Here is a 121,626-nt window from a genome sequence, read left to right as displayed (position 1 = left end):
TTCCTCTGTTGCCAGATTTGGACATGGTGGATTGTCATAAAAGGAGTTCAGTATTGTGTAGGGAACGCTGAAGAAGGCTGTGTTAAGATTCTTTCTGAGACATTGCTTTTTTCCTTACCCTGTGACTTTACCTTGACCTAATTTGACAGCTTCAGAGTTTAAGGTGAGGAGAGGGGGAAAAGCCACAAGGGAAACGCGAGATGAGGATGGTTGACCTTTGTAAACATCTCACTTCCTAAGAATGCTGCAGATAGAAATAATCAATTTTGTTTGAGAATATTGGTGATTGTGCATCACCTAGTGGACATGATGTGAATTGCACCATTATCTACAGTACATGACCTCTCAGGAATTTGGCATCATGTTAGCAAAGTACCACCACAAGATACTGTAGTCTGAGTGGCTTTATGCATGCGTAGGAATGTAGCCTCTTAGCATTCAGGATCATGCTGTGAAAGATTGTGTGGTGTGTCCTCATGATAATAAATCAATAAAAACAAGACAATTAGTCTCTAAACCTTTTATTACAACATCTCCTAGGCGTTCTCCCCCTTCTAACCGTCGGCCATGACGAAACATGATTGACATGTAATGGACGCCTCCCTCTTGACTGAGTAGCCAATGAGAGAGCGGATCATGCGTTCTACAGGAAGGGATAAGCCACAGAACATAATTACACAAAAGAGTCAGCTATATTACAAAGACAAGTGAATCTGATTGACTTTGCTAGTTTTGACACTGTATACATAAAAGTTTGTAAACTTTCAAGTAAAGGCATGGGTTGTTGTTCTACCCAGGATGGTGTTGTCAAGCGCAGCCCCTTTAAAACAGTAGTGTGGAGGCTAGTACAAAAAAACACACCATCTCAGTGGAACTAACGCCTTTCACTGTGGTATAGTATGCGTGTCAATCTGTCCCTTTTCTCTTTGAAACATTAAACCAAAAAAGGAAACAGAGGTAAAGACATCATCACACAAATACTTTGAATAAAAAAGGGAAGGGGGTTTGGTTTGGGGGTTCTAAGTGCCAGAGTTGAGGATGATGGTTCAGGTTTCGTCTGAATGGAGTTAGCCTCATTGACATGGTCTGACCACTTCAGGGTTTTCATTGCTTGGCGTTGATGATGTCAACAAACTCTGGCTTGAGTGCAGCGCCGCCAACCAGGAAACCATCCACATCCTTCATGCCTCCCAGCTCCTTGCAGGTGCCACCTGTCACGGAACCTGAGGAGAGAGAACAGAGGGATTTGAGTGAGGAATGGAGTGATGAGAGCGGGACAGAGTAGTGGAGAGAAAAGGGAGTCCACTGTATGCTACTACCACTGCATGCCCCTGACTTGAATTCGATTAGCTATGCAACGACAAAACCCATTATTCCCCACTCTGGTGGTCCTGGCGTTAACAGCTTAAGTGTGTTTAAACGTGAAGCAGATGCGTTTGGTCTCACCTCCATAGATTATCCTGACAGAGTTGGCTACTGCCTCAGACACATTGGCCTTTACCCACTGCCTCAGTTTGTCATGAACTTCCTGGGCCTGAGAGAGAAAGATAAGAAAGAGAGAGAGAGAGAGAATTCAAATAAAACCATGAATATGGGTTCCAAAGTCCAGTAAGTTCCGACTTTAGTCTTCAATTTAGTGATGAATCTCAAATGGACAACACATTCTGCTCAAGTCTAGACTGAATAAATACAGTATAAAAGAGATTCAGGCTTTTAGTTTCATCTCCCTATCGGTCCCAGGTTCTTTCCATTGAGGTCATACAATTGTATTGGATAGAAGACCACTTACCTGGGCGGGGGATGCGGTCTTGCCGGTACCGATGGCCCACACGGGCTCGTAGGCCAGAACAACCTTGGACCAGTCCTTAATGTTGTCTGCAAACAGAATTTACATAATGAATACAGTACTGCATTCATATTAATCGAATGGAGAACTCAAAATGGACACCGTGCCATCATGGACACGCTGGTTATAACCAAGTTGTTACCGAAAAGGAAAACTATTGAATTACACTGAAAGTCCCAATCACGTCTGTGGCGGGCACACCATCCCTGTGCCAATAGGATGTATCCACGCAGCAGTAGTATTACTACATTCAACAATGTTAGAATTGCTACAATGTAATACACTAAATTACCATACAGTAATTGTGAATTCATTGTTTGCTTTCCAGATACAGAGGCCTTTGCAGTTTATACGATTGTTATATGATATTGACATGGTTCTTGACATGTTTAACTCTTCTCCGTGCATTGTAAAAATCAGGGCCCATTTTCAAAGCACATTTATGATATAAAAGGCCAAACTGATCCTATATCAGCGCTCTGAAACACTGATTACAGGCTCTGATAATATGTGTACGCCTGAGCAGAATCTGTGGTTCTGTGTAACACACTCATTATGAAGCAGTGATTTCAGTGACGGTTACAATACCTGCAAAGTGCTTGGTCTGTGCGTTGATGACCTTCTCTGTGATGCCAGCCTCCCTCTCATCCAGCTTCTCACCAATACAGGCAATGACACCCAGGCCATTCTCCAGGGCGTGGGCGCACTTCTGACCAATAAGCTGTCAGGACACACAAACAGTTATCCAATCAGATGACAGGTTGATCATTTGTTGTAATATTTTTCACATTTCCTCTACTTGATGAACACCTTGAGTGTTTATCAAATAAAATGGAGATTAAAATTATGATGCATAGATTTGTCATTGCTCCTCAAATTCTGTCATTTGTAAGGTCAATTCACTGTTGAAAGAGACATAATCCAATACTGTGTCATGGCCCTGTTCTTGTGATAGTCTGCTGCCATCTCCAAAGACTCTACCCGAGACTACACATTCATAAACACCAGCACTCGACCAAATAAGCCATTTACCTCATCAGTCTCTCCAAAGACCCATCGCCTCTCAGAGTGGCCCAGGATCACCCAGTGCACGCCAACGTCCTTGATCATCGCAGGGCTGAGAGGAGGAGAGAAAGAGAGGGGGAACGGGGCATAAAGGAAGTGAGAGAAAGTAAGCTACAGAAGGGAAAAAGAAAGAGAGAAAGAGTGAGAGAAAGAAGAGAGATTAGCACACAAAGTACAGTCGGCCTACAGTGTTTGGTTCAGTAAAGCAGTAGAGTCCTGAAGACACTAGCATGCGCAGTTACAGGGCATGTCCGTTACCTGATCTCCCCGGTGAAGGCTCCCCCCTTGACCTTGTAGCAGTTCTGAGCGGCCACTCCGATCTTAGGGTCCAGCTTGGACCTGGCGAACTCCAGGTAGATTGATGGGGCACCGCAGACCACCTCTGCAAGCACAGAGAGAGAACCAACACGGTCATGCACTGACCACTATTCTCAGGGTTTGAATAACAGACTGACTCACACTGGACCAGATATATTCTTAGAGGTGAATACTAAATTCTACGCAAGTTGAACTTTCACTTAGTCATGCATTGATGTCAATGGGTGAGTTTAAGTGAATTTCGGATTTGCCCCTTGATGTTTACATGGATGTCCATGTTACAGTAATATTTTCAGAAAAACTGAAATAGGAAGGGTAAACAGTGATTGTTGGTGACATCTAGTATCAGTGGAAAAACTCTAGACCACCTTTAGTCCACACACAGAGACACGTACAAAGCTCTCCCTCGCCCTCCATTTGGCAAATCTGACCATAGTTCTATCCTCCTGATTCCTGCTTACAAGCAAAAACTAAAGCAGGATGCACCAGTGACTCGGTCAGTAAAAAAAGTGGTCAGATGATGCAGATGCTAGCACAGACTGGAATATGTTCCTAAATTCTTCCGATGGCATTAAGCAGTACACCACATTTACATCATTTAGCAGCCTCAGCCTACAATTTGTCAGCCAGTGGGACAACCACTTTTTTTCCTTTTTTTATTTTTAATGGGGGGTGGGGGTAGAAGGATTACTTTTATACTATTCCAGGTATTCCTTAAAGAGGTAGGGTTTCAAGTGTCTCCGGAAGGTGGTCAGAGACTCCGCTGTCACATCAGTCACTGGCTTCATCAATAAGTGCATCGATGACGTCGTCCCCACAGTGACTGTACGTACATACCCACCCCAACCAGAATCCATGGATTACAGGCAACATCCGCACTGAGCTAAAGGGTAGAGCTGCCGCGTTCAAGGAGCGGGACTCTAACCCGGAAGCTTATAAGAAATCCCATTATGCCCATCAAACAGGCAAAGCATCAATACAAGACTAAGATCGAAAACGTACTACACCGGCTCCGACGCTCGTCGGATGTGGCAGGGCTTGCAAACTATTACAGACTACAAAAAGGGAAGCACAGCCGTGAGCTGCCCAGTGACACGAGCCTACCAGACGAGCTAAATTACTTCTATGCTCACGTCGAGGCAAGTAACACTGTTACAGCATCAGCTGTTCCGGATGACTGTGTGATCACGCTCTCCGTAGCCGATGTGAGTAACGCCTATAAAACAGGTCAATGTTCACAAGGCCAGACGGATTACCAGGACGTGTACTCCGAGCATGCGCTGACCAACTGGCAAGGGTCTTCACTGACATTTTCAACCTCTCCTTGTCTGAGTCTGTAATACCAACATGTTTCAAGCAGACCACCATAGTCCCTGTGCCCAAGAACACTAAGGTAACCTGCCTAAATGACTACCGACCCGTAGCACTCACGTCTGTAGCCATGAAGCGCTTTGAAAGGCTGGTCATGGCTCACATCATCATTTTCCCAGAAACCCACTCCAATTTGCATACCGCCCCAACAGATGATGCAATCTCTATTGCGCTCCACACTGCCCTTTCCCACCTGGACAAAAGGAACACCTATGTGAGAATGCTATTAATTGACTACGGCTCAGCGTTCAACACCATAGTGCCCTCAAAGCTCATCACTAAGCGAAGGACCCTGGGACTAAACACCTCCCTCTGCAACTGGATCCTGGACTTCCTGATGGGCTGCCCCCAGGTGGTAAGGGTAGGTAACAACTCATTCGTCAAGCTGATCCTCAACACGGGGGCCCCTCAGGGGTGCGTGCTCAGTCCCCTCCTGTACTCCCTGTTCACTCATGACTGCATGGCCAGGCACGACTCCAACACCATCATTAAGTTTGCCCATGACACAACAGTAGTAGGCCTGATCACCGGCAAGACAGCCTATAGGGAGGAGGTCAGAGACCTGGCCGTGTGGTGCCAGGACAACCTCTCCCTCAACGTGATCAAGACAAAAGGAGATGATTGTGGACTACAGGAAAAAGAAGAGGACCGAGCACGCCCCCATTCTCATCGACGGGGCTGTAGCGGAGCAGGTTGAGAGCTTCAAGTTCCCCAGTGATGTACTGGGCCGTACGCACTGCCCTCTGTAGTGCCTTGCGGTCGGAGGCCGAGCAGTTGCCATACAAGGCAGTGATGCAACCAGTCAGGATGCTCTCGATGGTGCAGCTGTAGAACCTTTTGAGGATCTGTGGACCCATGCCAAATCTTTTCAGTCTCCTTAGGGGGAATACATTTTGTCGTGCCCTCTTCACGACTGTCTTGGTGTGCTTGGACCATGTTAGTTTATTGGTGATGTGGACACTAAGGAACTTGAAGCTCTCAACCTGCTCCACTACAGCCCCGTCGATGAGAATGGGGGCGTGCTCGGGCCTCTTCTTTTTCCTGTAGTCCACAATCATCTCCTTTGTCTTCATCACATTGAGGGAGAGGTTGTTGTCCTAATCAAATGGCTACCCAGACTATTTGCATTATTATCTATGCATAGGCACTTTAATAACTCTACCTACATGTACATATTACCTCAATTACCTTGACTAACCAGTGCCCCCGCACATTGACTCTGTACCGGTATCCCCCTGTATATAGCCTCGCTATTGTTATTTTACTGCTGCTCTTTAACTATTGTTACTTTTATTAATTTTTTTGGTATTCTTTCTTAAAGCTGCATTGTTGGTTAAGGGCTTGTCAGTAAGCATTTTACTGTAAGGTCCACACCTGTTGTATTCGGCGCATGTGACAAATACAATTTGATTTGAAAAGGCTTTCCTTTGAGTGGTGACAACAGCTGTCTGGATAACTCCAGGTAGTGCCTCACTCTACTATCCACTTAAGTGTATCAAACAACAAGGCCTACCAATCAAAATGATTAGGCCTATTTGATCCACAGTGTTGGTTATACAGTCCAATACCAGAGTCTGCAGCATTAGTACACACTGTACAAGTGGGATATCCCCAGTGTTGTGAGGTACAGTAGGCCAGACACTGACATTAGCAATGTAACTGTACCTTGGGGTTAAGTGTGTCTATATTAAAACTTCTACAGTCACTATTCCCGCTGCAAAGGTCATTTATCCCATGCCCAGAGTCAGTCCCCGCTGCAAAAAGGTCCTAGTTCAACCTCCGAAAGGTCACTAGAACTCAGCTCACAAAGGTCGCTCACATGGTCAATTTAAAATAACCTCTCCAGGTTCATAAAACGGCCCAGGGAAGAAATGGCTGAACTTTGACTTTACATTTCTAGAAAGAGAAACATGGGAAAAGCCTACTCGAGTTTCAGCCTTCTGTTGGCACATGCAGCGTCCTGTTTCATGCGTCAGTCAGTGTGTACTGTGTAGACAAGTGAGAGGAGTTCTAAGGGGTGGCTCTTTCTGTGGGGTAAAGTCCGAGGCTGTACACTGAAAATGTAGGCTACTACACTGACAGAACGTGTCCTTATTGCGCACTCCGTGGAACAGAAAATATAACACACATGAGTGTTTGTGTATCCTACAAAAACGACAAAAAATCTGACTAAGTACCTGTAGCCTGTTCTTGAACCTGTGTGTTCAAATACAAACATGCAGTCAGGGCAGATTGCATTTACGCGACTGTGGCAGCTTGGAAATGCACAATAGAGAATGGCGGAAACACCAACATTTCCATGGCGGAGTGGAGAACAAACAGACATTTCGCCCCTCGCTTGCGCCAGACAGACCGTAGTGCCTACGTGCTGTTCGAAACGTCTGACCCACTGTCAAAGAAAATCCACTTAGCAAGTAATGTTCTTCGATCCTAGTTCAGTTTAAAATACTGGTTGAAATCCCCTGACCCACAATGGATTTATCCAGTTACAAAGGAGTATAGGGGGCTTCAGTACCAAAATAGGCATTGGCCTATGTTGATTTCTATTCCACAAATTGTCACCATCGCATCATAATTACGTCACAATTGGTGCAGTCAAGGTATCCTATAATTTAAAACCATTGTGAAAGTGCCAATGAAAAGGGACCTACCGGAGTACAGCTCCGTTTGCCACCCATTGATTCGTGCACTGATACCAGAAAAATGACCTTCCATATTCTTTGTGTCATGCTTTTTCCTTATTTTGATGGAGAGATGAAAATTACATTTCACAATGCAAGTGTGCAGTGCGATTGCATTTCAACTGGATAGGCTACAACAGGCAACCCAATGCGACAAGTTACACAATGTCAAAGATCAACTATCACTCTCAGCCTACTACACGAGTCAGACATTAAAACACAGAACCACGCACCGGTGTTGGGGTCGAGCTTGGCGGAGTTCAGGGTTTTGATGAGTTCTCCAAGGCTTGCCTTGTCGCCATTCATCTTCCAGTTGCCACCAACGAAGAATTTTCTTGACATATTTGCAGTTTGGGGTTGTTTCTCGGCCTTAAAACGGAGCTAACGCTTACTGGGAAGACCTACTTTGGGGAGAAGAGCACCAGTCATGTGCAACTCACTGTATTTATTGTCATGGGCCACGTAACCCCACCTCTCAGTTTGTTCTATTGGTTTACAGAGACACGCCCGGAAAACCGTTTCCTTATGTACAATGGGAAATGGTAGCCTTTTATTTCAGTAGAATAAAGAGTCTAGGCTACAATTTCACAAAAAGTGATGTTCTTTGTTTTTCAAGCGTGAAAATAACATTTATGTTTCAGTATATGGGGATGAAATACATTGAAAACATGTCGAACTTTTCCACATAGCACCCACTGAAAATGTCGTGTTATGTCAAATAAAATGGCTATTCCGATTAGACGGCGATCGGGGCTTGCTAAATCGAACAAACCCATTCTTCACGCAAGAAAGCTGAGAGAATTCAGCACGTTGATTGGCTAGCATTCAAGCTTGTATTTTGCATACCCAGAATGCATTTCGCGTTATATTTCACGTAAGATGTCCTTAAAATTATTTTTTTAACAACAAAACAAGCCATCTTGTGTAACATTACAACATGTTTGCCACATCATATTTTAATCATTCTGAAACATATTTTTGTACGCCTGATAGGAGCCAACTCTGACGCAAACACTGACTGTAAACCTATAAGAACGCTTGTGACCTACTGAAGGTTATGGATAACTTGCTCTTTTAGTATTTGTCAAGTAGGCATCTTCAATCGAAGAAGTCCCCCAGTACATGTTCAAAATAGATGATACATTTGACTGTTCCGTCACAGATCGAAGGAGAGTGTGGATTTACGCAATGCGGCCCGAGGGTGTGTGGTATATTGGACATACACTACAAACCCCCGATGTACCTTATTGCTATATAAAAAAAGAGCTAATAATTAAAGAGCAGCAGTAAAATAAAATAACATTGTACCACAGCTTTCAGCCAATCAGCATTCAAGGCTTCAACCACCCGGTTTATAATTGGGAATTATACATTATAAACTGGGTGGTTCGAGCCCTGAATGCTGATTGGCTGACAGCCGTGGTATATCTGACCGTATACCACATGTATGACAAAACATTTATTTTTACTGCTCTAATTACGTTGGTAACCAGTTTATAATAGCAATAAGCCACCTCTGGGGCTTGTGGTATATGTCCAATATACCACGGCTAAGGGCTGTATCCAGGCATTCAGCATTGTGTCGTGCGTAATAATAATAATAGCCCTTAACCCAACACTTTAGCTATTAGTTATGCCAAGAGATCTTAACCCCTTGATGAGGTCGCTCGGTATTTGTGCTGTTGTCTGTGCCCAATAATTGTTGTACCATGTTGTGCTGCTGCCATGTTGTGTTGCTACCATGTTGTTGTCATGTTGTGTTGCTACCATGCTATGTTGTTGTCTTAGGTCTCTCTTTATGTAGTGTTGTGGTGTCTCTCTTGTGGTGATGTGTGTTTTGTCTTATATTTTTATTTTTTATTTTAATCCCAGACCCCATCCTGGCAGGAGGCCTTTTGCCTTTTGGTAGGCCGTCATTGTAAATAAAAATAGGTTCTTCACTGACTTGCCTAGTTAAATAAAGGTTCAGTTCACCCCCTTTCTTTGGAGTGTGCATCCTTGCGCTTCACTTCAGTATATTCCTCACACAGGCACACTTCGGATGTGCTCTCGATGGCCGCAACTGGGGGCAATCCCACATCTGACACCACTGTAGCAAGATTGTAGTCCAGACCGGGGCTTGAACCAACTGTCAACCCAACATCTGACCTCTTGACGAGGTGGCTAGGTATTGGGTAAAGGTCCGTCACTGTATGATAGAAACAACAATACAATAGGCCTACTCTCATTTTGTAAATTTACTGATGCTGAGAAATTGATAGAAGTGTCGGAACAAAAACAAACATTGGCATGGAAAACTGACTTAACATGCTGCTGACTAAACCAGTAGATCATCTCTATCCTCCCTTTAATTTTTTGTACATGTGCATAAATCCCACTGTAGACAATATGCACCCCACCATGTTGCTTTCACCTGTCCTGTCATTTCAGATCATCAGTGCAGAAGATGAGAAGGGATGACAGGTAGAGCAGCCGAATCAGATTATTAAACTGTGTCACTCTGTACTTGATTGATCTCGATCAGTTTACCTTCCCCAAATTCTAGGGAACCTTGTCCTTGTGCTTCGCCATTTTTCAGGGCCCAAGCACGCCCGTCCGTGCTTTCGATGGCCCTTACAGGTCATCCCTATCCGACTTTTGACACAACTGTGGTGTTAATCTATAATTATGATACCCACTAATTCTCGAAGAATAGCACTTATAAATGCCTCAATGTACAGCTTCAAAATCAAGTTAAAAATGTCATGTTGTTGACCTCATGTCATGGACTGTCAGTACCATACATTGCTTCAACTATGAATTTAAGTGTCCAACCCCATCCCTCAGTTTAGGCCTATACAGACAACCAAGTGGCAGGAAAACGTTTAGTTGTTTTTCGAATTAAGGAGGGGAACTTTAACCATTGGGGAAAACATGTCATTCGGCAAACATGTCATTCCTCAATCATGCCACACGGGGGGGATTTTACACCACTGTTGAGCAGCACTGACAACATAATGCAATATGATATTAGGCAGTGGATGGAAGCAAAGATTTGCTACTGTATTGATGGAGGTGTGTAGATCCAACCTGATGTGTTTTTGCTCACAAAAAAAGTTAGAGGTTTTTCTTAACAATTTCAGATCAAAATGCACTATATCACAACACCAGTAGGATACATATGATTTTACTTGAATAAGAGAGGTTGCAGTAGATTGAACAGATGTTGCTAAATTTGGGGGCAAAATAGATTGAAGGTCGATGTGGTGAGAAAGGCGAAGAATGAAGATTAAATAAAGAGGAGGGGAAAGGGGTGGAGAGCGCTAAATCGACAAGGGCAGATAAAGGAGAGAGTGGCACGCTCACGAAGGTACACATCTACAGAATCACCACTAGGAGCCACTTCCGCCCACACGAAAGATGGCGGCTCCCTTGATGGTGAAATTGTCGGAATCTTTAGGTTCCCCAGAACCTGCGGTTCGACTGATTCTGTCCGTTTTAGTCGGTGAGTTCAATTTAGTCATCTCTGACCGCGTTCAGTAGACGCTCTGACATAACCATGTGTCAATGTAATATTGATTTACACCTTTAAAACAGTGTAGCTACACACTCCGCTAAGCCAGGTAACGTTAATGATGTCTCTTGCTCGGCTGCAGTGACCAGCTAGACTAACGTTAGCTAGCTAGCGTGTCGACCCGCTGGCAAGCCGAACGATAATACAGTAGCTAAATGCACTTAGCTAGCCTTGTTTTGACAAGCTGACATGACAGACGGGCTGCAAGGTTGAGCGGGCACAAGACTTCGCAGAACACATTCTTTCTTCTCTGCTCTGCTGACTGTCAGAAAAACATATTATTTCATGTTTTAGCTAACGTTAGCTAGTTAGCGATTATGGCAGACGAGGTTACTACAAGCGGTTGTAACATATAGTACGGACGGGTTTACTTTACATGGTCGGTGTATCCCAGGTAGCTGGGTGTCTTGTCATCTCTGAACTTTGCTCTGACACATGAACATTTTTTTCTTCTGAAGTCACATTCTGGGAGTGACTAACACATATTACATTATAACAGTTCAGTATATTGTCTTAAATCAATTGCTGTTGCTTTTACAGCTTCTGATACCCTGATATTGTTTATTCTTGCTGTAGCCTATACTTTTGGATCTCTTGCCTTTGGCCCATGTTGTATCACAGTAGGCCCCATGTTTACAATCTTGTAAATGTTTAGAATGTATATAAACTACAGTACTGCCATTACCAGTCATCATTGTGATTGTGACGCATTGAAGGTATCAGATTGCAAGTCCTCCCCACCTCTATACTTTATGGAAGTAAATTAAATGTGATTACCAGCTGTTCATTCTGGTGCCAATGTCTACCCTTGTGAATTACACACACCAGAAAACTGTGAGTGTGGGGGTGTGTGCACAGTGGTTATATAATGCACTAACCTAAACAATAAGCACCAAAAGCACATATGACAGCAAAACTACAGGCTCTTATTAATAAACTGCTGTCATTGGCAGCTGTTTACCCAATTTCTTCACAACCAAATAGCATGTGATTTCTGTGTAATGCTCAGATAATGACATTCCAGTGGAGTGACTTTTTCGTATTCAAACACACTGCTTTAGGCATAACAAGCTCTCACTTAATTTGTAGTGTCCAAGCAACCAAAACCATTCACAGAGAAACCTTTAACATTTTTGTAGAATGACTGTGAGAAGGTCAGTTCTGGTGACTTGTTAAAAGGACATTCTACTCCGATGTAAATGGAATAAATATAATTTGCCCCTCCAGAAATGAGGCCAAAACATATTGGTCCATATTATCATGATCTGGCTGGTGCGCTATTTAGCTAAAAGCATTAGGCTATCACCTGGCTGTAGCCCAACTGATGCAGCATGGTGGCTAGTAAATGGGCTGAAGAATGGGGTTGCCCATCTGCATTTACCCCATTGGGTTAAGAATTAGCTACATCGCAAACTCTAAACATCTTGTTGCTAGTTAGCATCATATTGATGACTTGAATGTCCCAAAAATACATTGTAATTGAACACTGTACAGTATTTTACTGTAAATTCCCCCCAAAAACTTTGGTTTAGCAGTAGTCCATTACAGTAAACTTTACAGCAATGTACTGTTAAACCAGTTTATTTCGAATTTACAGTTACATACAGGTTGCCTGTAAGTTACCGTAAAAGCAACAGGATATTTTTTAGTGTAGGCCAACCTGTTATACCTTGACCCATGTTACATTTGGCCCTTATCTCCTCAATGCCTTTATCTCCTAAGGCGCTAAACACACCTAAACCATTCTGCTCATACTCCAGTTTGAAAATGGTACAGTTCACACATTTTTAGGATTTGAGAAATAATCAATGTAGTAGTAATGGAAAGCTGGGATCCTCCTCTTTTTAACAGTGGCCATTAACCCCTTTCAAATGTATTTTGTGACTGTGCAATGGCTGGGCATATGCATACAATGCATGTTTTTCTCCCTGTGGTACACACAATTTGAAAGTGCCTCGAGAGGAATATTATTTTCTTGCATAGAATGTGACAAGCCAATTGAAAAGGTAAACTATTCTACTATGGGTTTGTCTGATTTTGGTGTTTGTTAGGCTAGTCATGTTGTTGGCTGAGGAAAAGTAAATGTGGACAACATCTTCAAAGTGCGTCTCGGCAGAAGTATTTTTCCATGTGCCAAATGTTTTGGGGTGTGTGGGCAACAATGTTATAGCAGTTGCTCAGCCTGTGCGAGCAGTCAGAAAAGTGTGTGCACAGATGTCTCGTTGACGACATGGGGCGGGAGACACGGGGTACAATACCAGTATTCCGATTTGATTTTCATTAGATCTTGTTGTAGTCAAAATTCATACAACCTAAGGTACACAACCTCAGCCCGGGCGGGCCCCAGACCAATTTAATCCGTGGGTGTGCACTGATAAACGTCTCTGTTTTATCTTGAGGTTGTATCACTGAACTGCAAGGTCATCATTTTGCTGTCAGCACCAAGGGCTCTTGTCTAGAATGATTCACTTGTGTTGATTTACATGATAACTCTCTCTCCTCCTTTCTCTCTTTCTGTCGTTCCTTCAGGGTACCCCTGTGCCCTGCTGTACCGGCGATTCTTCTTCCACCAGCCACCCACTGTCATTCACCTATACCACGCCATCTCTGGACTGTCTCTGGCGGCTTTCAACTTTGGTGAGACGCAAAGGGACAGAGGGAGGGAGGGAGGGGAGGGAGGGAGGCAAAGAGAGAAGGAGAGAGAGGCAGAGAGAAAGGAGACGGGGAAGTGGTGTGGGGGAGGGAGAGAGGAAACTACTGAATTAATGGAGGAAGTTGGTAGGTATTTCAGCTCATGCCTATACATTTGTAATAAGTTAAAAGGATTGAGAAGTTTGCCATGACCAGGAGCCTATTTTTGAGCAGTGCTACATGAAATAGCTAAATGGTGTCATCAATGGCTTATAACAATATTGGAACATCACAACTTCAGGTGAAGGAGAGGTGAGAGAGCAGGTGGGTTGTTGACCCATGTAGAAAGCAAGTGGCTGGGGAATGAGGAGTGGGGGTGTTTGGGTAAAATGGCTCATTTATGAAAACAGTGTTTGCCTCACCATCACTTTGGTGCGGTGGGAGTAGGGTGTCAAAATTCCAGAAACTTTCAATACATTTTCCAGAAATCCTGGTTGGAGGATTCCGGATTTGCTGCTTATTCCTTCCTGATTCTGGCTACTCTCCAACCAGGATTTTGGGGTAAAACCAGGGAATTTATTGAAAGTTTTGCAACCCTATGTGGGAGCATCCCTCCTCCCTAGCTCTGTTGCCCCTCTGCCCCAAATAAATGTGCCCTCTATTTGTTCCAAAGGAAATATTTGGGTGTTTGTAGCCTTGATTATTGCTTCCCATGCCGTGCGAAGATAAACTCCCTAGTGTGTAACGCTGCATGAAGGGAACAGGCCTGAAACAGTATCTTACGGGTGGGATTTGTCTAGCTCAGGGATGTCAAACTCGTTTCGACCCGCAGGCTTTATTCAGTCTTAACCAAGGTCCGGAGGGCCGCACACAAAATTGGTTACATTTCCTCACTGTCAAAATTACCAAAATACAGTCCTCTATCCATCTTTTTTGGAATTTTTGATGCTCCCTGACTTTCTAGCTTTTGTTTCACTGATTGTTAGAAAGCTGGACAAAGTGACAAGACTATAATCATAGGTCCATTATAATTTCTACACAGTTTCGATTTGGTTGAGGTTATTTCCCCCGGGAAAAAAAGAAAAGTATTTTGCTCAAAACACCGGCGAGTCGGCTGTATGTTTGACACCCCTGGACAAACTCAAGGTCTATCATTCAGTTTGTATAGCTAGCCTAACCAGTAACCACCAAGTCATGATAATTGTGAAGAAGTAAAGAGAGTTTGACAGACTGAGGGAGGGAGACTAGAGAGAGATGGGTGGAGGTTTAGGTTGAGGTTTACATAGTAGAGGATTAATAACACAACCTTTCTTTCCCCTTGTTCTCTGCTGCACTTGGATTTTACAGCAGGTCTGTTGCACGTTTCTCTGTCTTTGTGGAATCTATCATTTTTCTTCACATGATAACCTGTGCTGACATGCTCATCTTCAATTTGCCAGAATGCACTCTTTCTTCCTCCGTTTCTCTCTCTCTGTCCCTTTCCCTTCCTCCCTCTGTCCCTCTATCATTCTATCTTTCTTTCTCTTTCAGGCACCCAGCTCTATCACTCTGCATTATGTGTCCTTGTCCAGTTCCTGATGATGAGGCTTATGGGAAGGACAATAACAACCGTCCTGGCCAGCTTTATGTTTCAAATGGTGAGATTTCTCTCTCAATCTTTCTCGCCCTTTATTTTTCTCCTTTTCTCTCAATCTCTTCCTGTGTTCTGTTGGGATGCAGGGTCAGGTGATGGAGGCAGCTTCTCTCGCTCTCTCTGCTGTTCATGTTTAAGATATTCACTTCCTCTGTCCTTTTTGTCTTTCACTGGAGTACTGAAGCACCGTAGAACACTGCCACTGTATGATGTAACGCTCTCTCTCTCTCTCTCCCTCCCTCCTCCTTTTTAAGTTAGATTGTGATAATTGTTTTGTATGTTTTGTTTTGATCAAGTCTGTCTTCTTCTCTCTCTTTCTGTCTTTCTTTCTCCCCTTCTGTCTCTGTAGGTATACCTGCTGTCAGGCTACTACTACACAGCTACAGAAGAATACGATATCAAATGGACCATGCCCCAATGTGTCCTTGCACTCAAACTTATTGGTATGTTCACCTCATCACTAACACCCTCTCGCCGCTGCTCTGTACCCCCCCCCCCCCCCCCTGTTCCCCTTCCCCTATTTATTTCAACTTGTGTTGTATTAGTTGTTCATTAGCATCGGAGATAACATGGATCATATTTTTCTTAGTATTCTAAAAATCCTACTAAAATCCATCATGGTTTTACATGGGGTGCAGCTGAGGAACATCTACAGTCCAAAGTATTCATTCCAATGATCATGGCAATCCTAGGAGCTTTCATAACATAGTGACTGATGCCAATTGCATTCTCTTTGATTTCAGGTTTGTCATTTGATTACTATGACGGTGGCCAGGAACCAGTGAGTTGATTGATCTCTCTCTATTGCCATTTGATTATTGGTCAATTCTGTGTTTTTTCTTCTCTCTGTTCTATTTGTTATTTTGCTCTGTCAGTGTACTTGTCTGTTTGCGCTTCAACCTCTTCCAAGTTCTCCTCCGCGTGTGTGTGTGTGTGTGTGTGAGTGAGTGCATGCTGGAGCGAGTGAGTCAGTTTGGATGCTTGAGTGAGAGACTTTGTCCACACACCAGTCAGAGATGAGTTGAGGTTGCGTGTGGGTGTGTTTGCATTGAGGAAGTTATCCGTTTTACAAACAGGCAAATGTCTAGTGGCCATCATTCATAACAATGTTACTCTGTACAGTTGCTGCTCCCCATTTCTGATAGTTTATGTAGTGTGCCTTCTAAATTTCACAACCTTTGACCACAGCCTATAGGGAATAGGGTGTGATTTGGGACGCACCCATAGTCTGTGGTTACTGTGGTCTCTGTATCTTGTTTTGTCTATTCAAAAAGGCCCACAAAAGGTGGGCACGCTGTCCTGTTGTATGTCTGCTACGATATCATCCCCATCTGTCTCTCGTGCCACAATGTCGTTTCTGTATTTCTTTCAGTTGACCCATTCTGTCGATACCCTATCTATCTGTGTCAGAGAATACCTTGGATTGTTGTTGTTGCTGACTATTGACTGTTGTTGGACTATAGTCTTCTGTAGTATTTCGGAAACATGCCACGGGTTTGCACTTGGAAACCCAGCAGTTTTATGCCCCCTAGTTAAATGCCGGTTAAGTAGTCCTTTTTGGTTAAATTGAGTTTGCGATCAAACCGCGGGTGGCTTTCGATAAGAATCCTGGGTAACTGGATATGCAGCAAGCTTATTCCTTCTCAGACGGTGACTGTGTGCACTGTTAAAAATGCTTCTACTCTCTTTCAATTTTCCTTTCTTTCCCCTTTCTCTGTTCTCCCTTTTCTCTTTTACCCAACTTTGCCCCTTTTACCCAAAATCCTCTTCCTACCACCCTCCCATCTTACCTCCCCCTTCTTTCTCCCTCTCCCCGGCTCCAACCACTATTCTCCCCTCCACCTCACTCTCCCCCTCTCTCCCCCTCCACCCCACCAGTCCAAGTTGAATGAGGAGCAGAAGAGGTCCGCCCTGGCCAATGTTCCCTCTCTGCTGGAGGTTATCGGCTTCTCCTACTTCTACGGCGGCTTTCTGGTGGGACCTCAGTTCACACTGCGCAGCTACCAGAGGCTAGTCAAAGGGGAGCTCACCGACTGCCCCGGACAGCCACCTAACAGGTAGAGAGGGAGGGGGAGGGGGGGAGACAGGGATAGAGGCAGAGAGAGGAAGGGGATGGATACATGGGTTTACTTAACAATCTCTTTCTTTCTCTCAGTGTTATACCCGCTATGAAGCGGTTCTCCCTCGGCCTCCTCTGCCTGGTGATCTACGCAATATTCAGTCCCCACTACCCAGACAGCTATTACCTAACAGATGAGTACGACGTAAGAAAGCCCTGCTTTTGCACCAGCATTCCTGACTCTTTTAACATCACTGATTAAGCCAAAGCCACATTTCCATACGTTGTTCTGTTTGACAAATGTAACCGTCAAATGCAAACGTGTCTCTTCAGGCTCAGCCGTTCTGGTATCGCTGTGTGTTCATCCTCCTCTGGGCCAAAGTCATCCTGTATAAATACGTCAGCTGCTGGGTCATAGCGGTGAGTAGTAGCACTATGTAGCAGCGCTTGGTATGTAAAACGTCTCATTTCCAGGCTGCACCCACTTCAGAATAACAACACCTTTTACAGACACAACTGTCTCCACATGCCTGTCATTCACACACACAGATTAGTTCCACTGGGGACACACCTACGTCAGATCAGGTGAGAAGAAACTGGTCTCGGTGCCCAGTATGTCAGCGTTGGCCTATATTTAGGTTTTTTCAGGAAGAAGTTATTTAAGTGTTTGTAAAAGGAATGTCTGTGTTTTGTGACTCAGGAGGGCGTGTGTATACTCTCTGGGCTCGGCTATAATGGGCTGGGTCAGAACGGCGAGCACCAATGGGACGCCTGCGCAAATATGAAGGTGTGGACGTTTGAGACCACACCCCTTTTCACAGGCACCATCGCCTCCTTCAACATAAACACCAACGCCTGGGTGGCCAGGTTAGTGCCTGACTAAAACTCAAACTATTTATGGCCAGGTTAGTGCTTTCTGGGATCCTTGGGGCATCCCTACCTTTACCTTAACCATTTTAAAATTCCACCTTAATTTGGGTAAGGGCGTCCCAGGGATCTTGGATAGCAAAGACCTTAGCGCCTGATTTAAAACTATGCATGGCCAGGTTAGTGCCTGACTAAAATTAAACAATGTACGGCCAGGTTAGTGCCTGACGAAAACTAAAGTGCTGAAGATCTCTTGCAAAATAGATTTGATCTAAGCTGTATAAATAAAGGTTTAATTGCAAAAAATTATACTGGTATAACTAACAATATTTGGTGGTTTGTAACACTCCTCCAGACACGTGTTTAAGCGGTTGAAGTTCCTGGGCAATAAGCTCCTGTCTCAGGTGACCGCGCTTGCATTCCTGGCCATCTGGCATGGCACGCACTCTGGATACCTCCTCTGCTTCTCCATGGAGTTCATCATCGTCAATGTGGAGAGACAGGTACGAGTAAATAATAGAATTATAATAAAGCACTACTTGAATACTGAACTTTCTGCTTTTACTTCCTGCTTTACTCCTATGGGTACACTCAATATGGCTGCTTGTCCACCTATCACAGAACAGTGACTTGATTGGGGAATGGCTGTTCCGGTAATTATATTTCTATGGAAACAAGCCCCAGAGACAGAGCGAGAATCCTGAGGAGACAGCAAAATGCCTCCTCACTGATTTTGGATGCTCTCAAAGTTGTACGCGGCAATGTCTTGACCGCGGTGGGAATGTACCGTATTTATTTTTTATTTAACCTTTATTTAAGCAGGTAAGGTTAAGAAACCTCTTTTGCGAGGGTGACCTGACCCTCATTGGTCAAAACATAGTTGCGTCAATCATTGGGAGCATATAAACAGTGTGCATGGCTTTTCATCTTTCTCTTTGTGATGTTTTTCATACCCTGGACCTGTGAATTGTAAACCTACTCAAAAGGAGACAACCTCTCAGTGCTAATCTATCCTCAAGCGGGTCTACAACAAAGGGTCAAGGTCCCTATTGAAGGATTCTCAATGTCTCTGCCCTGTATGCGTTCCTGGATTACAGTGTGTCCATAACTATATCTCTATACTGTATGTGTATCCCTATTTGTCTCTCAGGCCCAAGCGCTGGTGAGGGACAGTCCCCTGCTGACCCGCCTGGCCAACAGCCCCCTCTACCCCCTTCATCTACCTGGTCCAGCAGTTCATCCACTGGCTCTTTATGGGCTATCCTTTGGTGCCCTTCTGCCTCTTCACCTATGACAAGTGGCTCAGGGTAATAAACAGCTTAGAACACATAATAAGCCTTCGGAATGTTGTCGTAAGCGTATCACAACACGTTATAAACACTCAGCCTCTTCATTTACTTTACTTGAAGTGGCGAAAGGTAGCTGGCAGTTCGTAATGCCACAAACATGTTAGAACTCAGCTCATAGATTATTGTGTGATAAGTGCAGTTGTCTGGCATATGTTTAAACTCTTGACTTGGGTTGGGGGAATGGATGTCTGGATGAGGATTTTAATTTGCTGGGTTTGTCGTCTTTCTGTTTTCCAGGTGTATTCATCCATTTATTTCTGCGGCCACATATTCTTCTTCACATTGTATCTAGGCATCCCATATCTCCGCAAGGTGCTGGTACCTAGAATAGAACGGAGCGAGAAAAAGGAGGACTAGAGCTACGTTAGGTAAATGCAAGCCTCTGTATAGTTCTCCCAGACTTTTCTGTGTTTACAGGAAGGCTGTGGCGATTATGGAATTTGGGATAATGATTAAAGAGATGGTTCACCCACATTACAAAATGACATTGGTTTCCTTACTCTGTCAGCTGTCTATGGATAAGGTATGACAGAAATCATGTTTTGGTTTTGTTTATCTGGCCGCTGTTTCAAATGCTAACGTTTTAGCATTTGTGGCACAAATTCAATGCAAGTCAACTTTATTAGCATCTTTTGCGCTTAATGTCCAAATCAACATAACGTTTTTAAAAAATAATGTAAGTTACTTATAGATTAAAAGCATTTGGAACAGTGGCCAGGTAAATAAAACCAAAGCATGGATTGCTGTCAGACCTTGTCCGTAGACTGCTTACAGGGTAAGGAAACCAATATGTCATTTTTTGTAATTTGGGTGAACTATGCCCTAAATAAATGTCATAATTGTCAGTTTTACTGAGAGAGAAAATTGAGCTTGTAATGTATCATAATGCGTCTTTGAAAATTAGTTACGACATACCTAATGTATACAACACCGCTTTGGTGACACCTACGTCTCAGAAATGTATGATTTTGACCACTTGGAACTTTAGGAAATGAAGCTTCCCCTTCCCAACAGTGCTGTACTGCCCGTAAAATGATTGCTGCCCTCGTTGAGAAATTACCAACTTTACCCTCTTCGTGTAAAAATGAAAAATGCTATTGGGTAAACTATATCTACTTGAAAATGAAGTTTAAAGACCTAAAAGAAATGTATTAAAACAATTATTATTCGTCATTGTCGATTTATACGATTATTGTCCCAGCCCTAGTTTAGACTTAAAATCCTGTAAACACATTCCCTATGTTTCAGTTATTCATTAGTCTCCATATTGGCAAATGGTAGTTTCCAGATAATTAGTTAAACTTAAAGGCATAGTTCACCCCAAAATTGACTTTTGCCTGATGTTTTCATACCTCCATAAATGGTATGAATTCAAAATATGCAGATCTCAAATGAATGGGAACGATTCCGATCCAAAACAAATGGTGCCAATTTTTCCCATTAGTTTGAGATTTAGGCTTACAAATTTCTCCTAATGCATATAGAGGGATCTTCACAACATCTTTATGGATAGACCGAAACAGAGGTAGAAATGTCGTCGTAGCTTACGTTACTTGTGGATATCTGATAATGGCATAATATTTATGATGAATTGGATTTCTATTGTGCTTTTCCACCAAACGCTCAAAGTGCTTTTTGTACTGGGGGAAGGTCACCTCAACTAATCTCTCTCGCCTCGCCTCCCTCTCCTCTCTCAGGTCTCTGGCTGAATCGCCACCCAGGATGTGACTGAAGGGAACTGTGACTTTTAACTAGGAGCAGATCAGAAAATATTTTACAGCCTTTAATATTATGTTCGTGTACACATTTTTCTTTCTATTTATTTTAATGTTTTGGACGGGACGCACGTTTTTTGGGACCAGGGAGATGAGGGTACAGGAAATAACCATTGTGCCACAATTGTGAGCCAATCTGGTGTTTTCTTGAATTTAGAAAACTTGAGAGACTGAAGTCTTTTATACACAGAATATTGCACTCGCCACTCATGGGCTCTGGGTCCGTAGGCGGCTCTGTTTTATGATCTCTCTTCCTGTTTCAACCCTCCCCTCAAGTCAAATACACTGAGTATACAAAACATCCTAATATTGAGTTGCCCCCCCCACACCTTTACCCTCAGAACAGACTCAATTTGTCGGACAATTGTGGACTCTACAAGGTGTCGAAAGCGTTCCACAGGGATGCTGGCCCATGTTGACTCCAACGCTTCCCACAGTTGTGTCAAGTTGGCTGGATGCTTGATACACACGGGAAACTGTTGAGCGTGAAAAACCCAGCAGCGTTGCAGTTCTTGACACAAACTGGTGTGTCAAGCAGTGACTACCACCATACCCCGTTCAAAGGCACTTCAATCTTTTGTCTTGCCCATTCACCCTCTGAATGGCACACATACACAATCCATGTCTCAAGGCTTAAAAATCATTCTTTATCCTGTCTCCTCCCCTTCATCTACACTGATTTGAAGTAGATTTAACAAGTGACATCAATAAGGGATCATAGCTTTCACCTGGATTCACCTGGTCAGTGTATGTCATGGAAAGTGTTCTTAATGTTTAGTATACTCAGTGTAGAAAGAACCTGCACAGACATGGCTATGGTTCAGGCACAACAGAAATGTATTTGGCACTTTCAGATTTAATGTAAACATGCATTTTGTTGAGAGAACAAAAAACCAAGGATTGCTGCTCTGACGGGAATTATATATTTAGTTTTCATTGATCCGTTGGCCAACACTCACAAGAAGCACTGTAAACACACTGCACACACTAACACGTGACTCAAAAATGGCCTTGTATTATCAACGAATGTTTTTACATTTATTCTGGTTTCAATTCAGATTTCGTTTCCGTTATTTTGTGATGAGACTGGATTTTATAGCTATTTTAGGAGGGTTTTACGGTAGACCATTTTGTAGCTTTGGATAAGATTCCATGAAGAGATTTCAATGCTCTCCTCTTCCCCATCCCTCTCTCCTCATTACCTTTTCCTCCCTCTTTGTCTGCTGTTCTCCATCCTCCTCTCACTCCATCTCCACCCCACACCCTTCCGACTGTCTCTGAACAAACTGGAAAACAAACTCGCAACTAAAACAACAGGTAACCAACACTTTTACATTGAGTGACATCACCATACCAATGTCAGCAGCATCACCAGTGGTCTCCAGAGAGATCTAGCACCTTCCTCTATCTTTCTTAGGACTTGGTAGAACTTCTCCCTAACCACTGACGCAAGGTCAGATCTAGTATGTTTGACCTGTCAGATAATCTGTTCCTAGATCTGTGTTAAGGGGCAACTTCTACCACTATCCTTTTCCAATGCAGACACACATTGGGAGAGCAGTGACTCACTGTAGCAACAACCCAGATTTTAATAATATTTATACTTGTGGTAATAATTAATTGATGTGAATTAATTGTTATTCCAGAGACTACTTTTTTTGCCTTATTGCTACCAAATGTACAAAGGAAAAGAGAAATGGAAAAAAATAATTTTAAATAAACTTTTTGTAATGTTCATTAAAATGCTGGATTTTAAAAACCAAGGAGGTTGTTTGTGTTTGTGTTTGTGTGTGTGTGTGTGTACACGCTGTCTGGTAGAAGGGGTGATATGACGTCATTTTGCAGTCAGGGCGGGGAAAGGTAGTGGCTGTTAAGAGAGCGTGCCCCCCAGCTGTCAGTCACTACATGTAGACAAAAATAGAAATTATGCTGTGCCGAAATGAGTAATATCATGCGTTGGCCCGGACATCCCTCATTGTGGATTCAATAAACAGAGAGAACAGTGCAATTTGGCAGGGAGCTAGAATTGGAGCTGAGAGAGAGCGAGGACGCAGTGTGGGCGGGTTAAGAAACACGGAGAGGGAGGGGACGAAAGCGTTATATTCCCATCGTTTTTCCCACTTCATACGACGCCTGCCGAAAACAAGGACATCGGTATTGAGATACTATCAGTTCGTATCACAGTCTTACATCAAACTGAGACGTGCACATTTGAGCATCTTCAAGAGATCTGTGTAAGAAATCCCGTTTCCTGAGCTTTTGATATTTTGCGTCGGAGGAGGATAGCGGAGCTGCAGAGGCGCGGATGCTACGAGGGTAGCGTTGGGTACCAAAACACCTCACACTCACCACGGTAATGTGAAGTCGACAGCGTCTTTCTTCTTTTTTTGGTTGTAACCAGCATCTATGTCTGCGACAATATTTTTTAAGGGTCCAAATATAGATCTGCAGGCCGTATGGTGCCAATTGATGCACCTATCCATCAATATGGGGTATAAAATCGATTAGTAATTGTCGCATTTACGCATGTCTGCATCACCTCTGTGTAGCCTTGAACAACCTGTGCTAACTATTAATTTTGAGCAGAATATATATTGTACGCCCCTCTACACAGTCTGGTTCAAGTTTTTAGTTTTGTTTTAATATAAAGGGCCTAGATAGGCATGGCATTGAATGGTAGAATATAGGTATCGTGATGCCAATAACGCCTCAATATCCCATGGAATCATTTTGAATACTATGTCAACCAACTGGCACGGACACCAAAGCCTAAACACACCCACACAGGCAATGAGTAGGTGTGTGCTTCGGCAGCATATTGGCCTGTATAGGCCATAACATCACTGTTACATTTACCATCTCAAAATGAATGCAGCATTACTAGACACTACTAGGCTACACTAATACATTCCAGCTTTTAATTATATGCATGCCAGTTTGTTTTGATTCAGTCTAATGCTCCATTCTATTCTACCATTTAATGTGCCAATCCACTTCACTCTACCACGACCAGGTGCCTGGGCCTCCATATGTAAAGCACCATAAAGGTTGCCTAATATTAGCCCAGTCACTGTCTTTTTACTGTGCTTTTGTTATTATGCATTATTTAACTGTATTCTGTATGTGAAAGTATAGCGCCGGAAGATTCCGTTGGATGTAGGCCTAATGTATTAGGATTTTTACTGATGTGTATTTGTCTGTCTGCCCTGTCCTGTCTAGTCTATGTTCTCTACACCTCAGTCTATCTTCCAGCGCTGATCGGTTTAATGCACACGCGTCAAACTCATTCTGCGGGGGCCGAGTGTCTGCAGGTTTTCACTCCTCCCTTGTACTTAATTGATGAATTAAGGTCACCGGTTAGTTAGGAACTCCCCTCACCTGGTTGTATACGTCTTAATTGGACACAAATTGAAAGGAGGAACCAAAAACCAGCATACCTGGCCCGCCGTGGAATGAGTTTGACAGCCCTGGTTTAATGCATGTACTGTATTCCTCTTCCTCTCTCTCCCTGTCCTCCCGTCCCTTCAACCTTTCCCTTCATCCCTCAGATGGACAGAATGAGTTTTCTCTCCTTCCTCCTCCTTTGCTTGACTTCGGTTGCTAATGGCAACAAAGGTCAGTTTCCTTTCCTTTTGACTGTTAATTGTGAGCGCTGCTGAAATAATGTTTTTTTCTATTGCCATGGGAGCACACATACCTGTAGTCTCGCTCATGGCCAGGGCCCTTTTGTCCCTGTCTCCTGAACTCTAGTAGAGGGAATTCAATCATATATCCACTCACTGTGCTCAAAGCCATGATATATTACATTATATATCTGTAATGTATGATTACATACACATCACCATTATAGAGTGTTGTCCTTCATTTAGCCAATATGTATGTTAATATGTATTTTGCTCAATTGTGATGATGTTGCTGTATGTGTATGTGATTCCGTGTGTAATCGATAGCATGATTTTCCAAGGAGGATCAATCTTCATCTCTTCATCTCATTTATCACCGTGGATAGCCATGACTCTTGATTTACCAACATTGTTCCAATGATTGTCATGCTGGAGACTTGAAGTGAAACTGAAATGGACAGAGTGGGGAGAGAACGTCAGAGAGGGCGAGGGAGGAGAGGAGGAAGGGAGTGACGCCGAAAGAGACAGAAGTGGAAAGGGTAGAAGGGGAGCAGCAGTGACGGGGGAGCAGAAGGAGGGAAGCGGGTCCAAGAGATACAGAGACAAAGCGTGTGTGACAGAGAAACAGACAGATAGTTGGGAAAGGTGGGGTGGGGAGAGGAAGAGGGAGAGATGGTGCGTTAAATCAAGAGACGGAGAGAAACAGAGTGAGAGCGATAAGGGCGTGTGAGAGAAGGGCAGGGAACGAGGGGATGTTGTGTGGAGAGATACAGTGACAGAGAGAGGATGAGTGCCAGAGACAGAGAGAGGGATGGAAAACGATGTCTCTCAATCTGTAATCCCGGCTGTAATCCACGGCCCTGATGTTCAGATTAATGCTATATTGCAGAGAGATGGAAAGAGGGAAGGAGGGATGGGAGGGGGGGGGACAGGCAGGGAGAGAGGGTTAGAAATGAATGACAAAAGGAGGGACAGAGCAGAAGCTTGAGGACAAGCAGTGTTCGTATCAGATTAACCATTGAGGATGGCAAATACTAGCCTGGGCATGACTCACCAGCCTGGTCACACGAACAAAGGGGTGTACTACAAAGCAAGATCAAGGAGTTAGCCAGCTAACTTGCCTGAATATTCTGAAAAAAACATTTTAGTTTTTAGAAAGCTAAGCTTGAAATGGGCATGGTCTAATTGACTCAACAACCAAACACACATCCCACTGGGTAAAAACTGGATGAATCAATGTTGTTTCCACGTCATTTCAACAAAAAAAATCAATGTGATGACGTTAAATCAATGTGGAAAACTGGTTGGATTAGGAAAAAAGTCCTAAATCCAATGACATGGTGAAATGTTTGGTTTATTACACGTTGAATTCACGTTAGTTGACAACTCAACCATATGTAAATCACAATTAGATGTTGAGCTGATGTCTGTGCCCAGTGGGATATCTACAGTTCAATCGGAAAGTATTCAGACCCCTTGACTTTTTTTTACATTTTGTTACGTTACGGCCTTATTCATTTTTTTATTATTATCCCTCATCAATCTACACACAATACCTCATAATGACAAAGCGAAAACAGGTTTTTAGACATTTTAGCAAATGTGTAAAAAATAAAAAACATATCTTATTTACATAAGTATTCAGACCCTTTGCTATGAGACTTGAAATTGAGCTCAGGTGCATCCTGTATCCATTGATCCTCCTTGAGATGTTTTTACAACTTGATTGGAGTCCACCTGTGATCAATTAAATTGATTGGACATGATTTTAAAAGGCACACCTGTCTACAGTGAGGGAAAAAAGTATTTGATCCCCTGCTGATTTTGTACGTTTGCCCACTGACAAAGAAATGATCAGTCTATAATTTTAATGGTAGGTTTATTTGAACAGTGAGAGACAGAATAACAACAAAAAAATCCAGAAAAACGCATGTCAAAAATGTTATAAAAATATTTGCATTTTAATGAGGGAAATAAGTATTTGACCCCTCTGCAAAATATGACTTTGTACTTGGTGGCAAATCCCTTGTTGGCAATCACAGAGGTCAGACGTTTCTTGTAGTTGGCCACCAGGTTTGCACACATCTCAGGAGGGATTTTGTCCCACTCCTCTTTGCAGATCTTCTCCAAGTCATTAAGGTTTCGAGGCTAACGTTTGGCAACTCGAACCTTAAGCTCCCTCCACAGATTTTCTATGGGATTAAGGTCTGGAGACTGGCTAGGCCACTCCAGGACCTTAATGTGCTTCTTCTTGAGCCACTCCTTTGTTGCCTTGGCCGTGTGTTTTGGGTCATTGTCATGCTGGAATACCCATCCACAATCCATTTCAATGCCCTGGCTGAGGGAAGGAGGTTCTCACCCAAGATTTGACGGTACATGGCCCCGTCCATCGTCCCTTTGATGCGGTGAAGTTGTCCTGTCCCTTAGCAGAAAAACACCCCCAAAGCATAATGTTTCCACCTCCATGTTTGACGGTGGGGATGGTGTTCTTGGGGTCATAGGCAGCATTCCTCCTCCACCAAACACGGCGAGTTGAGTTGATGACAAAGAGCTCAATTTTGGTCTCATCTGACCACAACACTTTCACCCAGTTCTCCTCTGAATCATTCCGATGTTCATTGGCAAACTTCAGACGGGCCTGTATATGTGCTTTCTTGAGCAGGGGGACCTTGCGGGCGCTGCAGGATTTCAGTCCTTCACGGCGTAGTGTGTTACCAACTGTTTTCTTGGTGACTATGGTCCCAGATGCCTTGAGATCATTGACAATATCCTCCTGTGTAGTTCTGGGCTGATTCCTCACCATTCTCATGATCATTGCAACTCCACAAGGTGAGATCTTGCATGGAGCCCCAGGCCGAGGGAGATTGACAGTTCTTTAGTTTTTCTTCCATTTGCGAATAATTGCACCATCTGTTGTCACCTTCTCACCAAGCTGCTTGGCGATGGTCTTGTAGCCCATTCCAGCCTTGTGTAGGTCTACAATCTTGTCCCTGACATCCTTGGAGAGCTCTTTGGTCTTGGCCATGGTGGAGAGTTTGGAATCTGATTGATTGATTGCTTCTGTGGACAGGTGTCTTTTATACAGGTAACAAGCTGAGATTAGGAGCACTCCCTTTAAGAGTGTGCTCCTAATCTCAGCTCGTTACCTGTATAAAAGACACCTGGGAGCCAGAAATCTTTCTGATTGAGAGGGGGTCAAATACTTATTTCCCTCATTAAAATGCAAATCAATTTATAACATTTTTACATACGTTTTTCTGGATTTTTGTTGTTGTTATTCTGTCTCTCACTGTTCAAATAAACCTACCATTAAAATTATAGACTGATCATTCCTTTGTCAGTGGGCAAACATACAAAATCAGCAGGGGATCAAATACTTTTTTCCCTCACTGTATATAAGGTCCCACAGTTGACAGTGCATGTCAGAGCAAAAAGCAAGCCATGAGGTCGAAGGAATTGTCCGTAGAGCTCCGAGACAGGATTGTGTCGAGGCACAGATCTGGGGAAGGGTACCAAAAAATGTCTGCAGCATTGAAGGTCCCCAAGAACACAGTGGCCTGCATCATTCTTAAATGGAAGACGTTTGGAACCACCAAGACTCTTCCTAGAGCTGGCCAAACTGAGCAATCGGGGGAGAAGGGACTTAGTCAGGAAGGTGACCAAGAACCCGATGTTCGCTCTGACAGAGCTCCAGAGTTCCTCTGTGGAGATGGGATAACCTTCCAGAAGGACAACCATCTCTGCAGCACTCCACCAATCAGGCCTTTATGGTAGAGTGGCCAGACGGAAGCAACTCCTCAGTAAAAGGCACATGACTGCCCGCTTGGAGTTTTCCAAAAGGCACCTAAAGGACTCTTAAGACCATGAGAAACAAGATTCTCTGGTCTGATGAAACCAATATTGAACTCTTTGGCCTAAATGCCAAGCGTCACATCTGGAGGAAATCTGGCACCATCCCAACGGTGAAGCATGCTGGTGGCAGCATCATGCTGTGGGGATGTTTTTCAGCGGCAGGGACTGGGAGACTAATCAGGATCAAGGGAAAGATGAACGGAGCAAAGTACAGAGAGATCAGGACCTCAGACTGGGGCGAAGGTTCACCTTCCAACAGGACAACGACCCTAAGCACACAGCCAAGACAACGCAGGAGTGGCTTCGGGACAAGTCTCTGAATGTCCTTGAGTGGCCCAGCCAGAGCCCAGACTTGAACCCGATCGAACATCTCTGAAGAGACCTGAAAATAGCTGTGCGGCGACGCTACCCATCCAACCTGACAGAGGTTGAGAGGATCTGCAGAGAAGAATGGGAGAAATGCCACAAATACAGGTGTGCCAAGCTTGTAGCGTCATACCCAAGAAGACTCAAGGCTGTAATCGCTGCCTATGGTGCTTCAACAAAGTACTGAGTAAACGGTCTGAATACATATGTAACTTATGTTTTTTCACAAAAATCTAAAAACCCGTTTTTGCTTTGTCATTATGGGGTATTGTGTGTAGGTTGATGAGGAGAAAAAATTATTTCATCCATTTTAGAATATGGCTGTAACGTAACAAAATGTGGCAAAAGTAAAGGGGTCTGAACACTTTCCAAATGCACTGTATGTTTAGCTTTCTTAACGAGCCAGAAAATCAACTGTTATTTCTGGTTGTTTATCAAAGTTAGCTGGCTAACTCATTGGTCCTGTTTTGTAGTATACCCCTCTGGGTAGGAGAACGCCACTTGTCTTTGAGATGATTAGTACTGAAGAACCATTACTTTCCACTCTGTAGTGCTCTCATCTCCCATTGATTCAGACCAGACTGGCATTTTAAATGTTATAATTTGGCATAGTGTTTTGATGTTGAAACGGCAGAGTGGTTGCTACACAACATGTCCTGTGGCTCTGTCATCACTGTCTGAGTCTAACGTCATCATCTCAGGGTCTAGTGAGGGAGACATGTCTAAAAGAAAAAAACCTCAGGCTTTTGTTTTGGTGTTTGATTGTTTGAGTGTAAAATCGTCACCGTTCCAGCTCGTTAGCTCTGCCTTTGATTGATATGGGTGAACATTCTGGAGAGAAATTAATAATGAATTTGCAATTAGAGAGTGGATTCACAGCAAACTTTCCCCGTTTAATTTGGACGAGTGAAGTGCGCCTGTGGCAGGCTGCTTGGGCTGTTCTGATTGATATGTGCAATATACCTCTCCCTGTGTGATAAGGTGAAATCGGCCTAGGTGTAATTATGTTGCCAACTGATGCAAGGTGTGGAGTGACACTTGACGTGTGTGTTAGGGGGCGGGGGTGGGGGTTGAGTGTGTTTGTGTGTGTGCGTTTCTGTGTTTCTGTGTGTGTCTTTATTCGTTTGTATGTGTATCTGCGGACACACACACACAAGTCCTCTCACATAAGGGGGTGTTACAAATAGCCATGTTTTTCCCCCTTCTAATTGCTCCATTTAACCCAAGCCTCCTTTTGTCTCCTGTGTTGCCGTTCAGCCAATAAACACAAGCCATGGATCGAGACGGAGTACCAGGGTATCGTCATGGAGAACGACAACACCGTTCTTCTCAACCCACCACTGTTCGCCCTGGATAAAGACGCTCCACTGCACTATGCAGGTACAGTACAGGCATGGTTAGAATGATGGGAGTGCAATGGGGGGCACTTGGCAGTCCTCCTATAACAAATCAGGACTCACCCATATAATAAGCATTATAAAATATTAGCATTGAAAGTATGGTAGCAATGTATTTTACGGTACTAATATTACCGGGTGTTTACTAGTTAACACAGAGTATAAACACAAAACATATTGCCATTTGGAACATTTGCTATTGATTACAATGGCCACGGTTAGTTCATTATCTTACTGGCATATTGAAAATCGAGTCCCACCCTGCCCCTACAGTGAGTAAGCATTTTGTAGAGGGGGAAATTGTTAGTAATTGAAAATGTTATGCCACCCTAAAATCAGAATGGACAGAGTAAAATAGTAATTACATATAATAACCTATGACGCACCATCATTTGTGCCTGAAAGTTCACATTGTTACCACACAATTGAGTAAATTCCAGGTAAATACCAGTGGTACAAGTACTGTAAAATAAAGCGCTACCTAAAGGATTTTGCTGGGCACTCCCAAAAGCATTACAAATATTAACATGGAAAATAATCATATCTGTCCAGTCCTCTATTTTTAGGGCAGCCCCAATAGTCAGTGTGTAATTCTATTCCTGGGTACTGCACTGGTCCTCCACAGCGAAGTGAAATTCAATTATTTGTATTCATTGGGAACATTTAGTGCCCTGTGCTCATAGAAATCATTATGGTACACATTTCCCAACTGGGACAATCAAGTGATTGATTGGATCATACAACATCACATGGGGTTCATTGAAATAGATAACTGAATTTGATTAGGTTTATTTTAGCCATTGAAGACTGTATTTGAGTAAATCCGTAAATGTAAATAATCAAAACGTAAGCCTACTGGGACCTTGAGATTCACAGAGAGCCACTAGAAGTTAAATTGGTACTAAAATGAGTTGGGCCCTCCCTTTCTTCCTCCTTCCCCTCTCTCTCTCCTCCAGGTGAGATCTGTGGCTTCCGGGTGCACAATGGGCCCTCAGGATCCAGTTCGGTCCAGTTTGAGGCGGTGGTTCTGGACCGCTCGACAGGGGAGGGCCTGATCCGTTCTAAAGAGCCCCTGGACTGTGAGAGCCAGCGGGAGCACAGCTTCACCATCCAGGCCTATGACTGTGGAGAGGGCCCCGATGGAGCCAACAGCAAGAAGTCCCACAAGTGAGATACACTACATTGCCCAGAAGGTCAAATAGGTTTAATGGATAGGGTTGTTGTCAGAGGTTATACTGGTTAGTGTAGTTTGGAAAATGATTAACCCTTGAGTATTTGTCAATGCTATGCTTGATCAATACATTACTATATTACAATGCAGTTATGTATGTATTGACCTCTCTTCCTCTTCTCTTCCATCTTTATCACGCTCTTTACTTTTCTCCTATTTCTCTCTCTCTCTATTTCTCTCTCTCTCTCTCTCTCTCTCTCTCTCTCTTTCTCTCGCTCTCTCTCTCGCTCTCTCTCTTTCTTTCTCACTCTTTCTCTCTCGCTCGCTCTCTCTCTCTCTTTCTCTCTCTCTCTCTCGCTCGCTCTCTCTCTCTCTCTCTCTCTCTCTCTCTCTCTCTCTCTCTCTCTCTCTCTTTCTCTTCTTTCTCTTTCTTTCTTTCTTTCTTTCTTTCTTTCTTTCTCTCTCTCTCTCTCTCTCTCTCTCTCTCTCTCTCTCTCTCTCTCTCTCTCTCTCTCTCTCTCTCTCTCTCTCTCTCTCTCTCTCTCTCTCTCTCTCTCTCTCAGAGCCACGGTGCATGTACGTGTGAACGACGTAAACGAGTTCTCCCCAGTGTTCGTGGAGCGTCGCTACGAGGCCTCCGTCCCAGAAGGCCGTCTGTTTGACCGCATCGTGCGCGTGGAGGCCCTCGATGCAGACTGCTCTCCGCAGTACAGCCAGATCTGCTTCTACGACATCATCACCCCCAATGTTCCCTTTGTCATCGATAACGATGGTGAGAACTACAGCTACCACAATAGAGCTGGGCTTTACAGTCGTTTTCCTCAAATAAATCTGGCTACTTTACCAGAGCCATATATTTAGAATATGTTTATCTAAATATATGGCTCTGGTCTTTACATTTTGGTTATTTGATTCATATACTATAAAAGTGAATGTAATGTGTGAGTTGACATCTTGTCACCAATGAAAACAACAGTTCGCATGGTGATGACTACCAATCTGTAAAATACTAGTTCATTTCCCTGTTCAATTTTGATTGTCTCCAGCTGGTCTTGTTGCTATGTGCGTTGCTAGAGAATGACCAGTCCCTTAAGTAGTCACTCACTCACTCACTCCTCCACCAGCCTAAGTAATTTCCAAATATCTTGCTCACCTACATTGCAGCTTTTATGCAATAGCATTCCTTTTGTACCACAATGAATAGATTTGAAGCATGTTTTGCTGTAAGAAACGCAGTTTGACTCCCGCCTTCACAGGTAGATAGTCCTAGCTTTTAGAAAACATACAGTATGTGTGTGTGGGTAGTAGTTGTGTAAGCAAAGCTACCGCATCAACATTGCTAGGGCAGGTTTCTTTGAACAGAGCCCAGAGGACAATAGGTTCAGGGGGTTAGGCCCTAGTGTAGTGTTTCTGTTGTTCTTGTAGGCACGCTTCCTCTGAGGAGAAGGCTTTGATTTCAGTTTGCAAGACTCCCATTGACGGGCTACTGGTGGGAGATCGATAGCAGGCATTTTGTAATATGACAACAGCAGAGGGAGAGGCAGATTGTCTCAGGAGTCAGGTTTTTACCATGACTTTGCACAATTGGCAGTGACTGGGGAGGAGGTTGTGGGGGATGAGAAGTTCCTTTTAATATATGGGTCAGGCTGCTGGGCCCAGATGAAGCACAGATACTTTTTGTTTCAGCCCGGGCGGTTTAAATGCCCTAGTATTGTCATTGTCTCTCTCTCGCTCTCTCTCTCTCTCTCTCTCCCACTCTACCTCTATATTTCTCTTTCATCTCTCCCTTTCGCACAGTCTTTCTTTCTCCCCTGTCTCTCATTGTCAGGGGCCTGTCGTGCAGGTTCCGTCAACCATATCTTTGTTACATTCTCTCTTTGTCTCTAGATATAAGAAGAAACCATCTTTATTCATACTTATCGTTCTCTCTTCTCTCTCCCTCCCTTGTCGTTGCCTTTTCCGTTTGAATATACTGCAGTGAACAATTTTGGAGTGTCTGCTGTGTGTGCGCGTAGGTGTGGGTGAGAGGGTGTATAAGAGCGCATACTTTTCATGCTGAGCTTATGAGTGAGTGAGTGAGTGAGTGAGTGAGTGAGTGACTGAGTTTGTATTGTACTTTACATAACTCTCTCTCCCGCTCTCCTTTCCTCTCCTCCCATCTCCTAGGTAACATTAAGAACACAGAGCCATTGGATTCGAAGCGCCAGCGCGTCCACACCTTCTGGGTGACCGCGTTCGACTGTGGCAAGAACCGCGCTCAGGCCGACGCCCAGGTCGTCGTCACGGTCAAACCGTCCTGCAAACCCGGCTGGATCAGTAATCAATCATCCTCATTATTCACGACTTCTTCATCTGTCTCCTCAGTGGTAGTGTGGAATGGACCTATTCCCTATGTAGTGTACTACTTTTGAACAGAGCCCTATGGGCCCTGGTCAAAAGTAGTGCACTACAGTTTATAGAGAATAGGGTGTAATTTGGGACACAGGCTGTATCTTTGTTGGAACTGCATTAGTGTCTGAAATGATACTGTAGCATATAGGTTGTATTTTGCAGACTTCAATTGAGAAAATGGTGATAAACAAAGATGATAATGCTACTTGATAACTTAATTGGTGGGAATGGTCAAAGAGACACAATTTACCTTTGCCTTTAGAGCATAATTATCATAACATGAATGACTCAACAACACAGAATTTTTGTACAGTGCATTCGGAAAGTATTCACACCCCTTAACTTTTTCCACATTTTGTTATGTTACACCCTTATTCTAAAATTGATTAAATGTTTTTTTCCCCTCTTCAATCTACACACAATACCCCATAATGACAAAGCAAAAACAGGTTTTTAGACATTTTTGCAAATGTATTACAAATAAAAAACGGAAATATCACATTTACATCAATATTTAGACCCTTTACTCAGTAATTGTTTAAGCACCTTTGGCAGCAATTACAGCCTTGAGTCTTCTTGGTAGTGGCGATTTTAGCATGTAAATCCTGGTGGGGCAAACTCCCCCAATTTTTTTTTTGATGCATGCCAGCAAAGCCACTACACAACACAACACTAAACAATACATTAATTGGACTATAACGGTGACAAACGGTGCCAACAAACTGTAGGGCCAACATAAAGCTGTCCCAACAGCAGAGCTTTCTTTTCAGCACCATGTAGTGAATCAACAAGGTTGAATCATGACGTCAGTGATCTTCAGGTCGGAGCTCTAGAAAGAGGCCTGAGTTCCCGACTTCGAATTCCGAGTTGGATGACCGTTCAAAACGTATTTTCCCAGTCGGAGCTAGTTTCTTTCCGAGTTCCCAGTTGCCTTGAACTCACTGAAGATTTCCCAGTTCCGAGTTTTCAGTGTTACAGGAGGGGGTCGCAGTTCCGGAGCGACCCACTAGGTGTCATCCTCCGACAACCTTAGGCACTTCCTCACTCACAGTCGGGACTAATCATCATCCTATTGGTGTCACCTGTGTATTTATGCCCTCACTTCCCTGTGTTCCCTTGCTCAGTTTTCACTGCTAGTTTCTACTAGTTTCTGTCCAGCAGTACTACTCAGTGTCTGATCGGAGACCTATGTACAGGTACTTGAGAAGTTTTCTCCCTGTTTCGTTATTTGTTTCAGTCTTAGGTAGTATTTCGTATTTTGGCTGTCAGCCGGTTTTTGGAGACTTATTTGCTCCACCTTTCTTTTATCGTGATAAGTCCGTTATTTAGTATTTTGGCTTCGGGACCACCAGTAAAGATCCTTGTTTCACCATCTTTGCCTACTGCCTACTGTATATCCTGCACCGCACCTAGGTCACACCTCACCCCAACCCTTACATTCCAGTTGTTTTGAATGTGGCATAAATCATGCTGGATTGACAGCATGGCCAATGTATTCAACCTTTTCTGGCCCATGGTGTTGCATGTGAATGTTTAACCTTTTAAGCTTGGAAAAGAGACCCTTAAACCCAGACTTGGACCACACACCCACTCCACTGAATAGCAGGCTTGTGATTGCTTTGCAACGCTTGCAGTTAGACACTGATTCCTTCCAAACCACTCATTGTTGAATTTGCGATTTCCAACTTGTTGTGTAATGTTTATATCCAATGGCCGATGAGCACCGATACGTTTTATCTATAATTTATCTTCATATGACAAGGATTGAAAAGGATTTGCCAGTAGATTGTCGACTTGATTCAGGATGATGACTGCTTGTCTAGCTTGCTAGCTAAGATTTTGAAAGGATGATGTTGACATGATCAGTCCAATCAAAGCTACGGAAGATATAACGTGATTTGACGTCATTTTATCTGTGGCCAATGACCTTGAGCCTTCTTGGATGGGCAATTATAATGTAAATCTATGGCAGCACCCAAGGGGCTTGAATTTTCGAGCTCTCCCCGTAGATTTTGCGGTGACGTAGTGTCCCCATGAATGACAGAACACTGAGCCAATCACAGCGCAACTAAAGAACATTACCAACACCTACGCTCTGTATTTTCCGCTGGCTACCCCACCACCACAGAAACCCACTCCTGCGTTGTCTTGGCTGTGTGCTTAGGGTCATTGTCCTGTTGGAAGGTGAACCTTCGCCCCAGTCTGAGGTCCTGAGCGCTCTGGAGCAGGTTTTCATCAAGGATCTCTCTGTACTTTGCTCCGTTCATCTTTCCCTCGATCCTGACTAGTCTCCCAGTCCCTGTCGCCGAAAAACATCCCCACAGCATGATGCTGCCACCACCATGCTTCATCGTAGGGATAGTGCCAGGTTTCCTCCAGACGTGACACTTGGCATTCAGGCCAAAGAGTTCAATCTTGGTTTCATCAGACCAGAGAATCTTGTTTCTCATGGTCTGAGAGTCCTTTAGGTGGCTTTTGCCAAACTCCAAGCAGCCTGTGCCTTTTACTGAGGAGTGGCTTCCGTCTGGCCACTCTACCATAAAGGCCTGATTGGTGGAGTGCTGCAGAGATGGTTGTCCTTCTGGAAGGTTCTCCCATCTCCACAGAGGAACTCTGGAGCTCTGTTAGAGTGACGATCGGGTTCTTGGTCACCTCCCTTACCAAGGCTCTTCTCCCCCGATTGCTCAGTTTAGCCGGGCGGCCAGCTCTAGGAAGAGTCTTGGTGGTTCCAAACTTCTTCCATTTAAGAATGATGGAGGCCACTGTGTTTTTGGGGACCTTCAATGCTGCAGAAATGTTTTGGTACCCTTCCCCAGATCTGTGCCTTGACACAATCCTGTCTCGGAGCTCTACGGACAATTCCTTCGACCTTATGGCTTGGTTTTTGCTCTGACATGCACTGTCAACTGTGGGACCTTATATAGACCGGTTTGTGCCTTTCCAAATCGTGTCCAATCAATTGAATTTACCACAGGTGGACTCCAATCAAGTTGTAGAAATATCTCAAGGATGATAAATGGAAACAGTATGCACCTGAGCTCAATTTCGAATCTCATAGCAAAGGGTCTGAATACTTTTATTTTTTGTTTATTTTATTTTATTATTTGCACACATTTTCTTAAACCTGTTTTTGCTTTGTCATTATGGGGTATTGTGTGTAGATTGATGAGGAACATTTGTAATTTAATTCATTTTTTAATAAGGCTGAAAATGTCAAGGGGTCTGAATACTTTCCGAATGCACTGTATTTAGATGTTTTATTTTCTCTGTTGGTTTTCAGGCTGGTCGAAGCGGGTAGAGTATACCCCCGGGTCAGGCAGCATTCCCCTGTTCCCCAGTTTGCACCTGGAGACCTGCGAAGAGACTGTGTGGAACATCCAGGCCACCGTAGAGCTGCAGACTGGCCATATTGGGAAGGGCTGTGACCGGGACAGCTACTCAGACCGATCAGTACGCAGACTCTGTGGTGAGTGCTGCTTGAGTCTGGGCTATTCATGATGGACTCAATCTTTGGGATAATGTGTGACTTAAAATCTTCACACAAATATCAATGCATTAATTATTTGAAGATTGGAATGGAGCATGCTCAAGTCACATAGGTTTTAGCCCTATTTGTCACATAAGCATAAAAAGACCTCGCATTTGTGGCATTTGTGCATAAATGTAATAAAGTAATAGTCTTGCATTTCGGGAAAGTACAGGCCCTGATATTTATTGAGCTCACAATATCAGCTTACATTTAATGAGTCCAAAGGTCATTCAATTGGGTGTTTAGAGATAGTAAGTAGAGTAATGCAGCAACTTTGGAGTGAGTCAAAAGGGGGGTTTGAACTCCCATCCTGAAACAAGCACACTAACCACAGAGATTCCCAAAAGATTCAATGCTTCTAAGGCCTTTACCAAGGCTAGGGTTGTACAGTATGTCATTCATGATTTCACTCCTGTCTCCTGTCTCACCAGGTGCTGTGAGAGGTGAAGTGGACTTACTCCCGCCCCCGTCCCCAGCAGCCAATTGGACCTCAGCCTTGCCCACCCTCCCTTCTTCTGATTCGTCCCTGGTGTTCTCCTTCAATGGCTCCACCCACATTGCCGTGGTTCCTGACTCTGTTGCCGCGGCCGTATCTGGAGACCATTTTACCCTCCAGCTGTGGATGCGAAGGGGTGGGATCAACACCCAGCCTCCGACTAATCAGGCCAGAGGAAACCGCAGGGAGGAGGAGACTATCGTCTGCAGTACTGTCAAGAATGGTCAGTCACAACTGTCAGTCAAAGTAAAACTACTTTAAAGTACTACTTAAGTCGTGTTTTGGGGTATCTGTACTTTACTTTACTATTTATATTTTTGACTACTTTTACTTCACTAAAGAAAATAATATACTTTTTACTCCATACATTTTTCCTGTCCCCCAAAAGTACTCATTACATTTTGAATGCTTAGCAGGACAGGAAAATTGTCAAATTCACGCACTTACAGTTGAAGTCGGAAGTTTACATACACCTTAGCCAAATACATTTTAACTCAGTTTTTCACAATTCCTGACATTTAATCCTAGTAAAAATTCCCTGTCTTAGGTCAGTTAGGATCACCACTTTATTTTAAGAATGTGAAATATCAAAATAATAGTAGAGAGAATGATTTATTTCAGCTTTTATTTCTTTCATCACATTCCCAGTGGGTCAGAAGTTTACATGCACTCAATTAGTATTTGGTAGCATTGCCTTTAAATTGTTTAACTTGGGTAAACGTTTCGGGTAGCCTTACACAAGCGTTCCACAATAAGTTGGGTGAATTTTGGCCCATTCCTCCTGACAGAGCTGGTGTAACTGAGTCAGGTTTGTAGGCCTCCTTGCTCGCACACGCTTTTTCAGTTCTGCCCACACATTTTCTATAGGATTCAGGTCAGGGCTTTGTGATGGCCACTCCAATACCTTGACTTTGTTATCCTTAAGCCATTTTGCCACAACTTTGGAAGTATGCTTGGGGTCATTGTCCATTTGGAAGACCCATTTGCGACCAAGCTTTAACTTTTTGACTAATGTCTTGAGATGTTGCTTCAATATATCCACATCATTTTCCTTCCTCATGATGCCATCTATTTTGTGAAGTGCACCAGTCCCACCTGCAGCAAAGCACCCCCACAGCATGATGCTGCCACCCCCGTGCTTCACGGTTGGGATGGTGTTCTCCGGCTTGCAAGCACCACCTTTTTCCTCCAAACATAACAATGGTCATTATGGCCAAACAGTTCTATTTTTGTTTCATCAGACCAGAGGACATTTCTCCAAAAAGTACGATCTTTGTCACCATGTGCAGTTGCAAACCGTAGTCTGGCTTTTTTATAGTGGTTTTGGAGCAGTGGCTTCTTCCTTGCTGAGCGGCCTTTCAGGTTATGTCGATATAGGACTTGTTTTACTGTGGATATAGATACTTTTGTACCTGTTTCCGACTTCAACTGTATCAAGAGAACATCCCTGGTCATCCCTACTGCCGCTGATCTGGCGGACTCACTAAACACAAATGCTTCGTTTTCAAATTATGTCTGAGAGTTAGAGTGTGCCCCTGGCTATCCGTAAATGAACAAAAACAAGAAAATTGTGCCGTTTGGTTAATATAATCAATTGGAAATGATTTATACTTTTACGTTTGGTACTTAAGTAAATATTTGCAATGACATTTACTTTTGATAATTAAGTATATTTGAAAGCAAGTACTTTTAGACTTTTACTCAAGTAGTATTTTACTGGGCGACTCACTTTTACTTTCTATCCGTTCACCTACTCTGCGTCTCACAAAGACACGGCGGTTGGAACCAAAAATCTCAAATTTGGACTCATCACACCAAAGGACTGATTTCCACCGGTCTAATGTCCTTTGCTCTTGTTTCTTGGCCCAAGCAAGTCTCTTCTTCTTATTGGTGTCCTTTAGTAGTGGTTTCTTTGCAGCAATTTGACCATGGGCCCATGTAGCTCAGTTGGTAAGCTCGTTGCATGCCAGGTTGTTTCGATTCCCACTAGTTAAAAAAAATAAATTATGCACCACTAACTGTAAGTCGCTCTGGATAGCTACCAAATATGAAGGCCTGATTCACGCTGTGTCCTCTGAACAGTTGATTTTGAGATGTGTCCGTTACTTGAACTCTGTGAAGCATTTATTTGGGCTGCAATTTCTGAGGCAGGTAACTCTAATGAACTTATCCTCTGCAGCAGAGGTAACTCTGGGTCTTCCTTTCCTGTGGCGGTCCTCATGCGAGCCAGTTTCATCATATTGCTTGATGGTTTTTGCGACTGCACTTGAAGAAAGCTCTTGACATTTTCCGGATTGACTAACTTTCATGTCTTAAAGTAATGGACTGTCGCTTCTCTTTGCTTATTTGAGCTGTTCTTGCCATAATATGGACTTGGTCTTTTACCAAATAGGGCTATCTTCTGTATACCACCCCTACTTTGTCACAACACAACTGATTGGCTCAAATGCATTAAGAAGGAAATAAATTCCGTAAATTAACTTTTAACAAGGCACACCTGTTAATTGAAATGCATTTCAGGTGACTACCTCATGAAGCTGGTTGAGAGAATGCCAAGAGTTTCTACAATGTAGAAAATAGTAAAAATAAAGAAAAACCCTTGAATGAGTAGGTGTTCTAAAACTTTTGACTGGTACTGTATTTTATTTTCTTCTGATTTTTCACGGCTTCCCTACTTCCCACGGCTATGTATACTGCACCTATATGGCTCTGCTTCAGTCTAATTCTATGAAGTCTATGGCAAGGACATATGAAAAGCCTTTTTGCTGTGGGATGCACTGCCTGTGTCTCATATTCCATCTGCATGTTTTGTCTCAAATGCTGTTTTGTGTCTACTGACTGCCAATCTCCTCTCTCTGTTCCTCAGATGACTCCTTCTCTCACTACTCTCTCTCCGTTCACGGCTGCCGTCTCTCTCTCTTCTACTGGCCCGACGTCTCCGCTGCGCGGCCCGTGAAATTCCTCTGGAAACTGGAGCAGGTACAATGGGAATGCTGCTGGATGAGGGTGGAACAGATTTTCTTCAATAAACAGTTGCTAGAAGGAGTGCTATAAGCCAAAGAGCCATTCAAAAAGGCCAACGCTCACTTGATGCCAGTTGCAATTGTATTGATTTATTTTTAAGACAACTGCATTAAGTAGGGTTCGAACCCAGGGCGCCTGATCCCAAGGCAGACTCGCTAGCTACAAGGGAAAGGGGATACCTAGTCAGTTGCACAACTGAATGCATTCAACCTAAATGTGTCTTCCGCATTTAAGCCCAACCCCTCTGAATCAGAGATGTGCGGGGGGCTACCTTAATCGACATCATCGGCACCCGGGGTTATTCAAACAAGCAACCTTTCGGTTACTGTCGCAATGCTCTAACCACTAGGCTAGGATATTTCCCTTGGAGGAGTTCATAACTATGGGAATGCACAAGAAGCAGGGGGATTGGGAAGAATAGGATTTGAATGAGGGACAGAGGGGATAAGGGGATGGTAGGGTTGTGCGGTTTTGGGAAGAGGTTGGAGGGGGGAACTAAGTGGTTTTGGCTGGGGTTACTGGTCGCAGACAGCTTAAACTGGGTAGGATTATATAGGGCCAGGCTGATACAGATAAGATTTGGCAAATCCCTCTGTCTCTCTTTACCTCTTTATCTGTCTCTCTTCTGCGACAATAATTGTTACAGTGCTCAGTCTGTGGTCATGGGTAGTGTTCAGTAGAAACAAAAGGGATAAAACATTTAGATATTGTATGGGATAAATTCATGTAGCATATCTAGTAGATTTATAATAATGTTTTGTGTCTGCTGTACACAACCCAAGTGTTCAGCTGTTTCTTGACCTCTGACCTATCGTGTCTCCATGTCCTTCTTTCCTCGCTAGGTGTGTGACAGCGAGTGGCATCACCTGTCCCTCAGTGTCCAGTTCCCCTCTGTGACACTGTATGTGGATGGAGTCACCTTCGACCCCGCCCTCATCCACGACAACGGAGCTATACCCAACCCTGCCCCACGACAGCGACTGGTCATTGGCGCCTGCTGGGGTAACGATTGGTTTAACCAAAGACAGTACAGTATGAAGATAGGCTAAAACTGCTTCTCCAATAGAAATCCCCGATCACACTTGTAGGCGATGTCATGGCGACGTTGGCTAGCTAAGCTCATGCGTAGAAACGCGTTATCGGGTCTAACAGTCGTCTGGCACCGAATCTGCGCGAATCAAAGGCACTCCTTCGATATAAAGTTGTTTTTCACAAAAGTTCAAACGTTTCAGTTTGTCACTTTCACGAGTTTGGAGTAAAAACATGTTCAACTACTTAAGATATTGGCTCGAATCTAGGTTGTGTCTTTAGATTTCGAGAAAATAAACAACTAAGGAAGAATGTTTCACTTCTCTCATTGACTTCTCATACCCCAAACCCCGGCCTGGTCTGTTTGGTCTGTTTCGCAAGTGTTACCGGAAGTGTTGCGATGTTGCGCCTCTGGCTTTAGAAACTGTGGTTAAACCTTACACTGCATAGAACGGTTAAACCTTACACTGCATTGAAGACCTTGTCAGCCAGTGAAGGATGCCTAAGTGGGCCACACTTTACATTACAGAGGTCCTATACTAGAGTAACTACCAGTTGGAAAACTAATAACATATTATTCTATAGACACCCTGGATTGATGCCTATGTAATGTAAAGTCTTGCTAATGAGTGGTAGTTGATGAGAACATGGCAAGGAAAAGATCACAATAATGTACCACAATAGACAATGGAATATATTGCTTTGGCAATACATTTCTTGAATAGATTACAAGATTTCAAAAGAGCAACGCCTGCCCCAAAAATACATTTTGGGGAGTTGTCCCAGTTCACGTTCTTCTGCAAATGGAAGAGTTCATAGAACCAAATGTTCCAGCACACCAATGAAAGCAACGCACAACACATACGCGCGCACACACACACACACACACACACAAACGTACAGTACCTTGCAAAAGTATTCAGACCCCTTGGATTTCTTCAAATGTTATTGTGTTACAAAGTGGGACTCAAATGTATTTAATTATGTCAACAGTCTACACAAAATATTGTAACGTTAAAGTGGAAGAAAAATTCTAAAATGTTTTAAAGATTAATAGAAATGAAATAACTAAAATATAGTCGTTGCATAAGTATTCAGCTCCCTGAGTTCCTAATGTTTGGTATACTCAGTGTATAATTCACATCATAATTATTAACTTGACCATGCTTAAAGAGATATTCAATGTCTGATTTGTTATAGTTACCCATCTACCAATCACTGCCCTTCTTTATGAGGCTTTCAAAAGCTTCCTGGTCTTTGTAGTTCAATCTGTGCTTGAAATTCAATACTTGACTGAAGGACCATACAGATGTTGTATGTATGGGAGACAGAGGAAGGGTTAGTCATTCAAAAATCATGTCAACCTCTATTATTTCACAGTCCATGTAACTTATTATGTGATTTGTTAAGCCAAATTGTACTCCTAATTAGGCCAAGGGGCTGAATACTTATGCCACGACTATATTTTAGTTATACATTTTCTATTTATAAAAATAAAAATCTTCCACTTTCACTTGAGAGTATTTTGTGTAGATTGTTGACATAAATGACAATTAAATCCATTTTAATCCCACTTTGTAGCACAATAAAATGTGAAGAAATCCAAGGGGTCTGAATACTTTTGCAAGGCACTGTACACATACACACACGCCATCTGACACAGAAAAGCATGGCATTTCCCTCATTCACCTAATTATATTTATGTGAGATGCTCTGACTGCCTCTCCATACGCTATTAATATCACTGACTTATCAATTATTTAGGCTAACAGAACAACAGGCAGGCCAGACGGTTAGCCTGCCAGTTACACCAGCGCTAATCGCTAAAATGGGACACACTGTCTGCCAATTAGCACTGGAAATACACTCACACACACATTCATGGCTACTGCCTGTGTGGTAACCAGCTGCTGGGAGATAATGAGGGTATGACACACCTTTGTCAGACTTACACGTTTATTTTCTATCTTCCTTCTTATTCTGTTCTTTTACTCCTCATCACTCCTCTCTCTCATTCTCTTTTTCCACACCTCCTCTCTTGCTTATTTTGGTGAATGTATTCATACTATTTGATCCTTCCACAAAATATAGTCCCGACACAAATCTAGGGTTGCTACCCAAGCCGAGTGGTCGTTCGTTCTATCTGTCTTTTTGTTCTGTATCTATGGACGTGACCAGTCGTTCAGTCTTTTTGTTCTGTATCTATGGACGCGACCCAGTCGTTCGGTCTTTTTGTTCTGTATCTATGGACATTCGTTCTAAATGTTCCATTGCCATTCTGGCTGGCAACGTTCTTATCCCTTGCTTGCTAGCAAGCCAACTACGGCTAACTTACATTCACGTCAAAAAGTGCAGCCAGAATAACAGCAAAGTAGCCGCATTTGCATTTGTTTAAGTTGTTTTCTAGTGACATTTATTTGGATACATTCATAGCAATGAGCTAATGAGGCACGATTTCGCCTGGCATAGAAAACGTGCTTACTCGTCAGGACACTGTTGTTCAGAGGAGCTAGCCAACAACACAGCTAACACAATCACTTCAAACTGAAGCTGGAAAGACTGCAAACTACCTGCACTTTGTTTCGTTTTCTTTTTTTCAATTGACATTTCTTTGTATATATCCATAAAAATTATGCCAGCTGATTCATGATTTCGACTGGCTGAGAAGAACTGCCTGCCTGTATGTCTCATCCCGACTCCCGACACGTTCATTACTATGGGACAGCTGGAGATCGAATTTGAATATTGAAACAATGTTGCAAATTTCGGAGGGAGGCAGCAAGGTTTATACAAATCTCCGCTGTGGAAAACTAAATGTTAGTCTAAAAGAAATGTTACATAATGTCTAGATGCTTTTTATAATGGAGATCAAGTTTATAAATTGCCTGGCTGGGCTGATGAGACAGTGGATTGCGTGCGTCAGATGGAACAGAGTAAATAGGCATTTTAACGTCATATATTTAGCCGGTGGTAATTTGTGGAATAGACACCGGCTGGAATGCGGTTTTAACCAATCAGCATTCAGGATTAGACCCACCCGTTGTATAAATAATATTTTACAACAGCTGATGAAACTAACACCGTAAACGAGTAAAAATAAATTATCAGTGTTATTTCCTGATAGTTGCTTTTTAAAAATACAATCTACACAGGACCTTTTAATCAGCAGGTTTGCATGGGCGGGAGTTTCGGCTTTCCATGGTTATATCACTATGCAGTAAATTGGTTAATAGACCAATAACAAATAGAGTTCCAAACCTCTCTGCCAACAGCTAGTTTTCAGTTTTCCCCTCCCCACTCAGACCACTCCCAGACATTTTTTTGTTGTTGCTAAAAATGATTCCCCCCCATTTTAATGGAAATATATTACAGTAAGGTACTTAATTGTTACCCAGAAATAATTTTATATAAAAACGACTGCATGGGGCCTTTAACCTTTCTTCTTTTCTCGCCACAGAGACAGAAGATAAACAGAAGGACATCCTTAACAACACCATCCCTGAGTGGAAAGACACAGGTGACTTCATTTGTTTTTACGATGTGTGTGTGTGTGTCTGTGTGTGCGTGTCCGTGCATGCGCGTATATGTCTGTGTAAGCCTGTGTGTGGGTGTTCATCTGTTTGTGTGTGTTGACTGTGTTCATTTTGTTGCTGGTTCTTAGGGAAGTACGTGGGTGGTTACCGTGGCCTGTTGTCAGGGGTGACGGTGCGTCCAGGGAGTGTGGAGCCCCACAGTGTGGTGGAGTGTCTGTACGCCTGCAGGGAGGGGCTGGACTTTGGAGACCTAGAGACCTTGGGCTCAGGCATGAAGGTAACCTCACCCTACTGTAGAGGAGTCCTATAGATCACTGTCTCCAAAATGGTGGACAGTTTCACTTGGTTAAGGCTTAAGAGTGGGCTTTGACGACCAGAATTTTTATTTTCTTCATCTAGAGGGTTTGATAGGTCATGGCACCCTAACGTTTTTTTAACCACTGCTATATGTCCTACTCAGATGATTGTTTACAAAGGGTTAGTTTCCCCCTGATGTATATGGAGTCTACTGCATAATATTTTTCTGTGCACGTTCACAAGTCAATCAAAACTGAAGTCCCAAAACGGTGGTACCGATGAAATACATAAAGAGAATACATAGCCAGAATTAACTATGTGTGTGACTATGAGGGGTGTGCGACCTCGGAGCATGAACTCTTGACCTTTGACCTTTTAGGTGCATGTGAACCCCAGTCAGTCTGTGCTGGTTCTGGAGGGTGATGACATTGAGAGCTTCAACAGGGCTGTGCAACAGGTCACCTACAGGAACTCTCTCCGCTTCGCCACCCCTGGAGTCAGGCCACTCAAACTGACCACCTCCCTCAGGTACACGCACACACACGTGCATGTACACACACACACTCACACACACAGAGGCCTAAGTGATCTCGCTCTCCGAGGCCGACGTGAGTAAGGTCTTTAATCAGGTCAACTTGTCGCAAGGCGGAGCCGGACATTTCCAGGGCGTATTCTCAGAGCATGCGCAGAACAGATGGCAGGCATATTCACGGTCATTTTCAGCCTCTCCTTGTCCCAGTCTCTAATCCCCACATGTCTTAAGCTGATCACCATCATTCCTGTTCGCAAGAACTCTAAGGCTTCATGCCACAATGTCTACCATCCTGTAGAACGCCATCATCCCAGACACCCTAGACCCACTCCAATTTGCATACTGCCCCAACAGATCCATAGATGACGCAATCTCAATTGCACTCCACACTGCCCTTACCCACTTAAGAGGAATACCTATGTGAGAATGCTGTTCATTGACTACAGCTCAGCGTTCAACACCATTGTCCCCTCCAAGCTCGAAACCAAGCTTAGGACCCTGGGACTGAACACCTCCTTCTGCAACTGGATCCTGGACTTCCTGGCTGGCTGACCCCAGGTGGTGAGGGTAGGCAACATCACCTCCGCCACACTGACCCTCAACACGGGGGCCCCTCAGGGGTGCGTGCTTAGTCCCCTCCTGTACTCCCTGTTCACCCACGATTATCCAACACCATTATCAAGTTTGCTAACAACACGGCGGTGGTAGGCCTGATCACCGGCGACGATGAGAAAGCCTACAGGGAGGAGGTCAGTGGCCTAGCAGTGTGGTGCCGGGACAACAACCTCTCCCTCAACGTCAGTAAGACCAAGGAGCTGATTGTGGACCCATCCACATCGACAGGGCTGCAGTGGAGCGGGTCGAGAGTGTCCGAATCACTAAGGACTTAAAATGGTCCACACACACGCTCACATTCGTGAAGAAGGTGCGACAGCACCTTTTCCCCCTCAGGAGGTTGAAAAGGTTTGGCATGGGCCCTCAAATCCACAAAAAGTTATATAGCTGCACCATTGAGAGCATCTTGACTGGCTGCATCACTGCTTGGTATGGCAACCCCCTCGATCGCATGGCGGTACGGAGGGTGGTGATGACAGCCCAGTACATCACTGGGGCCGAGCTCCCTGCCATCCAGGACCTCTATATCAGGCGGTGTTGTTAAATTGTTAAAGACTCCAGCCACCCAAGCCATAGACTGTTCTCTCTGCTTCCGCACGGCATCGGTACCGGTGCATCAAGTCTGACACCAACAGGCTCCTGAACAGCTTCTATCCCCAAGCCAATAGCTAACAAAATGGCTACACGGACTATCTGAGTTGAGCCTTGTATTTTTTTTAATTTTTTTGCACTGTCTCTCTGCACACTCACAAGACTCAACACACTCATGCACACTGACACTCCAACACACACACACACACACACACACACATACACTGACTTAATTTGCTCACACACATAACATGCACACACATTTATACTGACTACACGCAAACACACTCACATACAATCATCAAATACGCTGCTATCATATGTCCTGATTCCTAGTCACCTTACCCCTATACATATCTACCTCTATCACTACAGTATCCCTGCACATTGTAAATATGGTACTGGAACTGACCATGTATATAGTTTACTTTCTTGCTGTTTTTCTTATTTTTATTTCTTGTGTGTTTTTGTTCTACCTTATGTTATTTTTAGTACTACATTGATATTGATTACGGCATTGTTGGGTTTGGAGCTTGAAGGAAAGGCATTTCGCTGTACTTGTGCACGTGACATTAAAACTTGTAACTTTAGCACACACACTGACAGTGCTAGTGTACATAAACTAGAAATATGGGTTAAAAGAGGCAGCGCAGGTAAAACATAATGTCACGATGAATGCAGCAGTATTCCAGAGCTGTGGGTGCAGGTTTCCAGGACTGCTCAGTGGAAGAGAGCTATTCATTGGACATTGATCTCAATAAACATGGTCTTTGGCTAGAGTAGTTGATAAGGAATGCTATGGTATGAAAGAGCACGATGTTAAATGAATGACGTCATCCCAAACTGCCATTATAAACTGGGGGTATCTTATCTTTGACTTATGTTCTGGTCCGCAGTTACTTGTATCATATCTCTAAAGGCATTCATTCACCACAACCTATCCTCTCTGTGACAGAGTATTTCATCCATGGTGATGTAGCCTGGGTGCCAGTTTGTTTCTGCCTCGTTTTGGGTATTTTTCATTGTCTATCCATTGTTTAACAACATAAGATAATTGAAGGTCGTCAGGTACCCAGGCTAATGATGAATGAAATAATTTATTCATTCATTTATTCTAAGGTTCTTATACAACTTGGGGGAAGAACATGTAGACACCTTTTTTTATTTACCTTTAATTTCAATCTTTGCACTGTCTCTATGCACACTCGCAGGGCCCTACACACACACACACTGTCACTCCAACACACAAACACTCACTCCATAATTTTCTCACTCACACATAATATGCACAGACATTTATGCTGACTCTACACACCTGCACACCCACTCACATACAAGCTGCTTCTACTCTGTTTATCTTATATCCTGTTGCCTAGTCCCCTTACCCCTATACATATCTACCGCCATCACTCCAGTATCCCTGCACATGTAAATATGGTATTGGATCTGACTTTTTAAATATTTCCTGTATATAGTATGCTTGCTTACTTACTTACTTTATTGTGTATTTCCTATTCTTATTTCTAGTAATACATTGTTATTGATTATTGCATTGTTGGGTTTTGAGTTTGCAAGAAAGGCATTTCACTGTACTTCTGCATGTGACATTAAAACTTGAAACTTTTACTCAGCAAATGTATCAGAGCACAAGGATATACTGGTATGTTGAATGACATCATCCCTGTGCAAGGAGTGGAGCTTGATTTGCAGCTGATATTTGAGTCCCGGTCTTTTGCTCGACCAGTTAATCTAGCCTTGGGTAACAGGAAGCACGGTTGAAGCATCTAATCTTGAAACAGTTTATTTTCATGCCACAGTGTATCGCACATTGTATTCACTTCATGGATAACCAGAAAATTTTTTCTATTTTTGGGGTTAATGCACCACATAGGCCTACACGGGTCCTTTTTTATCCACTTTGTCGATTTTAAATATTTATGCACGTTGTGAAGTGCATGTAGGTCCTACCTATCTATGTTCTTTAGTATCTGTTCCATCTGATCTATCACAGGAAGTGATGCAACCACAGACAATCCTCATTATCTTACCCTGTGGAGTAGAGTTACATAAATAGCTGCGTTTAATGTTGTGTTTTTAAGATTAGTCGGATTTAAGGTACAACATTGATGTGGTGTTTTTATGCTTGTTTTGAGATCTGTTTTCGGGTCATGTGGATTTTTTTTGCTTGTGTTTTTAAGATTAGTCCGATTCCAGGTCAGGATGTTGTTTGCTTTTCTAGTGTGTTCTTCAGTATGATTCTCGGTTAGTAGTTGGAGGGGATGTTTTTTAATGGTGTTTAAAGATAAGACTGATTTGAGGTCAGCGGTTCCACCAGATGGCTGAACAGCAGGCCCTTGTGGAGAGTCAGATATAGCAGCTGCTCACTGAAACATTTACATTTTACATTTTAGTCATTTTAGCAGACGCTCTTATCCAGAGCAACTTACAGTTAGTGAGTGCATACATTTTTCATACTGGCCCCCGTGGGAAACGAACCCACAACCCTGGCGCTGCAAACGCCATGCTCTACCAACTGAGCTACAGGGGACGAGATGATAGTATTACTGCAGTTCCAACACTCACACACTAAACAACTCAAAGCACCACTTGAATCATAAATCAACTGCTGAATCGCCAAATAATAATACCATTTCAAAGTGCTTCTGAAAAGTGGCAGAATTAGTATCAGCTACTGTAGACACTGCATGCAATATAATATAGTCCAGGGTTTTATCAATCCTGGTCCTGGAAATCCCAGTGTGTGCAGGCTTTTGTCCTAGACCAACACTAACACACCTGATTTGGCTAATCATCAAGTCCTAAAACTGTTTACTTAGAGAGAATAACTGGTACCCTATTTGCACCCCCCCCCCACCATGTTCTCTCTCTCTCTCTCTCTCTCTTTCCTCTCTTCACCCTAGGTGTTTCAATGAGGAGAGTTGTCTTACCCTCAGGCAGTTGGAGGGCTACCTGGTGGTCCTTCAGCCTGACGCCCCTCAGATCTCCCTGTCTGGTGTCGGCCCCCACCTGGCCCGCCCCGCGCCTGAATTCGAGGGCCCACGTGGTGTACCCCTCTTCCCAGAGCTGAGGATCGTGTGCTCCCTGTCTCATGCTGTTAACACAGCCGCTCAGGGCATGGAGGGAGGAGGTGAGCCAGGAAAGAGCCCTTCCATGAATACTACAATGCGGGGGTAGAGACTAGTGCATTCCAATCACATCAATCTAATCGTTTTGAGAGCATTTTACCAGCATTTTATGTAGGAAGGAAACCTACTGCACACGGATTGATGCTTCTAAAAATAATTATGCGAGCACAACTGATTACATATGGACCATTGTCTGGTCTTTGCCACTTAGTGTGTTCAGTGTGTCGGAACACATTAAATCATCAATCAAACTGTGCATATTTTACTTAGATTCTACCCCAGATCTCAGCCTGTTTTCAATAGTCATACAGGGCTGAGGCATGGATCTCAAACTTACAGATCACTTGTTTTTCTTACACCTGAAACTATTTCCACTTACTAGCAGTGCTACTTAATTATATGTCTGCTGACACAGAATGTGACGTAAGATCTGTCTTTCTTCTAAATCAGATTTGAATTGGGCTACATGTTTCCTACCTCTTAGATTGGTTGTTTTGCAACATGCGCAACTATGGGGCAAAACAGACTGGGTTGGCTTAGATTGTTGACAACATGTTAACTATATTCCGTCTCCAATGTTTATTGAAAACATAAAAACATTTGCCCAATGAGCACTTGTTGTCTCTCAAATACATTGTTACAGTTGTTGGTTAGCTAGCTAGCGAATTTGAGCCATATTAGCATTGACATGAAATCAATCAAAACATCAAAAAAAAAAAGACACGGTATCAAGAAGAATAACAAGATGAACTAGCTGAAATGAGTCACTTACGATTCCCCACATGGCAGTTTTTTGTCATTGTTGGTAGCTATCTGGCCATCCAGAATCAACTCAGACTTCTGCCCTATTGAAGTGTGCACATCATCAGCTAATCCATCTATACATATATTCACCTCTGATCCAGCCCCCCTCCACCCATTAACTTCCCCCAATGTTTGTGTGCTTGAATACCAACTGAGACCACACAGACCCAGTACTATTATTAGCTTTGCCTTGTGCATCTCCAAGTGAGAACCCTATGTATGTGTGCAACGGCTGTATATTGGAGAGGAAGCACACCACATCTGTGTTTGTCACCCGTTATGTGTGTATCTGTTATGAGGATGATGATGGTTATGTAACAAGAGCCACTTCCTGCATGGGGTCTGTTCAGGTCAGGACATAGTTGATAAAGCTGTGTAGCAACAGAGAAAATAGACTCTGCCAATGCTTTATCTGTGGCTCACTACCTAATCTATTATGTACTTTATTCTGTCTCTCCATAATGGGATAGTCCCTTCTTATCCACTTAATCCCCCCCGGCCCTAACCCGTTCCCTGCGTTCCCTCGTCCTTATCTGTATTTTTATAAGATTGGGTAATCAGTCATTATAGTGCCGTTTCTTTTTTTTATTGTTCCTCCTTTTAACTGTCTTCTTTCTGTCTCTCTCTGTCTTCCTTTTTTCTCTGCTTTGCTCTCTGCCTTTCCCCTCTTTCCATCTTTTGCCCTCCCTCTCTCCTCTCTCAATTCCTCATTCTCTCCTCCGTTCTTCTCTCTCCCCCCATGACCCCCAGCTCTGATGTCAGACGCCGTGGCCCACACTCTGGACGGCTGTGAGGTCCAACCCCTGGGGGAGGAGCTAAACCCAGAGAGGGAGGAGCTCCTGATGGACATGGATGCCCTGAGAGAGAGGGGTCTGGAGATAATCAACACCACTGCTTACATCGCTATCACAGGTACCGCTCATTTCCCCTATTCTGTTTTATTTTAAAGACCCACTTCAGCTATGTTTAAACTTTTCCCATTGAAAAACGATATTCCAAGTATAAATACTTAAGGGTCAATTCAGCATGGTGTGATTAGTTGAGGTTTTGAAATTACACATAAGGCTATGTTGCGTATTGCATCGCACCTCTATCTCATGTTCACAAACTTTAGCATTTTATTTTCGTCTTACTGTTTCCTCAGTGTTGAAATGCCCCTAAACTTCCTACTCTCCACCTCTCATCATCTCTCTCTCTCTCTCTCTGTTAGGAGCTGAGTCCATCTCCGTGTATGAGGATGTCCTTCGGTCCGTCCGTTACCGGCTGGCTAAAGGCTCGGCCCGCTTTGAGAGGCGGTTCCGTCTGTCCTGCTCCGAGATGAATGGCAGATACACCAGCAACGAGCTCACACTGGAGGTAATTAATCTAACTGACCATAGAGGCCGTAATTAACCCAAAATTGGTTAGCAAATAAGCTTCAATGGGGTGTACAATACTGGGGCACTAGCTAAGTGGTTTTAACCTAGCATTTGGTGGGTAGAGAGAGAGCCCAGCATTAGTTCAGTTAGTAAGAGGTTCTGTGACAAGGCTTCTTTTCTTCTTTTTCTCTCTCTTTCACTCACACTCTCTCTGTCCATCCATATATTCATCCATCCTTGCTCTCAGGTGAACTTCCTGCACTCCCTGGACAGTCTGTACCACCCGTCTCACCTCCTGGCCTCCCAACAGCAGTTCCTTCACCCGTCTCACCACTCTGGGGAGCTGAGCGGACACACCCTGCCTAACCCCCACCACAACTCAGGTTTATACACACTTCATTTACCACAGTATTAATGTTGACCTTTTTCGCTTGATTTACCTTTTACAGGAGAACTATGCTCTATATTCCTGAGTACATCCGTTTTGCTCAATGTTCCAGAGACATACAAACAGATAGATGAAGGTGTCTCTATACCATCTCCTTTTATTTCTATTGGGAAATCCCCTATCCACTCTCAAAATAGAGATTGAAAAATACACATTTTACAATGTTCACAGGTTCATTTTCACCACAAGATGGCAGTGTCACTGACATCAATGACAGGATGGTGGCTGTAAGGTTCATATAAAACTCTTATTTTCCACTGACAGTGGTGCCAGGAGCGGCCACAGTCATCATCATGGTGTGCGTGGGCTTCCTGGTTATCATGGTGATCCTGGGAGTGTTTCGAATCCGCTCCATCCACCGCCGTGGTGAGGGCGCCAGGGGAGGGTCTAAGGAGGATAGCGGCCAATGGGATGACTCTGCCCTCACCATCATCGTCAACCCCATGGAGGTAAAGCTCTAACCGTGTTTTTGTGGAATAGAATATATTTTTATTTATTTCAGTGTGGAAGTTTTGAGTTTGGTTTAAGAGTAGAGACGATTCTAATGATTATTTTATCCCCTTCCTCTTCGTCTCGCTCACTCTCACTCTCTCTCTCAGTCCTATGAGTCTCGAATGGGCATCTCAGCCGACACCGAAGGTGAGGGGGAGGAGGACGAGGAAGTGGTAGAGTCGCCCGATGACGCCAACGACGACCAGCGAATCATCATCATCAAGAAAGAGGGCAGAGACAGCAACCCCCGTCGCTACTAAGCCAATCGCCTCGCTCTCTCTGGAAGCACCCATTACTATGGAAACCACAAAACGTCTCGCCACTCACACACTCTTCTCAACGCGTTTAAATATCGAAAACTGCTGACACCTCTAGTCTATGGAATGTAAACTCAAACGCACACTGTATTACCGCAACACCACAGCACCATTAGTGATCTATAGCCAATAACAGAGCATTGAATCTTTCACCACGTAAATGTTCTACAGCACAATATATACAGTATACTCTAATCGCCTGACCAAAACAACCAACAAAAATTGTATGTGGTGCACTAATTCCTAACTCACAGGGAATCGACATTGTCCTGGAAGTCTGAATGACACAGGCCAGACCGTGGCTACAACTTAGTTGTGAAGTTAAGATTGTATATGTTTTACTATCTCTATATCACACTTCAGACACCTTTGCCACCACACAAAATGAGTATTGAAGCAATCGATTCACACACAGCCTTGTGTAGGTCCCTCACACATAGACACAAGCCCTGATCCTGACGCTATCCCACACACCTCTAGATTTAATGTAGTCGTTTTTTTACATACTCTGTATGACGTGCTTCATATACTGTATGTGATGTGCTAAATTAGATAAAATAAATTGTTCACGCAAAAGTGTAGATTTTCAGAACTTTCCTTTTGTCAGGGTAGACTTTTAAATGTAAAATCGTATTGGTTGGTAGAACCCTTTCATTGTAAGGTTTTACAAGACAACCAAACAAGCTGCCGATAAGGGCATAGAGTAACCTTGTGATGTCACTCTGTGACCTCTGACCCTTACCACAACCCCGTGACCCCCACCACACCATTGCACTCTCACCACCCACCGCTCTCGTAACAACCTCACTACAACAACGACACACACACCACAACACCCGCTGTATCCAGAATGTCAGCTCAGCTTGGGCAGTTTTGATTGTATTAAATTTTCTGTACATACAATTATTGATATTATTGTTATTGCAGTCAACGCTTGCTCTCTGTCTGTACTCTTAAAGAGGGAGCTGCATATACATATTATTTATTACCAATTATATTGTTTTATCATTTGACCAACTATTGTATATTTCTAAGGTTACACCATCAGAATACGAGTAATAATAATAATAGTAGTGGTAATAAGGATGATGATTCCTGGCTTGATGAGTGTATTCATTTGTGTGTTGAATTGTTGTAATTAAAAATATTGTTCATATCTGAATCACAGTAAATGGAGGGCACATTGTGATAAATAGCTACTCTGTCACCTCTCTCACCTTTCTCTCTCATACCTTCCTTCTTTCACACCTCCCTAGAATATTCTCAAATCGTTCTCTTTTCCTTATCTCCTCTTTCCCTCTTGTCTTTTTCTTTTCATGCCGGTCCCCACCATCTCTTTGGTTTATTGAATGTACCACCTCCCTCCATCCCTCCTTCACCCTTCCTCCCTCTGTTTTATTGCTGTCTGTCTGTGTGTCAATGTGCAGTGATAAACCTGTCAGTAAATAAAGCCTGTTGTTTTTCAGTGTAATATTAAGAATGGAATAAAAATTACATGAATTACTTATATTATTACTATGGTTACTATTGGGACATTAACTGTAATTATTGATACAATGATAACATGGATTATGAAGATTATTGCTATTGATAACTGTCTGAAAACATTTCAAAGTTCATAATAAAACACTCTGATGACGTCTAAATGCTGCCTGTTTTTAAAGCAAATAATCAATTTGAAAAGATTTCACTATCACTACCATCTTCTGAGTACTTTTTGGATGGTCTCAGAGAATACATAAATTCCTTGGTAAAAACCTACATATTTCAGGAATAACCAGATTATATTTTCGTTCCTCTCCTGAGATAATGAGAATTAGGGTTTTTGAGTTTGAGACAGAAAATTATGTTGGCACAAAGCAGGACAAATTTGTTGGACTTTGCGTTCATTCATACCTTGCGCAATAAGATACGCAAACCTTGCTGTCCCTTTGCGTACTTCACCCACTGTCAATCAAGGTCAACGTTACGCCCCTTTCGTTACATTGTTTCACCAAATATAGCCAGAGATTGCAACTTTAATCGAACGTTATTAGAACGTTACAATATTCGTAGACATAAATGGCAACATCGATTTGCAGCCTGGACAGTCGCGTTTACACACGCACAAACTCGTTCTGCGCACATTCCGTATTGTCTGTCTTTCAACGTCTACGTCGATGCTGTTTGAGAATACGCCTTGCAGGATTAGCTGTGCATCTGTGTAGATTTTTGTGGGTCATGGGGGAAAGAGCAGGAGGTAAATAAAGAGACACGCGCTAATAAAAACGGGTAAAGATTTACTTTCAAACTCCGTAGCTTCGCTGGATTCGTAATGTGCCAGCTATTTGTTATTTTGTAAGCAGACAATTAGGAGAAGAGGAGAGTAGGAAGGTCTAGTCAGCAGTAAGTGGTGGTGAGTAGAACATTATGCTATCAATCGAATAATGGTCTGTCACATTTTTGTAGCTAACTTGCTAGCATTTGGTCATCAACATACATTGAAGCAAACAGGTAGCTAGCTAGCCACGTAGTTAGCTTTCAAGCGTTCACTTAATGTATTTTGCAAGCTCAACGCTCTCTAACTAAGCATAGCTAGCCAGTTAATTAGCTAGTTACACCCACTACACACTAGATACATTAGCTAGCTAGCATACAGTACATATATTGTGTAAAGTCCATGTTTAACGTTACAGTGCTAGCTGGGAGGACATTTATTGATGTAATGTGACCATATAAATGGAAATTGGCTAGGACATGCCTCCCCTTTGGCTTCTGTGCATGAACTATTGACATGGTGTAGTAGGATGTGTGCAGTATAGTAGCTAGTTAGTATAGTATATAGTAGCTATAGTACCTACTGCCTATCTGATGGCAATGGTTAGTTTTATGGTGCTCTTTGAATTCTCAACTGGTGGTTTTCAGGTAAAAGCATGGCAAAGCTAACCTTCAACTTGAGAAAGCATCATACCTTCATCATAACATTTTCATGCTCTCATTCTCAACTTGAGAAGCCAACCTATATTTTTCTGCAGAGCCAATATAGCTACAACATGCTGTCGTATAGTGTCAAGTATGACACATCACAAGGAATGCCTACTGATTGAATTAAACCCAGACACAGTCACTTATTTTGGGGCCGTGCATATTCATTATGACTGTCTCTTCTATCCGCAGCATTGCACATCACATGGAGTTGTGTGTGTAGACAGTGTTTAATAATATCTGTTTATAATCCTCTTACCAGAGCCCTAATCGTACAGCATCTGTTTGGGTCAGCAGAAAGAAATCCTTAAATCTAAACCCTACTGTAGCTACTGGACCACCTGTGGACAGGGTACAGTGTTGTCTCCCCTTATTTTCGGTAATATTACCTGCAGTTGTGTGTGGTGCCGTTACTTTTTGTATTGTAGTAAGACTGTGGAAATGGGCAAGGCTTAATTTTTCAGCTCCGGGGCTGACTGTGCATTATAGAAATTGTCATTATTGTATTTGTCTGAGAGGTTTAGTGAAGTTGAGTAGGCCACTATCTGTGTGCGTCTGTTGGCCTAGATAGTAGGTCAGCTATGTGAACAGCAGGTTTGTCTCTCTCTCCGACATTTCATTGCATTGACACACTGTTGTGGGGGAGAGGTCTGTGGATCAGGGAATATTACTACATCTTTGCAGTAGAGGGAGTTGCATTGTCTGCTGGTTGTCACCCTTGAATGTTTTCTTTCACTTAAAGGGCCAGGTGAGTAGTTAAAGAGTGAGTTAAAGACTGAAAAGCCAGTCGGAAGAGTGAAAGTGAAGCTCTAGGCTATTCTCAATCAGTCCTGTTGTGGAGCCATTCTTTGGCTGTTCGCTACATTGTTAGTATCCTTGGAGGGCATCAACCCTTTGGAATAGTGTGTGTGTGTGTGTTTAAAAGCCAACAGATAGATTAGGAGAGGACTATATGTCATTGGGCACCCAGGATGAGATTTCAATTTGGCCTGGCTAGCCCTCTCATCCTCAAATAGACCTCCATATCTCTCAAACAGCTCTCATGTTGCTTTGATTGATGTAAAAGGTTGAAAAGAGAGTGATGACGCACATCCAAACACAGCACAGGAGCTGGAGAAAGAGGATAGCCTAGCTGTAGTAGGAAGGTAAATGACTGCCAAACAGTGAGTGGACATCCACATTTTTTCCTTATGTTTTTCTTGATACCGGTACACCCTCTTTGTATTCAAATGGCTTATCCTGAGCTATCTTGCATGGGACCATGAATAGTGTTGGTGCCGGTCTATCTCTGCTTAATAGCTCACATGTGTTGTCTTGTTAGGCACCTCAACGAATGCAGAAAGAGTCTGGCACCCAGGCAGGACCCTGAATGTGATATTATCAAACAGAGTTAATTAGATGTGAAATGTTTGGAATGAACAAATACTTCCATCCATCATCTAATCGATAAGTCAATGTTTTTATTCACTTCTTCCTCTCTTCAGCTCTAAGGTGGTCTGATTGGATACGCCGCTGCCCGGTGTTGCCATGGCGATGCGGGAGCTGGTAGAGGGGGAGTGCGGGGGAGCCAATCCCCTCATGAAGCTGACGGGTCACATGACCCAGGAGGGAGGAGCTTGGAGGCACAGGTCAACGCCCACTGTGAGTAGTCACCTGTAGAAATTACAATAAGGAATGAATGGAATATGTACCGTAATCCATGTTCTATGTTTTGTATTTTCTTAGTTTGTTATTGACCATGTTGCATTGAGAGTTATTTTTCCTGGTCAACGGTGGTGCCCATCCAGGGCTCTAAATTGGTGCTGCCAACTTTAAAAAGTTAAGAGCACGACATGAAATTTATGAGCATCAGAACTTGTTGTGCCCTTTATAAAGTAATATGTAACACTGTAAAGACATTTGTTTATTATAAAAATTAAAACGAAATTACAAAGTAATTTGTGGACTATTAGGTTTCTTCATTGTGTAAAAGCACTATTTTCCTATTGAGATGCATTACATTGAAAATGGTACACTTTCTCTTTAAAAATGTCAGGTTTGTGATTGCTATGATCATTGATCTCCTGAAAAAGCTATGCCTTTTCCTTTCTTTCTGTGCCCCCAAATGTTTGGATATACTGGTAAAGTTACCAGGTTGTTAGCTAGCCAATGAGTTAACATGAATGAACAAAGTGTAAACAAATGGTTAACGACACGCGAGTACTTTTAGAACGGCCCACAAGATGGTACAGTGAGAGAGAAAAAGTATTTGATCCCCTGCTGATTTTGTACGTTTGCCCACTGACAAAGACATGATGAGTCTATAATTTTAATGGTAGGTTTATTTGAACAGTGAGAGACAGAATAACAACAAACAAATCCAGAAAAATGCATGTCAAAAATGTTATAAATTGATTTGCATTTTAATGAGGGAAATAAGTATTTGTCCCCTCTGCAAAACATGACTTAGTACTTGGTGGCAAAACCCTTGTTGGCAATCACAGAGGTCAGACGTTTCTTGTAGTTGGCCACCAGGTTTGCACACATCTCAGGAGGGATTTTGTCCCACTCCTCTTTGCAGATCTTCTCCAAGTCATTAAGGTTTTCGAGGCTGACGTTTGGCAACTCGAACCTTCAGCTCCCTCCACATATTTTCTATGGGATTAAGGTCTGGAGACTGGCTAGGCCACTCCAGGACCTTAATGTGCTTCTTCTTGAGCCACTCCTTTGTTGCCTTGGCCGTGTGTTTTGGGTCATTGTCATGCTGGAATACCCATCCACGACCCATTTTCTGCCCTGGCTGAGGGAAGGGTTCTCACCCAAGATTTGACGGTACATGGCCCCGTCCATCGTCCCTTTGATGCTGTGAAGTTGTCCTGTCCCCTTAGCAGAAAAACACCCCCAAAGCATAATGTTTCCACCTCCATGTTTGATGGTGTTCTTGGGGTCATAGGCAGCATTCCTCCTCCTCCAAACACGGCGAGTTGAGTTGATGCCAAAGAGCTCGATTTTGGTCTCATCTGACCACAACACTTTCACCCAGTTCTCCTCTGAATCATTCAGATGTTCATTGGCAAACTTCAGACGGCCCTGTATACGTGCTTTCTTGAGCAGGGGGACCTTGCGGGCGCTGCAGGATTTCAGTCTTTCACGGCGTAGTGTGTTACCAATTGTTTTCTTGGTGACTATGGTCCCAGCTGCCTTGAGATCATTGACAAGATCCTCCCGTGTATTCTACGAATAATCGCACCAACTGTTGTCACCTTCTCACCAAGCTGCTTGGCGATGGTCTTGTAGCCCATTCCAGCCTTGTGTAGGTCTACAATCTTGTACCTGACATCCTTGGAGAGCTCTTTTGTCTTGGCCATGGTGGAGAGTTTGGAATCTGATTGCTTCTGTGGATAGGTGTCTTTTATACAGGTAACAAGCTGAGATTAGGAGCACTCCCTTTAAGAGTGTGCTCCTAATCTCAGCTCGTTACCTGTATAAAATACACCTGGGAAAAGGGTGTCAAATACTTATTTCCCTCATTAAAATGCAAATCAATTTATAACATTTTTGACATATGTTTTTCTGGATTTTGTTGTTGTTATTCTGTCTCTCACTGTTCAAATAAACCTACCATTAAAATTATAGACTGATCATGTCTTTGTCAGTGGGCAAACGTACAAAATCAGCAGGGGATCAAATACTTTTTTCCCCCTCACTGTATATGAATGTAAAATGTGATCCGCTATAGGAAGATAAAAATGTTACACCTGTAATATGGGTCAGATGTTTTGACTTGGTTGGGCTATAAACAAGCCGTTTTAGCTGTAGTAATGGAGCAACCATGACATGATCGAATCTGCGCTCGCTTTTTTCTCAAAGGCACTCGGAAACAACAGTACAGCGAAGCCTTATTACAAGATCTATTATCTGGGAGATTTTTTTCCTAGTCGCATTGTGCTCCCAAAATAAAACTCCTGGTCGCACAGAAAAACATTGTCGCACTTTAGAGCCCTGGGCCCATCTACCCATACTTGAACAAGTTCATACATCATAGTTCGTTTGGAGCATACAACTTAGACGAGATACTACAACTTAGTTGTACTATAGCTTTCCCAAATATATCTCACAGTATCACTTTCATCCCTCTTTCTCCTAGATTCCCCCTACACCCATTGAAATAGCAACAGAAGAAGAGGTCTGTGCTCATATTACCTTCCCAGTCCTATTGATTCGAACTGTTGTGCTTTGTCTGCATATTCTAAAAAAGGAACATGAAAACACGTTTCATTCACGTGAGGTTTGTTAATCATAATTGAATAGGCTAGCGTTTGATGTCCTGTTCTGCATGTGTGTGTCCCAGTTGGTGAATGAGTTCATGCAGCAGGCGCCTCCACGGCCCCCTCACAGCTTTGACATGGGCCAGTTACTGGAGGAAATGCAGCAGATCGATCAGCAGAGCTACAGACAGGCTCCACAGAGAGGTACACACACACAGCAGTAATAGGTTACCTTATTATACTCTCCAACGCAGCAAAAGCAACACCGTTATAGATTTGCAGTGTGTCTGCCCAGCTGCATGGCAGCACTTCCATATTGTTACCCCACAGGCCTTGGAACATATGTTGACACTTCAAGACACCCTTTTATTATATTTTCCTCTATCTGCCATCCAAGTACTCGCACTGAAAAACACACTTTTTTGCCAATGTGTGAAGAAAACAACAACCTTTCCCTCCTGTCTTGTCCGTAGCTCCGGGTGTAGCTGCGTTGGCCCTGTCTGGTGATTGGACGTCTGAGTTTCTGTCGGGAGCGGATGCCGCCGCCGCCGCCTCATCAGGGCAGGCGGGACTTGGAGACCCAGCCGACGCTGATTGGACCAGAGAGTTCATCACTGATGGCACAGGTACATTTTTGGAATGTCAATGGTAGGCATAATTGCCAACCGTTTGTTTGAATGTACTTAGTGGCCACTACTTCTAACAAGTAGAGAAATAATCTGTATCTTACTCTCTTTCCCTTTCTCTTTCAGATCCCGGGCGTTGGGCAGAGGAGTATCTGGAGCAGTCAGAGGAGAAGCTATGGCTCGGAGACCTGGGAGAGAGGGAGCAAGAATGGTAATAATGGAGAGACAGAGAAAAAGAGGAGAGCAAGGGACATGTAGATAGATACAGTGAAATTCTGAGAAACCTTGAGAATGTTTACATTTACGTCATTTAGCAGACGCTCTTATCCAGAGCGACTTACAGTTAGTGCATACATTATTCTTTTTTTATTTTCATACTGGCCCCCCGTGGGAATCGAACCCACAACCCTGGCGTTGCAAACGCCATGCTCTACCTACTGAGCTACCTCCCTGCCGGCCATTCCCTCCCCTACCCTGGACGACGCTGGGCCAATTGTGCGCCGCCCCATTGGTCTCCCGGTTGCGGCCGACTACAGCAGAGCCTGGATTCGAACCAGGATCTCTAGTGGCACAGCTAGCACTGCGATGCAGTGCCTTAGACCACTGCGCCACTCGGGAGATATGTTCCAGAGAAGATGGTGCCATTGTGATGTTGAGCCGCCTTGGCCATAACATAGCTTTGTGGTAGTGAATAGAAGTCATTGCGTAACTCGAAGTCAAGAAAGAAAATGAAAGCCAGTAAATCCTGCACACAGGCTTTTAGTTTGTGTATTTAATGCGTTGACCCCATAAGTAGCAGTCATTTAATTAGGTATTCAAAAGTGCTTTTTGATTCCATCCTTAGTGGATATGTATTGTGAAAAGAGACAATACATTTCAATTACAATATATTTACAAGGACACAGTGTGATTATGTAAAAATTACATGGTCTCTTTAACCCACTTGTTCTTTAAAATGATCACTGTTTGACACTCAGTAAGCTGTCTAAATTAACCCTTTGATGTTAATGTTTGTCAATCCAATAGGACGAAAGAGTACCTACCAGGAGACGAACTGAAGCAAACAGCCAATGAGATGGTCGCAAAGGTCGATGACCCCAAGTTACAGAACACTGAGGTGTGTGTTTGTGTGTGTGTTTCCGTGTCGTGTGTGTTTCATACTTTTTTTCTACATATTTATCACCATACCCTTTCCCCATTCTTTGTCCATAGAAGTAATGTAGCTTTGTAATAACAGGATCATTGTAGCTGTAGCCGTTTCTTTTGAGTTGTGAGACTCTTCTTTGTAGTCAATTAGACATCAAAATGTTTCTTGGGAAAGCATTTTGCTGTGATGGACCGTAGTATCATGGTGACTTTAGAACTGTTTGTGTGGTATCCAATTCCTCTGTCATTATTTTGGATTTGGCTAAAGCACAAATGGATCTGATGACCAATTTAGGTCCATAAGCCATAATGGATATTGTGTCATTGTTATGTTGTTGTTGTGTTGCACTGTAGTTCCTGCGGTTCATTAGGCAGATTGGCGAGGGCAGTGTCACAGTGGAGGACAGAGCAGGCAAACAGCACACAGATAGAGCTCAGGCCAAGGAGGCTCAGAACTGGGCCTCCAACCTCAACCAGGTAGGAGCCAACTCCCAATGAGGACACAAGGGGAAGGGTGCAACTGTCAACCTACAGGGAGCCATCTTGGCTCAAGCTTCCTCATTTTGTGCCTCATGACCCCCATATCCCAGTATTCGGTGCAGACTCCTGCAACTGTTACTAACTACATAACCAAGTGATGGCCATGAACTTTTCTGTATGTGAGCCTTGCACTAGGCTGTGCAATGTATAATTTGGAAATGGTATATGTAGAAATAATTTATTGTGGAAAAGAGAGCCTTGTCCTTTCTATACATGCGATTTCTATCTGCCAACTTCTACCAATTAAAATCATCATAGCTGTTCCTGTCTTGAATCAGACTTCTAGTTCCCCTTGTCAAGTGAAGTCATGTTTTTAACAGGGTTGGGGCAAATCATTTTTCAATTCAGGTAGGGGATTGAAATATATTTTTATTTTTTTTAATTCATTATCATGAGTTGAATTCCAAGTCACTTCCTGAATTAGACCCCAGCCCTGGTGTTTACCCTTGAGTATGTAGTCATAGGAGTTCTCATGGTTGCCCTTTTAACTGTGACATCTACTTTTAAATAATAACCCCATTTTACCCTGCTGTGAACTCTTGGCTTTCCCCTCCTTTGATTAACAACCCCCATTCATTTGTACCAAATTAAAACACCTCCGTCCTCACCCCTCCCAAAACAAAAAACCCACCCCCAACGCCTCACACCTGCCACAAAACAATCCCGCCTCCCCCATTCTCTGCTCCCTGGTTGCCATAGTTCCTGGAGGAGTCTGGGGGAGGGACTCTACCCTTGACAACCCAAGAGTGGGATCAGAAGATTGCCAAAGCTAAGGCTAAACAGGCACATCAATGGGCTACTGTCGTCAGACAGGTAGGACCCCTGACGCCATGGCAACACTGCCCAGTGGCTCCGCAACCGGCTTTCTGCCAAGAAAGTTGCGTTGAGCTGATTATGTTTTTCATCAGCCTTTTTTGCAGTAGTTGGATGGCCGTTTTTAGGGGCAGCATTTTTTCTCCCCCTGTAGGTTTTCCCGTAGTTTCTTTGCACTTTGTATAAACCCAAGGAAGATACAACGCGCGTAAGCAAATAGTTTTCGCTGATTCAACTTGCATTAAGATTACAGCAATGACTTTAGAAAAGTGGTAAAGATGCCCTGCACTAGAGGTTTGTAGATTGTAGGGGAGAAAGGGAGTGGGAGAATGGGTGTGGTTCTCTGATGTGTTTTGCTTCTTCCCATTCCTTTATCTTGTCTTCCTCTCATCCCTCTTCCTCATCTTTTTCTGCTGCTCCTTTACTGTCACAACCTCAACGTCCCACTTTAAGTGTTGTTATAGAGGTACGTACAACTTGGTGTCCACGTCTGCCATTGCTACCTCTTCCTTCCTTCCTGTTCAGGTCTCAGTGGAGTCAGCGGAATCCTGGGTAGATGAGTTTGCCACAGCAGGTCCAGATTTCCAGCAAGCTAAAGCTGCTGTGGAGGTAAGCGAGAGACACCAGGGCGATACGAGTTAATACAGAACAATAAAATAGGAAAGATAACAGAATAATTATTTTTATCATCTTCCAAATTGTATCTCAAGAATAATTCCAGCCTATGCCCAAACATACTATACTGAACAAGCATATAAACGCAACATGCAACAATTCCAAAGATTTTACTGAATTACAGTTCATATAATGAAATCAGTCAATTGAAATAAATTCACTATGCCCTAATCTATGGATTTCACATCACTGGGCAAGGGCACAGCCATGGATGGGCCTTGGATGGCATAGGCCCACCCATTGTTGAGCCAGGACCACCCACTGGGGAGCCAGGCCCAGCCAATCAGGAGTTTTTCCCCACAAAAGGGCTTTCTTACAGACAGAAATACTCCTCAGCCTCCCTCAGACGATCCCGCAGGTGAAGAAGCTGGATGTAGAGGTCCTGGGCTGGCGTGGTTACACGTGGTCTGCGGTTGTGAGGCTGGTTGGATGTACTGCCAAATTGACGAAAATACGTTTGAGGCGGCTTATGGTAGAGAAATGGACATTCAATTATCTGGCAACAGCTCTGGTGGACATTCCTGCAGTCAGCAAGCCAATTGCTGTTGTATGACAAAACTGCACATTTTAGAGTGGCCTTTTATTGTCCCCAGCACAAGGTGCACCTGTGTAATGATCATGCTGTTTAATCAGCTTCTTGAAATGCCACACCTGTCAGATGGATGGCGTATCTTGGCAAAGGAGGGAGAAATGCTCACTAACATTGAAGTAAAGAAATATGTGCACAAAATTTGAGAGAAATAAGCTTTTTGTGCGTATGGAAAATTCCTGGGATCTTTTATTTCAGCTCATGAAACATGGGACCAGCACTTTACATGTTGCGTTTATATTTTTGTTCAGTATATATTAAGCTCTTTACATATACTATATTGCACTAATATGCCATTGCACATTTTCACTTCACACATCAGGTAATTACCATGTATCATTAGCTTAAAGTACACTGTATATAGAACCTTTATCCAAGTTCACATTGGCCCTTGGATGTCCCCTAAAAATAGTGGTTTGGACCAAAGTTAATGTTAAGGGGGATTCCCACAGCAACTTTATGATGGTGATGCCCTGATTTCTTAGGGCAGTTACCTGCCCAGCACCCCCATAATTTGACCCTTGACTTTGACATTGTGATTGTTCCTCTGCGTCAGAGCGACGTGGACTTCTGGGAGAAGCTGCAGCAGGAATGGGAGGAGATGGCGAAGAGAGACGCAGAGAGTCACCCCTGGCTCTCCGACTTTGACCAGATGCTCAGCAGCTCCTACGACAAGGTACCTGACCTAGCTTCCTATCCACCTGTATAAGTGGTGTTGGAGGGCCAGTAGCAGGCACTCTTTCCTCTGGTCTAAAAAAATATCCCAATGCCCCAGGGCGGTGATTGGGGACATTGCTCTGTGTAGGGTGCCGTCTTTCGGATGGGATGTTTAACGGGTGTTCTGACTCTCTGTGCTCACTTAAGGTCCCATGGCACTTATCCTAAGAGTAGGGGTGTTAACCCCGGTGTCCTGGCTAAATTCCCAATTTGGCCCTCATATCATCATGTCCACCTAATCATTCCCAGCTTCCAATTGGCTCATTAATCCCCCTTCCTCTCCCATGTAACTATTCCCCAGGTTGTTGCTGTAAATGAGAATGTGTTCTCAGTCAACTTACCTGGTAAAATAAGTTTTTATAAAAAAAGGGCCCGTATTCACAGTCTCATTAGGAGTGCTGATTAAGGATCAGTTTTGCCTTTTAGATCACAATGAATAAGATCAGCATTCCTACCTGTCCAGGCTAGAAAATCTGCCTTGTCTGCTAAGTTGCTCTTCATGATTTCTCTCTCTCTCTCTCTCTCTCTCTCTCTCTCTCTCTCTCGTCTCTCTCTCTCTCTCTCTCACCCCCCTCCCTCCAGGGGTACCAGTTTGAGGATGACAACCCGTACCTGTCCCACCAGGACCCCCTGGCTGAGGGGGTGAGGAGGATGGAGGCAGGGGACATCCCTGGGGCCGTGCGTCTGTTTGAGAGTGCCGTACAGCGAGAACCAGACAACCAACTGGTGAGACCCTCATTAATAACTGATATAATAACATCTCAAGCAGGGACGGCCTGTTCAATAGGGCGATATGGGCGACGCACTGCCAAACGGGAAAAGGAAGGGATTTTTTTTCTAATCAATTATATCACGGCAACAGTAGTTATCAGTGTTGTAATCTATACGTCTGATCTGCCACAGTGCCACACTGCCACTAAATGTCGAATCAGGCTAAAGTCGTGCTTCAAATGGCTCCACCCCCTTTTTGGGGCGATTTCAGTCAGATTGAAAATCGCCCAGAACTTCTGTCATAGACTCCCATGTAAAATCTATTTTTTTCAAATTTCAGAGCCTTCAATACAATCTCAATGGGTGTCTGTGGGCTTGCACTTACGCGCTTTCGTCACATGAACGTAACTAAGAAAAGAGAGGGTAGCAGCGTCAATCAATTCACTACTACTATCAACATGGCTAGGCTTCAGTGCAACTCGGTTGTGTCTTTCAAAGAATTTCCTTTTTGTCGGCGAACAAATGAAGATAAATTGGCAACGAAACAATTAGGACCTCCCAGACCAAATTTAATAATTCAACAGGTTTCTACTAAAGGGGGAAGTCCTACACCCGAGGATTTTCCAAAAATTGGTATGAACGAAAAACCTGGCTAGCAGGCTGCGATGTAGCTAATGCAGTTTTCTGCTACCCCTGCTTACTCATTCACCCTGAAGGCGGCACGGCAGACAGCACCGCTTGGACAGCGACTGGTGTAACCGACATGCACCATCTTTCAGAAAAGATTAAGAAACATGAGCTGTCAAAGACCCACATGGATAGCTGTTTGAGAATTTCTGCTTTGGGGAGAGTGAATATTGCCACTCAACTGGATGAGGGATACAGGCTAGCTGTCCGCCGCCACAACGATGAGGTTAGCAAGAACCGCCATATCCTCAGCCGGCTAATCCAGTGTGTGAAGTTTTGCGGCGTGTTTGAGTTAGCTTTGCGAGGCAAAGATGAAACTGAGGGCTCCACCAACCCTGGTATTTTTCTTGGACTTGTCAACTTTGTGGCACAATTAGATGAGGTGTTTGATGACCATCTTAAAAATGCTAAAGTTTTCAAGGGCACATCAAAGACCATTCAAAACGAGCTACTGGAGTGTATGCTAGCGGTCACGAGGGAACATATTGTGGAGGAGGTGAAGTCGGCGAACTTCGTAGCTATCCAAGCTGACGAGACCACGGACGTTTCTACACAGACACAGTTGGTGCTTGTGCTGAGGTACATAGATAGCAAGCACAAAGTGCAGGAGCGATTTTTTGAGTTCCTTCCCATCTCGGAATCAACCTCAGTCTCAATCGCCAGTGTACTTTTGGAGAGACTGAACGGTCTTTTGCCGATGACGAAAAGTCAAACTCATTGCGCAAGCTTACGATGGAGCCAGTGTGATGAGGGGAGAGAAGGCTGGTGTGCAGAAAAAGGTGCGTGAGCATTTCAAGAATGCCCATTACGTGCATTGCTATGCGCATCAGCTGAATTTGATCATGCAGCAAGCTACTTCTCGCATCAAAAAAGTGAACATTTTCTTTTCCGATCTGAGCGGGATTACAACTTTTTTTCCCGGTCACCCAAACGCACCAGCATTCTTGACCAGACTGTTGCACGAAGACTGCCCAGACCTTCATCCACACGGTGGAACTTCAACAGCAGAGTCGTGAACACTGTCTACGAGAATCGAGACGACCTAATAGAATGTTTTGAAGCCATCCGGACGGGTTCATTGGGTTCATTTGACCAGGGCACAGTGAGAGAGGCATCTGGCTACGTGAGGATGCTGCATGATGAAGATTTTATTTTTTTTCCTGCGGCTTTTTCACAAAATCATGCCCCACGTCGACATTCTGTACCAGAAGCTACAGAAGAAGGACATCGATGCTGTCTTTATCAAAAGTGCCCTCGACAGCTTCACAAGCAGTGTGCAGGCCATAAGGTAAGATTAAACAATATCATTCGATCTTTCTCAAAGCAGAGCTTTATTTGAAAATGTATGCATGAAAGGAGACTGCATTTGTGTTTGAAATTACATTATTCTCATTATATATGGCCAGTGGTGTAATCTATTTTATTTTATATACTATGTGTACTGTGCAGTGGTGCTCATAAGTGTATGAACACATTCTAAAGTTGACTAAAAAGAGGAATAAAAAAATAAAAAAATAATCTTTTGGAAATTTATCTTAATGACTTAATTAAAAAAAGTTGGAAAATCCAACCTTTATGGACACCAATTTTCTTTTCTTTTTTATTCCTCTTTTTAGTCAACTTTAGCATGGGATCATAAGCTTATGAGCACCACTGTATACTGTGCTGAACATCCAGGCTATGTGAGACACAAAGGCTAACTTAAACACTAAAGACTTTATGCATCCCTGCCCATTTTAAGTGGAACTGAAGTATTTGTACTATACATCATGGATACATTGCATATACCTGTGCATCACATAGACAACAATACTGTACAAAGCCAACAAACACATTGGTCTGTTTGCCTTCAGGGACTCCTCTCAACAGCAGCTGCAAGAAGCAACAGGAGCCAAAAGACCCAGAACAGCTTTGAGAGAAGAGGAGAAGCAGAGGCTGTCTGAAGAGGTCTGCAACACCATCCTGGATCACATCAAAGAAAGGTTCTCTTTCTCTGGCCACCTTGTGAGTGCTACCTTACTGCAAGCAGACATGTTTGAAAGGTACTGCCATTCATTTCCTGATGAGGCTCTGAATGCCACTGTGAATGCATACCCCATGCTGAGCAAGGCAAAGCTCAAGACAGAACTATCTCTGATCTATGAGAATCCTGAATTCAAGGGAGGCTGTGGTGCACTGGCACTGTACCAGGTTCTCATGAGCTACAACCTCCAGGAGACGTTCTCTGAGACTGTGACTCTGTTGAACATCCTCATAACTACTCCCATGACAACAGCTGAAGCTGAGAGATGTTTCTCAACTTTGACACGAGTTAAGACATTCCTGCGAAATTCAATGGGCCAGGAACGTCTGAATGCACTGGCCATGCTTTCCATGGAGAGGGAACTAGTCCTCAGCATGCCTGATTTCAATGAGAAAGTCATTGAACGCTTTGCTGTATTGAAACAGAGAAGAGAACAGTTTCAGTACAAGTAATGTAGCCTCTCTCTCTCTTTGTCCCTCCCTCCCTGTCTCTTTAACACACACACGCCCAAATCAGTTCACAGTTGATGTTGTTTAAAATAGTTATTTTTCATTTTAAAAAAAGTAAAACAAAAAAAAATATCTGTTCATGTTCATTTTTACAAATCTATACAATTGGCCAGAATATGGTTGTTCATATTTACAAATCTATACAATTGGCCAGAATATGGTTGTTCATTTTTACAAAGCCATACAGATAGCTGTGTTTACCTTTTCTAGAAATTACTTTCAAATTCTGTTTTCAAGCAAAATGTCTATCACTGTTCATTTTCACAAATCTATACAAGAGGGCAGAATATGGAAGTCTATAAAAATGTCTTATTACCAATAACTTGCATCAATGTTTTCAGTAGCCTCTATCAAAAGCTCCTGCTTGCTTGTTGTGAATTATGCTCAGGTGCACATATTTCCAATTCAACCATGAGGCAAAAAATGTGGTAAAAGCTCTTGTTGATCCTGCAATCTGAACAAATACCAAGATGCTGTATTTTCAGCTGATATTTCATTTGTTTATGGAAATGCATATTGTTTATGCAGTGTTGAGGAATGTGAAAGAACACCCTTGATTATTTTTACTGTGATAACTTATTTTGATTTTGTAAGCCAACACTTTTGAGATCAGTCAATAAATGCTTCTGGTATTGACTTATATGCTGCCCCTGTCTTCATGTTGTTGCTGGACATATCTTTTTAAAAATGTGTGTAGGTCACCTAAATCATCAGAAAAATTGCCCCCCCTGAGAATTTTTTCAGGAGCCGCCACTGATCTCAAGGTGAAATTATTTCTGGCTAACAAGTGCTGGCGACTAAGTGGGTTCTTTCCTACCCTGCTAGCATTAGGTGGGTGAAGAGATAAAGAGAACTAAGCACTCACACACTTTCTTTCCCACTTCTTTTTTTTTTTTAGGCATGGCAATATCTGGGAACCTGTCAGGCAGAGAACGAACAAGAGTTTGCAGCCATCAGTGCCCTCCGCAGGTAAAGAGATGGAATAGCAGCCTCACTGACTGGAGAGAAGTCCCTGGTTATGTCCCAAGTGGCACCCTATTCCCTATATAGGGCACCCATAGGGCTCTGGTCAAAAGTAGTGCACTATATAGAGCAGGGGTGTCAAACTCATTTTGACCCGGGGGTCACGTTCTGTCTTCAACAAGGTCCGGAGGGCCGGACTGAAAATGTGTTCTTTCCTTGCTGTCAAAAAATGGTCCTTTGTTAACCTCTACGGGATTGGTGTCCCGTATATGGGACGGTTGAGCTAATGTGCGCTAATGTGATAAGCATGACTGTTGTAAGTAACAGCAAACTTTCCAGGACATAGACATGTCCTATATGGGCAGAAAGGTTAAATTCTTGTTAATCTAACTGCACTGTCCAATTTACAGTAGCTATTACAGTGACAAATTACCATGTTATTGTTTGAGGAGAGTGCACAACAACAAAAAACTTGTCATGGCAACTGGTTTGATACATTCACCTCTGAAGGTAAATAATGTACTTACATTCAGTTATCTTGCTCTGATTTGTCATCCTAAGGGTCCCAGAGATAAAATGTAGCATAGTTTTGCTTGATTCAAATGTAGGGACTGGGTTCTACAGTTTGAACCCCTGCGGTCTCTTGCTCCACACCCACCCCGCCCGGCCATCTAGATGTGTGGAAGTTAGTGTATAAGCTAATGATCCATCAGGTATGACATTCTTGGGAGTGTGTATACTTACATTTTGTATTACCATATCACGTACTTGAAAATGTATCAATTGACGAATTCGGCACATTTGGGCAGACTTGATACAAAATAGTCCAGTATTGCAATGCTTCACTGGATCAATCTGAAACTTTGCACACACACTGGTGCAATATTATATTAAAATAAAATAATAAAAAATAATATGCCATTTAGCAGACGCTTTTATCCAAAGCGACTTACAGTCATGTGTGCATACATTTTTGTGTATGGGTGGTCCCGGGGATCGAACCCACTACCTTGGCGTTACAAGCGCCGTGCTCTACCAGCTGAGCTACAGAGGACTACAGTGAGCTACAGTGGCCTTTCTCTTGCATTTCAAAGATGATGGAGGGGGGAAAGAAAACACATGTTTTTTTGTTTGTATTATCTTTTACCAGATCTAATGTGTTATATTCTCCTACATTAATTTCACATTTCCACAAACTTCAAAGTGTTTCCTTTCAAATGGTATCAAGAATATGCATATCCTTGCTTCAGGTCCTGAGCTACAGGCAGTTAGATTTGGGTATGTAATTTTAGACAAAAATTGAAGAAAGGGTCCGATCTTTAAGAGGTTAATTGTTTTTGGAGTTTTTTATGCTCACTGATTGTCTAGCTTTTGTTTCAGTGATTGTTAGCAAGCTGGAAACTGTATAAATGTAGGTCCATTATAAACTGAACAAAAATATAAACGCAACATGCAACAATTTCAACGGTTTTACGGAGTTACAGTTCATATAAGGAAATCAGTCATTTGAAATAAATTCATTAGGCCCTAATCTATGAATTTCACATGACTGGGTAGGGGCGCAGCCATGGGTGGGCCTGCGAGGGCATATGAGCCAGAACAACCCATTGGGGAGCCAGGCCCAGCAAATCAGAATGACTTTTTCCCTACAAAAGGGCTTTATTACAGACAGGAATACTCCTCAGTTTCATCAGCTGTCTGGGTGTCTGGTCTCAGAGATCCCGCAGGTGAAGAAGCTGGATGTGGAGGTCCTGGGCTGGCGTGGTTACACGTTGTGGTATAGACGTACTGCCAAATTCTCTAAAACGACGTTATGGTATAGAAATTAACATTACATTCTCTGGCAAAAGCTCTGGTAGACATTCCTGCAGTCAGCATGCTAATTGCACACTCTCTCAAAACTTGAGACATCTGTGGTATTGTGTTGTGTGACAAAACTGCACATTTTAGAGTGGCCTTTTATTGTCCACAGCACAACATGCACCTGTGTAATGATCAGTGGTGGAAAAAGGACCCAATTGTCATACAAGTAAAGATACCTTAATAGAAAATGACTAAAGTGAAAGTTACCCAGTAAAATTATATTTGAGTAAAAGTCTAAATGTATTTGGTTTTAAATATACTTAAGGATCAAAGTAAATGTAATTGGTAAAATATACTTAAGTATCTAAAGTTAAAGTATAAATCATTTCAAATTCCTTATATTAAGCAAACCACACGGCACCATTTTCTTGTTTTTAAAATTTACGGATAGCAAGGGGCACACTCCAACACTCAGACATCATTTACAAACAAAGCAGGTGTTTAATGAGTCCACTAGATCAGAGGCAGTAGAGATGACCAGGGATGTTCTCTTGATAAGTTTGTGAATTAGACTATTTTCCTGTCCTGCTAAGCATTCAATATGTAACGAGTACTTTTGGGTGTCAGGGAAAATGTATGGAGTAAAAAGTACATAAGTTTCTTTAGGAATACAGTGAAGTAAATTTAAAAGTTGTCAGATATAAGTAGTAAAGTACAGATACCCCAAAAAACTACTTAAGTAGTACTTTCAAGTATTTTCACTTAAGTACTGTACACCACTGGTAATCATCATGCTGTTTAATCAGCTTCTTGATATGCCATACCTATCAGGTGGATGGATTATCTTGGCAAAGGAGAAATGCTCACTAACAGGAATGTAAAGATATTTGTGCACAAAATTTGAGAGAAATAAGCTTTTTGTGCATATGGAAAATATTTTATTTCAGTTCATGAAACATGGGACCAACACTTTACATGTTGCGTTTATATTTTAGTTCACCATTTCGATTTTTTGGGTCGGTCATTTTAAAGTATACAGTGGGGAGAACAAGTATTTGATACACTGCCGATTTTGCAGGTTTTCCTACTTACAAAGCATGTAGAGGTCTGTAATTTTTATCATAGGTACACTCCAACTGTGAGAGACGGAATCTAAAACAAAAATCCAGAAAATCACATTGTATGATTTTTAAGTAATTAATTTGCATTTTATTGCATGACATAAGTATTTGATACATCAGAAAAGCAGAACTTAATATTTGGTACAGAAACCTTTGTTTGCAATTACAGAGATCATACGTTTCCTGTAGGTCTTGACCAGGTTTGCACACACTGCAGCAGGGATTTTGGCCCACTCCTCCATACAGACCTTCTCCAGATCCTTCAGGTTTCGGGGCTGTCGCTGGGCAATACGGACTTTCAGCTCCCTCCAAAGATTTTCTATTGGGTTCAGGTCTGGAGACTGGCTAGGCCACTCCAGGACCTTGAGATGCTTCTTACGGAGCCACTCCTTAGTTGCCCTGGCTGTGTGTTTCGGGTCGTTGTCATGCTGGAAGACCCAGCCACGACCCATCTTCAATGCTCTTACTAAGGGAAGGAGGTTGTTGGCCAAGATCTCACAACACATGGCCCCATCCATCCTCCCCTCAATACGGTGCAGTCGTCCTGTCCCCTTTGCAGAAAAGCATCCCCAAAGAATGATGTTTCCACCTCCATGCTTAACGGTTGGGATGGTGTTCTTGGGGTTGTACTCATCCTTCTTCTTCCTCCAAACATGGCGAGTGGAGTTTAGACCAAAAAGCTATATTTTTGTCTCATCAGACCACATGACCTTCTCCCATTCCTCCTCTGGATCATCCAGATGGTCATTGGCAAACTTCAGACGGGCCTGGACATGCGCTGGCTTGAGCAGGGGGACCTTGCGTGCACTGCAGGATTTTAATCCATGACGGCGTAGTGTGTTACTAATGGTTTTCTTTGAGACTGTGGTCCCAGCTCTCTTCAGGTCATTGACCAAGTCCTGCCGTGTAGTTCTGGGCTGATCCCTCACCTTCCTCATGATCATTGATGCCCCACGAGGTGAGATATTGCATGGAGCCCCAGACCGAGGGTGATTGACCGTCATCTTGAACTTCTTCCATTTTCTAATAATTGCGCCAACAGTTGTTGCCTTCTCACCAAGCTACTTGCCTATTGTCCTGTAGCCCATCCCAGCCTTGTGCAGGTCTACAATTTTATCCCTGATGTCCTTACACAGCTCTCTGGTCTTGGCCATTGTGGAGAGGTTGGAGTCTGTTTGATTGAGTGTGTGGACAGGTGTCTTTTATACAGGTAACGAGTTCAAACAGGTGCAGTTAATACAGGTAATGAGTGGAGAACAGGAGGGCTTCTTAAAGAAAAACTAACAGGTCTGTGAGAGCCGGAATTCTTACTGGTTGGTAGGTGATTAAATACTTATGTCATGCAATAAAATGCAAATTAATTACTTAAAAATCATACAATGTGATTTTCTGGATTTTTGTTTTAGATTGCGTCTCTCACAGTTGAAGTGTACCTATGATAAAAATTACAGACCTCTACATGTTTTGTAAGTAGGAAAACCTGCAAAATCAGCAGTGTATCAAATACTTGTTCTCCCCACTGTATATTTGTTGTTTTAGTAAAACCACCCATGGGCCTCATTGAATTGGCTTGTATGTTTGACACCCCTGAAATAGAGAACAAGGGTTCCTTTTGGGACGTAGCTCCTGTGTGACATTAAGAGTATGTCATGAAGTATGTACTTATATTTTATTTATGAATACATGTTTTATGTGTGGCTTGAATAGAAAGATGCTATGATAAGCATGGGTGGGAAATGGGAAGTCCTTGAAGTTACATGATGCCTGTGACGACTTGTTGCAGTAGTGTTGGCTGACATTTTCTCGGGTTCTCTTACCTTTCTCTCTTTTTTTCTCTCTTGCTCTCTCCTCTTCTCTCGCTGTTAGATGCATAGAGTTGAAGAAGGACAACCTGACCGCTCTGATGGCACTGGCCGTCAGTTTCACCAACGAATCGCTGCACAGGCAGGCCTGTGAGACCCTTCGCGATTGGCTGAGGCACAACCCCGCGTACCGGCCAGTCTTGGAGCAGAGTGAACGGGAGCGAGAGAAGGACGGAGAGGCCAGAGAGAGGGAGAGATTTGGCTCACTGCTGCCAGAGTGAGTGGACCTTTTCATTGTGTAGAAATGTGGTGTGCATGTATATTCAGCATATACTTATAACTCTTAATCAATATAACACCAAATGAAAGGCAGAAAGATGCTAAATATGCAATACAGGAAGTTCTTCTGTATTTTCGAATGTTTTATATGTTACGAAAACATGTAATATTTTAAGCCATCTCCCTCCTTCTTTTTTCCCCATTTCTGTGCCTCCCTCCTTCCTCCCCCACTCTCAGATCTTTGTTTACAGAGGTGCAGTCCCTGTTCCTCAGTGCGGCGAACTCTGAACCCGCCCGCGTCGACCCCCAGTTACAGTGTGGCCTGGGAGTCCTCTTCAATCTGAGCGGGGAGTATGACAAGGCCGTGGACTGTTTCACCGCAGCCCTCTCTGTCACACCACAGGTACACTAGCAGGTTATCCACTTCAGAGCAGTAACTCTTGCCAATCTGTGGTTCATGTGTGTGGAGAATAAACACGCTTGATTATAATTTGCTTAACTTTATACTGTTTAAATAAAATTGATAAATTCAAACATTTTCGAATACATGCATCCTTCCTTGAAGTAATTTCTGATCTGTATGCTAATGGTCACCTGAAAGCAATTGGGGCCACGTCATTGTAAAAATAATTGTGAGCAACCTTTTATTTTGTTTTCAGAGGGGGGGTTATTGGTACAAAAACAATCAAAGAAATGCATACAAAGATAACCCCAACCCCAAACCATCTTAAAGCCAACATTTGTTTCGCAGCAGTGCTGCCTGCCAGCAGTAATCTTCTCTGATTGATTGAGATATTCAAGGGGCTATAATCGTTAAGTAACATAATAGATGCAAAGCGTATAATATTTTTATTCATGCACTTCGAAATGAATATTTTTACTTTGCCCCAGAAGCATTTAACCTCAGCGCACTCCCACATCATATGAATGTAATGTATTTTACTTATTGGTTTAGAAGTAGCTTCAGACTGAACATCTACTTACTCAGTTGCAGGTTGGGTGGTATTTTCAGGTTTCTCCGGAGCTTCTTCTGCTGATTGTTAGTTTGCTAGAAAGTTTGCTGGATAGTCCTTGGCAGGAAGTAATTTTTTCTAAAATCAAGGTTGTATGTTAGAATTTTTCAATTTGGAGTGAAGGTAATGCAGAGGGTCGTTTTCTGTATAGGTCCTTGTGGAAAAAATCAAAATGTATCCAACTCTAATTCAAATTGTTAGCAAAAAATTCAGGAGCTCATCTCTCTGTCTGTCTCCCTCTCTCTCTCAGGACTATCTGCTGTGGAATAAACTGGGCGCCACCCTGGCCAATGGAAGCCGCTCAGAGGAGGCTGTTGCCGCCTACAGGAGGGCGCTGGAACTGCAGCCAGGCTTCATCCGCAGTCGGTACAACCTGGGAATCAGCTGTGTCAACCTAGGAGCCCACAGGTGAGAGGGAGAGCCTTTTGTGGCCAGAGATGCAACATTTTGTAAGAACAAAATTCACACAACAGTTTTTTTTTTATATATATAATGTTCGATCCAAACCACTTGAAACACTGCACTTTCTTATGTACGTCAAAGGTAATTTTGACTTTACATTTACATTCTAGTCATTTTAGCAGACGCTCTTATCCAGAGTGACTTACAGTTAGTGAGTGCATACATTTTCATACTGGCCCCCCCGTGGGAAACAAACCCACAACCCTGGCGTTGCAAGTACCATGCCTACCAACTGAGCTACAGGGGACCTTTACATAATGTATTAACTTTATTCACAATATAATAATTTTTGCCTTAATACAAATCTTTTGGATGCACCACAATGACACTTGCAAGTTGACCCCTATTCTCTTCCTGGTTCACAGAGAGGCCGTGGAGCACTTCCTGGAAGCCCTGTCCCTGCAGCGCCAAGCGTCGGGGGACGGCGAGACGGTCGGTGCAAGCCGGGGCCCGGGAGGCGCCGCAGCCACCATGATGTCCGACAACATCTGGTCCACCCTGCGCATGGCCTTAAGCATGATGGGAGAGAGCTCGCTATACGCGGCGGCCGACCGGCGAGACCTCGACACGCTGCTCTCCCACTTCTGTCAGAGGGAGGGGGAAGCGGTGGGGGAATGAAGGCGCGGGAGGGCCGAGGGAGGGAGAGGGGCAGGAGGAGAGGTGATAGAGTGCGAGTGCTCACTTAGGGGAGGAAGGTGTCTGGGAGAGGTAGAGGGAGAAAAAGAGGAGAGAGAGAAGTCCCCTCCACAAACAACCCCCTAGCCCCTAACCCTATAAGCACTTCATATAGATCTGAAATGATTGGATAGGTATAAACAACACGGAAGTAGCTCCATACGTAGCATTTCTGCCATCTTGCTTATAACTATCAGGGTTGGTGTCAGTTTACTTCCTGAATTGAAATGGAACTGACTCCAACCCTGATACCTATCCAATCCTTTCAGGAAGAGAGGGAGGATGATGTATGACAAGGGGAGAGTAGTCTGAAAGGGAGGAGAGGTGAGAGAGACATTTGTTGTGACTATCAGCAACAAAGGGAAATGCGGAGTATACACCAGGTGTATTGAATACATACTATTTCCTCCCCTGATCACTCTAACATAGCCTGGTTGCCAGTTGGTTCCTTCGTTGTCATTATCACGTTTGACACAAAGCAGAAACAGACTGGCACACAGGCTAGTTCCCAAACGTCTGGTTAGTTACCCTCTGTCCTCAGCAACTGGTGCAGGGACGTTCTTGTTGTGTTCCTCATAATCAGAGGCATCATCATGCCTTTGAATCTGAGGAGGCACGTGACACCCTTAGTTTCACTCAGCCCTATGAACTAAGGATGTATACATTAAATGTATACTAGTGCAAAGTTTGTACCTTATGTTTTCCAGAGGGAATAAAACACTGACGTGGTACAGCAAAAGATCAAGTTGAGATTAATGTTACTGTAATGTATAGAAAAGATAGGACCATGTTTGTTTGGAGGATCTTTGTTTTTCCTGTTTTATTCCCCCATGAAAATAAGAAGTTCAAAGTTTGGATTAGTCGAATACTTAGCAAACCTGGCTTACTGATTACGAATCAATTGCTGAAGATGAAAAGAGACCATTACAGTAATATAGATATCTGGCTTTGGAGCAGGGGTGCTGAACTCCGGTCCCTGAGAGCCATAGTCTGTCTGTTTTTCGTTATTTTATTTTGATCACAGAATGAATTATACTCGGGTACTCAGTCCAATCAATGAAGTACTCGAGAGAAAGGAAAGACTGCTGACATGAGTTGTACACACCAGAGTCGAATTCACTAGTAGGAACCCAACGGAAGCAAACAGGGAGGGACCTACCTGAATTTGTCTGATAAGAAACGCTTGTTTTCATTTTCTGTCGCTACGGTGTGCAAGAATAAATATGACTCCGCTTTGGACAGAGGATGACATCAGTCATACCGAAAGAGGGGTCTTTGCACTCCTTCCCTCCCTCAACCATTTTTTCTTCAGTCAAATGCTCTTGTTGTAAAAAATAATTAGCTTAATTGTAAAATAATGCTTTTTGCCATATTGTCTGTATGATAATTATTGTACTGTTTTCAAAATAGTTAACCAGACTGTAATGATTATTCATGTGATATTCAGCAATAAAGCCTACTTTTCATGTTTGTGTGAAAGAAAGGGCAGTATTTCCCATATTTGTATTTTCCTTGACCAGTTGCAGGATAGCAGACGCAAATAGACCGAAAAGACAAAGGCTGCTTTTACAACACGAAACAGCAAATGGTCAATGCAGTTAGTTCATTCAGCCTAGAGGATCTGCTAGAGGGACTTCTTTGTATTGCACATATCCAGCTCTTTCTATGAATAGTAAGTAGCACTCAACAAGTGGACAAGTACTTGAAAGGACGAAGAGGTAAGAATTCGGCGTTCAAATATGTTGCATTGGCCAACATTGACGATTATCAAACAGGATCAAGTTCAAATGTATGCCTGCGATTTCTATCTGCCAACGTAAATCATCATAGCTGTACCGGTCTTGAATCAGACTTCCAGTTCCCCTTGTCAAGTGAAGTCATATGTTTTTAATAGAGTTGGGGCAAATTCTTTTTCTATTCAGTTACGGGATAGAAAGATAATAGGATTTTTTTTCCCTTTCATTATTATGAGTTGAATTCCAAGTCTCTTTCTGAATTAGACCCCAGCCCTGGTGTTTACCCTTGAGTATGTAGTCATGGGAGTTCTCATGGTTGCCCTTTTAACTGTGACATATACTTTTGACCCTGCTGTGAACTCTTGGCTTCCCCTCCTTCGATGAACAACCCCCATTAATATGTACCAAATTAAAAACAAAAACCCACAAAATGCCTCACGCATTTCTTGGAGGAGAGTGTACAAAACATTAGGAACACCTGGTCTTTCCATGACAAAGGCTATCAAATCAATTCAAATCAAATTTTATTGGTCACATGCGCCGAATACAACAGGTGCAGACATTACAGTGAAATGCTTACTTACAGCCCTTAACCAACAGTGCATTTATTTTAAACAAAAAAGTAAAAATAAAACAACAACAAAAAAAGTGTTGAGAAAAAAAAGAGCAGAAGTAAAATAAAGTGACAGTAGGGAGGCTATATATACAGGGGGGTACCGTTGCAGAGTCAATGTGCGGGGGCACCGGCTAGTTGAGGTAATATGTACATGTGGGTAGAGTTAAAGTGACTATGCATAAATACTTAACAGAGTAGCAGCAGCGTAAAAGGATGGGGTGGGGGGCAGTGCAAATAGTCCGGGTAGCCATGATTAGCTGTTCAGGAGTCTTATGGCTTGGGGGTAGAAGCTGTTGAGAAGTCTTTTGGACCTAGACTTGGCACTCCGGTACCGCTTGCCGTGCGGTAGCAGAGAGAACAGTCTATGACTAGGGTGGCTGGAGTCTTTGACAATTTTGAGGGCCTTCCTCTGACACCGCCTGGTATAGAGGTCCTGGATGGCAGGAAGCTTTGCCCCATTGATGTACTGGGCCGTACGCACTACCCTCTGTAGTGCCTTGCGGTCGGAGGCCAAGCAGTTCTATCCAGGTGAATGCTATGATCCCTTATTGATGTAAATTGTTAAATCCACTTCAATCAGTGTAGATGAAGTGGAGGAGATGGGTTAAAGAAGGATTTTTAAGCCTTGATACAATTGAGACATTGATTTTGTATGTGTGCCATTCAGAAGGTGAATGGGCAGGATAAAATATTTAAGTTCCTTTGAACGGGGTATGGTATAAAACGGGGTACCGGGTGCACTGGTTTGTGTAAAGAACTGCAATGCTGCTGTGTTTTTCACGCTCAACAGTTTCCTGTGTGTATGAAGAATGGTCCACCACCCAAGGGACATCCAAACAACTTCACACAACTGTGGGAAGCATTGGAGTCAACATGGGCCAGCATCCCTGTGGAACGCTTTCAACACCTTGTAGAGTCCATGCGAATTGAGGCTGTTCTGAGGGGAAAAGGGGGAGGGGGTGTTCTTAATGTTTGGTATATTATGCCATGGCACATTTTCACTTCACACATCGGGTAATTATAGTGTATCATTGGCCTAAAGTATAGTACACTATATAACCTTTATCAGTGTTGACATTGGCCCTTGGGCGTCCCCTAAAAATAGTGGTTTGTACCAATGTTAATGTTAGGGGGATTCCCGCAGCAACTGGTATAATGGTGATGCCCTGATTTCTTAGGGCAGTGACCTGCCAAGCACCCCCATCATTCGACCCCTGACCTTGACATTGGCGTGCCAGAGCAATGTGGAGTTATGGGAAAAGCAGCAAATGTGCCTACTCTGGTTCTATATCGTGGAGCTCCGCCCCATAGGGGAGCTCTGCTCCTAATGGTTTACCCTCTGCCCTAAGGCAGCAGCAGCCTGAGACAAAATTATGCACACACCTACAGCCAATAGGAGTACAGGTGTCCCTATAAGAGGGGGTGCCTCCCCTCAATCAGCCTCCCTTTTTCTTCAGCGACTGGACTAGACTGAAGAAGCCAAGAAGAGACGAAGAGAAGACTCAGGACGAAGAAAACGCCGTCGATTTTCCAGATCATCGACGTCGTCCTACAATGAGCACACCAAGCTTATCCATAGGGTAAGTATTTAACAAAAGCTCTTTTCAGAGCTCAATGTCGCTGTTCCCCTTGGCGGCTGTCGACCCCCCCCGACATATGTTTCGTGGGTTGAGGGACACAGCACGCCAGGGACAGCTTCATTAATCCCCCACTATGCGCCAGCTGCGCCCTCCCTTTTTGAAGGAGTGGAAGCAGCGTTGGGCATTTTTAGGGAGGATATTCCTCTTGAGGATGTGCTATCAGTGTTAGTCTCAGCTTCTGAGGCATCATCTGAAGGCGCTGACTCAGGAGATGACAGGGCTATTGGGGAAGAAATGAATATTCTATTGGAACAATTCATTACACTGACCCAGATGTTTAACACCCCTTTTCCTTCGGGAAATTGTGAGGTCATTACATCCCTGGATGATGACGCCACAGCCTCTCTGTGCCTGAATTCTCAGGTCTCATTGAGTGGGCTGCTAAACACCGGGAGATTAAGCTTCCCCCCATTCCCTCCAACCCGGAAGTGGATATGAGGAAGGGCGGCCGTTACTCTCGCTACAGCTTGGCGTCAGACGGCGGCCTCCAGCAGCAAGGAGCGGGCCTCGCCCCCCTGCAGCGCCAGAGGTGCCGGCGAGAGAGGTCATTAAAGCGTCATCCTGGCATCACCCGAAGGGCGGCCAGAAGAGACGCCCGTTTATGACAGGCGAGGGGAGAGAACGGAAGACGGCACAGCGCCTGCTGTGACCGAGCCCACTGTCCCCCCACTCTACCGTTGAGTGTATGGAGGAGAATGTTTTTTGTTGATGTGTGTAATAAAGAGTTGGCTCTACTTGACACTGTCAAAAAGAGCCCCTTTTCCACAATACATCCGAGAGCGTTCGACCTTCCTCACTCTCGCTCTCTCTCTTACCACTATGAGTGCAGCTCAGCCCACCATGGTGCGTTGCTGAATGCACACATAAGGCAGGTATATAAAAGGTATTAAGTGTACCTTATAAAGACCTCACTTTACAGACTCCTAGGAGTGCTGTAGTGAGTGTCTCACATAGCAGGCTGCAGTCTCAGCCAGATAATGGCATGATGACGCGACCGCTATTCGGGACGGCGCTCTGTCTCAGGCTAACGCCTCAGTCAGTGCAGTTCAGACCCGTGCTGCGTTCACGGAGGGCCTGATTACTACGGTTACGGGCGTAACCAACGTATCGGCGCCCCGTTTTCTCTCAGAACGCCGCTGATAATAACCACATTGGGGATGGCGCACTATCACAGACTAAGGTCTCTGTTAGTACGACCCAGACCCATGCTGCGTTCAAGAAGGGCCCGATTACCACGGTCACGAAGGTGCCCAGTGTATCGGCGCCCCCCACCTTTTCTGAACGCGCCCAGGCTCACCACACTGAGTGTAGTTCAGCCCACCAGAGGTGCAGAGCTGAACGCACACAGGAGGTGAAAGGAGGAATAATACCTAGACGCCGTCTTGGTTTATCTCAAAGAGACCTCACATTACAGACTCCAAGGAGTACTGTAGTGAGTGCCCTCTCATAGCAGGCTGCAGTCTCAGTCAGGAGACATGATGACGCAGCCGCTAGTTGAGGATGGCGCACTATCGCAGACTAAGGTCTCGGTTAGTGCGATTCAGACCCATGCTGCGTTCACGGAGGGCCCGATTACCACGGTGACGAAGGTTCCCAGTGTATCGGCGCCCCCACTTCTTTCTGAACGCGCTAATACTCACCACACTGAGCGTAGTTCAGCCCACCAGAGGTGCAGAGCTGAACGCACACAGGAGGTGAAGGGAGGAAAGATACCAAGACACCGTCTTGGCTTATCTCAAAGAGACCTCACATTACAGACCCCAAGGAGTACTGTAGTGAGTGTCTCTCATAGCAGGCTGCAGTCTCAGTCAGGAGACATGATGACGCAGCCGCTATTTGAGATGGCGCACTATCGCAGACTAAGGTCTCGGTTAGTGCGATTCAGACCCATGCTGCGTTCATGGAGGGCCCGATTACCACGGTCACGAAGGTGCCCAGTGTATCGGCGCCCCCACTTCCCTTTGAACGCGCTAATACTCACCACACTGAGCGTGACTCAACCCACCAGGGGTGCAGCGTTGAACACACACAGAAGGTGAAAGTTAAGAAGGTATCAAGGCGCCGCCTTGTTTTACCTCATAGAGACCTCATACTACAGACTTCTAGGAGTACTGTAGTGAAGGGCTCTGATAGCGAATTGCAGTCACCTAAGATGACGCAATCGCTTGCTGGGGATGGTGCCCTGCCGCAGGCTGTGGCCTCGGTCAGCGCAATTCAGACCCGCGATGCGTTCAAGGAGGGCAGGAATACGACGGTTACGGGTTTAACCGATGTCCCTACTCCTCTTTCTTTCTCAGAACGCATTTCCTCTCCCTTTCACGGGAGGCCCACCTTGGGCTGTTCCACCACTTTAATGTTGGGGAACAGTGGCGGTAAGGGCCTTAGAGGAATACAGGTCCTTCCTACTGGATGCACCACAGCTTCGCGCCCAGCCACTTTCTCTGCATTGCTGGCAGTGGCGAAGAAGCTGCACCCTCTCACGCTGGCTAGAACAGACGTTGCAGAAGGGTTATGCTCTCCAATTCCACCGGACCCCACCCCCGTTCAGGGGAGTGGTGGAGACGGTGATGAAAACGCCAGACAAAGTGGCCGCTCTGATGACAGAGATTACGGAACTTTTGGCGAAGGAGGCAGTGACAGTAGTTCCCCGGGAGCAAAGGAACAAAGGGCTATATTCGCCTTATTTCCTAGTGCCCAAAAAGACGGGGGGAGTGAGGCCGATTTTGGATTTACGCATTCTCAACGAGAGCATAACCAAACGGCCCTTCCGAATGCTAACGACAAAACGTCTGCTGGAATGTGTCCAGAGAGGGGACTTTTGTACGAGCATAGACCTAAAGGACGCGTACTTTCATGTGCCGGTTCAGCCGCGTCACAGGAAGTTTCCTGCGGTTCGCCTTTCAAGGGGGTGGCGTACGAATACACGAGGATGCCATTTGGGTACGCCCTGGCACCTCGCACATTTTCCAAGTGTGTGGAGGCGGCATTGGAACCGTTGCGTCGTCAGGGAATACGGCTACTAGCCTACCTGGACGACCTACTGGTTCTCGCCCCGTCAGCAGAGCTGGCGATCACTCACACAACACAGACAGTGATGCATCTCACAAGTCTGGGGTTCGCTGTGAATTGGAAAAGAGCGCGCCCTGGCCCACTCATCAGATTGTCTACCTGGGGATACAGCTAGACACTGTGAGGATGAGGGCTCGAATTTCGGACCCCCGAAGGGTAGCCTTGTTGCTAGCCCTAAGGAAGTGTTGTCCGAATCACACGGTGACGGCGCTGTCGATCATGTCACTTTTGGGTCTCATGTCGTCAGCCCACTCTGTGGTTCCGCTGGGACTCCTGCACATGCGCAGGGACGCAGCGATGGTTCGCCAACTAAGACTAGACCCATTGCGTCAACGTCATCGGTTGGTGGTGGTTCCCCCTCTCGCTCAGTGCAGACCTAAACTATTGGAGAAACTTCGCGCGTTCTCACGCACGGAGTCCCGATAGGAAAGGTGTCCTCTCACATCCCAGTATTCACGGATGCGTCCCTGACGGGATGGGGAGGGACATGTCAGACACAAGCGATAGGAGGTATGTGGCCTCAATCAGGTCGTCACATCAACCTCCTGGAGTTGGAAACGGTTCGACTGGTTCTGACCCACTTCGCGTCTACCCTTCGGGGTCGCGATGTGCTGGTCTGGTCAGACAACCGGACCACAGTAGCCCACATAAATCGCCAGGGTGGAGTCAGGTCTCCTGCTCTCCATCGGGCGGCAGAGGAATTGTGGCTGTGGGCTCACGAGCACCTTCGCTCATTGAGAGCAGCACACATTCCGGGCTACTTGAACGTAGGAGCAGACCTCATGTCAAGAGGGGGTCCTCGAGACGACGAGTGGTGTCTGCATCCAGACATTGTTCTCCAGATTTGGGAACAATTCGGGAGAGCCGAGGTGGACCTATTCGCGTCACGCGTGAACGCGCAATGTCCTCTGTGGTTCTCTCTGAGGGAACAGGACGAACCGCCACTGGGAAGGGACGCCTTTGCGCACCAACCGTGGCCGAGAGTTCTCCTGTATGCATTCCCTCCGCTGTCCTGCATTCTCCCACTGTTAGCCAGGGTGAGGTCAGGGGGGCTGTCAGTGATACTGATAGCGCCCGATCGCCCGGGGGCTCTGTGGTTTGTGGAGACGAGTCAGATGTTGATTGCGCCACCTTGGCCAATTCCACATCGACGGGACGCGTTGTCTCAGGCGGCTGGCACGATAGGGAAATTGCCCATAATCGGCCAACCACTGAAGGCCTGGCTGCTGAGAGGGACAGGCTAGAGCGCCGTGGGTTATCTGATGCAGTGATCAGGACCATACAGGGTTCACTTGCCAGTTCCACTTCTAAGATGTATGCCAGTAGATGGAACGGGTTTTCACGATGGTGTGTCACACAAGGTGTGGACCCCATGAGCTGTCAGGTGGAGAGTATTCTCTCTTTTCTGCAGCTCATGTTTGATAAGCAAAAATCGCCTGCCACGATTAGAGTGTTTGCAGCAGCGATTTCAGCTTGTCATGAGGGTTTTGGCAGAGACAATGTCTTTAGTCACCCTCTAGTGAAACGCTTCCTATTAGGAACGCGGCGACTTAGGCCAACACCTAGAGTCACACTTCCTCAGTGGGATTTGGCTTTGGTACTCGAAGCGCTATGTAAGTCGCCCTTCGAGCCATTGAATCAAATACCCCTCAAGATGCTGTCTATCAAGACAGCACTGTTGCTCGCTTTGACTACAGCTAAGCGGGTCAGTGATTTGTGTGCTCTTTCGACGAGACCTGACTGCCTGGCCATCAATGGTGACCTGAGCAGAGCAGTGTTACGTCCTAACCCGGCATTTGTGCCGAAGGTTATTAAGAGTTCATATAGGTCACAGACCGTGGAGCTGTGGGCTTTTTCTCCTCCTCCTCATAGAGAGAGGAGTGAGGAGAAGCTCCATCGCCTGTGCCCGGTACGCGCTTTGGCGTGTTACGTCGAGCGCACAGCAGCGATTAGGTCATCGCCTCAGTTGTTTGTGTGTCACGGTGCGGCTGCACTAGGTAGACCACTTTCAAAACAGAGGCTGTCTCACTGGCTTTGTGAAGGCATTGAGACAGCTTATGAGGTAGCAGGGCGGCAATTGCCTCAGGGTATCAGAGCTCACTCCACTCGTGGAGTAGCGGCTTCTACTGCCCTTTTTAGAGGAACAGGAGTAGAGGATATCTGTAGAGCAGCATCCTGGTCGACGCCGTCTCCATTTATCCGTTTCTATCTCTTAGATATGTCTTCTAATTCTCTGGCTTGATCTGTACTCAGCGTGGCTGAAGGGAGATCTTGAGCAAGAAAGAGAGGAGAAGCAGGACTGTGGACACAGGTTTCCATCAGGTCCACTTTGGTTAGGAAGACGTGTTTTTGACAGATGTGTTTTCTAACTCTTTGGCTCGGTCTGTACTCAGCATAGCTGAAGGGAGATCTGGAGCTAGGAAGAGAGGGAAAAGCAGGACTATGGACTGGGTTTCCATCAGGTCCGCTTTGGATAAGAAAACATATTTTGTGGCATGAATCCTGACTGACAGGGTCAGTACAGTAGAGGCATGCGTTGATTAACAGAGTATGAGGTCATCTATCTGCTTGTTCAGTTAGTATGACTCATGTTTTTGTTCCTGCCCACTAATCTCTGGGATTCCATTGAGTGAGTGAGGCGGTCTACCGCGTTCATAATGTAGAGTGACACTTGATGTCATTCCATTAGTGGTCGGTAGTGTTTTCACAGGATATTGAGGCACATCTATCTGCTAGTACAGATTAGTATGGCTTCTATTCTGGTGATCTGCCCACTAGTCATTGGCATTGCCATTGGACTAGGTGGGGCGGGTCTTTTAACCGATGACGCGGTATATTGTGACGCCCGTAGGGGTTTTTAGTTGCAGTACTGCGGGACTCGGTTGCAGCCATTGCTAGGTTTGACTTTCTCGTTTCGATGGGAAGTGTTAGGCTCGGCAGGGAGTACATTTTGGAGCGCTACGCTCCGCCTTAAACCATTAGGAGCAGAGCTCCCCTATGGGGCGGAGCTCCACGATATAGAACGATTAGTTACCGGAGTGTAACTCCAGTTCTATGAGTGGAGCGGAGCCCCATAGGACTTAAGGCCTCTAGTCTCTAGTCTCGCTGAAGAAAAATATCTCGGGAGGCTGATTGAGGGGAGGCACCCCCTCTTATAGGGACACCTGTACTCCTATTGGCTGTAGGTGTGTGCATAATTTTGTCTCAGGCTGCTGCTGCTTTAGGGCAGAGGGTAAACCATTAGGAGCAGAGCTCCCCTATGGGGCTCCGCTCCACTCATAGAACTGGAGTTACACTCCGGTAACTAATCGTTTTGGCATGTGCGCTCTAGACAACAGTTTGCAGATGCAGTGAGGGTGGGCAATATAGGCTACATGATGAGATTATTATGGATAACAATGAGAATATTTATATTTGTTGAACGCCACCCTGTGAAATTCATCTTAACTTTTCATCTGTAGCCTAATAAACTGCTGCGTTCCTTAGTCATAGTGGGAGGACCACACAACATATTATCGTGTGACTCGATATGATGGTTATTATATCAATATTTGCGAATAAAGGCGTTTCCACCACCATTTCAAGATCCCACCATGTCAAACGAACAAATTATCTGTCAGCAGCAAATGCATTTATAAAATTGTATTGAAACTCCTGTTTCCATCACAGTTGTCTTGATATTATTTTATTCGGTATGACTTCACTCACATAAAAACTGTGGATGGAAACGTGGTTATTGACACTATTTCCCGAATTTAAATTTTTCTTAGTCAGTTGCTGTAGAGTAGAACCAAATAGGACAAAAATACCCAGGATTAGGCTGCTTTTACAGCACAAAACAGCAAATTGTAAATGCAGTTGCTAGTATCTGCTGCAAGGACTACTTTGTATAGAACTTTATGGGTTTATATACATCATTGAACTTTACTAATCTATCGGTTTTGCACAGATACGGTATTTTGGGCGCTTTCTATTGGTATAGCACAACCAAACATGTTCCTTCACATCCGTATTCCCGTTCACGAGATAAGAATGCGACTTTCAAATAATGTTGCATCGCACAACATTCAAGAGGCTCAAGTTCAAATGTGAAAACTGTTGCAAATTTGTCCCCAATGCATTGCCAGAGGTCGTGTAGGTTTTAAATGTGTTTTCAGTAGCAAACCACGCCCATTTTTGACGTCGTAGGCGCAATCAGCCAATCTCCGTTGGGAAGGCGGAGGCACCAACTTCACTGATTGGCTGGTTTGAAAATAACTGGACGCATGCTTTTCACAAATTAAATCCTCATATTTTGCTGCGACAAAGTTAAAGGACACTTACTTCTAGCTAAACGTGCAAGGTAAGTCATTGTTTTCTAAAAGCTACTTTATTACCTAGCAGTTTCATGTGAGTCACATACAAATAATCGAAGAGCAAGAACCTTATTTTGTAGCTAGCTTGAATATAGCTTTGTTAAACTGAGTTTATCCACCCGCATCTTTGGTTTAGCTAACGTGACTTGTTTACTAGTTAGATTGAGCAAGTTTTTGCTAGTTATCCACAATGATTGTAAATTGCCTAAGTAATACTTTTTTTAATTTGGCTTCAAAAACAAGAGCACGTTTTTAACCAAGTTAGCTAACTAGCTAGATAGAAAACAATGAATGGCACTGCAAACTTGCTCTAACTTTAACTTTCGTCTAACTTCTGTCTCAGGACATTAGCCATCTATCGTCATGGGATCCAGCGAGAGCAAGGTTGCTGTGGCCTCAACGCCCAAACCAGTCCCCAGCCAGCGTATTAGACATGATCGTCTCTCTCAGCTTGTCGACCCACGGTCTCCATCTGTAACCATTGACCGCACACCCATTCAGGTAACGTTTTTCATTTTCATTTTCATTTGGGCCAGCATTTTTATTTGAAAATGGTTTATTATTTAATAACTTGTAACTCATGCATTTGAATACTCTCGTATCATGTATAATTGTTCAATGTTTACTGTATCCGTATTGTATGTAGATTGTGTAAATTCCTGTCTGTTTTGGCTGTATATTTTGTCTGTTATTGGCAGCACCATTTCACCAAGTCTAATTTTGGTTCAACTGTACTTGGCGTATAGAGCCCCACGGTGGTGTCATAATACCCATAAAACCTAGCAGTCAAACAGGGAAATAGTTCCAATCGTTTTACCACAATTTTTTAAAACACTTAAAATAAGGGCTGTTTCATGTAGGCTTACCCTGGCGTGACGTTTTGATACCCTTGTAAATCTCTCTAGGACAAGGTGACTTATCAATATATTGGCCTGTATTTACCCCCCAAAATTAAATGCTAATGTGGCTATCATAAAGAACTACAAATTCCATGATGATCTGGAACAGACTGCTGAATCCAGGCAAAGGTAAGAATCTCTGGATTAACTATCTAATGTTAGCTAAATGTAGTAGGTAATGAATAAATTGGACACATTTCTGTACATGGACAATTCTGTGAACTGTCTTGTGCAAGTTTTACATTGACAGTGCCTGTTAGCAAAGGTGTGAGCTAGAGATGCTGTGCAGGAGTTTGCAGGGATTTGTAGTTTTGCATGATGTCTACTTTGACGCTAATTAGCATTTTAGAATCTGAGTAAATAGAGCCGGAAAATGGATGTTACCTTGTCCGAGATACATTTCCATGGTTATCAAAATGTCACGCCAAGGTAAGCTTACATGAAACACAGCCCTTATTTTAAGTGTTTCTAATATCCCCTATGGGGAAAAACAAATAGTGGAAAAACAATTGGAATCATTTTCCTGTTTGACCCCTAGGTTTTATGGGTATTATGACACCTCCACTGTGGGGCTCTATAAAAGTGATTCTGATTCACTTCCTGAATTGGTTGGACACCAACAATCAAGAGCGTCTGCTAAATGAAGAAAAAAAAAAAGAGAACATCAAATACACTTTTTTAAAATCTGTGCCAACATTACTAGATTGAACACTAAGATTACTAGAGACGATAGGGCAGAGAGACTCTACACATTAAGGCACTTACATTACATATAAAACAAAGAGAACAGTACATTATTACACCACAATGTACGTGTGTGTAGAGTGCTAGTGTTTGTATGCGTCTCTTCACAGTCCCCGCTGTTCCATAAGGTGTATATATATTGCTCAAAAAAATGAAGGGAACACTAAAATAACACATCCTAGATCTGAATGAATGAAATAATCTTATTAAATACTTTTTTCTTTACATAGTTGAATGTGCTGACAACAAAATCACACAAATTATCAATGAAATTTATCAACCCATGGAGGTCTGGATTTGGAGTCACCCTCAAAATTAAAGTGGAAAACCACACTACAGGCTGATCCAACTTTGATGTAATGTCCTTAAAACAAGTCAAAATGAGGCTCAGTAGTGTGTGTGGCCTCCACGTGCCTGTATGACCTCCCTACAACGCCTGGGCATGCTCCTGATGAGGTGGTGTTGTAGGGAGGTCATACAGGCACGTGGAGGCCACACACACTACTGAGCCTCATTTTGATCAACCACCATTTTTTCAAGAAATGTACTAAGGGCTGGTAACAGGCTGACTGGTTGGCTATTTGAGCCAGTAAAGGGGGCTTACTATTCTTAGGTAGCGGAATGACTTTTGCTTCCCTCCAGGCCCGAGGGCACACACTTTCTAGTAGGCTTAAATTGTAGATATGGAAAATAGGAGTGGCAATATCGTCCGGCTATTATCCTCAGTCATTTTCCATCCAAGTTGTCAGACCCCGGTGGCTTGTCATTGTTGATAGACAACAATAATTTTCACCTCTTCCACACTCACTTGACAGAATTCTAAAGTACAATGCTTGTCTTTCATAATTTAGGCAGATATACTTGGATGTGTAGTATCAGCATTTGTTGCTGGAACTAAGTGCCTAAGTCATGCCTAAGTTTGCTAATCTTGCCAATGGAAAAAATTATTAAAGTAGTTGGCAATATCAGTGGGTTTTGTGGTGAATGAGCCATCTAATTCAATGAATGATGGAGCGGAGTTTGCCTTTTGGCACAACATTTCATGTAAGGTGCTCCAAAGCTTTTTACTGTCATTTCTTAATCATTTATTTTTGTTTCATAATATAGTTTCTTCTTTTTGTTTAGTCACATGATTTCTCAATTTTCAGTACGTTTGTCAATCGGTTGTGCTGCCAGACCTATTTGCCATACCTTTTGCCTCATCCCTCTCAACCATACCATTTTTCAATTCCTCATCAATCCAAAGGGATTTCGGTTTTTAAACATTTTCTTAATGGGTGCATGCTTATTAGTAACTGGAATAAGCAATTTCATAAATGTCAAGTGCAGCATCTGGTTGTTCCTCATTACAAACCACAGACCAGCAAATATTCTTTACATCATCGACATAAGAATCACTACAAAACTTATTGTATGACCTCTTCTAAACAATATTAGGCCCAGCCTTTGGAACTTTGGTTTTCCTAGGCATGGCTATTATATTGTGATCACTACATCCGATGGATTTGGATACTGCTTTAAAGCAAATTTCTGCAGCATTAGTGAAGATGTGATCATTACATGTTGACGATTTAATTCCTGTGCTGTTTGTAACTACCCTGATAGGTTGACTCATAACCTGAACCAGGTTGCAGGCACTGGTTACAGTTTGAAGCTTTTTCTTGAGTGGGCAGCTTGATGAAAGCCAGTCAATATTTAAATCACCCAGAAAATATACCTGTCTGTTGATATCACATATATTGATATTGAATAAGCATTTCACACATATTGTCCAGAAACTGACTTTTAGCACTTGGTGGTCTATAGCAACTTCCCACAAGAATGCGCTTTAGATGAGGCAGATGAACCTGTAGCCATATTACTTCAACAGTATTTAACATTAGATCCTTTTTTAAGCTTTACAGGAATGTGGTTCTGAATATAGACCGCAACACATTGGCATTTCTGTCTTTTCAGTAGATTTTATAACCATGTATTGCTACCACCGTATCATCAAAGGTATTATCTAAGTGAGTTTCAGAAATAGTCAGAATATGAATGTCATCTGTTACTAGCAAGTTATTGACTTCATGAACCTTGTTTCTTAGGATTCATATGTAAATATGGGCTGTTTTTAGCACTTTTCTGGGATGCTTGATTGTTTTTAATGCTTTACTGGGAAGCTTATCAGAAGTAGACTTGCTCATGTTATTTATATTGGAGCTGCACACAGTGGACTTCCTACTACAGCACACCACCTCAGTGCTAACAGTATAACTCTGGTTCATAGGCACATGATTACTGCATACAACAGCTGTAGGATCAACAGAGGTGTTCAGAGCAGGGGGACATACATTTAAGCTACTTACATTGTCTGCCAACGCCCCTGGATAATGTACATTTGATGCAGCATTATGACAACTCAGCGACACAATGGTAGCGATTAACTGAGCTGGTCTTGGGTCATAAGTCATTGTCTCAACGCAGCCTTGAAATGCGTGAACAGATTCCAGGAGCCAAGATGATTTGGATGGACTCCATCATTCCTGTAGAGCATCTTCTGTTTCCAGAAGGTGTCGAAGTTATCTATAAAAGTGATTCCAAAAGAGCTACAGTAATCTTTTAGCCAGGTTTGTAATGCCAGTAGCCTGCTGAATCTTTCACACCTGCGGCCCAACGATGGTACCGGACCTGACATTATTGGCCTCTTTTTGGAATCTTTCAGTGCTAGAATCAGTTCTTTAAAATCAATTTTCAGAAGTTCCGAGCTAGCTATCCTGATGTCGTTTGACCCCTCGTGGACTACGACACCGTCAGCTCCCGGCATCGGTCGGAAGCAGCCTTGTAATGTCCTGTTCTCGTGCTCCAGGAAAGCACAGGGTTTTTGCTCCGGGAACCAAGATGTTTCTTACAATAGAGCTGCTGATGACAACAGCTGGTGCAATGGCTGAGGAGGTCCGGCCGTTCTTTTCGCCTTGGGTGGTTTCGGAAACCCCTCGAGGAACGAAGGGCGGTGGGGCCCGACTTGACCAGAGCCAGCTGTAGGATCCATCGTGGATGATGAATGGGCCGGCGTCTCAGGCAGCCTCACTGTTAGATGAGGGTGGTAGCTCTGAGGATCTGAGCCCGAGGTAGAAGCCACCGGAGAGGGAGCCAGAACAGAGGGCGAAGGCGTAGGTACCTCCGGATCCGATCTCGAATCGGAAGCCCCTTGGGAAGAAAGCGCCGGGATCTCTGGATCCAGGGCGGCAACGCTTTTTCTGGTCAAAGGAAAGGGCCTTCCACAACTGTTGCCACAAAGTTGGAAGCACAGAATCGTCTAGAATGTCATTGTATGCTGTAGCGTTAAGATTTCCGTTCGCTGGAACGAAGGGGCCTAGCCCCAACCATGAAAAACAGCCCCTGACCATTATTCCTCCTTCACAAAACTTTATAGTTGGCACTATGCATTGGGGCAGGTAGCGTTCTCCTGGCATCCGCCAAACCCAGATTCATCCGTCGGACTGCCAGATGGTAAAACGTGATTCATCACTGCAGAGAACGCGTTTCCACTACTCCAGAGTCCAATGGCGGGAACTTTACACCACTCCAACCAACACTTGTCATTGCGCATGGTGATCTTAGGCTTGTGTGCGGCTGCTCGGCCATGGAAACCCATGAGCTTGTGTGGCCTACGAATTTGTGGCTTAGCTGTTGTTGCTCCTAGATGTTTCCACTTCACAATAACATCTCTTACAGTTGACCGGGGAAGCTCTAGCAGGGCAGAAATTTGACGAACTAACTTGTTGGAAAGGTGTCATCCTATGACGGTGCCACGTTGAAAGTCACTGAGCTCTTCTGTAATGCCATTCCACTGCCAATGTTTGTCTATGGAGATTGCATGGCTGTGTGCTTGATTTTTATACACCTGTCAGCAACGGGTGTGGCTGAACTAGCCTAATCCACTAATTTGAAGGGGTGTCCACATACGTTTGTGTATATGTACAGTTGAAGTCGGAAGTTTACATACACCTTAGCCAAATACATATAAACTCTGTTTTTCACAATTCCTGACATTTAATCCTAGTAAAAATGCCCTTTCTTCGGCTTGCAAGCACCACCTTTTTCCTCCAAACATAACGATGGTCATTAAGGCCAAACAGTTATATTTTTGTTTCATCAGACCAGAGGACATTTCTCCAAAAACTACGATCTTTGTCCCCATGAGCAGTTGCAAACCGTAGTCTGGCTTTTTTATGGCGTTTTTGGAGCAGTGGCTTCTTCCTTGCTGAGCGGCCTTTCAGGTTATGTCGACATAGGACTTGTTTTACTGTGGATATAGATACCTTTGTACCTGTTTCCTCCAGCATCTTCACAAGGTCCTTTGCTGTTGTTCTGGGATTGATTTTGCACAAAAGTACGTTCATCTCGTCTCCTTCCTGAGCGGTATGATGGCTGCGTGGTCCCATAGTGTTTATACTTGCGTACTATTGTTTGTACAGATTAACGTGGTACCTTCAGGCGTTTGGAAATTGCTCCCAAGGATGAACCAGACTTGTGGAGGTCTACAAATTTTTTTCTGAGGTCTTTGCTGATTTCTTTTGATTTTCCCATGATGTCAAGCAAAGAGGCACTGAGTTTGAAGGTAGGCCTTGAATGGCAGCCACAGGTACACCTCCAATTGACTCCAATGATGTCAATTAGCCTATCAGAAGCTTCTAAAGCCATGACATCATTTTCTGGAATTTTCCAAGCTGTTTAAAGGCACAGTCAACTTAGTGTACGTAAACTTCTGACCCACTGGAATTGTGATACAGTGAATTATAAGTGAAATAATCTGTCTGGATTGTTTGAAAAATTACTTGTCATGCACAAAGTAACTGACTTGCCAAAACTATAGTTTGTTAACAAGAAATTTGTGGAGTGGTTAAAAAACTAGTTTTAATGACTTCAACCTAAGTGTATGTAAACTTCACTTCAACTGTATGTATGTTTAACAATAATGTATTGATGTTTTTCAGGTGGGTGGAACTGTCTCCTGTGTCCCAGTTGTGGTGGAGAGCGACTGCTCCATTCTAGCCAGCGACCCTCGGTCACCCTCAGTCGGCGTCACCCGCACCCCAATGAAGGACTCAATGAGAGGTAACTATCTTAACCAAGTGGCAAAGCTATCCAGTCAAGCACTGGAAGGATGCCTAGGGTTTATTTGGGTTTGGTTAGAATTATTTGATTTATTTTAACAGGGTCATGCTGAGACCAAGGTCTCTTTCACAGATGATCCCTGTATACACATCAGAATAACACCAACAGGGGGTGACAGAGCGACGGGGATGGCATCCAGTTTCTTTGACTGGATAAACAGCATTAAGGCGTCTGCATACTAGGTTTGATTTGTTCCTAGCCGAACTCGGCTAGGTTACGTGAACATCTGTGCCTCGCATACTCCCTTAAAAAATATTCACTGAAAAACTAGAAAAGGGTAATAGTATTGTTTGTCCCTTTTGAGTTGCCGTAGCTAGTATAAACTTCCTCAATAGTCAGAATTCATCTAAGAACTCAAATCTGTAAAAATTTTACATCTAACTAAGATGTTTGGTGCAGTATTTCTCAAGGACAAAATGTGCATGAAAAGAGTAATCTCTTGTTGAATGACAACAAACACTTCATTGAAGAATCCATACTGTTGACCAATCACTGACGAAGGGGTGTAGACTTCGGCTACCGAACTTCGGCTTGCCTCAATAATTTTTTGTGTGCGCACGAACAGCTGAAGAAACACTTGCCCACTACCAAACTTCAAACTTTCGTGATAATATATGCACAAACTGTTTCGGATGGGAAGCATGCGGACGCCTTTAGATCCAGGGGTGGGCATCAAATTTAGGCTCGACAGCTTTGGAAATTCAACGGAGGGCTGTCTTGAATGGGCTCGCTGGTCAGATATGTAGTTTGCCCACCCCCTAACGTAGCAGGCGTAGAAGCCTGAAACTAGATTTCCCCCCCTACTTACTGGTCTTGACGAGAATGATTTTTTTGGGGGGGGGATGTTCTCTTCAGTTCAATCCAATCCAGTAAATGTGGAGGAGTTAAGATGGAGTGTCGCCTTGTCCAAAGTGGAAGTCTCTTTCCATTTCACCTGAAAACCGGAACATTGTTATTGGGGACTCTGCAGAGGCTACCCCTGCCCTAAACTGTAGATGCAGCATTGCCTGTTTTATTTTAAACTTTTGACTTTGTTTTATTTGTTCCTCCAGTGACAGTTGGCTCCTTCGCCCGTCGCCTCGGCATGCTCCTCCACGGTGACTCTGTAGAAATAGTTGCCCCTGCGCCCTTTAACACGTTTCCCAACCTCAACGTGGAGGAGTCGGCAGTGGTGGAGGGAGAGTTAGCTCCAGTGAGCCCCTTCTCTCCCCTCAGCCATCACAGGTCTCCGGTGACATGATCCGGCCCTCTCCCCAGAGCGTGACTAGTCATACGCTTCTCATCCAGAGCCCCTTCGTTCTCGTGGGGGAGGCCCAGATAGAAGTCGAGGCCGATTTCACTCTGGAGGAAGCCGACGAGGCCAAGGAGTCTTCACTACACAAGCGCCTGAGTATGAGCTTGATCACCTGCCACGACGGCATCGCCCCATCCCAGACCTTGGCCGAGGTGCACCACGAAAGCCCTGAGTCTCCTCTCCCTGACAACACTGCTGCTGAACTCCACAAGAACGAACCTGACCACGCGTATGCCCTTCCCTCAATCACCTCTGACCCCGCACAACCTCTGACCCCAATGGCTGAACCATCCATCCCCACCGTTACCGAGTTAACTGAAGTCACTGTTGCTACGGAGATGCCCAAAGCGGAGGAGAAAGTGGAGGTCCCAACACCAGTGGAGGAGCCAGTGATGCCTGTCACGCAAGAGTCTCCTGTTGTACCATCCCCCACAACCACTGGCCCAAGCCCCAGTGTGAGCCAGCAGCAGCCCAAAGCCACTGGGATCCGCTGCCCCACCTTCGACACCAAGAGCCCCAGTCAAGTGGTGTTCAAGCCCCAGTGGCTAGGGAAGGGCTTCGGGCCGACAGGGGTGAGGGCCAGAGGGAGAGGAGGCAAGGGGGGCTCGTCCTTTTCACCACGCTCCGTCCAGGTTGGAAACAAGAACACAGCCAATGAGAACAAGGGGCAGTCGGTCAAACAGAAGCAGAGAGGTGCGTGGGTGTTTTTGTTGTCTTTATAATCTTTAGCTAACTTGTGTGTGATTTTTTTTTATTTATTTTTTTTATTATTTTTTAAAAACACTTTCTCTCCTCTCCCGTGTGGCAGACAAGGCACTCGTGGCTGAAGGCCGCTCCCCTCTGCAGATGCTCAAGGAGACCAACTCCCCCCGGGAGCAAGCTACACAGGTATATAGATGGTGTACACTAGGGCTGTGACAGTCATGGAATTTCAGATTATGGTTATTGGTCAGCCAAATGACCGCGGTCTCCGTTATAACCGTTAGAATAACTGTATATTTTTTCGCAGTAGCAGTGTGGGAGTCCCCATTCATGTCAGTGATGGCATAATGGTTGGACTGGCGGCCGTTGTGAGGTTGTCACTATCTGGGCAAGCGCTAAAGCCGTAAACCCTGTCTATTTCAGAAATGTCTCTTCAAATCTGATTTTAAACCCAACCTTAACCACACTGCTTACCTTAAACCTAAACTTTAATTAAGACCGAAAAGTTAAATTTTGTTTTCATACATTTTAGCAATTTGGACTTTGCTGCTGGCCCACCTAGTGGGAACCCCATTGCAAGTGTACCCATCGATATGTGCTGTGATTTGTTGATTCAACTCAACATCCAATTAACATCATTTGAATGATCATTCTACATTACCATGGAAATTATTGCATCACAATACCAGGGAGTCATTGCGCGTTTACCAATCGGTTTACCAGTCAAGTTGCCGGGGTTAGAGGTTTCAAGCCCGTTCTATTCATTCTATTTCTATGTGTGCTACAAGACCTTGCCTGTTTCAGCAAGGAGCAACAACGTTTAATCACGTTGTAAAGAGTCCATGTTAATGCAGAAACTGCCTCAACTGCACGACTTCCCGGCAGTCCCGTCTTCAGTCGGCTGTTCGTCCCACAATAATACAAATAAATAAATGGTTTTTGAAGAGAAACTTTATTTTATTTTCATGACTGTCTTCATCCATAACGGTCGGTTATACGGTAATTGTGCCAGCCCTAACGTACACATGTACTTGCATCGATATCTCACTCTTGCCCTCTCATTCTTTCATGTCTGCACACTCTAATGCCTGGGTAAGGAACAGGATTGATCTATTTGGTGGGTCAGAGGAAAATGAACAATCACAAAAGTTTAAACCTCTGGTCTAACTGAATGGTTCTGTGTCTCTTCCCTCTCTACCCCTCAGATGAAGCTGAAGGTGTCCACCCCAGACAGACAGAGGCTGGGTCAGATGGACCGGAGAGTCCTGACTGTGTCCCTGGACAAGGAGAACCGATAGACTGACGTGGCATAAGAACATGCACAAACACTAACTGACCAGTGTACAGAATCTTGCCATTTTTCTATATCTTTCTAAAAAAACAAGCCTTTTTTAAAAGTGTACAGCCTTTTTTAACTGACTTTTTCCAAACTGCTAACAAATTATAATTTGTGTACATTATGTTTTTGGAAGTGCCATCGATACGATTTGTCTGACAGTTTTTTCTTTGCATTTATTTCAAACGTCCATATCAGTGTTTTTGCTATCCTGTCCTTTTTATGTAAATAAATAAATAACATTTGCTTTCAATCGGAATCCGTTTTTATGCTCTTAACTGGAATACGCCTTTGGGCGGGGGCGGGGTGGGGGCAGAAAGCATCAAGAAGTTTGAAGCAGGATTACATGTTTATTAGAGTCTTAAGGTATGGCTTTACTTAGCGCCTTAAGTGTGAGAAGCGCTTTACATATTAAATACATTATTTACTATATGCACAGTCTGTTTCTGATGGTAAAGAAAGGCTGTCCAAATGGTCAAGTGTGTGTGATGCGATTTAAAATAAAAAATACACCTTGTCACTGCAAATTGAGTTATTGTGCTGTACAGAGTTGCTACTATGTTTTGCTCGCACGACAGTGGTAAAACAACCCACGTGTAGCCATTACTGTCACTTAGATATACACAACCATGCAAGGTTTAAACTCGTCCTCTATGACCAATGTGAAATATTATAGTCTTGTGCTGTTGGATTTTTTATTTATTTTTTCAGTGCTCCGTGAACCATAAGATCTATTATATCATCCCATCTGTCCATCCAATGGTTTACTGGGAGCACTTATGCCTTTTTGTGACTAGCCATCGGGAAGTAGGCCAAAAGATTAGGCCCCAACTCATGGTAAACATATCCTATTAAAAACGTACATACGTAAACTTTCAGAGACACTAATGTAGAAATCTGCAGGCTAAACAATTTATTCTAATAGAAAAACAAACAAAGCTAACGAGGGAATTATAACCAACACACAAACATCCGCTTGAAACAAATTCATGCTTACGTATTCATCCTCTGACAAACATTTTAACTCTCCTCAAATATAAAAGCATGTAACAACCTAGTTATTGTAAACCTACAGTCTATCAGTGGTAATTTATTTTGTGCTCTTTTATCCTGTTATTTCATCCATATCTCTACTGTTTCCATTTGGCATCTGCTCTTATGACGTCCTTTCAAATGCTGGAAAAATATTCATATAATGCTAGAATTCAGTTTGAACCTTGACATAAAATCAATCATTCATTGATACAACGATCATGTTTTTCTACAAAAGTCCCCCCCAACTCAAAACGTGAGAGAGAAGTAGGTAGGGACGACAGACTTTCTCGTCACAATCCTGCTCTCAAATCGAATAATAAACAATAAATACCCTCTTTCACCCATGGCTTCCTAGTCTCCCCCCCATCCCCCTCTTGAATCTACCAGGTTTTCATTATATTTTTCCTCTATCCCCTCTCCTTTTCTTAGTCTTTCGTTCTGTCTGTTCTCTAGAAGACTGGCTCAGTTCCATATCTTCAGGAAGCTGTCCCAGGATCCTGTGCAGCATGCCATTCCGTCCGAGGATACTCCGATGCAGCTCACCCTGTTGTCATGACCAGCCAGCACTCCTGAGCCATGAAGAGAATTACGTCAGTATAGAATGTATGCAAATATTATGTTTGTCTACAATGCATCCACATGTTCTCTCCCTCGCTTTCTCCCTTTGTCCCACTCACATTCTCCTTCTTTCTCCTCTCACCATCCCCTCTACTTATCCACACTGTCTCCCTCTCTTTCTGCCTCCAGCCCCTCTAGTCACCCTCTTTCTCTCCTCTCTCTCCCCCTCCGTACTCACCCACACTCTCTTTACCTCCCTTTCGCTCTCCCTCCGTACTCACCCACTCTCTCGGCTTTAAGCATGTCCCAGATGTTGACGTTGAAGTCATCGTATCCGGCCAGTAGAAGGCGGCCGGAGAGGGACGGGGCGAGGGAGGTCACCCCACACATGATGCCCGAGTCCTGGTAGGTGACGAGCTCCTGGTCTGCCCTCAGGTCGTACAGCTTACAGGTGGCATCGTCTGAGCCCGTTATAACCGCATTACCATTGGGGAAGAACTGGGCAGAGTGGAGAGGACAGAGGAGGTGGTCAGAGCAGTGGTCTCTCTAACTGTGGTTCTGGAGAGCTACAGAGCGGGCATAGGATTTTGTTTACCTCATTAAACAAATCAACTGTTTGAGCAAACAGTTGCATTCATTAATTTTTTATACTATGTTTTGATATGGATTTTTTAAAAGCTTCAATTTGTAAAAACTTGGAAGTTTTTGTTTGTCCACGTGAACTGCCGGGTGCAATGCATCTGACTATTCAGAATACTAAACTATTAATAAACGATAGAATAAATGCTGGGGGTCCTCTGTCCTCACCCCAATGGCATTAATGTCACTCTCGTGGCCGCTGAACGTCTGTCTGCAGGTGGCTTCCCTGATGTCCCACAGTTTGGCCGTGAAGTCACACGCCCCCGAGATGAACATCTTGAAGTCGGGGGACACGGCCAGGGACATGCAGTCACCCAAGTGGCCCGCGAAGATGGTCTTCTCTGTCCCTGTCTCAATGTCCCATAGAACACTAACGTTTGGAGGGAGGGAGGAGGAGGAGAGGATGGATATAGAGGGGGGTAAAGAAGACAGCAGGGACATGGTCAAAAAAGAGAAGGTTGCGAAAGAAGGGAGAATGTTTAGGACACCATTGCAGAAAGACAATAGATAAGACTATGCGTATCCAATGAATGGTACAGGATAAGCCATAGAATTAGAATGATATGGTAGCATTAACAGATTGGACTGATCTCTGGTCAGTCATTGTAACCCCTTATTGCACACCAGACTCATAGAGACTCCATCTCTATGATCTTACCAGGTACAGTCGCCAGAGCTGGTGATGATCTCACTGTCGCTAAGGAAACGACAGCAGGACAGGTAACCTGGGCAACAAGAGAGAACACCATCAGAGCCACATAACACAGGAATGAGAGATTGCTGTATTGGATAGACTATATAAATACCACCTTGTATGTTCTTACTTTGAGTTTGATCGAAATGACTCATCGCTAAACGCGTTGCCAGTGATGCTGTCTTAATGAATGCAAATAGTGGGGTACCTGTGTGTGCGGCCAGCTCACGCATGACCTTGACGTTGCCGTCCTTGCCCTTAAGGTTGTAGATAGAGCACATGTTGTCCAGACCGCCACACGCCACCATGTTCCCTGAGGGCGCGTAGGCACACGTCATCACCCAAGACGACTTCAGAGGGATGGCGTTCACCTGAGCAGACAAGGACAGTGATTCCTCACGTGAACCAGTGTGTGTATGTGTACGTGCCTGTGTGTGAACGCGCATGTGTCAATGTGAGCACCTATATGAGCACTTGGGAGCACTTGATATTACAGTATATTGTCATTACATGCCGTATTCATGCAAAAACACTGTCCCATGACTAAAACTCCCCAGACCCAGACTGTAAACACAGACGCGGCCCGCCATACCTTGTTGGTGGTCAAGGTGTCCCACACTATGAGCTTTCCATCTTGAGAGGCACTGACACAAAACCTGGTAGAGAGAACAAGACAGGTGTAGAGACAGAGAAACAGAAACAGAGACCAGAGACAGAAACAGAGAGACAGACAGAGCGAGACAGACAGAGAAGGTGAGAGACAGAGTACACTAAAAGATCCAAGGACCTGCAGCGGCTCAAGATAAATAGACCGATAGATAGATAATAGATACAGAGACTCTTTTGTCCCAATGGCAATCCGTCTTTACTATGACTGAGCTAAAAAGCCATGACATGGTAATTGACTAATACTACTCCACTTTATTTCTATTAACGGGTGTTTCCAGCACAAATGATGATGGGGATGTTGATGCTGATGATGATGCTGGTGATGATAATGATGATATTGTGTATCATGTATTTATATATATCTAGCCACTATGGAGGAGTATGTGTGAATATGTTGTCTGTTAAGTGTGCACAGTTGCCAAATTAATTCCCCCTTGAGGGACAATAAAGTTGTATTGGATTGTATTGTATTGGACAGTGAGAGGCATTGTTACAGAACCTCTTAGCCCAGGACTAGTTCAGTTAGTAAAAGCTATCTCTAGACCCACCAAATGTAGGATACCCTAAGTATTGTAAACACAAGACAAGCTCATAAGTTACTAACTTGCTACAACTGAGAAAGAGATGAGATTAAATGAAATGAGAAAATAGGGAGAGAGAATGAGAAGGAGAGAGGACAAAATGAAAGAAGAAAGGGTAAAAGGTGGGTTAGTGCACATTCAAGTTATAGTATCAGCAATAATTGACTGATTCAGGGATAATGTTGGTTTAAAGTGTTGCCAGACAGTCAGTCAAGTGTTTCCTGGTTCCACTAATTCATCCAATTAAAACCAGCTATGGGATTGCAACGCCAATCCAATTAACCAATAAACACAGAGCACCACATGACACCAGTTTTAAACTATAGCAGTATTTGTAACAGCAATCTGTTTGAATGAATGGATGAGCAGATGAAAATATAGATTACATAATGACTAATGATAGAACTAACAGAAATTATTGAACAAACAAATTAATACTTGAATGAATACTTGAACGACTCAACAAGCAATTCTCAGGAAAAGAGTGCAGGCTAGAAGTGTGTGAAGGGTCATTGTCTACTTTGAGCTAGTGGTCCAGTGTTTGTATGCGTGCCTGTGTGTACGTATGTGTGCCTGTTTGTATGTGTGTTCGTGTGTATGGTGTATGTGTGTTTACTTGGTGTCAGTGCCCCAGTGCATGGCATAGATCTTGGCCAGGTGACCCCTCAGCGTCTTCCTGGTCTTCAGCTGGACACGCCCCACCAGCGCCGTCCCGGCAACCGCCTCCTGCAGGGTGGTGTCCTGCACTACCTTTCGGGCCTCCTGTAGAGGGATGGTTGTGTATGGTCAAGTTATGGTCATAATACAGTTGAAGTCGGAAGTTTACATACACCTTAGCCAAATACATTTAAACTCTGTTTTTCACAATTCCTGACATTTAATCCTAGTAAAAATTCCCTGTTTTAGGTCAGTTAGGATCACCACTTTGTGAAATGTCAGAATAATAATAGAGAGAATTATTTATTTCAGCTTTTATTTCTTCCATCACATTCCCAGTGGGTCAGAAGTTTACATACACTCAATTAGTATTTGGTAGCATTGTTTAACTTGGGTCAAACGTTTCGGGTAGCCTTCCACAAGCTTCCCACAATAAGTTGGGTGCATTTTGGCCCATTCCTCCTGACAGAGCTGGTGTAACTGAGTCAGGTTTGTAGGCCTCCTTGCTCGCACACGCTTTTTCAGTTCTGCCCACACATTTTCTATAGGATTGAGGTCAGGGCTTTGTGATGGCCACTCCAATACCTTGACTTTGTTGTCCTTAAGCCATTTTGCCACAACTTTGGAAGTATGCTTGGGGTCATTGTCCATTTGGAAGACCCATTTGCGACCAAGCTTTAACTTCCTGACTGATGTCTTGAGATGTTGCTTCAATTTATCCACATAATTTTCCTTCCTCATGATGCCATCTATTTTGTGAAGTGCACCAGTCCCTCCTGCAGCAAAGCACCCCCACAGCATGATGCTGCCACCTCCGTGCTTCACGGTTGGGATGGTGTCCTTCGGCATGCAAGCAACCCCCTTTTTCCTCCAAACATAACGATGTTCATTATGGCCAAACAGTTCTATTTTTGTTTCATCAGACCAGAGGACATTCTCCAAAAAGTACGATCTTTGTCCCCATGTGCAGTTGCAAACCGTAGTCTGGCTTATTTATGGCGGTTTTGGAGCAGTGGCTTCTTCCTTGCTGAGCGGCCTTTCAGGTTATGTCGATATAGGACTCGTTTTACTGTGAATATAGATACTTTTGTACCTGTTTCCTCCAGCATCTTCACAAGGTCCTTTGCTGTTGTTCTGGGATTGATTTGCACTTTTCGCACCAAAGTACATTCATCTCTAGGAGACAGAACGCGTCTCCTTCCTGAGCGGTATGACGGCTGCGTGGTCCCATGGTGTTTATACTTGCGTACTATTGTTTGTACAGATGAACGTGATGCCTTCAGGCGTTTGGAAATTGCTCCCAAGGATGAACCAGACTTACTTGTGTCATGTACAAAGTAGATGTCCTAACCGACTTGCCAAAACGATAGTTTGTTAACAAGAAATTGTGGCGTGGTTGAAAAACAAGTTTTAATGACTCCAACCTAAGTGTATGTAAACTTCCGACTTCAACTGTAACTATGGTCCACTTAACTAAAAACCACTGTCATAACTATTGTAATTTTCAAGGTATGCTACTGCTGCTGCAACCTGGTCTCAGAAGAAAACGTATTACATTTTACTAATCTGCTGTTTACACCTACTCCTTCTGCTATTGGACGAACAGAGCGGTCAGGGGTGGGGATGTATGGTCATAACTGTCGTCATAGATATGACTATGACTGTGGTGTTATGAACACCTTTACACCTTACTGTCCAGAGAATCAGAACAGTTAGGATTTTATATTATTGTATAAAAAACATATAGAAATATGAAAAACAACAGTAGCTAAAGTAAAAGCACAAAAACACAAACAAAGATCCATATTCCTATTACCATATATATTAGACATTATTTGTAATCTGGCAAGAAGTTCCAGGACTTCACTGCCCTGAGGTAAAAGCTATTTTGCCCAGTTCTAATTTGGGTTTTGGTGGTCTATAGGTGGCCTTTGGTGGTCTATAGGATGAGGATTCTTGTTCAGTTTATGGTTGATGATCATGGTAAAATGTTCAGCAAAAGGCAAATAGTTGAATAAAGTACTAGCATATGAGATCCAAAGAACACAGGCAGGTGTTATATTCACACTAGTGATTGATTATTGCCTAGCGGTTAGAGAGGAGACCCAGCAGCATCCGGAGGGCTGCCAGTTCGAATCCCGGGTCTGACGGGAAAAATTAGGTGGGAAGTGAGCTAGCAAATAGAGGGTTGCTGGTATCAAATCCTAAATGCCATTGCCTGCCGTTGTGCCCTTGAGCAAAGCTCTTAACCCCCACAACAACAGCTCCCCGGGTGCCCAGTGTGGCAGCCCCCCGCACCTCTCCAAAACCTGTATATGTACTGTATGTATGTGTACTGTATGTGTGTCTTTGGGAGGGGTTGGGTTAAAAGTGGACGTCAAAATTCGGTTGGACCTTGTGTGCAATTGACCAATAATGTGATCTTAATCTTAATTATTGATTGATAACTGACAGTGATCTGATCTTTGAGGTTGTCCGCCTCCTTTCGCAGCGCCTCCATTTCGCCCATGGCAACGGTTGGTAGGCGTTGTCACCGATGGAGACAGGAAGTGAAATCAGGTGAGCAGATGTAATCCTGGGGAAGAGAGGGAAAAAATAGAAAATTGTATCTTATCAGTTCATTATCCACTCTTCTCACTGTAATGTCAATGTCTGTTACCTGTGTACAGCAACACGTTAGATATTTATGCATGTTACCAGCTTTTTAGATCAAGGTTTACCCTCTCTTTTTTTTTTGTTTAGCTACTGTTTTGCAATTCAAACCTCCCTCAACTACTTTGCAAACCCTCACAAACACAGGCACACACACACCACACACACACACACACACACACAAACACTCACAAACCCACACCCATAGTCAAACAAGCTCACTTGCACAGATATGCATATGCACACACCACATGTACGAAAACACACATACAAGCGTGCAACTATATTAACTAGTTAATATGGCACATACTGCATATACATGAACATACTTTCCCACCCTGATTGTAAACTCAAACCAGTATGGTGTGTCATCTTAATACTAACACTTTTCTTGTTTGATATCTCTCTTCATGCTTATACTGAGGTAAACAAACACAGTATTTACTCTGCCCTTTTCTAACTCAATATACTTTAGTGCCATATACTTTGAAAGCTTTCCAATCTTATGTCAGCCCTGAAAGCACCTATATTTTTGTGATTCCAGTGATATCACATCACAACGCTCTAATGATGCAATTAATAATGTTGACTGAATCAGTGAGGACTGAATAGTTTTTTCAATGACCAAAATAAGGTTAGGCCTACTATACAGTAAAGACAAAAAGTATGGATCAACTATCTAAAGTATCTCTGTCACATTATCAAATTAGGAACTTTTAGACTGGCAATGGCATCAGACTATTTTCTATGAAATCAGAAGATAACCCTTACTTTAAAACACATAACATAACATTTCATGTAACATCCACACATCTAATATCATATTTGCATAATATTTGTGACAGATTAAATTATTCGGATCTTACTCTCTTACCTTGAAAACTACCTGGAGAAGAATAGCCGATATCCCTGGCTTTGATCGTGTTTCTTTGCTGCAATCTCTCTCTCTCTCTATTTGTCTAAAGTGCCTCTGTCAAATCTCATGACCAAATTCATTTGCCTCTCATTTGTTTGAGTAGAAAGGGAGAGAGAGAAGGAGGCAGTGACTCGGAGAGAGAAAGATATTCACTTTCTATTGTTCCTTGCTGTTCCCATCTGTCTAGTACTGTAGGCTACATGCATGTATGAAAACACTGTAAATCGTACATGTCTAAATATAGAAATGCCTAAAACAATTAACCCAAAGGCGATTGCATCCATCTCTTGCGCGCTCATAGGTGTCCTGCTCCCTCACCTAAAGGGAGTAGTATCCACAATGGTCACCTTATCTAGCCTTCATCTGATTTAGGCCATATATTTGGTTCCCTGAGAAAATTACTTTTATAAATAGTACTAACCCAATAAAACGAGACCGTTTTTGAAAGTGTTTCAACTGTGCTATTGCCCTTTGCTGCCATCCTGTCCCTGAGACCCTGGCCTGCCATTGTTGCATGTGATTAAATGGCTGCTATAGGTTGTCGCAGAGTGAAGTACATTAACACAAGAGAGAGAGAGAGAGAGAGAGAGAGAGAGAGAGAGAGAGAGAGAGAGAGAGCTGTGTGTAGAGGCGACGCAGGAGAGAGTGAGTTTAAATCCTAGTGGCTGAGATTTTAAGGGAAGCCTTTTGAATCAAATCTGCTGTCATCCGATTACTGACTGCTCTTTGCATCTGGATAAGAGATGGAGAGAGGGAGGGGTGTGATGGAGAGATGAGAGAGAGAGATAGAGAGGGAGGGGGAAACTGGTGGTGGTGGATGAGAGGGAGGGAGAAGGGAGATAATGGGTGGTTAAAATCTAAGATAGGGTGAGATGGGTGATTTCTGTAGGATGAGGATTCTTGTTCAGTTTATGGTTGATGATCGTGGTAAAATGTTCAGCAAAAGGCAAATAGTTGAATAAAGTACTAGTATATGAGATCCAAAGAACACAGGCAGGTGTTATATTCACACTAGTGATTGATTATTGCCTAGCGGTTAGAGAGGAGACCCAGCAGCATCCGGAGGGCTGCCAGTTCGAATCCCGGGTCTGACGGGAAAAATTGGGTAGGAAGTGAGCTATTGACCAATAATGTGATCTTAATCTTAATTATTGATTGATAACTGACAGTGATCTGATCTTTGAGGTTGTCCGCCTCCTTTCGATGGGTGATTTCTGTATGAAATGGACAATGAACTTGAACGTGAGCTAGTGATTGTAGGAATGAGATCTTGTTTTCTCACTGTAAATGTTTCACCTTTTCACTATTGACACACCATTAGTATTGTTTCATATACTATTAGGCAGATTGAAAAATGTGTCTATTAACCTATACTACAGTAATAGCCATATCATTTATTTACATAATTAACGGTGACCGGTGGCTAAACCTTTATTTAGCACTAAAACAGACCTTTCTCAGAATGGGACTGAAGAACTGTTTCCAATTTGTACCAAGACACTTTAGTTTTGATTTAATGATGACGCCTTGAACTGTATTTCCGTGCTATGAAAGAGTCTAACACAAAGTACCAAGTTTCAGCACCTATGCCAGCTAGACACCCACAACACTAGTGATACCACTGGCAGAGAATCAAATGCATTCCAAAATGGATGTATCAGAGGAAATCAAGGAACAATGCTCTTAAAAAACAAACACTTAAACAAATGATGTGATCATTCAAATGTACTGCGTTTAAACAGGCAGCCCAATTCTGATTTTTTTTCTCCCACTAATCCAATCACATCAGCTCTGAAAAAGAGCTGAGGTGAAAAGATCTAATGTTATTGGTCAAAAGACCAATTAGTGGAAAGAAATATGAGAATTGGGCTGCCTGTGTAAAAGCAGCCATGGTGTCAGCAGTCTGTCAATGGGAAAAATCCACTTAGAAGATTAAATGAATGTTATCCTTCAAGATTATCGGTAAGCAGAGTAGCGCAGTAGTAGTGCAATAGCAATATTACATGCATTATAATATATAAATCCTATGTAAATCCTTGTTATGATATAACGTAAAACATTCAATAATTATATTCGATCCAAGTTAATGGTGTTTTTCCATGTAATCTCAAAGGAATCGAGCATGCTGCCATGCTTTCATGCTTCTTAAATTAAATTCCCTACCATGTTGTAGAGAAAAATTGTGATTGATATATTTTACAGTATTGATAAACGTTAGAGATAAATGTATTGTTATTTGTCGCCATTAAATGGCACCCTCGTCATAGTGCTATCAAATTAAAATTGATACTTATCCCCCAGACCCACTCACTTTGATTATATGACAAAATCAGGACACACTCAATCCAGAACTAAAAGTACTTCTACACTCCCCAAACTAATCTGGCAGCAGCAGGCAGCTGGTAGCCTAGCACGTAGCCCTTTCCTGTAGTCTATGACCAAAAGCGCCCTCTTTGGCCTCATGGGTGGAATGTTATTCATATTATTCATAATTTCATCTAATAATTATTTTTAAAAACCTGACTAAAATCCTGTTTTTTATGTCAAACAGCTTTGTTATATGTCAGTCTTCTGTGATGTATATAAAGTGTAATATTGGGATGCAAACTAAAAATGGCATACATTTCAACTCTATATCTGACATGGTACAGGTTTCTTCTTTTTCTTAAAGCCCATAACCGTGTGTGAGGTGTATACTTTTGTTTCAAAGTAGATTTTTTAGGACTACCAAAATCACTCTGTGTGACCCTGATTTAGCCCACTGCAGTAAAAGGTTAAGAGCATTGGTCCAGTAACCGAAAGGTCACTGCTTTGAATCACCGAGCCGAATAGATAAAACATTTGTTGATGTGCCCTTGAGCAAGGCACTTAACCCCAATTGCTCCTGTAAGTCGCTCTGGATAAGTGTGTCTGCTAAATGACTAAAATGTACAAATCTATTTCAACCAAGAGCTCCATACAGCACTACTGTGACCAGAGGGTTTTCACTTACACATCTATTCACATATCCAATCAAAACTATTAAACAAAGAAAACAACAATTGAGGTTTAAAAGAAAAAGGTATGGCTGTCCACTCACCAAATAAGGACGTTCTCCAGTGGGTTTGTTAACCTGTTCTCACTTTTCAGGGTCCCTCTGTTTTGTTGTCATATGTTCACCCCTCTTCTGTTATTAGACTTTCAGTATTTTATTCAGTTTTCCTGTCCCACACAAAATTGATATTCCACTCTCTTGCACTCTCTCTCTCTCGCTCTGCTCTGTCTCTCTCTCTCTCTCTCTCTCTCTCTCTCTCTCTCTCTCTCTCTCTCTCTCTCTCTCACTCTCACTCACACGCTCTCTCCTGTGGGGACAGATGAGGATTGGAGCGGATGAAGAGAGATCAGGGATGAGGGGATAAACCCAGCGATGGACAGAGAGAGAGAGGGTGGGGGGAGGAGGTGAGAGAGGGAGACAGAAAGGGAGAGACAGAGAGAGAAAGAGAAACAGAGAGAGAGAGAGAGAGAGAGAGAGAGAGAGAGAGAGAGCGAGAGAGAGAGGGAGAGAAACAGAGAGAGAGAGAAAGAAGGAGAGAGAGACAGAGAGAGACAGAGAGAGAGAGAGAGAGAGAGAGAGAGAGAGAGAGAAGAGAGAGAGAGAGAGAGAGAGAGGAAGAGAGAGAGAGAGAGAGAGAGAGAGAGAGAGAGAGAGAGAGGGAGGAGAGCAAAGCACACCAAACAAGGTGGGCAATCGTGTCATGGGGTCAAAAGACAGGAACTGGTCCGGCATTAACAAAAAATAAAATTAAAAAAGCGCTCCTGGACATGGCTTTTTATGGTGTGGTGCGAAAGCCTGTGACTTCGGTGTTTTGTAAACTTGAGAAAAGGCTAATATTAGAAAAGCCAGCAGCACAGACAGAGTCAGATAGATGGGGACAAGACATTGGTGACGTTGTTAACTCACGCACACACATCTCAGGCCAGGGGAGAGAGGTTACTCTAGTACAACTGCAGCATGGACCTCTAAGGCCACCACCTCAACCTGCCTAACTATGACCTGATGAAGATACCCATCTGGCTTTGTAGCAAATGTGTAAGAATATAATAGATTTTATTGTCCTCTGATAAGGACATTCTCTTTCACAGGCTCGTACCATGGTTCACAGGTGTGGTCCATAATACTTTACGGCACTTTTATACGTGGCACTTTTCATGATCTCAAAGAGCTACATTATACTGTACAAAAATGTACATCAAAAAGGCAACGTGCAAAAAGTGAGACACAGTAAAAAAGAGAGAGAGAAAGAGTGTCCAGGGGGTGTGAGAGTGAGATAGAGAGAGAGAGGAAACAAACACAGTGAGAAAGAGAAAGAGAGAGAGAGAGAGTGAGAGAGAGGTTTCACTACATTGCCCTTTGACTTTCTGAAGTTATCTTCACACTTCTGACACAGTAGCCTAAGATTGTTAGGGTTTGGTTAGCGTTAAGGTTATTCAGTTCAACAAAACAATACTGTATCTCTGGTAAAATGATCATAGGTTAGTGGATAGTTAGTTGATCCGTTTTTTGATAGTTAGTATTAACCCAGTACTTCCACCCTCTCTCACATGGCCAAACAGCAACAGGACTCGTTGAGCGAACAGACACTCTCCTTTTTCTGACAGCGCTGACCCTGGATTCAGGGGAGGGACAGACAGAGTGAGAGAGAAAGAGAGTGGGAGAGCAAGAGGTATGGCGGGGAATGTGAGTGAACCAGAATTATAATCTACTAAGCTTTGTGTGGTCGTCTCTTTTGGTCTCGCACATTCAGCTAAGTTACACGCGTCAGCAGTGAGCCTGTAGAGCAGAGCAGCATTTGGCTGCAGTAGAGATGTGACAGCCAGGTCAGAGCACTGAGCCTTCTGTTGCTCTGTGATGCTATACATAATAATAATAATACCACAGCCATTAGCAGCCCACTGTCCCTCTGTCCCAGTCTTAAACAAATGGAAGGGGGGGATGGGACTAAATGTCAAGTCACACAGCCAGAGGACTCAGCCATCAACAAACAACCTGGGAAGACACTGAAGTGAAAGCCTATCTAATACTTGACTACACTGTCTTGGTAAATTGTTGCGATACTTGTATGCCTGCCTTTATTTGTCAACTGTGACCAATGTGCTTCTATAGTGTGATGGCAGTAACCAACATTGATATGAAAGGATCACTCGACTTGATTTGACAATATACAGTATCATAAAGGGTACAATCTCCTTCAGAAGTCTCCTTCCTAAGTTTGAGTTATTCACTGCGTTAGCACACTCCGCCAACCCTGATGTTCTAGCAGTGTCTGAATCCTGGCTTAGGAAGGCCACCAAAAATTCTGAAATTTCCATCCCCAACTATAACATTTTCCGTCTAGATAGAACTGCCAAAGGGGGTGGAGTTGCAATCTACTGTAGAGATAGCCTGCAGAGCTCTATCATACTATCCAGGTCTGTGCCCAAACAGTTTGAGCTTCAACTTCTAAAAATCCACCTTTCCAGAAATAAGTCTCTCACTGTTGCCGCTTGCTACAGACCCCCCTCAGCCCCCAGCTGTGCCCTGGACACCATATGTGAATCGATTGCCCCCCATTTATCCTCAGAGTTCGTACTGCTTGGTGACCTAAATTGGGATATGCTTAACACCCCGGCCATCCTACAATCCAAACTAGATGCCCTCAATCTCACACAAATTATCAACGAACCTACCAGGTACAACCCTAAATCCGTAAACATGGGTACCCTCATAGATATCATCCTGACTAACTTACCCTCTAAATACACCTCCGCTGTCTTCAACCAGGATCTCAGCAATCACTGCCTTATTGCCTGCGTCCGTAACTTTCAAACGCTCCCTAAAACACTTTAGCGAGCAGGCCTTCCTAATTGACCTGGCCCAGGTATCCTGGATGGATATACAGTGGGGAAAAAAAGCATTTAGTCAGCCACCAATTGTGCAAGTTCTCCCACTTAAAAAGATGAGAGAGGCCTGTAATTTTCATCATAGGTACACGTCAATTATGACAGACAAATTGAGATTTTTTTTCTCCAGAAAATCACATTGTAGGATTTTTAATGAATTTATTAGCAAATTATGGTGGAAAATAAGTATTTGGTCACCTACAAACAAGCAAGATTTCTGGCTCTCACAGACCTGTAACTTCTTCTTTAAGAGGCTCTTCTGTCCACTCGTTACCTGTATTAATGGCACCTGTTTGAACTTGTTATCAGTATAAAAGACACCTGTCCACAACCTCAAACAGTCACACTCCAAACTCCACTATGGCCAAGACCAAAGAGCTGTCAGAGGACACCAGAAACAAAATTGTAGACCTGCACCAGGCTGGGAAGACTGAATCTGCAATAGGTAAGCAGCTTGGTTTGAAGAAATCAACTGTGGGAGCAATTATTAGGAAATGGAAGACATACAAGACCACTGATAATCTCCCTCGATCTGGGGCTCCACGCAAGATCTCACCCCGTGGGCTCAAAATGATCACAAGAACGGTGAGCAAAAATCCCAGAACCACACAGGGGGACCTAGTGAATGACCTGCAGAGAGTTGGGACCAAAGTAACAAAGCCTACCATCAGTAACACATTACGCCGCCAGGGACTCAAATCCTGCAGTGCCAGACGTGTCCCCCTGCTTAAGCCAGTACATGTCCAGGCCCGTCTGAAGTTTGCTAGAGTGCATTTGGATGATCCAGAAGAGGATTGGGAGAATGTCATATGGTCAGATGAAACCAAAATAGAACTTTTTGGTAAAAACTCAACTCGTCGTGTTTGGAGGACAAAGAATGCTGAGTTGCATCCAAAGAACACCATACCTACTGTGAAGCATGGGGGTGGAAACATCATGCTTTGGGGCTGTTTTTCTGCAAAGGGACCAGGACGACTGATCCGTGTAAAGGAAAGAATGAATGGGGCCATGTATCGTGAGATTTTGAGTGAAAACCTCCTTCCATCAGCAAGGGCATTGAAGATGAAACGTGGCTGGGTCTTTCAGCATGACAATGATCCCAAACACACCGCCCGGGCAACGAAGGAGTGGCTTCGTAAGAAGCATTTCAAGGTCCTGGAGTGGCCTAGCCAGTCTCCAGATCTCAACCCCATAGAATATCTTTGGAGGGAGTTGAAATTCTATGTTGCCCAGCGACAGCCCCAAAACATCACTGCTCTAGAGGAGATCTGCATGGAGGAATGGGCCAAAATACCAGCAACAGTGTGTGAAAACCTTGTGAAGACTTACAGAAAACGTTTGACCTGTGTCATTGCCAACAAAGGGTATATAACAAAGTATTGAGAAATGTATTGTCATTGACCAAATACTTATTTTCCACCATAATTTGCAAATAAATTCATTAAAAATCCTACAATGTGATTTTCTGGATTTTTTTTCCTCATTTTGTCTGTCATAGTTGACGTGTACCTATGATGAAAATTACAGGCCTCTCTCATCTTTTTAAGTGGGAGAACTTGCACAATTGGTGGCTGACTAAATACTTTTTTCCCCCACTGTATATATATATATTTTTTTTATTTATTTATTACTAATCGTGTGATATTCAACAGATGAAGTATAGCCAATATACAGTACATCACTTGTATACACATAGACACATATAGACATATCATTTAATGCTAGATAGTGGAGTGACAGTGTGATACTGCTTGAGATGCATGATATAGATGTACGCCTGCTTAAACACAGATTAACTTAGCCTTTTAGGGAATGCAGCGGCTGGAGAGGGTAAGATGGAAGCGGTTAATACCAGGAGTCCATTAACAGGCCAGTCGACCCAATTCTGCAGCACCCGCGGATTATCACACAGGGGGGAGTGAGAGTTAATATGGGTCGTAAACAGTGCTTGACTGGCCGTGACTCAGTAATGCACGAGACGAGAAGAGGAGGGGGAGAAGGGTGGGTGATATAAATGGGGGAGTGTTTTAATGGGAGAGAAGATGGGAGTTGAGGAGTGAGTGAGTGAGTGAGTGAGTGTGTCAGACTGGATGTCAATTATTAAATGATTTCTAGTTGGATTATGATTCCGTATTCTAAATGGGAGAGATTTCGTAAGCTTCATAAACAAATGCACTCATTTATGAGGGATTAACGGTAATCTCTCTTTCTATCCTTCCCCCCTTCTGCATACCTCTCTCTCTCTGTCTCTTTCTGTCGCTCCCTCTCTCTCCCCCTAAGCATCCATTTTTTTATGCATTGCAGAGCTCGGTCTATCTCCCCCTCCCTCTCAGTCTTTCCCTTTCTATGTCAGTGTTTCTGTACTGCAGGGTCTAGTCCCTGAGCAGGTGTAATATATCTTTCTCCTTATCTGTCTACCTCTCTCCTCCCTTCCCCTCTGCCTCTTTCTACCTCCCCTCCATCTCTGACACTCACACATTAACCCTCTCTTGGTTTCATGGTCTTAATCTCCACACGGTTAAAGGGCAGCCTGGCACTGAGGTAATCCGTTAATGGACCCTACGAATTCACACCTATCGCCATTATGTCAACCCCCCACTTGTCCCTCTCTTTCTCCCTCACTCTCTCTAGTCACATGCAGTTGATGTTTTTACCCTTTACACTCGTGGGAATTGGCCTATATGGATAGGGCTAAATTGAAATGTTTCTTCCAGAAGAAATATGAAAACCATATGCATAACCATGGTAACAATTGAAAGGGAACAGTTTGTAGATAATGGGAAAATGATTAGACCAAAGGTGAGTATGCAACAGTTCAACTGACACAAAACTGAATCCAAACATTACACTGTTGATTTTATGTGCATTTTACATTTACTGTACTTTCGCCGCATTTGTTGATAACGAAATCAGAAAATACTCTAGACACATTTAGTAACATAAGATATTCCTGGGAAATGTTCTCCTAGCTGTGCCGTTGATGTCACGCCCTGACCTTGAGAACCCTGTTATTCTCTAGTTAGTTTGGTTAGGGTGTGAATGTTGACATATCTATGTTATAGATTTCTATGTTGGCCGGGTGTGGTTCCCAATCAGAGGCAGCTGTCAATCATTGTCTCTGATTGGGGATCATACTTAGGCAGCCATTTTGCCTACCTTTAGTTGCGGGATCTTGTTTCTGTTTGGCTTGTTGGATGTTTAGCCTCTTGAACTTCACGTTCTGTTGGATTTTTTTATTTTGTCGGTGTTTATCAAAATAAACGACTATGTACGCATACCATGCTGCACCTTGGTCCGATCCTTTACACAACGAACGTGACAGAAGATCCCACCACCAACGGACCAAGCAGCGTGGCCAGGAGGAGCAGACACTCTGGACACAGGTGGGGAAGACATTTTGGACATGGGAGGAGATATTAGCCGGTAAAGGACCCTGGGCGAAGGAAGAAGCCCAGGCAGGAGAGAATCAACGTCGACGCCGACAGTGCCGACCGCGAAGGAAGCACGAGAGGCAGCCCCAATAAAAACATTTTTTGGGGGGCACACGGCGCAGAAGGAGGCCCTGAAAGGGCTGACTGTAGAGGAAGAGGAGGCCGCTATTATAGAGGCCCTCCAAGACATGCAGCTCAGCACTCTGAGAGAGGAGATAACTACCTTACGGGGGCTGTTAGCTAAGAGAGAGCAGGAGAGCTCCCTTCAAAGGGAGGTGCTGCAGGAGGCCCACAGGGAGAAGGAGTCAGTGGATGCACAGAGAGAGGAGCTGGCCAGACAACAGGAGGAGCTGAGAGAGGAGTTAACCCTCCAGCAGCAGAGAGCTCAGTCCTTAGAGCAGAGGCTGGCGGAGCCAGGTTTCAGAAGAGAGCCAACTCCCCGCACTCGCTTTGAGGAGCGTGTGACCGTGCAGGCACCAGGCTATGCGCCAGCTTTACGCACTGTGCCGCCAGTGCGCCTTCACAGACCGGTATGGCCCGTACCTGCTCCTCGCACCAAACCAGTGGTGCGTGTCCCCAGCCTGGTACGGCCCGTGCCTGCTCCTCGCACTAAACCAGTTGTGCGTCTCTCCAGCCCGGTGCGCCCCGTACCTGCTCCTCGCACCAAACCAGTGGTGCGGGTCCACAGCCCAGTGCGTCATGGGCCAGCGCCCCACACTTGCCGGGCTCCAGTGATGATCCATGGCCCGAAGCCTCCAGTGATGATCCATGGCATGAAGCCTCCAGTGATGATCCATTGGCCGAAGCCTCCAGTGATGATCCATGGCACGAAGCCTCCTGTGATGATCCATGGCACGAAGCCTCCTGTGATGATCCATGGCACGAAGCCTCCAGTGATGATCCATGGCACGAAGCCTCCAGTGATGATCCATGGTGGCACGAAGCCTCCAGTGATGATCCATGGCACGAAGCCTCCAGTGATGATCCATGGCACGAAGCCTCCAGTGATGATTCATGGTGGCACGAAGCCTCCAGTGATGATCCATGGCACGAAGCCTCCAGTGATGATCCATGGCACGAAGCCTCCAGTGATGGTCCATGGCCCGAAGCCTCCAGTGATGGTCCATGGCCCGGAGCCTCCTGCAACGGTCTGCAGTCCAGAGTCTCCAGCTACAGTCAGCTGCTTTACTCCTGTGCCAGAGCAGTCCGCTCCACCGGTGCCAAGTCCAGCTCCGGTTATCTGCTCCCTACCAGAGCCGGGGCAGTCCGCTTCACCAGTGCCAAGTCCGGGTCCGGTCGTCTACTCTTCCCCCATGCCGGAGCCATCCGCTCCACCGAGTTCCGAGCCGGAGCCAGACGTCAACCCCTCTCCAGGGTCGGGGTCTCCCACACCAGGGTCCAGACAGGACTTGGTGCATCGCGGGAGGACTGCTGGGCCGGGACCAGCGTCCCTCTCGTCCCACACCAGTCAGGTTGTTCCGTGCCACCAGACGTCAGACCCTCTCCAGGGTCGAGGGCTCCCACACCAGGGTCCAGACAGGACATGGTGCATTGTGGGAGGACTGAGAGGGGAAGCATCGCGCCGGGGTCCAGACCGGACCAGGTGTGCTACGGGGAGGCAGGAAAGGAGAGGAGTGTACTGCGTCCAGCGCATAGTGATCCTAAACGTTGACACTATATACAGTGGGGAAAAAAAGTATTTAGTCAGCCACCAATTGTGCAAGTTCTCCCACTTAAAAAGATGAGAGAGGCCTGTAATTTTCATCATAGGTACACGTCAACTATGACAGACAAAATGAGGAAAAAAAATCCAGAAAATCACATTGTAGGATTTTTAATGAATTTATTTGCTAATTATGGTGGAAAATAAGTATTTGGTCAATAACAAAAGTTTCTCAATACTTTGTTATATACCCTTTGTTGGCAATGACACAGGTCAAACGTTTTCTGTAAGTCTTCACAAGGTTTTCACACACTGTTGCTGGTATTTTGGACCATTCCTCCATGCAGATCTCCTCTAGAGCAGTGATGTTTTGGGGCTGTCGCTGGGCAACACGGACTTTCAACTCCCTCCAAAGATTTTCTATGGGGGTTGAGATCTGGAGACTCCAGGACCTTGAAATGCTTCTTACGAAGCCACTCCTTCGTTGCCCGGGCGGTGTGTTTGGGATCATTGTCATGCTGAAAGACCCAGCCACGTTTCATCTTCAATGCCCTTGCTGATGGAAGGAGGTTTTCACTCAAAATCTCACGATACATGGCCCCATTCATTCTTTCCCTTTACACGGATCAGTCGTCCTGGTCCCTTTGCAGAAAAACAGCCCCAAAGTATGATGTTTTCACTCCCATGCTTCACAGTAGGTATGGTGTTCTTTGGATGCAACTCAGCATTCTTTGTCCTCCAAACACGACGAGTTGAGTTTTTACCAAAAAGTTATATTTTGGTTTCATCTGACCATATGACATTCTCCCAATCCTCTTCTGGATGCACTCTAGCAAACTTCAGACGGGCCTGGACATGTACTGGCTTAAGCAGGGGGGACACGTCTAGCACTGCAGGATTTGAGTCCCTGGCAGGCGTAGTGTGTTACTGATGGTAGGCTTTGTTACTTTGGTCCCAGCTCTCTGCAGGTCATTCACTAGGGTCCCCCCGTGTGGTTCTGGGATTTTTGCTCACCGTTCTTGTGATCATTTTGACCCCACGGGGTGAGATCTTGCGTGGAGCCCCAGATCGAGGGAGATTATCAGTGGTATTGTATGTCTTCCATTTCCTAATAATTGCTCCCACAGTTGATTTCTTCAAACCAAGCTGCTTACCTATTGCAGATTCAGTCTTCCCAGCCTGGTGCAGGTCTACAATTTTGTTTCTGGTGTCCTTTGACAGCTCTTTGGTCTTGGCCATAGTGGAGTTTGGAGTGTGACTGTTTGAGGTTGTGGACAGGTGTCTTTTATACTGATAACAAGTTCAAACAGGTGCCATTAATACAGGTAACGAGTGGAGGACAGAGGAGCCTCTTAAAGAAGAAGTTACAGGTCTGTGAGAGCCAGAAATCTTGCTTGTTTGTAGGTGACCAAATACTTATTTTCCACCATAATTTGCAAATAAATTCATTAAAAATCCTACAATGTGATTTTCTGGATTTTCTTTTCTCAATTTGTCTGTCATAGTTGACGTGTACCTATGATGAAAATTACAGGCCTCTCTCATCTTTTTAAGTGGGAGAACTTGCACAATTGGTGGCTGACTAAATACTTTTTTTCCCCACTGTATGACATGAGTTTTATGATTTGGAAATGTGAAGTGCACATTTGGACCATATGGGTATTTGGCTTGCTTGTATGACATCAAAGCAGTATTTATTATAATTCTCAACGTCTCATCTTTCAAAATATGTCGATGAATCCTAATTTACAGTATTCCCCTCACTCAGACAACAAAACATTTGCAAAGGTGGCCCAATTACCGTGAGGGATGGGGGCAACTTCTTGTCATGCCCGGTGCTCAAGTTCAAAACGGCTGTCAGTCAAAACCCATACAGAGCTGTGAAGCGCAGAACCAGAGCTCTGACGTCATGTATAGCATGTTACCGTACAGCCACTACGTTCTAAATATGCCATTTTCAACCCGTATACGGGTATGAGTGTAAAGGGTTAAACAGTTGATAATGCGGGATGTTTGGAGTTGACCTTTTAGTCATTTAGCAGACACTCTTATCCAGAGAGACTTACAGGAGCAATTAGGGTTAAGTGCCTTGCTCAAGGGCACATCGACAGATTTTTCACCTAGTCGGCTCGGGGAT

General features: G+C 43.9%; 6 protein-coding genes across 14 annotated transcripts; 4 read left to right on the top strand and 2 right to left on the bottom strand.

The window, feature by feature from the left end:
* Positions 1-505: 505 nt before the first annotated feature.
* On the bottom strand, positions 506-7,715 carry tpi1b (triosephosphate isomerase 1b). Its single transcript, XM_041874538.2, has 7 exons — positions 7,515-7,715; positions 3,170-3,293; positions 2,879-2,963; positions 2,435-2,567; positions 1,790-1,875; positions 1,447-1,534; positions 506-1,223 (listed from the first exon to the last, which is right to left on the bottom strand). Exons 1-7 carry the CDS (start codon positions 7,621-7,623, stop codon positions 1,105-1,107), a joined length of 744 nt encoding a protein of 247 aa, XP_041730472.2. The 5' UTR covers positions 7,624-7,715; the 3' UTR covers positions 506-1,104.
* A 2,930-nt stretch (positions 7,716-10,645) lies between these two features.
* On the top strand, positions 10,646-21,496 carry lpcat3 (lysophosphatidylcholine acyltransferase 3). The gene is given in 14 exon segments (XM_041874539.2): positions 10,646-10,765; positions 13,364-13,471; positions 14,996-15,102; positions 15,448-15,541; positions 15,842-15,879; positions 16,977-17,155; positions 17,254-17,362; positions 17,491-17,577; positions 17,858-18,024; positions 18,380-18,527; positions 19,175-19,230; positions 19,232-19,331; positions 19,611-19,741; positions 21,071-21,496. Coding segments are annotated over 13 exon segments (1,398 nt in total). The 5' UTR covers positions 10,646-10,680; the 3' UTR covers positions 19,731-19,741; positions 21,071-21,496.
* A 1,490-nt stretch (positions 21,497-22,986) lies between these two features.
* clstn3 (calsyntenin 3) lies at positions 22,987-55,805 on the top strand. 2 transcript variants are annotated; one of them, XM_045217739.1, is made up of 20 exons: positions 22,987-23,501; positions 24,162-24,195; positions 24,697-24,763; positions 30,247-30,369; positions 31,343-31,553; positions 32,121-32,329; positions 33,724-33,873; positions 37,229-37,414; positions 37,909-38,196; positions 40,840-40,952; positions 41,840-41,999; positions 45,484-45,543; positions 45,688-45,836; positions 46,236-46,384; positions 50,516-50,742; positions 52,295-52,456; positions 52,755-52,900; positions 53,150-53,285; positions 53,615-53,799; positions 53,950-55,805. In XM_045217739.1, exons 3-20 carry the CDS (start codon positions 24,697-24,699, stop codon positions 54,100-54,102), a joined length of 2,874 nt encoding a protein of 957 aa, XP_045073674.1. In that variant the 5' UTR covers positions 22,987-23,501; positions 24,162-24,195; the 3' UTR covers positions 54,103-55,805. The 2 variants fall into 2 exon arrangements, with proteins under 2 accessions (XP_045073674.1, XP_045073673.1); XM_045217738.1 differs by lacking the exon at positions 24,162-24,195.
* Positions 55,806-56,150: 345 nt separating this feature from the next.
* Positions 56,151-79,994, top strand: pex5 (peroxisomal biogenesis factor 5). 6 transcript variants are annotated; one of them, XM_041875697.2, is made up of 18 exons: positions 56,151-56,430; positions 57,386-57,502; positions 58,608-58,764; positions 61,250-61,288; positions 61,454-61,574; positions 61,844-61,996; positions 62,123-62,207; positions 63,023-63,113; positions 63,497-63,619; positions 64,382-64,495; positions 65,021-65,104; positions 66,316-66,435; positions 67,059-67,202; positions 71,305-71,375; positions 76,160-76,372; positions 76,612-76,777; positions 77,638-77,795; positions 78,215-79,994. In XM_041875697.2, the coding sequence occupies exons 3-18, from the start codon at positions 58,651-58,653 to the stop codon at positions 78,465-78,467; spliced, it is 2,049 nt and encodes a 682-aa protein (XP_041731631.1). In that variant the 5' UTR covers positions 56,151-56,430; positions 57,386-57,502; positions 58,608-58,650; the 3' UTR covers positions 78,468-79,994. The 6 variants fall into 6 exon arrangements, with proteins under 6 accessions (XP_041731631.1, XP_041731629.1, XP_045073676.1 ...); XM_041875695.2 differs by having other exon boundaries at positions 56,151-56,554; XM_045217741.1 differs by lacking the exon at positions 57,386-57,502.
* Positions 79,995-89,838: 9,844 nt separating this feature from the next.
* Positions 89,839-100,328, top strand: cdca3 (cell division cycle associated 3). The gene is given in 7 exon segments (XM_045217737.1): positions 89,839-89,927; positions 90,284-90,441; positions 96,563-96,683; positions 97,796-97,890; positions 97,893-98,730; positions 98,846-98,925; positions 99,945-100,328. Coding segments are annotated over 6 exon segments (1,365 nt in total). The 5' UTR covers positions 89,839-89,927; positions 90,284-90,303; the 3' UTR covers positions 100,038-100,328.
* Positions 100,329-100,641: 313 nt separating this feature from the next.
* gnb3a (guanine nucleotide binding protein (G protein), beta polypeptide 3a) lies at positions 100,642-111,785 on the bottom strand. 3 transcript variants are annotated; one of them, XM_041875941.2, is made up of 10 exons: positions 111,556-111,785; positions 107,361-107,483; positions 104,868-105,013; positions 104,275-104,283; positions 103,594-103,657; positions 103,210-103,372; positions 102,966-103,032; positions 102,476-102,677; positions 101,950-102,166; positions 100,642-101,679 (listed from the first exon to the last, which is right to left on the bottom strand). In XM_041875941.2, the coding sequence occupies exons 2-10, from the start codon at positions 107,415-107,417 to the stop codon at positions 101,573-101,575; spliced, it is 1,032 nt and encodes a 343-aa protein (XP_041731875.1). In that variant the 5' UTR covers positions 107,418-107,483; positions 111,556-111,785; the 3' UTR covers positions 100,642-101,572. The 3 variants fall into 3 exon arrangements, with proteins under 3 accessions (XP_041731875.1, XP_045073670.1, XP_045073671.1); XM_045217735.1 differs by lacking the exon at positions 104,275-104,283; XM_045217736.1 differs by lacking the exons at positions 107,361-107,483; positions 111,556-111,785 and adding an exon at positions 109,644-109,685.
* Positions 111,786-121,626: the final 9,841 nt, after the last annotated feature.

This window comes from Coregonus clupeaformis, unplaced genomic scaffold (assembly GCF_020615455.1).
Source record: "Coregonus clupeaformis isolate EN_2021a unplaced genomic scaffold, ASM2061545v1 scaf1211, whole genome shotgun sequence".
In the NCBI taxonomy this organism is placed as follows: domain Eukaryota; kingdom Metazoa; phylum Chordata; class Actinopteri; order Salmoniformes; family Salmonidae; genus Coregonus; species Coregonus clupeaformis.
Note: the sequence above shows the minus strand (reverse complement) of the source record. Positions and strands in the feature narration are given on the sequence as shown.

What these genes read in the sequence shown, in the direction of transcription:
- tpi1b (XM_041874538.2), bottom strand. Translation starts at nt 7,623, where the DNA reads ATGTCAAGAAAATTCTTCGTTGGTGGCAACTGGAAGATGAATGGCGAC. An exon ending in TCTTTGGAGAGACTGATGAG is followed by an intron (nt 2,568 to 2,878) that starts GTAAATGGCTTA and finishes GTGTCCTGACAG; the next exon opens with CTTATTGGTCAGAAGTGCGC. An exon ending in ACAGACCAAGCACTTTGCAG is followed by an intron (nt 1,876 to 2,434) that starts GTATTGTAACCG and finishes TTCTGTTTGCAG; the next exon opens with ACAACATTAAGGACTGGTCC.
- clstn3 (XM_045217738.1), top strand. Translation starts at nt 24,697, where the DNA reads ATGGACAGAATGAGTTTTCTCTCCTTCCTCCTCCTTTGCTTGACTTCG. An exon ending in CTGCAAACCCGGCTGGATCA is followed by an intron (nt 33,874 to 37,228) that starts GTAATCAATCAT and finishes GTTGGTTTTCAG; the next exon opens with GCTGGTCGAAGCGGGTAGAG. An exon ending in GGTCATTGGCGCCTGCTGGG is followed by an intron (nt 42,000 to 45,483) that starts GTAACGATTGGT and finishes TTCTCGCCACAG; the next exon opens with AGACAGAAGATAAACAGAAG.
- pex5 (XM_045217741.1), top strand. Translation starts at nt 58,651, where the DNA reads ATGGCGATGCGGGAGCTGGTAGAGGGGGAGTGCGGGGGAGCCAATCCC. An exon ending in GGCACAGGTCAACGCCCACT is followed by an intron (nt 58,765 to 61,249) that starts GTGAGTAGTCAC and finishes TCTTTCTCCTAG; the next exon opens with ATTCCCCCTACACCCATTGA. An exon ending in TCAGCAGCTCCTACGACAAG is followed by an intron (nt 66,436 to 67,058) that starts GTACCTGACCTA and finishes CCCTCCCTCCAG; the next exon opens with GGGTACCAGTTTGAGGATGA.
- gnb3a (XM_041875941.2), bottom strand. Translation starts at nt 107,417, where the DNA reads ATGGGCGAAATGGAGGCGCTGCGAAAGGAGGCGGACAACCTCAAAGAT. An exon ending in GTGACATTAATGCCATTGGG is followed by an intron (nt 102,167 to 102,475) that starts GTGAGGACAGAG and finishes CACTCTGCCCAG; the next exon opens with TTCTTCCCCAATGGTAATGC. An exon ending in GCTTAAAGCCGAGAGAGTGG is followed by an intron (nt 101,680 to 101,949) that starts GTGAGTACGGAG and finishes TTCATGGCTCAG; the next exon opens with GAGTGCTGGCTGGTCATGAC.